Genomic DNA, 144,179 nt, shown 5'->3' on the forward strand with positions numbered 1-144,179 from the left:
TGTTGGTTATGATAATTATGTTTGGTTTTTGTCTCAACTGTGGGAAAGATTGAGGGTTCCAATGTGTACTGAAAAGCTCAGTGGCAGTGAGAGGAAGGGGGTCTTTATTGTCACAGTCCTGGCATGTGACAAACCATGTTTAGGCTTCCCAAGTTGAAAGCATGTTGCAGTGTTGGGTAGGTTCTATGGGACCACAGGCAATGGTTTCTGTCTACCCTGGCTCCGGTGTATATCTCTGGACATTTGCTGGTTTGGTCAATGGCTTCCTTTCCTCCTCTTATCCTCGCTGATGTCCTTTCATATGTGAAATAGTATGTGTTCTTACTCTGTGTGGGAGATCATTTTCTTTCAGTAAAATTTTAACTCACTTATACACTAATGTACTGAAGAGCCTAGCCCACTGCTGGGCATAGAATGAATTTTCAATAAATGGTTGACTTTGGGGGGGGGAGATAAGCAATTATTAACCAACATATGACTAATCAAATGTTCAATTACACATAAGTATTTGCATGGCTAGTGATTACACACTTCTTTAAAGCATTACTATATCTTTTTTAGGTCTGTTTTACAGCAGCAACTACATTTGTATCACTAAATTCTTTTGGTACGAGTTGCTTTTAAAGAAAACACCTGTCCCCCCCCCTTTTTATTAATATATGTGGATCTAATTAGAAAAAAATCAGAATGACTATTTTTAGACATATGAAAATTTGGGTATCACCATCTAACAAGATTAGTTTTTTGATTATTATGTAATCAGTTACTCACTTAGCTCACAAATTTAGGCAAAAATCTTGATTAAAATTACCACTGTTATTTTAAAATAATGTAATTCCATTTCTTACCTTGAACCAGACACCCACTCAGTCGTACATATCTAGGGGACTTTCTTGATTAAAACACTGAATTATCTAATCACTTCTTTGCCATATAAATGGGTGACATTTGTTAAATAAGCAGCAGTATGCAGGTCTTTAGAAACAGATTTTGTGCTTGCTGATTTGCTTAAGATTCTGACTCTTATTTAATTGTCTTTATTCAAACATTAAGAAGGTCCAACTACACACTATTTATGTTTCTATATTATGCTCATTTTTATTTTGTGAAATATTCTTAACCTTCAATAAACATAACATATTTATTTAAATTAGCATAACTAACTAAAATAAATAATATCTTCTTGCTTGGATAACTATTTTTCCGTTGTGCCTTGTTCCCATATTTTTTCCAATTTTTCATGGTTGTATTGCATAGATTATAATTTATCAAAATGTACTTATAAAAAAACTAAAAAAAAAACAAAATGTACTTATACTATTTATAGTGTTAGTCACATATGTGACTATCCATTGCTTACTTTATTTGTTATTTCTATACATGATATTCTTAATAATTGTGCCATTTCTTTTTCAGAACATGTAATTCATATTGTTTAAAACTTTTCTATTAAAGGTTAATATTGTGTGCCCTCTCTCTCTGGCTCTGTCTGTCTTACACACATGTACACACACACACACACACACACAGAGAAAGAGAGAGAAGGAGAGACAGACAGACAGACAGAGACAGAGAATATTTCCACATACAGGCTTTCACTAAAAAGAATATGTCGTTGCATGTAAGTCTAGAATAGAAACAGCTCGTCATGGTCACCCTTTAGCCACCTCTCTTTGCGTTCGATTCTTTCTTCCTGCAGCACCAACATCTTTATGCTTTCTCTTTTTTTCTACCTTTTTGTAGGCTCACTCTCATTCACAGGCACATGTACATCTATATATTCTGTCTGTCTTTCTGTCTCTGTCTCTCTGTCCCTCTGTCTCTCTGTCCCTCTGTCTCTCTTTATCCCTATCTCCACATACCCACCCCCCACACAGTTTGCTCATTTGACAGTTACTAGACAGATTTATAGAAATTTTATGTCTAAGAGGATTTCCTTTGAATAGCTTTTCCTGGAACCAGAAATAAAATTAAGTCTCAATTGTCTTTTTGTCTCATAATACAATGCATTTTATTCTACATCAATATATTACAACCTTTTATTACATAGATAATTTTTTATTGTCTGGATCACCCAAGCAGAGCCAAAAGCCTTTTTGATTAGAGAATTTTATTCAACATTAGATGCAACGTGTAAAACACATAGTGAACATTTGGTAAGTAATTGTGAAGGTCTTAATGCTTAGAGGTTTGTTGTCAACACCACCAGCTCCTCTGGCCTCATATTACATCTTTGGTTGTAGTAGCTGAACATAAGAGCAAAATGACACTTGGAGCTGTTGGTAGACATAACAATCTCTTCTAATGGAGAGTGGGAGGTGGTGGTAAGTGCTTGATCACAAACCAGAGCCGTTTAGTGTTAACTTATTATAACTTTAAGAATTTCTGATTTCCTGCAGTCAAGTGCCTCTCATGGAGAGGTCTAAGCTGGATGTTCCTGTCCAGGTGGGACTTCCAGTGGAGGGAAGGGACACCAACCCACCCGTAAACCTTTGACCCCAAGTTTCTTCTGTCTATAAGAAGTGTAGAGATAAAGATGTGGCAGAAACTGAGGGAATGGCCAACCAATGACTTGCCCAACTTGAGACCCACCCCATGGGAGAGAGCCAACCTCTGACACTATTAATGATACTCTATGCTTTCAGTCGGGAACCTAACATAGCTCTCTTCTGAGAGGCTTCACCCAGTAGCTGATTAAAACAGGTGCAGAGACCCACAGCCAACATTAGGCAGAACTTGGTGAGCCCTGTGGAAGAGAGGAAGGATTGAAGGAGCAGGTGGTGCCAAGGACACCACAAGAAGACCTACAGAGTCAACTAACCTGGGCACATGATGGCTCACAGAGACAGAACCTCCAAACAAAGAGCATACATGGGATGAACCAAGGCTTCCTACACATATGTAGCAGACATACAGCTTGTTCTTCATGTGTATCCCCTAACAATTGGAGCAGGGAATGTCTCTGACTCTGTTGCCTGCCTTTGGATCCCTTTCCCAGTAGCTGGGCTTCTGTGGCTGGCCTCAGAGGTAGAGGCAACACTTAGTCCTGCTGTAACTTGATGTGCCAGGATGAGTCGGTAGCCAAGGGGGGCCCTCCATTTCTCCTCAGAGAAATGGATGGGGGAATGGAGGGAGGGAGTATGTGGGTGGGTTTGGGAGGAGAAGAGGTAGCGTGCTGGCATCAGGCTGTAAAATTATTAAATAAATAAATGATAATGAAAGCCCAGTTCCTGAGCTCAAAGCCTTGCTTCCACATTCAAAGCAAGAGGGTTTGAAATAATGCGTATTAAGTTTAAAAAAACAGGACTGACCAACATTGGTCGGATACAGAAACCAAACAGCATGAAGTTTAACAGACAATGAGGGGAAATATTTTCAGCTTGGGACTTATAACAAATATTTTGGAAACATTGCTAAAATGTGAAATAACTCCTGGATGGGAACGAACATTTTTTTTAAAAGGTCCTTGTTAATGTGAGTGTAGAGGAATACTACAGATGTCTTGGAAGAAAGAAGTTTCAGTCTGAAGCATTTTGAATTCAGACCAGTGGCCACTATAAAGGAAAATATTGGCTGAAACAAACAAACAAACAAACAAACAAACAATCATGGCAATCAACACCTTCAGACTAAACAAACAATGAAACATTTGTCATTGGTATGTGACAAATTGATGTGCTAGAGACAATGGTAGTTCTTTCTCCTACTTTAAATATATTATGGAAGCTGTTCTTTGGCTGGTTGGTGGACAAAATGCTGAACGATGGCTATGTCAAAGTAATGAATGCTGACCATTTAGGACAATCTGGGAGTTAATTTTGAAGCAGTCCAGTTCAAGATGAGGATGTATTTGAAAACATTAGTGAATTACCTGCCTTTGAATACTACAGACTTTACTTAATATGTGCCCGACATTTCTTAATCTACTGGGTTTTTGTTTTTTGTTTTTACTTTTGTTGAAAATAAGTGTAAGCTGCTTTTGCTGTCTCTTCACAGCCCTTAAGTGATCATATTAAGTTCCATGAAAATATTTTGCTGTAGTGATGGGATTTCAATTAAATATATAGACAATTTGAAGAGTTTTTCCCTCTTCAAATTCAAAACTGAAAGCTCGAATGCGTATGCACAGGACCTATAAGAACAACAACAACAACAACAACAACAACAACAAAACAACAACAAAGCTCTAACAAGATATTATGAGATATAAAACATCAAAGATTCCACAGAGTTTGTTTTGTGTTGGCTGGCCATGAGACATGCCCATGCTTGCCCCTGCTGGCAAGGATATGGAATAAGGGGAAGGAACACTCCTCCACTGCTGGTGGGAGTGCAAACTTGTGTAATCACTTTGGATATTAGTCTGGTGCTTTCTCAGAAAATTGGGAATAGCTCTACCTCAAGACACAGACATACCATTCCTGGGCATATATACCCAATGCTCCACCATATAAGAAGGACATTTACTCAACTATGTTCATAGCAGCTTACTTGTAATAGCCAGACTCTGGAAACAACCTAGATATTCCTCAACTAAAGAATAGATAAAGAAACTGTGGTTCATTTTCACTACAGAATATTATTCAACTATTAAAAACAAGGAAATCATAAAATTTGCAGATAAATGGATGGAGGTAGAAATGATCATCCTGAGTGAGGTAACTCAGTCCCAGAAAGATACACATGATATGTACTCACTTATAAGTGGATTTAAGCCATATAGTATAGGATAAACATACTATAATTCACAGAGCCAAGGAATTTAAGTAACAAGAAGGATCCAAGGGAGGATGCTTAATTTTTTCTCAGAAGGGGAAAAAGAATAGAATGTGGTAGTGGATGAAGATAGAGAACAGGGAAAGAAGAGGGAGCACAGCAAGAAATGAGGGTAGAGATCAGACTTGGCAAGGAAGGGGGGGGTGAGGGGTGTGGGAAGACAGAGAACCTGCAGAGAAAAGAGAAAATTTGGGTGCGGGTACATCTGTGACAAGCTGCACACCTAAATCAGAATAGGCTTCTGGAAGGATATGATCTGGACTCTAGCTGAGCCTCCTAGTATAGAGAGTGAGGTGTGGAGTGGTAGAGGGTGGAGGTGGGGGGGGGTGACTGATACCCTCTAACTAGACAAGACTCCTAGTGGAGGGAGGGGAATAGCAACCCACTCATTAAAAACTTTGGCCTCAATATTAGCCTGCCTACAAGATGTGCATGGATAAAGATAGATATTGAAGGAATGTTGAACCAGTGCCTAGCCCAATCCAAGACCCACCACATGGAAGAGAGCAAACCCTGACATTATTAACGATACTCTGCTATGCTTGCAGACAGAAGCTTAGCAGAGTTGTCCTTTGAGAAGCTCTATCTAGCAGCAGTTCAAAGCAGATGCTAAAACTCACAGCCAAACATTGGGCAAAATATAGGGAATCTTTTGGGAAAGTAAGAGGAAGGAGAAAAGGACCTAGAGGTGACAGGAGCTCCACAGGAAGACAAACAGAGACAACTAGCCATGGGCCAGAGGGGCTTGTGGAGACTAAAGCACCAACCAAGGACCGTACACACACTGGACCTAGGCCCCCTACACAGTTGTAGCTGATGGGCAGCTCAGGCTCCATGTGGATCCTGTAGTAAGTAGAGCAAAGGCTGTCCCTGACATGGACTCTGTTGTCTGCCTTTTGACCCTTCCCCCTGGTGAGATTGCCTTTCCAGGCCTCAGGATAAAAGTACAGGCTCAGTCCTGGTGTGAGCTGATGAGCTGGGGTGGGTATGTAAAGCATCCCTTTCCTGAAAAATAGGGGAGGGAGGAATCAAGGAAGAGGGAGGACATTAGGACTGGAAGGACAGGAGGGAGGGGTATAGGACCAGGTTGTGATGTTAATAAAATAATAATAGTAATAATAATAATAATAATAATAATAATAATAATAATAATAATAATAATAATAATAATAATAAAAAAACAACTATGGCTTTGATCCCCACTGAAACAAAATGGAAAAAAAATTTTTTGCAAGCTGTTATTGATTGGAGATAGTTTCTGGGTTAGGCATGGAGGCTTGTGTCTAATTTTCCTCTCAGCACTAGAATCCTGTAGTAGTTTGAATAATAATGGCCCCCACAGGCACATGGATTCTAATGATCCATCGGTCACCAGAGGGTGGCACTATTTGGAAGGATTAGCTTGTTGGAGAAAAGGTGTCACTGAGGGTGGACTTTGAGGTTTCAAGAGCCCAAACCAAGCCCAGTGACTCTCTTCTTCTTGTTGCCTGCCGATTCAGACGGAGAAGTATAAGCTTCTCCTGGACCATGTCTTCCTGCCTGACACCATGCCCCCATCATGAGGACAATGAACAAAGCCTCTGAAACTGTAAGTCAGACCCAATTAAATGATTTCATTTATACAAGTAGCTGTGGTCATGATGTCTCTTACAGCAGTGTAATACTCACTAAGACATAAGTTGATAAGAGGGAGTGAGGTGTTAGTGTGACTAGCCTTCCCATGCTTCTTGTTGGTTGAATGTGGACATTGTAATTAGGAAAGCAATTGAATCTTTAAGTAGCATGTAGTGGGCCATGCCAGTAGGAATATGGAAGACAGTGGTGCTGAGAGCCACATAGATTATTATGACAGCTCAGCTCAAGAGGTCTCAGAGGAGAAGATCCACTCTAGTTCTTGTGATATTTTCGTAAAGAATGGGATGCTTTATGCCTTGCCTGAAAAAAAAAACCTACCAGAGATTAAAAGGAGTGTTGTAGTAATGGCATTGGCCAAGGAAATTTTGAGATTGCCTAGTAAAGAAAAATGCAAAACGTACAGGTTGAGGAGAAAAGGAATATCAGGAAGTGTAATGGAGTTAATGCCAGTGCTCAAGGAGACAAGGAATTCAAAGAAAAGCCTGATGCTAAATAGAAAAAAATAGGTGGTCACTTTAGGGCAAGACCTCACCCAGAGAATCTTACAACTTGTGAAAAAGAATTAGAGAAAAGCTTAAATAGTGATTGAAGTCATCTAAAACATAAAGCTAATCTATATATATGAATGAGGGACTATGTTCAAGCCAAGCAAGCAGCAGAACTTGGCAGCTTTGGCCACATGGTTATGGCTTTAGAGTCTAGGATACAAGAAAGGGTTGTGGAGGCTCCTTCTGTGGCTACAGAAAGCTGCTGATGCCAGGCATGGGTCAGGTAATGTCCTTCCACGAAGGACAAGAGATGAACTACATGAAATTGTGCAGATGAAGCCTTGATTTTCATGGAGACCTCAAGATGTTGGAGATGCCAGGTTCATGCAATAACTGCCAAGTGGAGCTGGTAACAGGTTATGGAACCAGTCCAAAAGAGAGACATGTGTTTGAGTCAAAAAAGCTAAAAGGAATTGGCGATTAGAAGAGTGATTTAACAGCAATTATAGACATTCAGGGTTTATAGTTTGTCTTGTTGGTCTTTGGTCTTATTTTGGTGGCCCAATATTTCCTCCCTATGCTCCCTTCCCTCTCTTTTGGAATGCTTATACATCCTCTGTGCCATTGTTTTTGATTTTACAAGTGGTTACAGTAAGAGATTGCTTTGAGTATCAGAAGAAACAACTTTGGACTTTTAAGCAGTGTTAAGACCATGATAGATTATGGGGATTTTGAAATTAGACTGAATGCATTTTTACATTATGATATGAATGCAAGCCTATCGGAGTCAGGGAATGAACTGTGGTTGTCCGAATAAGAATGGTCCCCATAGGCTCAGGCATTTGAATGTTTATGGAATGAGTATTTGAAAGAATTGGCAGGTGTGGCCATGTTGGAGGAAGAGTGTCAACATTGGTAGGTTCTGAGGTTTTAAAAACCCAAGCCAGGCCCTGTGGCTATCTCTTCCTGCTGCCCGAAGACCTGGATGTAGGACTCTCAGTTCCAGCTCCAGCACCATGTCTGCCTGCACGTCAGCATGCCCCACACAATGATGAGAATGGGCCAAATCTCTGAAACTGTAATCAGGCCTCAGTTAAATGCTTTCCTTTATAAGGGTGTCTGTGGTCATGTTTCTCTTCACAGAAATAGAATACTGACTAAGACACTATTGTTGACATTATAATGTTTAAAGTATTTATTCTGTGTCCAATCATGAGCATCAGTTCCTTAACTTTCTCAACATTAGAACCAACACACAATGCATTCCTAGTGTACTGTGAAAACTGTAAGACATGGATGGGACACTGAGCAGGTAGTAGTGCTTATGATGTCCTGAATAAATATCCTATAACGTCCTAGTGGCAGATTACTTGGGTCTAGGACTGATCCCCAGAACAGAGAAGAAAAGAAGAAATGAAAGGGAGAAAATAGGAATGGAGGAAGGAAAGAAAGGCAGGAAGAAAAAAATAAGAGAAGAAAGAAAGAGAAAGGCAAAGAGAATGGTAGAAGGTAAGGAAAGAGGAAGGAAAGATGGGAGAGGAGAGAAAATAAAATTATTCTCAATTATTATGAGATCAATTTCATTTTTAGTAGCATTTTAGATATGATAGCAAACCACATGGCTGCTTTGATTATGGTTAAATATTTTATGTTAGAAATATAGACATCTAAATAATTACATACATAGTAAGATATCTTTATATATGCATTAAAATTTCATTTTATTAATATTCATAGTATATAAAGTAAATTAAAAATGAGCTTTAAGTAATTTCCAATGAGACATATATTTTTAAAAATGTGTATTGTAAGACTTCCAAGAAGAATCTTGATGCATAGAAAAAAAAAAGCAAAATAATACTTCATTTGACACTGCAATCACCAGTTTTTGTTAATGAGTCTAGCTACTTTTCTTGATGACTGGCTGGTCTTGGAATCATTCTGAAATTTTATTCATATGAACTTATAAGCTTTCTTTCATAATTAGCAGGTGTTAAATGACTAGATTTAAAGTATGGAAAATCAAGGTATGTAAACTTTGGAGCACACTGCATTTGATGGATTAATCCTAAATTACTATTTGATTTTAACTTTGCAAAAATTACATATATAGTAATACACACACACACACACACACACACACATACACACACACACACACACACACACACACACATATATAACACATGTGTGGTTTATACATGCCATATAATCAAGGAAGTTATATTAAGCATATTTTTAATCAAAATGAACAAAAGCTTTAACATGGTTGTGAGCACTGAATAATAGAGTTTATATTTTCTTTTTTCCACTGTTGATGCTGGAACTTCATCATTTAGGACATGTCATGTTATGATAAATTGTTTGCTTCTAAATCAATTGCATTTTGTAGTGTTTCTTCACCAAGCCAGTATAAAGTAGCTGATGAAATCTGGCATGACAAATTACAAAAGAGAAGTCACCTGGGGTTGGGGAAAAAAAAAATCAGCATTCATTTGTTTACTTTAGAAGATAAAATGAGTTAAAATGTGCAGCATGAAGCATTTAGCTGTGAGGTGTTCCGAGGCACGAGTATTCAGAAGGGAAAATAAAGGCTAGGCAGCACAACAGCTAACAAAATAATCTGACTAAACAAGAATGCCACACGTAACTAATAATAGTTGGTGCACAGGAAACACGTTTTCCCCCTCTGGGTAACTTAACGGTGTGTGTACAAATCTGCATGTTAAAGGCTCACTTAGGGGCAGTTGGTGTGAGTTAGGGCTCCAGTTGCCACTGGAAGGGTATACATTCCAAAGCTGGAAACACTCCCTCTGCATACTGGGGCTGGCTGGAAAACTGAGATACAAATTCTCAGATGTGTAAGCATGACCCTAGACAAACTGTTTAATAACAAGAACATCTGCTTTTTTATTAGGCTGTAGAGTCTCATGTTGCTGGGCAGAAAGTTGCTCAAAGAGAGGACTCGTAGCTTCACAGGTGGGCTCTCGATGGAGGCGCCTGTAATGTCTTTTATCTTGGCATCTTTGACTCTTACTCCTGTTTTGGAAATATTTTAGAAAAAGAAATGTGAAATGCTGTTTTAAATGGCATGGATGGTTTGGTTTTGCGCTTTCTTGTTCTCTTATGAAATGTGGAAGCATGTTTTATGTGGCTTGCAGATTGCTGTTTACTGTGACTATAAAGGGACTCATCTGCGGCTTTGTTGTCCTTTAAACTTAATAAGAAATAATAGGAAATGTTTTTGAGGATTTATTGGTATTTCCAGGTACATGTTTCTAGTTTATCTCCAAAAGACCCTTTGAGAGTCATATCTTGTTATTTCAAAGATAAGGAAAACAGAGTTTGGGAAGTGCGGATAGTTTAATCAGAAGCAACTGTGTTTTATTTCACTTTTTCTTTTTAAATTAAGGTATTCATTGTGCTTTTCACATTATAAACACCATTGCCACGTGCCATGGGTACCTGAAGCAAGGGGACCATAGTGCCTAAGAACAAAACCACAGAATCTCGTGATAAACAGCAACTTTGAGACAACTTTAGACTATTCATTCCCTCCTTGGGGAAAAGTTGCTTTACAAATGGCAGAATGACTCTCTTCTTCATTTTCTAATGAGGCAAGGGAAAGAAACGCAGAACATGTAAAAGGAGAAATTCACACACCTATCTCTAGCATCTAAATAATTCAACACTGTTAACATTGGCAGACATATTTAGGTTTGGTGAGTCAAATGCTTCTGAGTTGTGGCTTGGATGTGTGTAGGATGGTGTCATGTGCTTTACAAGAACAATAAAATATCTGACAGCTTGCTTTTCATCAAATGGTATGGATGCCCAGGGCTGGTCCTTCCTTGGAGCGCTGGCTGTGCATGGTGTGTATGCATGTGTGTGTATGTGTGTGTGTGTGTGTGTGTGTGTGTGTGTGTGTGTGTGTGTGTACATACATGTGCATGTGTCAAATTTCACTCCACACTTGGTTGCTTACCTCAAGGTGTCTGTATATTATTCTACCAGCCTATAGAAAATCCTTCACTAATTTATGATATAGATGTTCTAATTTCTGTTAAGTATATTAGGAAGAAAAAACCACCTAAAAAGTCATCTTCAATTAATAAGAATTAAAACCATTGAATGATTAAGTCATTTGATCATTTTAAAAGCATTCCTACATTGGGGATGAATAAATAAAATGTAAATGTATTAAACCAACTCATTGATGACCTTTCTAATTTGTAATTTCTTGTGGAAACGTCATAGAAATGAAGGCAGGCTTCTTATTACTTCTTCCTGCATATTTCACTTAGTTGGTTTCTTGCAAAGCCCTTGGCATATCTAATTCATTTTAATAGGACTGGACACAGAGTCTTCTAGGCAAGGAGGACGAATATCTCATTTTAGTTGTGGGGATAAGAAAGCAGATGAGTAAAATAACTTCTTCAAAGCCACTCAAAGATTTCATACATGACCAGCTTGTTAGCGCTATTATAGATTTGGGGGCAGGGGTGGGGGTGTGCATTCTAAACTTAATGATTTGGCATTATCATAAAGGCATTAAAAGCAACTCTTGTTTGACATAAGAGATTTAAATTTTACCAGGCTACATATTTGTTTTAATTATACAGAGGAGATCTATTGTTTGGAAAGAAAAGTATAAAAAATACAGTAAACAGATTGGTTAAAACTGGATCTGTGTAAATTCCAGTGTGCTGTGCATCTCAGCTGTGATTCCTTGGGACAATAGTATTTTCCTTGCTCTGAGCCCATATGGAGTTCCTGATTTCTGCTCTCATTGTCTGTCTGGCCTTGTTTTTTTTTTTTTTTTTAACTTCTGTAATTTTGCATGTCTGCCTATTTGAAAAGTTATATTTTGTGAGTATCTTCTATTATAATTTGGCAAACAGTCATGGGCTTTTGTACATTCCCCATGTGGAGTCTAATCTCTGTATCATACTTTTACAATTTGAAAGGATTATTGTTGCATTGCCCTGGTAGTCACACCTCACCCTCCCTTCTTAGAGGGCCATGTATAGAATGCTATTATTTTTCTCTTTAAATCAGCGAGGTTCTTTTCCCATAAGACTGTCATATGTTTTCCTGACCAACTTCATCTTCTAGATTGATTGTTCCTCTGTTACTTTAGCTGTCAGGAAAGCACAACACATTATTGTGATAGTTTGGGTAAGAATGCCCCTCAGAGGCACATAGATCCCAAGGAGTGGCATGATTTGAAAGTGTTAGGTGATGTGGCCTTGTTGAAAGAAATTTGTCACTGGGAGTGGGCTTTGAGGTTTCAGCAAGCCCCTTCCAACCCCACAGCCTCTTTCTTCCTGCTGCCTGAGCTGATTCACCAGCACCATGTCTGCCTGTGTGCCACCATGCTCCTGGCCATGATGATAATGGACTAAATGTTTGAATTGTAATCAAATCCCAATTAAATGCTTAGTCATGGTGTCTCAATACCAGTTGAACACTGACGGAGCCAATTATTTTCAAGGATTTTTTATTTTGAGGATAGCTATGTTGAAAGTGAATGTCTGCTATGTAAAATATTAGCACTAAGAGGTCAAGGATAAAGAAGGTAGGATGCATTGAAAAACAATGAAGGTAGCACTATTTCCCACAAGAGATACTAGTAGGCAAATACAAACTATTGAACTTGTAAGAAAACAAACAAACAACAACGGATTCTTCTATCTAGTTAAGATGAGCCTCAGGAATTGATTGCAAGTCAAATCTAAATCTGGGTCCTAAACCCCAATCAGTTCAGTGAACGGAGTGCATTGTTTTACTGGGTACATGTGGTTGAGAGACGCTACTGGGGGAGTTCTCTAGGAATTGGTTTCTAGAAGGACAGAGTAGAGGGGGATAGCCAGTGTCCTCTACAGATCAACACCGGAGGTAATGTCACAGGATGTGGGGCTTGCCTCAGGTAAGGAAGGGATCACACGGAAAAAGTTTATAAGACATAAGGCAGGAAATGAAGCCACTTAACAGCTTTCGAAAGTGACCTGCTATAAGCACTGATCCATGCTTTCATTAGCACTTATAAGCATTTCCTGTTAGGCAGCATATTTAAGAAAGAAAAGAGCTACTCAACACTCTTTCTTAAAATTGTATGGCGCCCTCCTTTCTAAAGCATTTTAATCTCCCATGTCAGAATGCTGTATTACACGGAGTCTGTCAGAATAAGTTAATTTGTGGTGATCTTCCTGAAAACTTCCATGGTAGATAGTCTCTTGCAAACATGAAGACTGTTGCCAGGTATGAGTTACATGTCTCTGTGCAATATTAAGATGGCTGCGCTGAAGGAGAATAGTTGTTGTCCCTAGAAAGCAGCATCAAGGCACTGATAGGTGGCCCAGTAAATGTGAGTATGTTTTTATGAGGATGTGTGACACAATAACCCAGAGATATTAAAAATCCTCTAAGGAAGCTAACCACTATAATATTGAAATACTAATATGAAAATATTCTTAGATTATAAACTTTACTAGATTAATTTGACTTTCTTCCCAGAAGAGCTTATTGAAGTATTATGTTTTGACTATTCATAAATTTGATACTGTGACATTAGTGGGAGAAAGTAAGTGAAAATGTAAATAAATAGTACATGGTACATATAGATCTATCTCACTCATGTTCTCAGCTTTGGATACTTTTTAAAAGTTAGTTAACTCCTTCAAAGACTTTCTCTTATGTGATATTACTGACAGACTCTGTATTGGATCATCATTATGTAATTATAGGTATTTATAAAACTAAGATGACTTTAACTTTAAACAAACTGTAATTATTTGATTTGAACAAAATTATTTTTTTTTTACTTTCCTTGGAGTTTTGAAATTCTTTTTTTCTCCTTTATTAATTTATTCTTGTTACATCTCAATGGTTATCCCATCCCTTGTATCCTCCCATTCTTCCCTCCCTCCCATTTTCCCCTTATTCCTCTTCCCTATGACTGTTCCTGAGGGGGATTACCTCCCCCTGTATATGTTCATAGGGTATCAAGTCTCTTCTTGGTAACCTGCTGTCCTTCCTCTGAGTGCCACCAGGTCTCCCCCTCCAGGGGACATGGTCAATTGAAATTCTTTTTATCTAGACTATGCTTTGTTTTAGAAGCAGTGCATTGTTTTCTCATAAATTTTCTACTACTGATAATTATGGCATTAGACACATTTGGTGGCTAAATTCTTGGTAAATGCCCAAAGCTATCCACTGTACTTTCTTTCCAGGAGTATATAGCTCCATTTTATGAGCTTGCAGTTGAAAAAATTCTCTTATTATGCTTTGCTGTGATCACTCAGCATGTATTTTGTTGCTGGAATTTCTGAGTACACAGGAAATATTTATTAAAGCAACCATGACAATCCTTGGAAATCAACGAAAGCTGCGAATTTCATCAAGTTATTGGTCAGGAGCTGTTTTGATGTTTCTGACCCCTGCTGGCTGCTAAAGCTCAGGATTAAGGACTCTCTGCAAGACTATATGAGCAGGAAAGTACAAAGCCAGAACACATTCAAACCCACTCTGCGGAGATCATGGATTCTGCAGAGACTCTCATCTCACAGAGATAATGCATTGCATATGCCCACTGTCAAGGAGTTGCTATAGAGACCAAATCTCAAGGAAGTAGGATGAGACTTTCTGGGGATTTAGACTGTGTATTATTTGCAATGTTCTTATCACAGATGTTTATACAGTGTAACTTAAGTTGATCTAAATCAATCTGATGATATCTCAGGAAATTGGGAATAAGTCTACCTCAAGACCCGCCATGCCACTGCTGAACTTATACCCGAAAGATGATCAACCATACAACGAGGACATTTACTCAACTGTGTTCCTAGCAGCCTTGTTCATAATAGCCAGAATCTAGAAACCACCTAGATGTCCCTCCACTGAAAAATGGATAAAGAAACTACGGGTCATTTACACAATGGAATACTATGCAGCTATCAAAAACAAAGAAATCTTGAAATTTGCAGGCAAATGGATGGAACTAGAGACAATCCTCCCAAGTGAGCTAACTCAGACCCAGAAAGACACACATGATATATTCTCACTCATAAGCAGATGCTAGCCACTTAATTCTAGTTAACCACATTACAGTACAGAGACTGATGTGCCAGCCAAAGTCCATGTAAGATGTGGACCTAGACCTTCTGCTTAGATGTAGTAGATAGGCAGCACAGTCATCTTATGGATCTCATGATATGGGGAGTAGGGACTACTTCTAACATGGATTCAGGCCTCCTACTGTTGTTCACTTCCCCCTGGCAGGGTGGCATTGCTAGGCCACACAGGAAAAGGTTATAGGTAGTACAGAGGACATTAGATAAGCTGAGGTCAGATGTTAGGGAAGGAGGGACTGGGGGAGGGAGGGAAAGGGAATGAGGGAGGAAATGAAACCAGAATGTGATGACGCAGGGGGCTGCAATTGGGATGTGAAGGATTCAAACTGCCAAACAAGCAGGTAACTTATATTGATAATCCCACTACATGGGAATAGCTCTGAGACTGGCTGAGATTCAAATGCCTATGCATAGACAATGCTTCATGTTGGTCACAGAGTCTCTGTGACTTGTTATTAGAGGCCATTCTTAGTATGGCCTGAAGGAAGATTGGCTGATGTCTTACTTATTCTCATATATAATGAGTAGAGAACCAGCCTTAATTGTTCTGTGCATCCCACACACCTCATAGGATTATAATGTTAGAACTGTATAATGCCTCAGTTGCTGTTACCCATCAGAACAGGACAGCTTCCAGGACAGCATAGTAGAAAGTTTCTGATCCCAATTGGTCCAGCATTTCAGACTGTCCCACACAGGACTCCTATTAAGCCTGGAATTTCTCAACATGTAGAAAAATGGTTAGAAATGATATCCCTGGTTTGCTTAACCATTTTCCCCAATTTTATTTGGGCCCCTTCAAAGGTATTATTTGCCCTAAATCAGTCTGAATAAACCTTAAGAGAACAACATCCCATTTCCTCTAAGGGGGCTTAGGTAGGCTTCTTTCTTTCTTTCTTTCTTTCTTTCTTTCTTTATTTCTTTCAATAAAATATTTATTTATTTTTATTTATTAATTTATTCATATTACATCTCAATTGTTGTCCCATCCCTTGTATCCTCCCATTCCTCCCTCCCTCTCATTTTCCCCTTGTGACTGTGACTGAGGGGGACCTCCTGCCCCTGTATATGCTCATAGGGTATCAAGTCTCTTCTTGGTAGCCTGCTATCCTTCCTCTGAGTGCCACCAGGTCTCCCCATCCAGGGGACGTGGTCAAATATGGGGCACCAGAGTTTGTGTGAAAATCAGTACCCACTCTCTGCTCAGCTGTGGAAAATAGGTAGGTTTCTGTTTGCTCTCTTGGTCAATAGATGCTATTTTCATTGGGAGTTGGTTATAAGTTATTATTGGTCTTAGAGAAAAAACTAGTTTGGATTCAGAGACATCTCTCTTTTCCTTTATCTTTCTTTCATAGGTAAGGAGATTGGAGCTGAAAAGAAAGAAATGGGGATATAGAAATATAGAGGGAGGATAGAACAAAAGGTAGACTATTGAATCTACTCCTCAACTTAAGGCTTAATTGTTACTCACAAATAAGGTTATTTTCAATTTATTGGTATAGAATTTTGTATATTGATGCAAAAGAAGTGTAATTCTGATACATTGGTATAGAATTAAAAATCTAAGCTTATTCTTTATACACACTATATATACATTATATATATATATATATATATATATATATATATATATATATATATATACTTTAATATGAGGTATTATATCTATCCAACTCAATTATAATACAAGGTTTACTTCCAATACCTTGAAAGTGGTAATGCAGCCTATTTAGGATAATTAATATAAGTTAATTGTTAGTTGAACAAATCATGGTCATGTCTAATACTAGTCTAATTTTATCACAATATATATCCTAGATCAAACAGATAGATATGATTCTATAGATACATAAGGTAAAATGGTTAAATAAGGTATTCAATAGTCTCAGAGACCTACAGAACATGGCATTTAAAGGTGTTTTTATTATTCTAAAGATTCTTTGACAAGACAAGTTAACTTCTGGCAACATGTAGCCTACCTCAAAGAAAATGATAAATATCAAAGAACCTCCTTATAGAGTTGGCTTGAAATGTGGCAAACAAGCTACTGGGCAAAATGTCCTTGTTTCTGCCACAGACAGAATTCTGCCTAAAAATGGGCAAACATAGACGCAGGCAGAGTTGATGGCTAAACTCTGCCAAGACAGGGTAAGCAAGTCCTCAATAGTTCCTGTCTCACAAATATGTCTATCAGATATATAGGGCTAAAAGGTTGAAGATCATGCTCCAATGTTATAGAGAGTGTTGGGTGACTGTTCAGACAGTAAACTGTCTCAGTCATTTTTTCCTTTTGGAAGCTGCTATACCGCACTTCTGGTTTACTCAGATAATTAAGTTTTATTCCTTCTCAAGTCTCTGATGGGGTTGAAGACCAGATTGTTTAGTCTTACAATAAGCTTAGTTGGTTAGGGGTTAAGATGTTTTTAGATCAAGAGAAATGTTTTAAATTAATAGAGATGAGATATCATAGATAATGATTTTCATTCAGAATTTTAGACCCAACAAGATAGGAAAGATGTTTACTTCAAATTTTCCAAATACAAATAGCCAAATCACTATGAATATAACATTTATATAATTCCTGATAGTCTCATGCTTCTTCCTCTTGTATGCAGTTTATTTTATAATGTGTAATAATATAAATGCATATGTTAAAGAATGAAACATAATAAAAAATCACCTTACATTAAAATATGCTTTGAATATTCTTTTTATCTAGTTTACTGTTTTAATTTGGACCATTCAGAGTTCAGAAAAACACTTGTTACAGTGGGGTGTGTGTGTGTGTGTGTGTGTGTGTGTGTGTGTGTGTGTTTGTGTGTATGTGTGTGTTTAATTATGAACTAGATTTCTTAACTATTCCATCCTTCATTTATTTCACTTTTCCTTAACCTTACACTTGATCTTTTAATGTCCTCCAACTACCTACTTTTCTTTTATTGATAATATATTGTTTTCTCACATAGTATATCACAATTACAGTTTCACCTCTCTCTACTCCTCCCAGTTTCTCTCTACCTCCCTTCCCATCCAGATCAATGCCCTTTCTGCCTGTGCTAAGTGGAAAAACAGAAGATATGCTTCTAAGGGATAATAGTAAAATAAAGTATAATGTAATAAAATAAAATATAAAAAGATAGAATAAAAACTAGCTCATTGGAATTGGACAGCAAACCAGCAGAAGGATAAAAGTTCAAGAGATGGCACAAGAATTGGAGACCCATTCATTTGCATATTCAGAAATCTCATTTTAAAAACTAACTGGAAGACCCACAAATACAGAGGATCTGGGACAGACCCATGTAGGCCCTGTGGTTGGTACTTCGGTCTCTGTTAGTTCAGATGAATTTTGCTCAAGTTGGTTTAGAGGACCTCATTTTCTTGTTGTCCTCCATTCCCTTTGGCTTTTAAAAATCTTTCTGCTTCCTCTTCTGCAGGGTTCCATGAGTCTGAGGGGAGGCGTTTGATGGAAACATCACATTTGTAGCTAAATGTTTCAAAGTCTCTCGCCTTCTGCATATTGTCTGGCAGTGGGTCTCCATATTTGTACTGATCTGCTGCAGGAGGAAGCTTCTGTGATGATGGCTTAGCAAGGCACTATTTATGAGTATAGCAGAACGTCATTAGGTGTACTTTATTGCTACTTTCCTGTTGTTGCTGTGGTTGTTTAGATCAGTAACATTTGATTTTACCTTGGCATTTGGTATCTAATGTCTTGGTCACAATAACAGTGTTGGGTATGGGTTCCATTTTTGTGAACTGTATCTTAGGTAAAGTATTGGGTACTCCCATGAGTTTTGGGCCACCAGTGCCCTAGCATATTTTACAGGCAGAATACCATTATAGATGAATGGATGTACATATGAGAGGGTGTTTACATTTTTCTGTTGGTAGCATGCAGTGTACCTTCCTGTATCAAAGACACTAGCCCATAGGGAAGCAGGTTCTATGTAAGGTCAACTTCCCCACGTAAAAGGAGTTGTGCAGGTGTTGTCTTCAGTAATGAGATCTTGCCATGAGTTTGTGGAGAACTGTAGTGGATGTAAATATGTTTTTGTTTTGATCCCAAGTGTGGGATGTGAAGCCTACTTGTTTGAGGGTGTGTAGTGTTTTTCTGCTGGAAACAGACTTGTCAGAGAACAGGTGATGTTTGTTCACTAGAAGAGGAACCTCATCTTGTGGGGGCATGCATAGCCTTTGCCAACTGATAGACATTCTAATATGGGCTCTGAGAGGAGATATAGCCCAAGACAAAAGGCTGGGCTTTTTGGTCTTGGCATCATTTTCAACTGTTTGGCTATTCACCGCTCCCTTTGGAGACACTCCTAGAGAGAACCACTTCAGAGAACACTTTGAGGTTCTGGCTGCTGCTCCAGATCCTGGTGGCTGTGGTTGCAGTTCCCTTTGCTGAATTGCTGGTTTCCTGTTTCACGGGTCTGCTGGAAGCTTGTTGACTACGTCACTGAAACCGCTCCAAGGAACTGAGTCTAAAACGGTCTACTTCTCCTGTTCCAATTAATATTTTCTTTTTTTCTCCTTTATTAATTTATTCTTGTTACATCTCAATGGTTATCCCATCCCTTGTATCCTCCCATTCTTCCCTCCCTCCCATTTCCCCCTTATTCCCCTCCCCTATGACTGTTCCTGAGGGGGATTACCTCCCCCTGTATATGCTCATAGGGTATCAAGTCTCTTCTTGGTAACCTGCTGTCCTTCCTCTGAGTGCCACCAGGTCTCCCCCTCCAGGGGACTACTCTCCTATCTAGGGTAGGTGGGTTAGAAGTGAGGTATAAGCACTAAAGGACCCCAATAAAGTAGGTTTGAAAAAGTTAAAAGCCTACAGAGAACAGCCTATAGTCTTGACAGTAGCCTAGGTCGTATGGAAGTTCTCATGAGATCTCTTTGGACAGTAAGTAACCCGATAAGAATCAACCGAATCCCAGTTCTGGAAGCTCCACTTGGTGATGGGATGGCTATTTGGCTCTCTGTCTCATTATTTGGTGATTTCATTTAGAGCACTGTTATATATATATATACGTCTACTGTATTAGGTTTCTACCCATACTACCCTTCAAATAGCCCTTACTTTTAGTTATTAATGTTACTGTAGTAGGAGCCTCAGAAACCCTAGGAAGTCCTTGTAACATACACAGAATCTATTCAGTTAAAAATACATGGTAAGAACTTGGGTTGAGACTCTGTCCTCTTTCTCTGGTTGGACATTTTCTTCTTATAATTTAAATTAGAATAGATATTTAAATAACTAATAATTAATTGGAATTTTGTTGGTTTTTTTTGAGACAGAGTTTCTGTGTGTAGCTTTAGCTGTCCTGGACATGCTTTGTAGACCAGGCTGGTCTCGAACTCACAGCGATCCACCTGCTTCTGCCTCCCAAGTACTGGGAGTAAAGGTAATAACTAATTGTAAAAGGGATATTACTAGCCACTGATTCTTGGATATCTCTGTAGGTGCTAGGAACAGAACCCAGATCCTCTGGGAGAGTAGCATGGTCTATATAGTGTATGTATGTGAGTATGTAGATATATCATAAAACTATATTATATATTATAGGTCATGAAATATTATACTTACTGATGTGTTGGGAGTTGTCATGGACAGAGTATTCCTCTTTGCCAATATTTCAGTACTCTATTCTCTGAAACTAATGAATATGCTAAATTGTATGAAAGAGAACAATTACTGCTGCCAAAATAAATGAACTAATTAGATGCTATTAAAGTAGCAAGTTTATCTGGTATTATTCAGTTGGGCCTAATAAAATCATAAGAGTTATTGAAAATGGAAGAGGTATGTAAAATAGAACAGCCAAGGGGAGATGGGACCACAGAGTAAAAAACAATAAGGAAAATGCTGACTGTGAAGCTGTGTCTGGGGCCAAAAGCCACGGAATGTGGGTGTCTCTAGAGGCCAAGGAAACAGTTTCCCATAGAGATTACTGAACTCATTATTTCCTAATATCCTGATAAGTGCTCATGTAGAACCACGTACAATTTTCAACTAACAGAACTGTAGATAGCAAATATTATTTAAAGCCACTAAATGTGTGACCATTTGTTACTGAAGCCACAATATGGGGTTTTTAAAATCATATATACTCTTTTTTATTAAATATTTTTTATTTTTTACATATACATTTATATTAATACTCATTTATACAATAAATTCTTACAGCAAGAAGAACCATGACACAATCAGGAATTATATAAATGTTACATTCTTAGTGTTTAGGCTATTTCTATTTGGCAGCCGTGAAGAAAACATCTTTCCTATATTGGTGCATCTAAATATCTGAATGTAAATCAATATCTATCATATCTCATGTCTATCAACTTAAAACATCTATCCAGACCAAAAAACATCTTAATCTCAGAACAACTAAGCTTAATTGTGAAACCAAACTATCTGCTCTTCAATCCCACCAGAGACTTGAGAAGGAATGAAATTAATTACCTGAGTATACAGGGAGTGCAGGTTAGCAGCTTAATGTGGATTCTTCCATCTGGTGGCTTTATCCTTTGACAACATTCTTAAATTCTGAGACTTACTTCATCCATCAAAGAAGTGAGTTTATTGCTGGGGAGATGGCTCAGTGGTTAAGACCACCGGTTGTTCTTCCAGAGACCTGGAGAACCTGAGAACCAGAGTTCAAACCCCAGTGTCCACGTGGCTCCTCACAACTATCTGTCACCCCGGTTTCAGGGGATCCAATCTCTCAGAAATTCAGGCAAAATACCATTGTACATAAAATAGCAAACAAACAACAAAAAGAGGAAGAAGTGGATATAGGACAAATGCCTAACTCAAAACAGTGCTTTAGTAACTCAAGAAGAAAATGTGTATCAAACTCTGGCTTCTCCCCCTAGCATCTGAAGATATTAGTTATTGTACAGAGAAGCAAGCAGAAAGATGTCGTGTTGTTAAACAAGTCTTTTTAAATATTCTAAAAGATATCTAAGTCACACAAATGGATCAGTGGTCATAATTTATCACAGAGACATCCTCTTAACTTAGTTTAGTGGAGAACTAATATGTAATCTAATAAAAGGACACTTCAAAAGGTACCCCTTCACGTTCACTTGTCCGACTCCAGTTCAAGCAATTTTAGCTGCTGTCACAACAACAGCAACAAAATCAACATCTTAGTTTTAAAGTTAAAACTAAGCAATGCTAAGAGACAGAATACCCATCAATAAACAGTATTACCAGCTAAGATAAGAAACTTAAAAGTGGCAAGAGTTTGTTTTTCTAGTTAAGCTAATTATTTTAATCAAGATGCACTTTACGTAGAATGAAATACATTTCAAAAATCCGATGAGGATAACACTCAACTGCAAAGACTCTCCTTTTCCTCGTGGTCCACTCCCCCGCCCTTGTAGATTGTGGCTGCTATAGAACAGGGAGTAACAGAAGAGACAAGGAGGAATAAAAATTTCATGTACATTTAAGGTGAAATTTTATGTATTGAAAAATCCTTCAACACTTAACAGTACCTTCTAAATAAAAATAATTGCTGGAAGATGTACAGATCCTCCTTTTGTGATTTGTGGACAGCATCTTTGATTTATATTTTGTTCAATGATAAAAAATTCATAATTTTTGAAAGCAGTGTTTCTGCTCTATACATGTACTAGTAAACAGAGTTCCAGTTGCAGCTTTCACCAGCATCAGTGGTTGTCAATGTCTTAATTTTTTTCTAATACATAAATAGAGATATTAGTTATTTAGACTCCGATGAGAATTTTCTTTGTTAATAATATCGTTGAACAGATTTCCATGTGTGTTTTTGTTTTTATTGCTCCATTTCTTCTTTTTTATTTTTTACATATACATTTGTATTATTGCACATATAGACTGCCTATAGCAAGAAGAACCATGACACAATCAGGAATTATATAAATGTTACATTCTTAGTATTTTGGCATTTGTATTTGGCAGCCTTGAAGAAGACATCTTTCCTATCTTGGTGCATCTAAAATTCTGGATGTAAATTGAATCTGATAGTGAGATTTTTAAAAACTTATTTTATTTACTGTGTATGTGTGTATATGGTGTGATATATATATATATATATATATATATATATATATATATATATGGTACACATGTGTTTATGGTTTGTATTTGTTGGGTAGAACGAAGTTTGTGTGAGTGTGATGTGTTGTGCATATGGTGTGTGATATATTTTGTAGTATGATATCTGTGTGTTATTTGTGTGTAGTATAGTATATGCTATGTGTTTGTGGTGTGATATCTGTATATGTGTTATATGAAGTAGATGTTTATGTGTGGTATTTTGTCTGTGGGGATGCAATGTGTGTGATGTATGTAGTCTGTGAACATTATATATGTGTGTGTGTGTGTGAGATCGCACATGTGCACGTGTGTGTATTTATTAATATAACACTACCTTGCACCCTAGAATACACCCAAGAGAAGAGATAGTCTTTTCAATAAATAGTTCTGGATCATAAAGATACTCATAGCAATCAATTCATAGTTGACTAAATAGTTAAATACAAAGCTAAAAGGATTTTTGAGAGAAATGGGAATATTACTACAGATACTTTCAATATAAAACCCCAAAAGCACAGAAAATGAACATAAAAATGCATCAATCTAAATTGCTTTCTTGCAGCAAAAGAAAACAGTTGTCAGAGTTAAGAGACCGCCTACAGTATGGGAAAATGCTTGTAAACTAATCATTGATAAATGATTAATATCCAGAATCTATAGAGAATCAAATGGCTCTTAGCTCACCTCTTTTGTTTACCTTCTGGACCAAAGAAGCTCTAATTTAATTAATCATAGGCTTCTGATAAAAAGCGTCCTAGGATGTGGGTGAGTTGGTGTACTCAGTAGGCATGGTGAGTGGCAAGCCAGCCAGGATTTCATAATACTTGACACTTATACAGCAAAAGCAAAAACTAACACAAACAAATGAGCAAAAATCAGCAACAGCAACAAGAACAAAAAGCCATGCATGCCCTAAGCAATCATTTTGTATACTTAATTAGCAGTAATAATGTTTAATATTTATTGCCAGGAGTTTTATATATTTGCTCTGGCTAGTGGCTTGCTTTATAATAATATTAATAATTCATCTTTTATTTTTACTTCCAAAATTATAAGAAGCAACTCGGGAAGTTTAAATTCATGCTGTGTGGATTTATCTCAGTGTTAAAGTGCACGCTGATCAAATTCAGGAGAAAACTTGTATACTTGAGGATGGAGTGTCCAATAGTTTTTTTCCTATTAATATTTGTTTCTTCGGCGTTGGAAAGGCTACCCACATACTCTACTATAGTATCTACTCTTAAAATTAAGAAAATTAAGAATCGGGATGTCTTTGATAATGTAGGGCAGGAGAGAAGTTGGAATTGATTTGGGTGAATTACTTATATAACCATAGTAAGAGAATCATGGCAAAATTTTTTCTTTATATAAATATCCACATAAAGATTATAAAAGAAAAATATTAGAGAATGCACACAATGTAATTATGTTTAATATTAATTATTTAAGGCAATCCTGGCTGCATCCTGACACTCTTGACATTCTTAGTGTTGCAGGAGCACATTTCTTTCAGTGTAGCGTTCATATAACTGTGATTATAGCTATTTGCCATAACAATGGTGAGTATTCACAACTTAAAACAGTGTTTTAGAATAACTTAGAAGAATGATATGTTAATTTCACAATATTATCAATTGACTTACAAGAATAATTTTTCTCATTGTCTAGGGGAACAAAGTGGACAACAGAAGGAAGAAACATTTGAGAAAGGAGATGATAATGGGGTGCAGGGAAATATATTCAATGTGTACTAAATATGCATATGTAAAAGTCCTTAGACTGCACAGAACTAAGTAGAGTGAATGCATACAATGGGAATTTTAAAATAATGCTTCTCAATTTTATTTAAAATTATTTTTACCTCTGAACTTGGAAAATTCTTTCACTTCTGTTTCATGGAGTATTTTTAAAGGTCAAATACATGTGTGCTAGAATGTATTATCCCTTTCACTCACACAGTAATAATGTTCTCTGGTTAGAAAAAATCAGTTCGTATTTATTGTTTTCATTTCAGCCTCTCTGATTAGATCTTAACTGAAACACTTTGAGTTGCCCCGGGCCAGAGAACAAAATGGAGACAAGGTCTCTTCCTATTTCTTTTTTCATTGTACAACTAGAAAAAGATCTCGTGCAAATCTTGTTTTGTATTTATAAGGAGAGAATAAATCAGGAACTTTTGTTGCCAAGGGCTGTGTTGACCAGCAGCAAGTACACAGACTATGATGGAGAGTTGACGGTGGCTTCTCATTTAAGGCTTTTTTACCACCTTTAAGTAAGGAAAGATAGAATGTACACATTCTGCTTTTCTTTCCTACTTTTCAGACTTTCATTCCTTTTTTACAGATTGAGAGGACCACTTGACCAACACCCACATAGAAATCATCCAGATTATGGATCTGAAGAATTCATGAAATAGCACAAAATTCAGAACACTGATATAATATGATCTTTGCTAATGTTTCTTTTGTGCCACAGTGCTGAAAATTTTCTGTCTATATTTTACATTGTCTAGTATACATTTTTGGCATATGTTTGCTCCCCTTGCCTACAGAGAAGCAAGATTGGTCTTTATTTACCTCTGGGACAAAGGCTTTCACTATTGCATGCACACTTAGTCTATTTGCTTATCTCTTACATGAAATCCCTCAGAAAGTCCCACAGCACCAATATTTAAACTGTATGGATGATTGTCTGGTTCACAACTGTCTCTCACTGCATTATTTCAAAGGCCTTCTACGAAGCCTCCCTGCTTCCCAGGCTCAGCTCTTGACAATCTTTTTTCAGCCATTTTGATTTTCTTAAAAGTTTGCTAACCACACCACTGCACTACAGATCTTCCAATATGTTCCATCTTATAACAACAACAACAACAACAACAACAACAACAACAACAACAACAACAAGACTGAAGGTCATACCGAGTCTTACCTGTTCAGGATCCCTGCTATGTTCAGTTTGCCTGATCTAAATTGCTCACACTCTACACTTTAGTCACGTTGCTTGCTTGTGCATTCTGTTCTTTTTGTCTGAGGTATTTTCAAGTTGTATGTTTGCTATTTTAAGGTTGTTCTCCAAATGTTTGACAGTGCTATGGACATCATTATCTGTTGAGTATCCGATTGCCAGTGTTCTCTGCCCTTCTGTTGTAAAGAGTGGACACATTTAGTAAGCATGCATTTATTAATCTCATATCTATTTCTCTCTCCAAGATAATGGATTACATAATGTAGTATATATGTGTTAAATTGATTCTACTTTTAAGAAGCACTTTCTCACTGACTCAAAGATCCAAGACCTGAGTAAAAGCCCTGGTCTTTTCTCTAATTTTTTGATTTCCACTTCCTAACAAACTTCACTGTCCCGTCTTCTCTACTTCCAGCTACATTCCTGTGCGCCCATTACCAGCACCAGCTTACATTCCACATTCTCACACTTTTTCCAGGTAAACATCTAAACCTTGAAAAGAGGAAGTAGTGTGGTGGAGCATTTTCTGGGTATATTCCAAGGAGTAGAATAGCTGAGTCTTGAGGAAGCTCTATTCCCAGATTTCTGAGAAAGTGCCAGATAGATTTCCAAAGTGGTTGTACAAGTTTGCATTCTCACCAGCAATAAAGGAGTGTTCCTCTTTCCCCACATCCTCACCAGCATGTGGTGTCACTTGAATTTTTGATCTTAGCCATTCTGATGGGTGTAAGATGGAATCTCAGAGTTGTTTCGATTTGCATTTCCCTGATGACTAAAGACATTGAGCATTTCTTAAAGTGTTTCTCAGCCATTTGATATTGATCTGTTGAGAATTCTCTGTTTAGTTTGGAGCCCCATTTCTCAATTGGGTTATTTGTTTTGGTGGTGTTTAATTTCTTGAGTTCTTTATATATTTTGCCTAAATGTCCCTCAGTTGAAGAATGGATAAAGAAACTGTGGTACAGTTGTATAATGGAATACTACTCAGCTATTAAAAACAAGGAAATCCTGAATTTTGTGGACAAATGGATGGGATTAGAGATGATCATCCTGGGTGAGTTAACCCAGAAGCAGAAAGACTCACATGGTGTATACTCACTTATAATTGGGCACTAGCCCAAAAGGCATATCCCATGAAAGTCTTCACTTACCAGGAGATTGGGATAGATGTGAGGACATCCTACTGAGACTCTAGGTAAGAGAAATACAGGAGATGGGGAAATAGAAGGACTCAGAGGGACCTAGAAACCTACAAGAAGAACATCGTAATGGGTGGATCGGGACCCAATACAAGTAGTAAACATCGAACCCCTACTCTGATATAGCCAATGGACAGGACATTCTCCACAGTTGTATGGAGAGCAGGGACTGACTTTGCCATGAACTCTGGTGCTCCATATTTGACTACCTCCCCTTGGTGGGGAGGCCTGATGGCACTCAAAGAAAGAATAAGCAGGCTACCAAGATGAGTCTTCATAGCCTATGACCATATAGTGGGGGAGGAGGTCCTCCTTGGTCATAGACCTAGGGGAAGGGAATAGGGTGCAAGCAGGAGGGAGGGAGAAATGGGAGGATACAAGTGATGGGATAACAATTTAGTTATAATATGAATAAATTAATAAAATTAAAATAAAAAATAAGAAAAGGAAAGAGGACATAGTGAGCAGCTGGACAGACACTTCTTAAGGATTGTTATCTCAGCCAGACAGTAAATCAGTACTTGGCAGACTGATGCTGTAGTAGTGTGAGCATGGGGCAAGGTTGGGGTACAGTGCAAGAAATCTCAAACAAAAGCAAAAACAAGCAAAAAAAAAAAAAAGTAAAACAGTAACTGGAAAGAACACATTTTTATGGATTATGTAATGGACTCCCAACAGACTATAATGATTAACAATTAGAAGAATGTCACAGACTGTAAGAAAAATGCCAGATACACCTATTGTTTGAATACATAGGGTTTTAAATTAAGCCTGAACTTCTGAAATTATTTCCAGAGTAACTTAAGTGTAAAGTAGTTACTTTTATATGAGCCCATGTCTCTGTAACTTTAGTGCTGTGGGGACAGAGAGGAAGAATCTAAGAGCTTCTTGGCCATTTGCTCTAGCCAAAATGATGTTACTAGTTTATTGCAAGGTATGAAGAATGAGAGACCTTGGAAAAATAATCCCTAAGTGAGACGTCACACTAATTTTCTTCATAGATTAAATATTAGTTTCTGAATTTTCTTATTACTTTTTCAGTTATAATAAAAATAAGCGACTACATCTTGTTTTAAACTCCTTTTGTATATGATAGTGAGTTTCTTATGAATGTTGTTCTTTGTTCTCCAGAATAAATATCCATAGTCATTTAAAAGATATAATTAATCACATATGTACTATTAAAAATAAATGGCCAATCTAGTTAAGTATAATTGGACTGAATTGAATAATAACATTAAAGATTTGTTTAATACTAAATGCTATGATGGATTATCTCATTTTTCCTGCAAATATATACTTAATGTATTTATGATTAAAACCACTTCATGAAGTATATAATAACAGCTTCAACATTAATATTTTAATTGTCTACTAAGTAATCATCACCACATAAAAATCTTACAAATTTTACAAACACGAAGATATTAGTAAGTCTATAGTCCCATGATTAAAATATACTATTGATAGTGTTTATTTTATGTAATGCTTTGGTACACTATTTTGCTTTTTTGGCTCTGCTGAAATTAGCATTATATGTTGAATGTTAGGAAGTATTTAGTTTTATTAAGTACTTTATTATTAAACAATAGGAGGTTAGTTGTTTTATTTTTAGTTTGAGTGCACTCCTTGCTTATCACATGACTTTCTACCATAAGCATTTTCAAGTCCGAATAATGTAAGCATGATTAGAACAGGGATTGACTTGACTAAACAGGAAACTTAGAGCCGACCTAAGTGTTGTCATGATCAGTCTGAAATTTAAAAGTAGATTTTTCAAGAGAGGGAAAATTGTATATATTTATTCTTTTTTTAATCTCAGAGAAAGCAATCACATTAACTTTTGAAATACTTTTGAACATTTTCTATAGAAATGTGTTTTTCATATGTATTTTTAAGTGTCAAAATTTTAAACTTTCTTTCTATGGAGGAAAATTATAATCATCAATGAATTAAAGAGCAAATAAGATAGTTAATGTTAGGTTGTTGTCTAATTTCAATGATGCATATCATGTTTTTCTTGTCAAATTTTATGATAGTATATTACTTACACTATCCACAAACTTCCATCAAATCTATGTCTTAACTTTGCCAACTTGTACATATGTTTAGTTTCTAAAAATCCAGAATTTCTAATTACTTAAGTTGAAAATGATTCTAACTTCAAAGTTTCATATATTTTCAAGATTTTCTTTACTTTTATTTTATATGTATGGATTTTTGCCTGAAAGTTTGTGGGTATGCCACATGGGCATGGGCCAGAAAAAGGTATTGGATGCCCTGGGACTGATGTTAGAGACAGCTGTGAGACACCTGGTAGATCCTGGGAATTGAATCCTGACCCTCTAGAAGATCAACCAGTGCTCTTATCCTCAGCCATCTTTCCTGATAGATTTTTTTAAAATTATATTTTTAATTTATATATTCACTTTACATGCTGATAGTACCCCCTTCTATGTTCTCTTCCAGGCCCCTCGCTCCCATACTCTTCTCACTATACACCCTCCCCTTGTCCTCAGATGTGGGGGGGAGTGAGGAGGGAAGGTTAGGGGGCTTGGAATGAAAAGGGAAACCCAGGGCCGAGGCATCACTGAGAAAAGTTGAAGGCCTGTGACAGAGTAGGCTACAAGGAGGATATGGGGATATCTCTAGCCAAGCCTCCTAGCAGTTGGGGGTGTGAATACAGAGACTGAGGAGGCCACCTTACAGTCAGGCAGGACTCCTAGTGGTGAGAAGAGAAATTTACCCTGTCTACAAGATGTGACGAGATAAAGATAGAGTGGAGATTGAGGGAATGCCCAACCAATGCCTGGTTCAACCTGAGACCCAAGCCATGGGAGAGAGCCAACCCCTGACACCATTAAGAATAACCTGATATATTTACAGACAGGAGCCTAACTTAGCAGTTCTTTGAGAGGCCCCATCCATCACCTGATCAAATCAGGATGCTGGTACTCACAGCCAAGTATTAGGCAGAGCTCTGGGATTCCTGTGGAAGAGTAGGAGGGAAGGACAGAAGGTCCTGGAGTGAATCTAAGACCAGAAGTCAACTAACCTAGACACATGGGGGCTTAGGAGATGGAAACTCCAACCAAAGACCAGGATGCAATGCATGCTCTGGACCTAGGCCCCCTACCAATGGGCAGTTTGATCTTCATGTGGGTCCTCTAGTATGTGAGCAGGTGCTGTTTATGAATCGGGCCTGTTGCCTGATTTCAATTACTTCTGCCTCACTGGGCTGCCTTGCCTGATCTCAGTGGATGAGAAAGAGCTTAGTCCTGATGAACTCAGTCAAAATCCCGTTGGCACATTTTCATCATTTGATTCATTTGGTAGACATCACTAGACACTGTAGATTCTTATTAAAGATTCTGGCTACTATCATATGTGCATTTTTGAGCAACTAAAATAAAGGATCAAGATCAGTTCCACCAAACATTTATTTGTTGTGTTGCCCTTGTGTAACTTTAACTAGGGAAATGTAAGCAGATGTCCAATTACCTGAATACGGCACCAAAGACAGACAAAAAAAAAAATAGCAATAAAGATTCAATCTAAGTCTCACATCTAGGCTGTTGTAACAGCATTTAAGGGGGCACTAATAGGAACATGGGTGCATCAAAGGTGGCACAGCAGCTTCGCCACACCCCCCCATGGCTGATGTCTCAGAAACATGTATATCCACTATTTGCCGGGCTCTCTGCTCAGCTTATCAGAGTTCCTGGAGATGTTGCCTCTGCTTCTGAGCCTTGTCAACCTCACTCTCCACTCCAGGAAGAGGTGTCTCAGTTTGGAGGACAGTTACAGATGACATCTGCATTTATGATTTAATACATTTCTTTCGTAGAAAGCCATACAAAGGGATTGTAAACAGAACCATTTTGTTTTATTTGTATCACTTTGCATAAGTTTTTCCTTCCTTTTTCACACTTTGCTTTTCATTTAGAATAGATAGTTTTATGTTCCTCACCTTTTTTCCCGGAAACTCTTCCTCAGTATACTTTGATTTCTTTTGTTTTAATGTTACTTTGGAAATCATAATATTCCTTTTAAAAATTATTTATATACATATTTACAATTGATATGAAAATTGCTTATATTTGTATGTTTCTCAGCCTCGTTACCGAAGTTATGTTTGGCTTATCAGAAATGAACTGAAAACCAAATGTATCGTGGAAGATAAAACACTTGTGAACTATGTCAGTATCATGGGGTTCATTAGTGGAAATCTTCATGTTTCATTTTGCATAAGTGCGTGGTGGTTTTGGTTCAAGACTCACGAAGCAATGGGTGTCTATCTGCATCCATGCTTGTAGAGCCCCTGTCAAGATGTCTGTCATGAAATGATTCTTGACAAGTTGGACAGGGCGGACTCACTGCGCCTGGAAGTTATAGGACTCCTGAACGCAGCACACGCAGGACCCATCACCTGTCAAGCATCCTCTCTCATTCTTGATTTGGGTTCATTTCACTTTATCTCTGCAGCACAGGTGCCAGGTCACCCATGACACCTGACAGAGACCACAGCACACTGACAAAATAAAATGAGCGTTGATACCTGAGCACTTATATCAAGCTTGTCGTCTTTGGGAAGCTGTCATTTCGTTAGACTCCCTCTTTAACAGGCTCTAGACCTGCTGGCTGGCATTAAAGGGGAGTTGCTATTCAATGTTTGGTAAACAAATAAGTAAATGCTATTTTGTTCACTGCTTTATAAACCGAGGTGCTTTGCTCTATCAGTCTGTATTGAGACTCAACTTCTGTGCACCTACGATGTTCCCGTACTTCTTATTTTTTACTCCAGCCCTGTACCACATGGGTACCCTGTAAGATATTTCTGGGCAAATATTTTTTATTATTACTAAACTTATGAATGTAAATTTATTAAGGTATGGACACACAATTCCACCCCAAAATTTTACCTTAGTATACTTATGTTTTAATTTAAGAGATGAAGTTAGGTGAGGGAAAATATTTTGCATTTTATTTTAAAGGACCATGGTGTGACTGTAATTCATAGTTTGAATATAATATGAGGATGTACAATAACTCAGAAATCTTCAAGAATGCCAATAATTTCAAAAACTTTCCCTTTTTGCATTACAGTATATTGCATTATAGTCGCTATAAAAATTAAAAAACAGAATTTCTCAAAGATTTCTCGTCTGTGTTCAATATTCCTTTGACGTTATCTCTTTCAATACTCTTTTCCTTTTTGCTTGTTCTTAGAGTTGCCCACATGATATCAATGAATATTTTATAATTGAATTGTGGTAGTTTCTTTTTTGGTTTTTCGAGACAGGGTCTCTCTGTAGCCTTGGCTGTCCTGGACTCACTTTGTAGACCAGGCTGGCCTCGAACTCACAGCGATCCGCCTGCCTCTTGTGGTAGTTTCTTACAGCATGCAGTGTGCAGCTAGTAAACATTTTCATATAATTTAGTGAAAATCTTTCAGTTAATCATCCATTGTACTCAGTACTTTACATAAAATATGCAACATTTTAACTCATCTGATCTTTATATAGTCATCCAATTCTACTTTATTTTATTAGATACAGTTTTAGCCATGTCCAATAGGATATGTATTTCCAAGTTCCCACAAACCTGCTACTTTTATCAGTGACAACGCTGTGTAAACTCTATTCATCTCTTAAATCAGTAATTCTATCTGCAGCCAACATGGTACAAAGATAATTACAGAACAATATTCTTTTCCTTTATTACTCTTTCTTATTTATATTTTTCTCTTAAATTTTTTTTTTATTTGTTTGATTTAGTTTTTGGTTTCTCACAACAGAATTTCTCTGTAGCCTTGGCTGTCCTGGCCTTGCTTTGTAGACCAGGTTGGCCTCGAACCCACAGAGGTCTGCCTGCCTCTCCCTCTTGAATGCTGAGAGGCCATGAATTTGAAAAAAGACCAATGAAGGATGAGTGGCAGAGTTTGGAGGGAGGGAAGAGAAGAAGAAAATTATGTAATTATAATCTTAAAAATAAAAGAAATAATTGAAAAGTAAAATAACACGCTTGGTTTAAACCACAGTAGGCATCTTGTTGTCCACTGTTGGTGAAAAAATCCTGTAACCTGTGCACCATCAGAATCCTCTCGCCTATCACTTCTTAAGCCTTCTCCTTTATTGTGAATATTTTATTAAGAAAAAAGTGACCTATTTGATTTCTAGCCGAACAAGTGTGTAATTAAGTAATACCCCTGGGTTGTTTTATTTTCCTGCCTTATCATGAAATAGGAAATTTCTCCTAGAGGAGAATTAAATAAAATGATGTTACACAGCATATGATAGTTTCGTTTTGCCTACAAGGAAAAGCCTTTTACTCCCTACAAAATAAATAAGCTAATTGGAGAACTTTAGGAAATAGTTATCCACCTAGGCACTATGAACATTGTGAAGTAAGACATGTTTTAAAGTTTAAATGTGTTTTAAGACAAAAGGCAGAGGCAGTAGGCACCTTTACCAGGTTCATTGTCAGCAGCATGGTTATTAGCGTTGTCGCCTGAATAAAAACCACACTGACCCATTAGAAATTGATCAAGTTCTTGACAACTTTAAAGATCCTTTCTTTTAAACTTCTAACACATTTTTATATATGCTTTTACTAAAGTAGAATATAATCAAGAAAGAAATCAAAACATTCCATCATCCATGTCTTGTGTGCAGCTCTTCTGAAGGATATTATTTTGTTTATTATATTTGTATGTAGTGTACAGTGCAATATTTTGTAAAAAAAAAAATAGCTGCATATGGTTCATGCAACTAACTACCCATGTGTCACGACAACAAAATTTCCAAATAAACCTTGAATAGTGAAAAAAGAATTCGAAAACAACTGTTGTTATAAATACCATGTAGAAGCCAAGTGTGGTGGTGCACCCCTGTAACCCCAGCACTCAAAGAGGCAGAGGCAGGCAGATCTCTATGAATTCAAGACTAGCCTGTTCTACAAAATTAGTCCAGGACAGGTGAGGCTACACAGAGAAACCCTGTCTGGAAAAACCTAAATAAACAAATAAATAGATAAATAACTGCCATGAGGAAACTACATTTTAATTTTCTCTTCCCTGCAGTTTGAACCTTTTCCATGGATTTGGAGAGCTATATGAAGTTTAGGAAAAGTATGGTAGACAAAATTTTCTTATTAGATCACATTATAATATTTGATTGACTATATGAGAAAGAGTAAACATAAAATTAAAAATCACCTTAGAATAATTTGGTGAGCTTTTGGACATTAAGCATGACCAAATTTTCTTTGTTGAAGGAATCATAAACTTAGACACTGGGGTGTGTATGCTAACTAATTAGTTTTAATTTGTCAGCAGACTGTAATATCAAGGAAATAGAAAACAAAATATAAAAAATTCACACACAGTCAAACGAACAAAGGACATATACTTAGAAATATCAAAATATAAAAGAACTGTAAGACAAATTAAAATTGAGAATAATCCTGGTTTTATTGATAATCTCATTCAACTTGCAAGTATTAATTCCAAGAGAAGTTTCTAATTATTTTTATATAAATCAATATGTAAATTAATTATATGTATGATAAATAATAATTTATAGAATTACCTACTTCAGTGAGGCAAAGGAACAGATAACTACTAATTTCAAGCTATTGCGCCACTCTTAATCATTGTTTAAAAACCAGTGTCACTGCACTAATTAGGTTTTATTAGGGCCATTACTGCAGGTACAAAGATAAACAAATCCAAACAGTACATTAGCTTATCAGTTATTCATTGCTCAACATTTAAGACTTTTGAGTCAAGTGATCAATCCTGAAGGGTTATCAAAGAAATGAAAATTGTACAGCATCCATGAATGACTATGGAGTAAAATGCACACTGGATAAAATCATGAGGATACAAACTGGTCCACTTTATGTATCACCCAGACCCAAGTGCAGGCTGATGTGTTATTGTAAAGGATGCACAGAGACCTGGGATGCCTACTCTATACAAGGGTCGTAGCTGGCTTCCAACCGTGGGCCTTCAATTGCAAGTAAGGGCAGAAAATGTACTATGTGCTTCTGAGTAACCTAGATTTGGAAGCCTGGCTTGCCTGGAAGTATACTGCAGATTTGGAGTCACTTCATATTTACATATGATATATACATTGGACACTCTCATACATTTCAAGTGGATGAATCTCTTCTGTTGTAACCTAGTTGTGTTCAGTGACAGAAGAGCAATATCCCTCACCACTAGCAGGGATTTGAAGTAGAAAATCTAGATTGAGGGTGACAGTTCAGAGGGAATAATTTCAGGTGCCCTTATTTTTAGACACACTATTAAAATACGTGGCTAGATCAACACACTGAAGCGCTCCTCTAGTCTTCTAGCACACCTTTCAATTTTCCACTACTACTTTTTTAAAATTTTTATTAATTTATTCATGTTACATCTCAATGGTTATCCCCTCCCTTGTATCTTCCCATTCTTCCCTCCCTCCCATTTTCCACTTACTCCCCTCCCCTATGACTGTGACTGAGGGGGATTACCTCCCCCTGTATATGCTCATAGGGTATCAAGCCCTTCTTGGTAACCTGCTGTCCTTCCTCTGAGTGCCACCAGGTCTCCCCATCCAGGGGACATGGTCAAAGGTGAGGCACCAGAGTATGTGAGAAAGTCATATCCCACTCTCCACTCTACTGTGGAGAGTGTTCTGTCCATTGGCTAGATCTGGCTACTCTTATCCTAAGGTTGTCTACCCTGAAAATTTCAGGCAATGAACTTCTTTAGAAAAATCCTCATCTTTCCCCCTATGAGAGGATTCCAAGACCCTTCTGACATCTTGCAAATAATTGTATTTTAATTTTTGTACTGCCTGTTAAATGAATATTTTCCAGTTAAATGAATATTTTGAAGTTTGTGTTAAACTTCATTTTTTTAAAAAGTGGGAAGCACTGTACCCACTACTTTTAAAAATAAAAACCTAGAGGGTACATTATTTTATAATCTTATCTTAGTTTCATTTCCATGGTTGCTATAAAGACCATGACTCAACGCAACTTGGGAAGGAACGAGTTTACTTCATCTTACAATCCACCACAAAAATGAGGGTAGGAACTCAAACCAGGAACCTAGAAGAAGGACAGGAGCAGAAGCCAGGGAGGAAACCTGCTAGTCACTAGCTCTTCCTCCTTATTCAGCTTGCTTTCGCATGCGCCTGAGTAACACCAGCCTTGGGGTGGCAGGGTCCTGGGAACTGGGTCTCTTTTGTCAACCATTTTTGTTTTCAAGAGAATACCTACAGCCTGCCCTACAGGATGAGAGTGTAGAGACGTTTTCTCTACTGAGGTTCCTTCTTCTCAGATGATTCTAGCTTGTGTCCAGTTGACATGGCATTGCTAAACAGTGCATTTCTCGTCATTTTATTGTCAGCATGTATCAAAAGAAATATGTACAAAAAATATCCTGGTTAAGTTTGTTGTACATGCTTTAGTTATACTGTGTACCATATATGTATGTGTGTGTGTGTGTGTGTGTGTGTGTGTGTGTGTGTGTGTGTGTGTGTAGTATATTTTATGACCTATATTTGTAGGTGTCAAATTCCCAAAAACCTTCCTGAAGTTGGGAATTCCAGCTTTCTTCGGTCCAACAACAGCTACTACAACTTCTGTCCACTAAGTGCCACCACCCGGTGCAGAGTCCGCAAGAACCGAGGCTTCAGGATTTTGCTGCACCTTGCTCCTCGGTCATTCCAATCCCTTGCCAGTCTTCCTCACGCTCTAGTATCTTGGCTCCAACCTCTATCCTTGGTATTTTTGGGCTTTTCAGGCATGATTTACTTAGAGACTTTAGTGCATTTTTTTTCCCTTTGAGATGTTCCTGTCATGGTATTTTCACCTCAGTTTCCCTTTATTCACATTAAACTAGATACCGTAGTATGGAGATGTATTTTATTTCATCTTGAATTGTCAATAATGAACTCATATTTTGTAGCGAAAGCATAATGCTATGATGATTTATTTCTCCTTATCACTGTACAACCTTCACAACAACGGTGAAAAAAAAACCTTGGTAAAATATTCTACAATTAATCAAATTTTAATAAAGCTGTAAGTTTCTAAGAAAGTGATAGTGTTTAATGTTTCCCTTAACCATCAAAACAGAGAATATTTGAAGCTATTACTTATCACTTTCTCTATTATGTATAGTTTCATGAAATGCTACCGCTAAAATAGCATATACTTGTTAGAATAAATACTAACTTTATACCAAAATCTTTGACAAACCAAAAACATTATAAGCAATATATTGCTAATTGTAGGTTGAGTGGATGGTACACAGAATGCAAAGTCCTTTTAAAAGAACCAAACTGTCTGAGAAACTTAAAAGATTAAATGCAGCCATTTTAATTTGCTCCTAAGCTTTTTTGATGAAACAGTTTTGAAGTATTGCTATAAATAAAATGAGATATGATCAATAAATTTACATCTTACAGAATTAATTTTTAAATATGTAAATTATTTTCTTTTAAGTATTTTGTTGGGATTCTGAATTAGTTAATGTAAATAACTTCAGATTAGAAACACATTTCAATTTTCATGGCATTTAGTCAGAGTTTTGTGTAATCCAAAGCTCAGAAATATATTTCTTATATATTTTTTGAATTGGTACAAGTTTAGAACTACCTTTTGTAATGTGGTTGAAATATAATTGTCCTAAGCATGCCTCTTCTGTCTCCCATCGCCTTTTCCTCTCTCTCCCCTTTCTCTTCTCTTTATATCCCTGGAATGAATATATTTCAAAAAGTACATCAGAATAATCACTGGATTATTATGTTGACTTATTCATTGAATTATCTATTATCTTTAGTTAGATTAATCATATACTAAAGAATATATGTATCATGCAAATACCAACGTTCTTAAGCTCTAAGAATATTTGGATATAGTTCATTTTGTACAACTGATGTTATAAAACAGAAATACGGCCAGACTTGTTATTATTAATAATAGAAATAAAAAATTGTAGAAAATAAGTTTTGTAGGAAACAATATATTTTAAACCTTGAAAATCTTTGATTTATTTTACTCTTTTCCTTTTATTGAAAATGGATTCTTTTCTCATATAATATATCTTGGTTATAATTTCCCCCAAGAGTGTCACACGTCACCATGCTGTTACAGACCTTCAGACCTTAGCACAACTGATGCCATGATGGAAATAGCACTTAGGCCTTGAAACCCAGAATGTATGTAGGCAGCAATACCTACCAAAATGAGAATAAAGACCTGATTTATCAGGTCTATAGTAGCGGGAAAGTCCCTTAATAGACTGACTTTGCTTTTTGCCTTTGAGGTACAATTTTTGGCTAACTGATATTGCTAACTGAGGTGTGTCAATTCAAGGTGTAGTTTTCATGCTTAAAAGCTCACCCTGAGAAAGGCCTGGAACAACATTGGGGTCCCAGTGCAGCCTCTAGCCAACTAATAAAGACCTTCCATTGGCTTAAAGAAAACCTTGTGTGGGGTGGCAGTGCATGCCTTCAGTCCCTGCTCTCAGGAGGCAGAATCAGGTGCATCTACAGTGAGTTCCAGGACAGCCAGGGCTACACAGAGAAAGCTGTCTCAAAATGCAAAAACAAAACAAAAAATCCTGAATCAAAACAAATACAAACTGCTTCTATACTTTGGATTTAGAAAGAAAAGTTTTAGCAATGAAGAATGCTGTCTCTAAACTTAATTAGTGAAATCTCTGAGGAGAACTTTTTTCTTTTAGTTCGGCGTATCTCTATTGTCCTATTATGTTTACATAATTTTACGCATTGCCACAATATACTAAACAGAAATTAGCTAAAATATCACTTCTAAAGGTTTATTTATAGTTTTTTGTTTTTCTATTGTTACAGAATAATTGTATTGTCAAAAATAAACTTTTTCAAGGCTATCCTGAAACAGTGTTTAACGAGAAGGGATGGAATGCCAATATTTACTGTTCTATTGTGAGTAGTTTAATTTTATTTAAAAATAAGCAAAAAGTACATTTTACAAAGACAACAAAATGATCAAAATTAACATGAGTTATAAACATTTATTAAGATTTTCTTATCAATTTAACCAAGAAATAATATCATTATTAACAAATCTGAGCACCAAAAATGTCAGAGATTTATGATAAGTTTCATTAATCTATCAGCCAGATTTCCATTTGCATGTCCTGTCTTCAGGTTACTGATGTATAAGAGGATAAAGACTATGCTGACTCAAACTTTTGGAGGCATCAGTTGGCTCCATTGTTGGGATGCACTTGCCAGTGGCAGGAATGCATGGGATTATACAGCTAGGAAAACCTATTCACTTCAAGATGAATGCAAAAGCAGGGAAGAGGAAGTACTTGTCATCCTTCAAGCACCTCCACTGGCCGATGCTCGCTGATGGGAAATCCTTTCACTGACCTCCACATCTGGACAATCCCTGCATCTCATTATAGCACCCTGGGCTGGAGTGCTTTCATCTAGAGACCTTTGAATGGCCATTCTAGTCCCTAAACTAGAATGTCCCTAGTCACTAACCTAACCTAATGCATGACTTCTTGAGAGCAGAAGAAAACCTAACACATCTTTCACGATGGTCATATCAATGCTTTTAAATGAAGCACTCATACTTCAAAGGGATATAATATTATGTAAATTGCCAATGTGGTAGCAAAATATAAAGAAAAGTTTTTATGACTGATGAATATGAGTTATATGGTACTAAGAAAGCTATTAATAGGGATAACAGTACGGACAGAGGCAGTTTTGCTCTCAGGAGCTGTTGGCATATTAAAGAAAAAATTTTAATTAATCAAAATATCGACATAACTCTGGTGCCTCACCTTTGACCATGTCCCCTGGAGGGGGAGACCTGGTGGCACTCAGAGGAAGGACAGCAGGTTACCAAGAAGAGACTTGATACCCTAGGAACATATATAGGGGGAGGTAATCCCCCTCAGGAACAGTCATAGGGGAGGGGAATAAGGGGAAAATGGGAGGGAGGGAAGAATGGGAGGATACAAGGGATGAGATAACCATTGAGATGTAACAAGAATAAATTAATAAAGGAGAAAAAAATGAAAAAAATATCGACATAAAATTCTTTCATGTCATTTACTATTTAATAATAATGATAATAATAATAGAAGATGAAGAAATTGCTTAGTGTGTAAAGTGCTTGCTGTGCAAGCATGAAGATCTAAATTCATAACCTATTGCAAAGAAGTATCAGTGGTGAGTGTCTATAATACCAGTGCTGGAAACAGTGGATTTTCTAGCCAGCAAGATGAACCAGTCTGTGACTCCTGGTTCAGAGAGAAGTCTTGTCTCGAAGAGTAAGAAGAGAGCAAAAGTAGAAGGTACCCAACATTGCCCGCTCACACACCAAGATTAATAATAAAAAAGCTGGTCACTACAACTACTATTAGATAGTTTGGTGATTCTGAGCAACTTGATAAAGACAATATGACTTAATTTAAACCTAAATATAACCTGCAAATAGTGTTATACATCAATGAAGTAATATATAAAATTTTATAATAAATACAAATTCCAACCTGGTGGATCTGGACCCTGGGGACTTGCCCAAAGGGTTGCACCAACCAAGAACAATCCTAGAGCACCTGTTCAGATACAGCCAATGGACAGCTCATTCTCCAGGGCTGTGGGGAGAGTCGGGACGGACTGCCTCTGTCAAGAACTCTGGGGCCCTCAATTGATCATGTCCCCTTGGTGGGGAATCCCGGCTGGCACACAAAGGAAGGGGAAGCAGGCTATCTGGATGAGACCTGATAGGCTGTGGTCATATGGTGAGGGAGGAGGACCCCTTTTGTGAGAGGTCTAGGGGAAGGGAATAGGGAAGAAAAGGGAGGGAGAGTGGGCATGGGAAGATACAAGTGAGGGGATAACAATCAGGATGTAATGTGAATAAATTATAGTAAATTAAAATTTAGAAATATTTAAATATAATAATAAATTATAATAAATACAAAAAGTATACACAAATCATTCATTTTACAATTATCATTTTTTATAAAAGCAAACAACAGGAATAACCAATGATGAAGGTTAGTGCACAAAGAAATTGATCTTATGTACACTATTTTATGAAGGAAATAAAAGAAAAAACATCAATTTACCGTTTTAATTATGTTTATCTTGGCCATTCTAATTTTCAGCTTAAGCATTAGAAGCTGGGAATAATTTTACTAATATGTAGAGATTATCCAGACCTATTGATTTGTTCCAAATAAATGTGGAAGGATGTTGTAAAACATGAGCAGGGGAGAAACTCAGAGACTGTAGATTACTAATTGCTTCTGATGTAGGGAGAGAAAATAGAGAAGCAGAATAATTAACATGGTCAGTTACATAGACTTGTGGGTGGTTATTTTATTCCTATGCCGATGATACAGAATGTATTACCTTTTCAGGTGTATACTGAGATTTATAAAGGATTGTCATTAGAAGAAAAACAATATCAACATATTTGAGAAAAGTGTAATACTCTGATAAAACAGCAATAGAACTGGAAATTATCACTTAAATAAAACATTGGAAAATACCAAAGTTCTCTCTAACAGGAAATTAAATAAAACCTTTTATTGAAGAGCGTTTCCTGCATAAAATTACAACTATAAAAGCTCCCAAACAGAGTGATAACAAATTCAGTATTTCAAACTTGCTCCTCCCAGACTAAACTTTTAATGCTCAACTGGAAAATACAAGTATTGCAGGCTCAACTAATTTCCAATTTTTAATGCAAATATTTTAAATTAAAAACAAAAATTGATTAACATATAGTTGAAGAAAATCTCGTGACTAATGTAACCATATTATCACGAACCATGTTTTAGTATTCAACATCTATTTCTCAACAGAGGCAGCACTAAGTAAATGATGCGAACTGCATCCACTTTATTTCTTGTAATGCTCACTAACGTGCAAGGTCTCAGAACAATTTGAAAAATAAATTAAATTGATTTTCAATCTGTAGAATTAAAAGACAAAATCACCCTCTGTAAAAACTATAACATGTTATCACAAACATGAAGTTATAGAAGCTGTGGTAATTACCTGTACAAGAGTCTCATGGTATCAAGCCAGGCAAAATTTATTCATAGATATAGCGGGAACTCTGAACTGAGGACCTATGGTCAAGTGATAGCTCCAGAGGAAGAATAATATCTATCTATCTATCTATCTATCTATCTATCTATCTATCTATCATCTACCATCTATCTATTCATGTATCATCTGCCTATTTGCATTTCTCCTTTTTTCCGTTCTCTTTCTGTCTCTTTGAGCATCATATGAGTGGCTAGCACCACACCCATAGGCAGGTTGACAACACTAATGGGATCTAGTGAGTGTCTTAGTGAGGGTTTATATTTCTGTGATTAAACCCCATGACCAAAATAAACTTGTGGGGGAAAGGCTTTATTTCATGTTATAGCTCATAAGTCCCAGTTCATCATTAGAGGAAGTCAGGCTAGGACTCAGGAACCAAAGCATAAATGGAAGATTGACGCTTCTTGCATTACTCAGTCTGGTTTATAATACTCCTCAGGGTCACCTTCCTAGTGGCAGTAACACCCACAGTGGGTGGGTCCTCTAACATCATGCTTTCATGTAGATCACGTAGACAACAATTAGTCAGTGAACACGTGAATAAGAGACCATGGTGCTAGGCTAGATATGTGCTAGGTTAAAAGTGGGTCATCTATATCACAGGGTCCCCTTCCAGACTCTGGGATCATCTTGGAAGACAGGACAGAAAGTTTTTAAGAGCCCAAGGTAGTAGATGTCAGTAATGATACCAAATATAACAATGTAATGGTGCCAGATATGACAGAGTAGTTGTATAAAGAAACTCAACTGCTGGGAATGCATGCACGAGACTTGACCATGTTCAGGTCAACCCAAATCCCAACACAGATGGGTAGGACTCATGAAGTCCCACTCCTGTCAAAGAAGCTATTGGACACTTATGGATCATAGAAAAATTTTTCTTCAGGGATACAAGCACTGCAAAAGTACCTATGTTCCTGTAGATGGCCCCATGCTCAATAAATGGAACATCTCTCTCTCTCTCTCTCTCTCTCTCTCTATATATATATATATATATATATATATATATATATGTGTGTGTGTGTGTGTGTGTGTGTGTGTGTGTGTGAGAGAGAGAGAGAGAGAGAGAGAGAGAGAGAGAGAGAGAGAGAGAGAGAGAGAGAGAGAGAGAGAGAGAGAGAGAGAGAGAGAGAGAGAGTACATGAAGTTGATGAAGTTAGAGGGTGGTGAGAGAAAAGTAACTCATTGGAGGGGAGGTAATGAGGGGGGATGGGTTAGACCCAAACATATTATATGAATGGTATATATGTTATTTAAATTTATATTATGTTGTATCATATATTGTTATTATATTATATAAAATATTACATAAGGTATATAATTATGAAAATATTTTAAAATGGTACAATTTGAATCATTCAAGAATGACTGTATTTGATTTATTGCTCCAATCTTATATTTTAATCCTAATTTTGTATTGACTACACAAATTTACACACACACAATACACACACACACACACACACACACACACACACGAATTGGTAAAATTATTATGTACTTTTAAAAACATTTATTGAGATAGAAGGAGTCCAATATGAGCATCAAGAGTTCTGTCTAACCTTGTCAAAGTTTCCCTAACATTTTAAAACTCCCTTTATATCCTTCTGTGAAATTGTTTTAAATAGAGACATACAGTTTCCTTTCGAGTAATTATATATATATGAAAATTCAAGTTATGCAGTAGAATAACACAGACTTTGTTGGAAGCCATTATGTTGATGCATACTTTCCTTCTAAATATATAGACTTAAAATGTAAGAACTTAGAGGCATGACAATAAAACCTGCAAATTTGCTAACCTGAAAAGAGAAAATAACTGCAATTTCTCTGTATAATCATTTTCTGAGTCAATCTTAAATACTAAAACGTTTTAGATTCTGGAACTATCACTAAAGCAGACGTTTTCATGTATAATTATATAGGTTTTAAGCTTTTGCTTCAAAACCCAGAGTAAAATTTTTACTCAGCCATCTAACAGCTTATTCTGTCTAAGCCCGCGAAGTAACATGCTCTCAGTAGTCATGCTCTGGTGGGCAGCTTGGCAAGTGCTTCCAACTTCTTACTCCTGAAGAAGCCAGGCATTAATTACCAAGGCAGGCAGTGCCTAGTAAATCAACTGTAGTGCTAATCAATAGAAGTAATCAGCCTTCGAAGCAAAACCTGTCCATTACAATAGGTAACAAGTAGCTGTGAGATGCACTTCAGACACAGATTAAGGAGTAAGCAAAGTTGCACCACCGTGCCTTCTGCCTCTTTATTACAAGAAACATTGAGGTTTCAGGTGAGAACTGAGCTTATAGATTCTCTGAGGGTCTGTGGACTGGTACGTGGGGAAGAACGTGAGGAGAAGACGCAGATTCACATAACACACTGTATCCTCCAAACCTGCATTTATAATTCTAGATATATATTTTCAGATTTAAATGTCATGCAACGATTGTGTCTGTTTCTTAACTTTGTCTCTGTTGAATAACTTTCTGACTCTGTTATTCAAATACGAATTTAATGACACGTTAAGTCTATTTTCCTTAATACATTTGTGTTGCTGGTTTGTTCTTTACTGAATGCTTTATTGTCATAGGCTATACATTAACCAGGGAAACTTTAATAAATATACATGAATTTTTATCCATTATTATTTTTTATAAATATAAATGACTAGTTATGTCAACTTAGAAAAGCTTGAGTTACTGTAAAATACCGAACTGCAATTGAAAAAATGCCATTGGCCATCATGAACAAACCAGTTCGCAGCACCCCTCTCTGGCCTCTGCCTCAGTGCCTGTCTCCAGGGTTCTGCAGCGCCCCTCTCTGGCCTCTGCCTCAGTGCCTGTCTACAGGGTTCTGCAGCGCCCCTCTATGGCGTCTGCATCAGTGCCTGTCTCCAGGGTTCTGCCATGTTTATGTTCCTGCATCAGCTTCTTCAATGGATTGTGACTTAGGATATGTTAGTCCAATAAACCTTTTCCTCCTCAAGTTGCTTTTCATCATGATATTTCATCACACCAATAAGAATCCTAACTAAAACACTGTTTCCTTAACTTTAATGAATATGGAAGTGTATAGTAGTAATTTATAACCTTTAAATTCCATGCAGTTGATGAATACATGTGGTTATTTTGAATCTTTTAATTACTGTCAGTAATATAACAATAAAATATTGTCAATTATCATCATAGTAGTAATATTATTATTATATAATGTCATCATAATAATGATGAATTAATAGTGTTTACTCATTTGTTATGCAACAAATATAAACTTTCTGACATATAGTCTTTTGTTTATATGTCAAATATTAACAAAATCAATTATAGTCAATTTAGAAATATCTCACATTTAGGAAACAAAGTTTAAAATTCTAAGTTAGAATATTTTTGTCAATTTTCTCACATTTGAGCTTCATCTTAAACATGTATAACCCATAAGTAATGCAAAAATTGTTTAAGAATAAAGAACCTAGGTGTAGTGCAATTAGTTTGGTAACAGACCTTACATATGAGGGAGTTTGGCTGTGAGAATCCACATAAATTTTAGCTATCTAAGCAGCAGGCAGAGGTACTTGGAGAAACAACACTAAAGTTGACATGTACCACTGGTTGCGGCACTAGAGAGCCAAAAGGACATAGCTTACCTGCTGAGACCTGTCATTGGCCTCATTTTGGATTTATCACATCACTCTTACAGTATTATCTCCACCTTAAACAGGCATAGAAATACTAACGGCAAAATAATGAAAGTAGCTGGCAGATTAAAACCTTACAGTGGCCAAAACTGAGGAATGCTTTGGGGTAAATTATGTTATTATAGCATTTCTTAAGTAACATTTTACTCTGAATCCTTAGTTTTTGCAATCAAAGGAAATATAAATAATGTCATGTGCAATTTTTAGCCTGCATTTGCATTTCTCAAGCAGTCATTCAGTCTTTAATGGTAGTTGTTGGGGTTTGGCCACTATGCATGATCAACTTTGGTAAAATCCTTCTGTTACTAAAGCCTGTCTCTGAGGTTCCTGATTGAGTGCCTAAAATTTCTATTCCCCATTATACCTCAGTTTGAATTTTCTTTATTGATTAGTCCACAATCAGGTCTTGAACAGTTTTCTTCATTTCATTCCACTGTTTGTGTTTTCATAAATTTTACTAATGGATTTATTTATATCTTCTTTACAGTCATTGGTCATATGAATAATAGCTACTTTGAAGTCTTTTCTGTACTTCAGCTATATTGTGTTTCTCAGGTTCTTCTGTAAGGCTAATGGGATCTAGTGGAGACATACTGTCCTGGCTGTTATTCAGTGTGTCTTTCTGAGATGTCTAGGCACCTGGATTTAGGATGATTGTAATTCTAGGTGCTAGTATCTGGTTTTGTGTTTGTTGCTTGGGTTTTCCATTCCTTGGTTTCTGTCACTTTCTTGGAGCTTAAGGGCATGTGGTTTCTGTGTGTTGCCTGGTAAGGAGGGTTTCTGAGTCTGTGCAGGATGTGATCAGTGAGATTCCAGTTAGAACTTGCTTCTAGATGCTGGGAGCTACACAGCCAGGGTGCTGAGAGGGCCCACAGAACAGAGGAGGGCTCGATTTGCCATGAGGATCTGGGGATGCCGGCCACCATGGTCAACCAGTTTCTAGAGAGAGAGAATGCCTGGGATGTTGGGCATGGGGCAAGGAAGGAAAGCCATGGGAGATGTGTTTAGTCCCCTTGGAATGGAAGCAGAAAGAGTGGAGAGGACAAACCAGATGGGCTGCTACCAAGCTGGGGCATCTTACTGAGGAATTGGATTGCAGAATGGGAAAGAGGGTGAAAATAGCAAGCCCAGTGCATTTCAAGGGAGAGGCTGCATTGGGTTTCGGTGAGTGATACAAAATGTGACCTGCTCTCTATGCATTCATCTACAGACCTTTCAAGCCTTGCGATGCCAACAACCATTTTGCATTTTCCTCCTCAGGCACCAAGTGCTAAAATGTTCAATGTTTAGGAAGCACAACTAACTTTACCGATTCTAGGACTTTGCTGTTAAAACCAAAGCTTTTTTTGTGAGGCAAAGTGCTGCCAGACCGACAGGCTTTTGGAACATAAATCAATACAGAATATATGTTAGTATTCAGCAGTATCCACACCTCCTGGTTTCTGTTAAATTGGGAAGCTGGGTTCTAAGCTGCTTAGATGACAGGGAAATAGATTTTTTCACACATATGTCTATGACTTCAGATACTAATGGTGCTGCTTGGGTCATGCTGTAGATTTATTTTGGCTTTTTATAATTCTCCACACTGATTTCCATAGTGGCTGCACCAGTTTGCAATGCCACAACCAGCAGAGGTGCTGCATTCCCACCACCCCCTCCAGCATTCGTTGCCAGCTGTTCCGTCGATCTTTGCCATTCTAACTAGTGTAAGATGAAATCTCAAAGTTGTTTTGATTCACTTTTCCCTAATTGACACATATGATGAACTTTTGTGAGATATTTTTTAGGCATTCTTTTTTCTTCTGTTGAGAACTTTCTACTCAATTCCCAGCTCTCCACTCCTCCGACCCCATCCTTTTTTTTTTTTTTTTTTTTTTTTTTTTTGGTCTGAGTCTATCTTGTGCGTGTGACTCTTTTCTTTTTGAGTTCTTTGTATAAACTGGAAATAATTAACAAATAGCATTTTATTTTGTGGGCTTCTTTATCACCTAGTTCATTTTCTTTTTAGCGATGTACAAGCTTTTTGTTTCATGGAGTCTTACTTGTCAATTGTGGGCCTTAGTTCATTAGTAATGTATTACTATTTAGAAAGCCCTATCCTGCACATATGTTATATAGGGTGCTGTCTCTTTTTCTTCTAGCAGTTTCAATATTTCAGGTTTAGGTTTTTATAGATATATGGAGTGCCTATCTGTTTTTCTGTTTTGGTGCCAGTATCACATTGTTTTTATTATTACTTTGGCTTTGTATTTATTTTAAAATGTAGAATGCTATTGCCTCTAGCATTGTTATTTTGTTTTTCTTGCCTTATTGCTACAGCTAGTACTTTGAGCATGATGTTGAAAATGGGTGGGGATAGTGGACGAGTCTGTCTAATTCCCAACTTCAGTGGAATTGCTTCAAGCTTCTCGCCATTGTATGTGACAGTGGTTGTTAGTTTCTTATCTATAGCTTTGATTACACTGAAGTATGTTCTTTCTCATCCTGCATACTCTGAGGCATTAATCATAAGAAACATTGAATTTTGTCAAAGCCTTTTTATGGTTCTATTAAGAAGATGTTGTGATTTTTTTTGTCTTAGAGTCTATTTATGTGGTTTAGTACACTTATTGGCTTGTGTGCATTGATCTCTATATTTCAAGGAAATATATGGTTATGATTTCCAATCTTTTTCATATGTGTTTGTACTCTGTGTTCAAGTGTTTTGTGGAGTATTATTTTTCTTTTTTTTAACTTTTTATTAATTTATTCTTGTTACATCTCAATGGTTATCCCATCCCTTGTATCCTCCCATTCTTCCCTCCCTCCCATTTTCCCCTTATTCCCCTCCCCTATGACTGTTCCTGAGGGGGATTACCTCCTCCTGTATATGCTCATAGGGTATCAAGTCTCCTCTTGGTAACCTGCTGTCCTTCCTCTGAGTGCCACCAGGTCTCCCCCTCCAGGGGACATGGTCAAATGTGAGGCACCAGAGTTCGTGTGAAAGTCATACCCCACTCTCCACTCAACTGTGGAGAATGTTCCGTCCATTGGCTAGATCTGGGTAGGGGTTTAAAATTTACCACCTGTATTGTCCTTGGCCAGTGCCTTAGTTTGAGTGGGACCCCTGGGCCCAAATCTGCCTATCATAATGTTCTACTTGTAGGTTTCTAGGACCCTCTGGATCCTTCTACTTTGCTATTCTCCCATGCTTCTCTCATCTAGAGTCCCAATAGGATGTCCTCCCCTCTGTCCCAGTTTCCTGGTAAGTGAAGACTTTCATGGGACATGCCCCTTGGGCTAATATGCAGATATAAGTGAGTATATACCATTTGAGTCTTTCTGCTTCTGGGTTAACTCACTCATTATGATCATTTCTAGCTCAATCCATTAGTCCACAAATTTTGGGAATTCATTGCTTTTAATAGCTGAGTAGTATTTTTTTTTCTATAATCACTAGGGATGTTGGCCTGCGGCTTTCTTTGTTGTTGTTGTTGTTGCCATTGTGGTTGTCTTTACCTCATTTGGGTATGAGAGTGATAATGTTTGAGGATGTTGCTTCTGTTTTTTTATTTTTGAATTGTTTAAGAATTAGTGATAGATAATTCCTTTATTTCATTTGAGCTGGAAGGCTTTTCTCTGCTGTTTCAATCTCTTCGCTTGATTCTGTTCAGGATGTTAACTTGTTTTTGGTTTAGTTTTGATGGCTTGGCTGAATCAAGAAAATGAATAATTTGTTTCAGATTTTTCCAGCTTGGAGTACAGGCTTTAAAAATATTCTCTCATAACATTCTTAAGTTATTTGATGTCTTTTGCAATGTTTTACTTTTTGCTTCTGACTATAATTTGGGTCATTTCTTTCTTATTTTGGTTAATTGTACCAAAGACTGATCAATTTTGTTTATCATCTCAAAGAATCAGCTTTTAAATTTGCTGATTCTTTATATTATTTTCTTTGTTTCCATTTCATTGATTTCATTGATTGTTGTTATTCCTTGCTCTATTCTTGGGCATCACTGAGACCCTGGTTCTCCTATGCTCTTTCTTCTGGACCTTGAACTTTTTTTGTTTTTTTTCTTTTTGTGATTTCTTGAATTTTTGAGGACATTTATGATTGATCTTTTAATTTCTTGGTCCTGAAGTTCATCTAAGTAATTTTTATTTGCAAACATTTATACATGATTGGTAGGTTTTTGGAGAACAGATACTGGCTTGCTACAACTTTAATACTGTTGAGATTCCTGTGATGATATGTGGACAGGTAGACTTCCTTAGCTACTTTTAAATTAGATATGTATAGGTAAGGGATGGGGAGAGAATGTGGGCAGGTTGGGCCTAGAAGTTGGGAGTGGCTTGGGTTGAATGTACTCAACTAGGCCAAGGAGATTGTGTTTTCTCTTCCAAACGTGGAGGGTTGGGTCAATGGGTATGATTAAAGATATGTATGACGTGCAATAGTTATGTGGTTTGGCAGGGAGTCAGGGAGATGTTAATCTAAGCCTGCAGCTTATCCACAGTCAAGGCATAGAAGGCCAAACTAGACTGGTGCATTGGTTTTGTTGCTCAGGATAGGACTGGCAGCTTGCAGAAAAGGTGTTGATGAAGAGGTATCCACCTGCAGGAGAATGAGGGAAACTCTGGGTACGGAGTGAGTTAGGAAGGTGGCACAAAAGATCGTAGGGGAGAAGCAGGTCAGAAGTATTTATGTATATAGTTCAAGAGATATCTGAGTTACTAAAGTAAATTTCAAAGTTAGAAATTACATTTCAAATGTAGAAATGTAATTTAAAGTTTTTGAAAGAATAGGTTCATTAAGGAAGAAGAGACTAATGAAAAAGAGGATGTATAATGGAAAGTAATGATTGCAGCACCAGACATGCATACATATAGAATAGAAAAAAAGCCACACACACACACACACACACACACACACACACACACACACACACACGCACGCACACATGGGAGTATATTTCGAGAAATAAGTGATTATTTACACTAAGCCATGAAAAGTATGGTATGAGAAATGAGAGATAACACATTCATGGCCTTTACTAGAGTTCTTAATTGTGGTATACTGGTTTACTGAGTTGTGGAATACTGAGTTTAAGCCAGAACTCAGACCCACTAGAGGATATACAGACAGAAACATAATGAGAATGTTACATTGTAGATATGAAGGTATTTAATAATTGTAGATAATGGCATATTAAAGTGAATACTAAGTAAGGAAAGGAAGCTAGTGGTTGTGACATAGGGTACATAAATCCAAATACAGAAAATGTTAAAAAAAATGTTAATACTTATGACTGTTAAAGTGACTATGGTCATTTGAATGAGACCATAGTCTCATTTGAATTCTTGGTGGTCAGTTGGTGGCACTCTTTACAAAGGATTAAGTGGTTCATTCCTGTTAAAGAGCTATATTACTGTTTGCAGGATTTAAGGTTTCAACAACCCTTGCCATTCCCACTTAGTTTGCTCTGTCTCCAGATGTTGCTGTCTCAGGATGTAAGCCCTCAACTACTGTTGCATTTCCACACCTGTCTTTCTGCTACCATGATGGTCATTGACTCTAAGCCTCTGAAACTAGAAGCTCAAAAACAAAATATTTTTCTATAAGTTCCCCTTGTCATGTTGTCTTATCAGAGTGATATAAAAATAACCAAGACAGTGGTCGAAGGAGAGAAATGAACCAAATAACCAAAGACCAGCATTCAAGGAGCTGATTGGCCACAGAGTTGGAGGACTTAGTTCTGTACACATGGAAATTTCTAAGACTAACAACTTGATATTTTGGCAGGATAACTCTGATGCAGTAGCTAAAACAAGGTAAAAATGAATAGTGCTTTCTTGAAGTTGGTGCAAGTTGTTGACTTGAGATTTAGAGGTGGGTGTTTAATGAAAGATACTTGGATTATTTGTGCTTTTAGAAAACCAACTAATATGGTGTTTAACAATTTAAACACTTACACAATTTCTATTGGTCATAACGTGAGGGTAACACTACTTTGTGCTTCGGCCTTGATACCACCCATCTCATGACACACACTGTAAGTATACTGAGCTGTATCCTAGCTAAATGTATCAGTTATTTAGAAATCTTAGAGACTCCAGTGGAAATGTGTTTTCTAGAAAACGATTTCTAGTGTAACAGCAACAGTAGCATCATTTCACTGTTGTAAACTTCCTGAATCAGTATATAAATTATTTTTGGACATGTTATCCTGAGATGGTAGTAAAATTAAAAATAATTCAGTAGAATTGAAAAGGGGAGTCATATTTCTATTTTATACTAGAATGTAAAAGTCATAAACAAAGTTTAGCATTAGTCTAGGTTAGTAATTAACCTCATCAACTAGAAAAACACTCTTCTTGCATTTGCCAAATCAATACCTGAAAAGTGAAGATATGCTAGCATTTTAGAACAAAGGACAGCAGTACGCATTAATAATAGAAATATAAAACCCTGTATTTTAGCAAGTTGCACATAAGATATTCATTGCTCTGTATAGTTTCTATAAAGAAAAAAAAGAATAGACATATTCATTTGGAATTTCTGCACCTTGGAACAAAATTCTAAAATAAAAAGGAATGGCATTACAAGAATTCAAGTCATTTTGACAGAGAGCGGTAAAAGAGAGGAAATGTCTAGTAACGGAAAGCAGCTAAAAAATCCTCCTTAGAGAACCATAACTTCCATGGCTGGCACTTAAAAGAGAGATAATAATTTGTGTAGAAAGTGATTTTGGCAGAGCTGTGGGAATAATATATCTTTTCAATCTCAAATATTATCTCCTTTTAGATGCTGAGTCTTCCTTACAATATTAACTGTTCATATTATTTTTCCTCCGTGACCTTGACTACCCTGTGGGAAATTATGAGCCACATCTTCCTATGTTTTGAATGGTAGAATAATTTATCTTGTAGGGATGTCAGTGTAAAAATGTCTTCTTTATTACTTAAAAGCTAAATCATTGGGAAAAAAACTAATACCACATTAGGCAGATGTGAAATCAATTGAGAGCATGAATAATTTTCGGAGGCAGAATACTTTAGAAGCAGTAAAGGTAGTCTATTGTCTGTCTCCTTGCAATGGGGTTTTGGGAACTAATGCGTCGAGGTTTATAAGGTAAGTCAATCTTGAGGCTGAACATTGATTTCTCCTCATGCAATACATTTACCTTTACAATTGCATGCAGATCCTATCCACAGTCTCGGCACATTAAGCTTACCATGTGGCCTGTCACCTCTTACTTATCCATTCGATTCTGATAACTGAATTGCTCACTACTTACTTTTTAGGCACCTGTTTTTCTTTGCGACAACTTCTAGGAGCTCTTTTCCCCCCTAGCGTGCTGGTTGGCTATCAAATAACTTGTTCTTAAGTTAAAATAAGTAAGTTCTCTATACTTCAATGTTTTCATCTTTATAAATAAAATATCTTGTGCCTTACCTCTCTATATGAGAAAATCAATCTTACCCCAATAGTATGCTGTGCAATATGTCTTTTATCCTTCCATGAGAGTCAGGAATCTTTTCCTTCCTACTGTCTCAAAGAAAAGAGGCCATGTAACTTCTTCTTCCCCAGGAACTTCAGTGATGTGGAGATCACAGCTCTAGACCACATCAGTGACATACTCATCCCTCTTTACTATGCAGCCCAAGAAGAATGTCACAGTGCTCTTCTTAGTGGCATAACCAGAGATAGATTTATCCCAAGGTTCGTGAATCTTAAACCCTTCTGCTTCTCTTTGCTGTCACTGGGTCCGCGATGCTGGGAAGAGGTAGGGCACCAAAACTATGTTTCTATTGACTCACGATCTTGGAAAAGTTTTAGCAAAGAAACTTTGTGTTCTTATTCTCACTCTTTAAAATGATTTCTTAGATCGTGTACTCTTAGACTCTGTACGAATCTTTTATGACTATGGAAAATTGAGTGTAATAATGAAGAACTGAGTATTATCTACAAAATGCAAACAGATATTTATATTTATGTGCTTTAAATTTCTTAATAAATATAAGAAAATTCAAGTCAATATAGTCTGGTTTGCTTACTAGAAGTCCAAACCTATTAGCTGCAAATTATAAATATACTTCATGTGTTTTAACCTCAAGCTAGGATTGGATTTTTGAAAGTGCAAATGCATTTATTAGTCTTGATCTTTTGCCATATTAAACTTTTATTTTTATGGAATATTTTTATTTAATGTAGTAGTGGGGATTCTGAAGGCACTTTAATACATGTATGTTATATACTTTGTCTGTGATCACATGATGTGCTCCTCTTTAACTTTTCTTGACCCATCCTTTTCATTAACCCATTTGGTCTCTCATACAGTTTGCTCCTATTCTTGTGAAATACATACATGCAAGAATTTATATGTCTCTCTAAAATGTAAGATCAACATGAAAGTATATTTATTGGCCATTTGTTCTCCATCTTCTAAAAACTATGTGTTCATTTCATGTGCTCGTTGATTGGTCTAGGTGTTTGATTTCTTTGTACCCAGTTTTTGTATTTTTTGTGTATATTCCAGATAATAATTTGTTAGATGTATAGTTAGCAAAGATTGTCTTTCAAAGTGAAGGGTATCCTATCCCTTAGTCCTTTACTGTGCAGAAGCTTTTGAGTTTATGCCATCCGATTTTCCTATTTGATGATAATTTCTGAGTTTTAGCAATATCATCATATATGTTTATGCCTATTTCTTGAAATGTTTTTGTGTACAGAGCAAGAGGGTAAAGGATCAGAATCTAGTTTCCTTCTGTATCTTTATAAATATAACCAAATAAATAATTCTGATTCAAAGTATGTTTAATTTATACTCTGGACAAACTAATGGTTGTGTGAGAGACTTTTCCTGGGTAGATAAACACACACACACACACACACACACACACACACACACACACACACACACACACACACATCTTATCCCAGGAATAGGACCTGTGAGAAAGCATAGTAACTTTACCAAAGTCCAACTTTGTGAATCAATGGGTTTTGTTGGGTTGATAATAGGAGTGTGGATAAGAGATTATTTATAGAAGTATTGACGCAGATGTATCACACCATGCCAATATGCACGTATGGTGACAAGTCATGCAATCTACATCTCTGGAGCACTTTCACAGCTTGCAGGCAGTTGTACAGGCCCTGAATCTCCTCTTTAAAAAAAAAACTGGTTAGAGTCTCCTCTTTCAGAAGCTGGTTATTCCTTGGCAACCCTGGAGAGGGTCCTCTTTGAAATTTAGCAGCTTTCTATGTGAAATTTATTTTTCTTGTGAGGCACACAAACCTCCCATTTTTGTCCAGAAAGTTTCAATTTGGAAAAATTTTTTATACCACACCAACAAAAGTGAACTGAAAAACAATAAAATGGACATTGAGTAATGGTATTACTATCTAAATTTTAAGTTGCCTTAAAGTATAATCCTTTCTTATTTTTATATAATTTTATCATATTTACAATTTATCTCTATAGATAATCCTCCCCAATTCCAACAGTGGTCCTTTTCTCTTACCAAGAAAGTTTAGAAATTATAATGCTTCAAGACCATAAAATTTCATCTAATTTGATTTTAATTAAACCACAAATATGTCCTGTCAGATATATTGAGCCAGGAGTCTGAAGTTGATGCTCCAATGTTAAGGAGAATTTTGGTAATTGTTCAGGCAGCAAACTGTCCCTGTCATCTTCTCATTTGGGAAGCTGCTAACCTGCTCTCCCAGTATACTCAGGTAATTAATTTCATTCCTTCTTATCTCTGATGGGGTTGAAGACCATATATTTTAGTTTTACAATTAAGCTTAGCTGTTCAGGAGTTAAAATGTTCGTAGGACTGGATAGATCGTTTAAGTTGATAATGATGATATATGATAGATATTGATTTACAAATAGCCAAAACACTATATATATGTATGTGTATATATATATATATATATATATATATATCCTGATTATTTCATTGTTCTTCTTGCTGTAGCTATTTATTGTATATATGTGTAATAATATAAATATATATGATGTAAAAATTTAATAAAAAATTGTGAAGAAAAGAAAATTTCAAATCAAAAGATATTTTAGGCATTTGATTGCTTAATTGACCACATGTTTACTTAAAACACAGAGTGAGTAAAAGACTGCAGTGATACACGTTTGCATGTTTTACAATTGGTCTTTTGAAATTCTTTACCTCTATATGACAAAATTATTATTATAGCACTTTTTGTTCAAGCTAATCACGTTGAAGTGGCATTGAGTTTGAAGTTTAAATTTTTGTTTTTTGTCAGGCTTTTTTAACAGTCCCGTGGTTTCATTAGTATAATGATCGTCACTCAGTTTTTAATAACTGGTGCATAATTTAGTAAATTATACCATTGATGATCCAACTGAATGCAGAAAAATTTTAAGTAAGTGTTGTTATTTAAAATTTATCCGAATGAGCACGTATCTCGGTGGCAGAAAAATATTGGCCTTGAATATGAGAAGTATTCTAAGTTTATGGAGATACAGTAAGTAGAGGAAGAGAAATATGAAAACTATCTTAGGCAGAGTAATGGAATTGTGGGAAGTAGCTGATATTCTTGGAGATATTAATAAAACAAGGAGAAGAGAAATTGTGTTAAGGTTCTAAGCTGTTCATGGAAGACGGTGCTTTTCTAGCTTCATTTACCTTCTCACCCACTGCATGTGGTGTTTCAACGTGACATAACGCTTAGATAAGTAAATGACAACTAGGAGAAGTCAAACAAGTCCAAGTAGAAGAGGAAGAAGGTCAGAAGGGAAACAGGCTGGGGAGCTCTGTAGACTTAGTTCTTAGTTCTGGCTGAGTAAGGTACCCAGAGTCTTTGGGGAAATTCCACTCTGGGTCACCTGGATATCCAGCAGTGCAGCAACAGCTATGGCAAATGCCGCAGGACGAACCAGCAGCCTTCTTCCCCCTTTGTCCATCTCTCTAAAGCCCTCACACCTTCTCTCTCTGGGCTCTTGGATTTATACTCTCTTTGGGTCCTCGGAATTAAACTATCTCCAGCCTTAAAAGACCCTTTTGAAAGCCTGGATGAGGGAGATCATTTCCTGCTGTGAACAGTCTGATTCAGCCCCATATATCCCACATCTGAGATTAAAACTAAAACATGTTTATGTAATATAACTGAGTTTTTAAAGACAACAAGACTTTCACTACAGTCCATACTTTCAAATTTTAAGTTAGAATAGCATCTTTTTTTTCAATGACAATTTGGTATAATTTGTGTGTTTGTAAAACTAAAAATTATATTGTGATTATTAATAATTTCATATTTGAGGAGGGAAAAGAAATGAGAGAAAAAGATAGCCATCTGAAATTTAGCAAGAGAGTAAAAAAAAAAAGGGATGTTTATCATAATGAGAAATGATTCTGTTGATATCTTTACTGAACAAAGAGATTATTAAATAAAAAATAATGCTATGATTGCCTATGATTTTAGCAGAAAATGATAGCGTAACTTGTATTAACAGTATTAAATATATGAAAGGTTTTTAAGTAGAAATAGGTGACATGCATAAAGTCTTTGACAGATATATCAAAGGCTGTACCTTTGCAAGATTATATGCAAGCCAAAACATTATTTAAAAGGTTTAAAATAAATAAGATGAAATGTGGTAAAGCAGAGTCTAATGGATCAAATTAAGAAATTGCTGTTAATTATCAGATATCACACCCACTGCAGTGACTTTGAAAGTCTGTCTCTGCACATAAGAGGCTTTGTGAAATGTGACTTAGACTTGCTAACTTGCAATTTATTGGTAGGATTAGATTGTTAGGGGTGAGAAATCACTCTTATCAATGTCAAGTTAGTGACATTGAAATCTTGTTCAAAAAATTCTATAAGGTTGTACTGTACTGAATAAAGATACTTTCATTGTAAACATAAAATGTCATAAATTTTGAAATGGAACTCTAAGTCTTTGAAACAATTTCTAAGTAAAAGTCTAAAGGAGAAGAGGATGACAAGATGTCTTCTGTTAGATTGTGCTAAAGTAAAGGAGGAAATGAAACTAGCAAAATCATAAAGGCAATACAAATATCATCATCTCCAATAAGTTCCATGTAGGATAAAGTGCCCCATCTAATTAGTAGGATGACTGGTCAAAAACCATACTAGTTGACAAAAAACCAACAAATACTGGCTTTTTGTATTATTATTATTATTATTATTATTATTATTATTATTATTATTATTATTTTGAGGTCAGGTAAAATGCTGCATAGAATCTACTGTAACAAGATGTCTGATATTGCCACTCAGTGTCACCACTGATATCTTCCAAGATTTACATTCTGAATGTGTGATAAAGACTAGAAAAGAAAACACCTAATTTAAAATGATTTTTCTGAAATATTTTCTTTGACATGTTGTTCACAAAAATATGGGGCTCTTTTCTTCCTAAACATTTGGAAAGTTTTTGGATGGCTCATTTGTTTCTCCATGTAATTGCTAGTTCAGTTGTTAGTGATACACTTAGTAACAGTCAAATTTCTTTTTCTTTTTTAAATTTGTTTATTTATTCACATTATATCTTGATTGCATCCCAATTCCTTTCTTCCCAGTGCCCCACACCATTCTTTTACGCTAACTAGCTAAGTTTTATATGGGTTAATTTTCTTAATTTCATAATTTTATGTTTACTATAGAATGATGTTTTAACTAATCACTATTATACCACTCACAAATAAGAAAGATATTTAAGTATTTAGACTAAATTCCACAATCATTTGCTCTTTCCTGATTATGTCTACATATAATTGCTTCCATTTTCCCTTCCATAGCCTTCTACAGCTTTAATTTATTAATTTCATTTATTGGCTTAGTGGTTACTTTCTCACTACTGTAAATTTTTTTATGATCACTCCAAACTGACATTATTAACCAGGGTAATGTATAGTGTATACAATTTTATAATATACCTCCAATTCTTCTCTACTATGCCTTGTGTTTGTTGCTGCATTCATCTTATATATTACACAATATCCACTGCATATATTGTTTGGCTTGTAGGTCTACTCTTGACTTTTTATTAAAATTAAACATATTATTTTGCTTGCACACGCACGTTATTTTGGTAACTTAAAAATAATTTCTGGTTTACTCTTCTTATCAGTCTGTGTAATATAATAATATATATCAGGCAAGTAAACATTGAGTTCTTTTTATTCTTTCAGGGGAATTCCTGTTTCTTTCACTATTGAAGGATAGAATTTTGTTCTGAAAACATGTTTTTATAATAGGTTAATGATACACAATTTTACATATTGTCTACACTGCTTGTTTTGTTGTTAATCTGGGGATAATAATCTTTTTAAGTCTTCAGGTTTTCCTGTTGAAATCAAAAGTATAACTAAATTAAAGTAAATTTAATTAAATTTAAGTTAAATTTAAAATAAAGAAAGATGAGAAAAAGCATATGGTATTTTGTTCCAGACTACTCTAAAGCACTACTAATTTTGGGACAAATACTCTTGGTAGACAATTTCTCTACTTGCCAATCATGTTGATTCTGTAGACTTGAGTGTAAATACACACACACACACACACACACACACACACACACACACACGTTTTTCATAAACATGAACAAAAATAAACAGTCTTCAAATACAATTGCATACACACAAGCATCACACACATGCACACACAGGCTTTGCACACACATATGTATGCAGATGCTTCAAACATACATGCACACACACAGACATCAGACATACATGAATACATACCTGCACACACATACTAGTTTTCTATAATTTCTATAAGGCATTTCTATAATGCCTACCAGCTTTCTGAGATGTGAAAATTACTGCTGTTGAGAAGAAATGAGCCCTTGTTGTCAATAACTGAGAACTTGTTACTAACAAATACTGGGCTTATTTAGGGGCAAGGACTGTGTGTTACTCAGTTTGGCCTCAAGTTTTTCATTCTTCAGCCTCAGTCTATGGCCTGAGTGCATGATATCACACTCAGTAAATTTCTGACATATTATTTATGGAAACTACTGCCCTTGATCAGGAATGAATTATAAAAAGCTGTCTAACACTGCCTAAGGAAACCTAGGTTATATGTCCATACATAACAAATTAATTAACCTTGCTTTTTCATATCAATGAAGTTGTATTTAGCAAGAACTTCTCACTAGGATGGATAGCCAAGGTTAAATAAAAGTCCGAAATGCAAGAGATAAAGGCTTACCACAGAGATTGTCTTAGATAGCCAAAGCTGCTGGATGAAATCTAGTCTTAAGCATTATAGCATGTACTGACTTATAGGCCTTTATTTTCTCTTTCAATCTTAGCACTTCACATGTTATGGGGTTATTTTCATCATTTTGATTTTAAACGCAGGGAGAGAGATCTTTACAAAAATCATTAACCCTATTCAAAGTCTAGTTGAGAATAACCTTTTCTTTCTGTTGCCTGTAATAATGAAGTTGAGGAGGAGGAGGAGATCAATTAAACAAAGGAAATGTGTGTCATGAGATTCAACAACAAACGTATGTTGTGAGATTTGGGTTCAAGCATCAGAGGTACTAAAAATCACTTCACCTCAAAATCATTTGCAATGAAAGGTGTATAAAATCCACAATTGCTGTCAAGCCTCAATATCAAGGGAAAGAAAATGTACTGAAGTAGACTTCTTAGAAGGCCGGCCACTTCAGTGACTTCATTCAGATCCACGCCACCAAGGTTTTTTACACACCCGTCATAGCAGACATAATTGCTACTCATAGCGCCAGCCCTCTATTCTCTTACAGCTTTTCCCTGGTTGTGCAGTTCAGGACCTAGAACTTTGTCTTCTTTCCAGGTTCTTATACAATGTTGAATGCATCGGCTTGGGGTAGGTTGAATTAGTCTTTATTATGTGTTCCTACTAATAAGAATAAGTAGAACCTGGTAAATAGATATTTGAATGTTTGTTAAATGTACTGATGAAAGGTTTACCATGGAAACCAAACCCTGACAAAACATATTTGAAATAAACAGTTGTCATTTGAATGTATTGTACATTGGAAAAACACAAAAAAGATAAATTAACATAAAGCATAAATATATATATATATGAGATAAAAAGATCTTTAGTGGTAGTGAATTGAAAGCAAAAGTCATTTGTTTCAGCAAATAACATATTTACAAAGAATTTACAATGAAAAGAACACATATAACTAGAAAACTTACAGACTTATAGACAAAAGTAATGACAACAGTTTGAGATAATTACGCTCATGAAAAGGGTAAAAGAACAATAGTGGCTTACAAAATATAACTGGGACTCAACATTAGAAGGGTTACTAACTATGAAACAAATAATCTGCCATTAAACACAACAGAATGGCAATTTCCCGCCCCCCCCCCCCAAATTTAGAGAAGATTCAGCCTCTCTATGAAGCCAGATCTTGTACATCCTTCTCAAGGGTCTGGACCAATGAATTCTCCTGATTCTCTCACCTATGTATTTTTCCCAACTATCCAGATCTAGTTCCAGTTCCCAATCATACTGTGGCCACATCTGCTTATTTGTGCCAACTCTGTAGGCTTCCAGCCAGGATCCTCCACATCTACCTACCTCCTCCAGCCTACAGACCTCTCCCACGTCACATCCAATCATGCAACAAAACCAGATCTACTGATACACTCTAGGATTAGACCAGGAAATGGATCCAGTCCCTTCTGGATCTGTCAACCTGACTTCACTTTACTCAAGGCATTTCCAATCTCTAGGCTGAATACTCTCACAGATCCTTTCTTCTGCATGAACCTTCTGTGTGCATAAATAATTATTTTATAAGGCAGGTACATTAGACTAGCCTTTCAATGGAGACTATATGAAAGCCACAAATGTCTGGATAGATGTTCTACAAACTCTGAGATACAACAGATACTAGTCCAACATACTATAAGCCCTAAGGGTACCAGCTCTTATTTACCAAACTAGGGTCTCTTGATAAAGCCAATGAGAATTAAAACCAGCCAGGGAGGAAGGGTGCCTCAGCAAGACTGAGACCAAGACAAGTTTATTTCAAGCAACCAGACTTTTTATACACTTATCAGAAACAGAATAGAATGGCAGTTGTAAACTACAGAGTATGCAATAGTAATGTCTAAGAGTAATGGTTCTGTCAAGCTTCTACGTGCATCACTGACTTCTAAGAAACACCAGTGGCTTGAATGCTTCACTGCCTAAGGAAGTGCCTCAGTTTCTTAGGAACTGAAAGGCACAGAGTGTCCCAGAAGCCATGGACTCTAACCTGAAAAACTTACGACACATGCCTCTCAAGGCAGGTAGACCAGGCCAACTCCATATTTTCCTGCAATACCCAGAAAAATTATCAATCACAAAAGATTATATAGTTCTGTTAGCCTTGAGTAGGCCAATACAACCACAGAGGGCTTGACCAAGTTAGTTGCCATCTGCACCTGGCCAAGAACCAGTGCCTCAGGTAGCTCAAACCTAACACCTAATCCACTTACAAGCTGCTACACAGCAAGGAGAATCTTGTGCTGCAGGTCCAGATCTGGGTGCACATCATCACCAACGAAGATGAAAACCTGAACCACAGCTGAGATCAAAGTATTCTTGGTGGTTTTCTGGTATTTGTGGTGTTTCAGAAATCAAAGGCCTGGAGCCAGACAAATGACTTGTGACAATGAGTACTTGCATGTAGAGCAAACCAACTAACCAACCAACCAAAATCAAACAAACAAACAAACAAACAACCATAGTAAGTGATGTGCTGCAGTTCCTAATACCATTTTGACTAGTGAAATTGCTATGTAGGGGGTGGTGGGAAGGTGAGAGGAATGGAGTGGTGAGTATGCTCTGAGGAAAAGTTGAACCTAGTCAGTGTCTGAGGTCTGACCTAATACTAGAGGCAATGTCATTGTGCATTGCCTGTGCTGCCACCTGGGGTCATGCTGACGTATGTGACCCATGCTGCCACCAGGGTCCATGTCTGAGTCTGAGGTCTTGCTGCAACGTCCATGGCCCATGTGGCCTGTGCTACCACTTTAAGGTCATGCAGACGGCCATGGTCTGCTCTGCTTCCTGAATCCATGTTGACGTCCATGGGTTCTAATGGTTGCCATGTAGATGTGAGTAGCCTATGCTGCCACCTGAGGCCATGTTGATTTCTGTGGTCCATGCTGACACATGGGGCCACATCTGTATCTAAGGTTCTACTGTGGCCAGCATATCAACTTAGCCCTCTGACACTGCACAGGCCACAGAATAAACATTACCTCTAGGAAAATTGGGTCTATGGACCCCAACATGGCCCCTGGTGGGGGTGGGGGGCGGGCAGCCAGGCTCACTAACATCAGCATGGTTTCAGGTGGCAGCACACTTCACGTACATCTACATGGCCATCAGTGGAAATCAGTGTGGCCGTTCCTCAGGATGATGGGAATAGATTTACCTCAAGAGCCAGCTTCCCACTGTCTTTGGCATGTAAATAAAGGACTGTACATCCTACTACAGATGCACTTGTTCATCCATGTTCATTGCTGCTTGAATCATAATAACTAGAAGTTGGAAACAGATTAGAAGTGTGTCAGTGAAGGAATAAGTAAATGAATAATGAAAATGTGCTACATTTGCATAATGAATTATTATTCAGTTGTTAAAATAATGAAATTATGACATTCACAGGTAAAGTATTAGAGCTAAAAAATAATCATCCGAGTGAAGTAGCCCAGACGCAAAAAGACAGATATTGTGTATTGTATTGTGAATGTTAGCTTTTAAGTCTTTAAAAGGCATACTATAATCTTTGTAGTACAGAGGCATGGTATAGAGTAAGGGACTGGGGCCAGGGAGTTTATAAAACACTACACGAGAAAGAACACAAGTCTCGTGTAATAGAAAGAACATACAACTAGAAGCTGATTACAATTACTGATTTTTCTGTGGTTCTTCTTGCTGTATGTAGTTTATTTTACATACATGTAGTAATATAAATGTATATCTAAAAGTAATTTAAAAAGAAAAAAAAGAAACTGATTTCACGGTGGAAACTTTGAAGGTAGGAGAGCCTAGAGAAATGCATACCAAGTTGTTAAAGACTACAGCAGACAATCCAGCCTAATATACCCAATAAAACATGAGGGACTACTGAAAACACAAAGAACACTAAAAATCAAGACATTGACTGCATCCCTCTCTCTCTCTTTCTCTCTCTTTCTCTCTCACGCACGCACGCGCACACACACACACACACACACACACACACACACACACACACACACACTTCAATAATAGTTTTAAATATCAATGTCCTTAATTCTGCAGTCATGTAACACAAGATGACTGTGTGGATCAAAAAGTAAAATTCATCTCCGAGTTGTCTACAAGAAGCATGTGTGCTTTAAATATAGATACTGTTATAGAGTGAAAAGATCAACAAAAGCACTCAAGTCAAATGAGTCCAGGAATCAAGTAGGCACCGTAATCCTAATATCAACATATAGACTTCATATGAAAACTAAGACTTCCAACAACCAATTAATAGTCAATTATTTCAATGCCCCATCTTTCCCATTAGACAGCTCATCTTGAAAAAAAAAACTAAACAATCTGCAGAAATAATTGACATAATACATCAAATACATTTAATATATATCTATAAAAATATTTTTTTCAAACATCAGAGAATACATAGTTTTCCCAGCAGCACATTGACGCTTTGCTAAAATAGACCATATCTGGTGACATAAAACAAGTATTTACATATTTGAAAAGGTTGAAGTAACTGTATGTATCCTATTTGGCCACAAGGCAATAGGGCCTATATTGAGAACAAAACATTTCCTATTACGTATACAAATTCATGGAAATTAAATTAAAATATTTTATCATCATCACTAAATTATAAATGAGTGAAAGAATGTTATAAAGTGCAAGAATTTTTTTTCTATGCCTGTCCTTGCTCTGAATAACACCTTGGAGACTTTTATATTTATTAAAAGCTTCAGGCACTAACGCTGAGTAGATGCTCAGCTGTTCTAACCTGCTAAAATGGCCTGGCCTACTTCCCAGACATGTGACCTGTTACCTGCTCTCTCAGTCTCGTCCTGGCACCTCCTTCTTTATCTATGTCCTGATGGCAACTTCTTTCTTCCTCCCCCTGGTCTCCCACCCAAGACCCTCTCCCTAGCCTTGGAAGTCCCGCCTTATATTCTCCTGCCTACCAATTTGCTGTTTAGCTCTTTATTAACCAATGGAAAATGGCGTTTACAACATACCAAGACAGGAGATGCCTCGTCAAAATTACAGTACCAGAGTCTGGCCTGTAATCAGATCTACACTAGCACAGAGATCAACATTTGAATAATACAAATGTATCTTTAACAGTGAACAAAAACATCATTCCAACATCTACCCCTTTTAGTCCCATAAAAGGCTCTTTTTCCAACATCCATAAACTATATACCACAAGAACAGTTATGAGAACTATCAGGCAAGAGTGACTTGCATAATGTTCAGTCCATTAGTACCTTGCAGCCTTGGAGAAAGTACTCTATTATGTATGCTATCTTGATTCTTTTTTTAAAAAAAATATATTTTATTGATTTATTCATATTACATCTCAATGGTTATCCCATCCCTTGTATCCTCCCATTCCTCCCTCCTTCCCAATTTCCCCTTACTCCCCTCCCCTATGACTGTGACTGAGGGGGACCTCCTCCCCCTGTATATGCTCATAGGGTATCAAGTCTCTTCTTGGTAGTATTATATCCTTCCTCTGAGTGCCACCAGGTCTCCCCATCCAGGGGACATGGCCAAATATGGGGCACCAGAGTATGTGAGAAAGTCAGACCCCACTCTCCACTCAACTGTGGAGAATGTCCTATACATTGGCTAGACCTAGGTAGGGGTTTGAAGTTTACTGCATGTATTGTCCTTGGCTGGTGCCTTAGTTTGAGTTCTGTCTTGATTCTTAAATCGTCTTCTATGACAACTTGCATTTATCAGCCTAAATATATCTTTGTAGACATTAAAACATTTTCTTAAATCCTAAGCAACTTAAGCTTAATTGTGAGACCATAGCTATCTAGTCTTCAACTCCTTCAGAGACCTGAGAAGGAGAAATAGTACCTTAGCAGACAGGGGATGCAGAGCAACAAGATTCCATAATGAAATGACAGAGAGAGCTGGCTGCCTGGGTGGTCATCCAAGGTCCCTCTGCAATGTTGGAGCATCCATCTTTAGCCTTCTGGCACAGAAAAAGACAGACATTTCTGTAACTGCACTGAAGGAGAGATACAACATTTTTTTCAGAGTAGCTTTTCTGCCTGTTCTTTTTCCCAGAAGAATCTGAGTCTTCAACATTGCAAGTGAGTCTGCTTGTCCAGGAGTAGTTCCTATCCAGTTCACCAAGGTATTGGACAGAATGCCGAGCCACAGCATAGTCAACATGGAGGGAAGACTCATTGCAGTCTGCTCTGCTGCCTCCCAATTTCACTAGTTATAACCACGGTAATCTCAAGTTCAGTAGTGAGTTTCTTCAGGTGTACACAGCAAGTGTCCTGTAATCTGGACTCAGTACCTCCTTTTGTTAGTATTATTTCAGTGTTTTGTGCTAAAAATTTTTTTTAAGTTCAATACTTTGAATTTAAAAAGTAGACTATTCTTTAATCTACCTGAAAATATACATAAAATGTACAAACCCTCCAAATCTCATGCCACTTAAAAATTGTTATAGGCTACTAGATTTCAATGTGAGAAACCTGGTAGTATAAACTCAGAAGGTAGTTGCATCAAGCCAGGTTCTGTGGCTGGCTGTAAGTGTCAAGCACAAGGCTGGTCTTGAACTGGACAAGATGCAGAGAGAACACACAGCTCTGAATACAAACTCTATTCCGCACATCCTAGCCCTGTTGCTTGCCACAGTTAAACGTGCCAAATACTTTGCCAGAATACAGACATGGAGATAGGAGAATTCTACTATAGCATGGATTCAGAACTCTGTAGGCTTAGAAGAGAAATAAGAGTATGGTGGCTCATATATATATAATCTCAGCATGTGGAAGGCTGAGCCTGGATGACAGCTGCTAGTTCACAGCTCGCCTGAATTACATAGTAAGCTCCAGATCAGCATGGGTTAAAATAAAAGTCTGTAGTCTACCTCAAAGTAAACAATGCTATTGAGAGAAAAAGAAAGAAAAAATGAGATAGCAGGGATCCCAGCTACCTGATTTATATTATTTGCTACTTTGGACAAAAGATGAGTACACTAGCATCTGTAGAAGATCTTGCTTGGGTTGTAATAGTATTTCTTTTAGAGATGATTCTGGTTAATCTGAACATGACATAGGGATGACTACTTGCTTTGGACACATCTAAAGTCCTAAATACAGGGGAAGCTGTTTTTCACTAAGTCAATCATCTTTCTGGCTCTGGAGAGTGAGTCCCTCCCTCCTCTCTTCCCTAAGCTGTCGGAGCCATACCACCCAACAGTTAAGAGCCCAACGCCTCCCTGCTCTCCTCTGCTTCTTCTCATAATCTACCTTTAAAATGAATCTCTTGCAGCAGACTATGCTATGTTGTCTGATGCCACAGTGGAGGAACAGTAAGTTTTTCACTCTGACTAGTTCTGGGTTTTGTTTTTGTTTTTGTTTTTTAAGACACAAGGGACTTCAAAGTCTTTCCACAGAATCTGTGGGTGTGAAGAACACACAAGCTTTATCCCAGACACACATTCTGGAACCAGTTCCTTAGTTATTGTCACAGCTGCTCACCCTTTGATGTTGGAATGAAGACTGAGTAGATCAATGGAATAAAATTAAGGCACAGAAATAAAACCATACACCTATGGACTCTTGGTTTATAACAAAAAAGCCAAAACCATACAATGGAAAAAAGAAAGCATCTTCAACAAATGGTGCTGGTCTAACTGCATGTCTGCATGTAGAAGAATGCAAATAGATCCATATTTATCATCCTGTACAAAACTCAAGTCCAAGTGGATCAAAGACCTCAACATTAAAGTGGATACATTAAATCTAAAAGAAGAGAAGAGCCTTGGAGAATAGCCTTGAACTCATTGCTACAGGAGACAAGTTCCTGAACAGAACAGTAACAGCTCACGCACTAAGATGAACAATTAATAAATGGGACCTCATGAAACCGAAAAGCTTCTGCAAGTCAAAGGATGCTTTCAATAGAGCAAAACAACAGAGTACAGAATGGGAAACAATCTTCATCAACCCTATATTTCGCAGAGGGCTAATATCCAAAATATATAAAGAACTCAAGAAATTAAACATCAACAAACTAAATAACCCAATTAAAAACAGGGTATAGATCTAAACAGAGAAATCTTAACAGAGGAACCTCTAATGGCCAAGAAGAATTTAAAGAAATGCTAAATACTCTTGTTAATCAGGGGAATGCAAATCAAAATGACTCAGAGATTCCATCTTACACTGTCAGAATGGCCCAGATAAAAGCTTCAGGTGACTGCACATGCTAGGAAGGATGCTGAGGAATGGGTAAACTCCTCCATTGGAGCGTAAGCTTGTCCAACCACCTTAGAAACCAATCTAGAGGCTTCTCATAAAATCAGAATTGATTCACCTCAAGACCCAGATATACCACTCCTAGAAATATACCCAAAAGATACTCCACCATACCACAAGAATACTTGCTCAAATATGTTCATAGCAGCTTTACCCATAATAGCTAGAAACTGGAAACAACCTAGATGTGCCTCAACTGAAGAATGGATAAAGAAAATATGGTACATTTACACAATGGAATACTACTCAGCTACTGAAAGCCAAGACATCGTGCATCCTCCTTTGGGCCCTCATTGACTTCTTTGGTCTGTGGATTGTAGTATAGTTATCATGTACTTTGTGGCTAATATCCACTTATAAGTGAGAACATATCATAGATGTCTTTGTTGGTCTGGGGTTATATGACTAACGATATTTTCTAGTTCTATCTACTTGCCTTGATAAGGATAGGTATTTGGAATTCAGTGGTGAATTATACTAGCTTATGAAATTTTTGGTTAAAAATAAAATATTTGATTTCCCCCATATAAGTATGTTCCAATAAGAATACAAAATATCTGAATGAATATTTTATACTACTATATGTAAGTGAAAATTAGAAATTATGGCGTTTTAAGAATTCAGTTTTAAAATATTCATACAACTTAAAATATTTAGAAATAATCTATCAACCAATTGTGTATTGAACTTGCTATCAAATTTTAATAAGCATATTATATAATCATTGCGGTATCCCAAATTACCACTAGCAATGACTACATTGGAATTAATGATAATGTATTTACAGTCTTGGAAGAACAATCCCAAGCTATTAAAATTAAATATTTAAAGCCAGGTGTAGTCATAGCACTCAGTAGGCAGAGGCAAGTGTATCTGGGTGAGTTTGAGGCCAGGCTGGTCTTCATAGTGAGTTCCAGTACAGCAAGAACTTCACAGTGACACTATGTCTCAAAAAACATTAGCTAGGTATATTGGAAGAGGCAATAACAAGAAAGGAAACAAAGTAGCCTTCGTGTTATTTAGATATTGGCTTTTTTTGAAATTTTTGAAAAAAAAACAGCTGATTGAAAACTTTTTTGTTAAGATGAAAATTTCTCATGTGTATGTAGACTTCAATTTTTTTCTAAAATTTCTTATATCTCAGATTATAAATATTCTCTTACTTTAGAATAGTTTTAAAATTATGTTCAAATTAAAATAAAAGTATAGTTCTATTTGTACTCTATTGCGCGCCCCAGCTCTGAATATTTCCACAAACACGCTGACTTTAAAACAGTATATTTAATACTCTAACAATGTAATTCATTGGGAGAATATGGTCCGTGATAGAAGACAATCTTTTTTCCTGAGTGAAACTGTAGGTATATATTTATGTATTCAGTCAGGTAAGATCTCCATAGAGAAGCAAGCAAAGGGCTCCATGAGCCAGTGATGAACTGTTGCAAGTAGCCCCATCCAAAGTTCGTGGAGCCATGTGAAAGATATAAGCACACAATCATGCCTTGAGAACAGTTATTAGGTATGACCAGTACTGGACTCTTGTTCGTGGAGTGACTCCAGAACTGAGTATGTGAAGCATATATTTAGCCCCAGTGCACCAGGCTTCTGTAGAAGCAAATGGGAACAGCAGACAGCACCTTTCTCTCCTCCAAATTCCTGGCACCTAAACAGCCATGCAGAGAACTAAGGAGGCATGACCAAGGGCAAAGAGTCTCGGAATAAGTGTAAGCTGTGGAGACCAGGGCTTGGAGTCTTGTGAAGTCTCCCCATGGTAGCTGCCACTGACGTCATCGGGAAGCATCAGAAAAGCCTTTCATTGTCTTCTAATCTGTACTTCTCCAAGACAGAAAGAGACAAGCTACAAATGTACAACAATGGTCCTATGACGATGGCAAGGTAGGGAGCAAAGTTTATTTAAATCAAAGCAGTAGCACCTATGAGAAAGGAACATATTACCACGAATCACAGCAGGATACGAGTAGAAGCAACCAGGAGCCCCAGTTATATCCAGGGACGTTTCTTCGCAGGTCCAATAAAAAGAGGGGCTGGTCATTCAGTAACGTAGGTAACTCTTTTCTGAGTGACAGATTAAGTAATTTATTCACGTCTCTACTGTGCACGTCCTTACCCATATTGCATTTGATTTAAATCATCTGCCTACTTTAATTATGTGTAGGCATAAGATAGTAAACAGAATTTTCTCTAGAAGTTTACTTGAGGACACAGTTTAGTCTATCACTTCAGGCTGGATTGACCTGTACTATTTCTTGTGGAGAATACACTATTTAGTTTTAATGATTGAGAGAGAGAGAGAGAGAGAGAGAGAGAGAGAGAGAGAGAGAGAGAGAGAGAGAGAGAGAGAGAGAATGTGTAGGTGAGAGTCTTAAGCTTACAAGTACATTATTATTAGAAAATCTCTGTGCAGATAGCCCAGAATAGGTGGAGTCCATGTTCCTAACCTGTCCCCTACGCCTGCCTTCCTCAGGAGTATAAATTATAACACCATGCCAAGTTTTTGCATTGCTGAAGTTGTAACCCAGGGCTTTGTGCATGGTAGGCAGACACTCCAAGCTAGATCAACAGTCCTTACATTTTACTTTCACACAATTTTCTAGTCCTATTTTGATAAACTTTTGGCAATTTTAAAGTCATGAATTAACATTTTACAATTTTCTAATGAAATGTTTTCCAACTTCTTTAAAGGTAGAATTAAAAGCCAAGTGTCATGCTGTTCATTTTTCTAATATTTTTCTCTTCCAGTCAAATTAGATTCATTTTCTTGGATCTATCTCATTAATTTTTTTTTTATGTTTCTGGGTTCAAAATGATAAAGCTTTAGTTTTGGGTTTTATTTTAGTGGTGGCTTTTCATTGTAGTTGTAGGGTCGAAATTTTCCAATCAGTTTCCAAGGAATGCTTTGATTCTTTATACATCTGTTGCCTTTCTGAGAATTTCTTTCATTCTTTCCATCCTGTTAGTCCTTGGTTGGAATATTTTTTAAGTGCTGGCTTAAACTCCTTTTCAAATAAATTAAACATACTCATCTTAATTTTTGATAACAATTTTCTTTTACAGCTTGAGTTATTTTTCTGTTTCTTCATATGCCATGAAAATTTGAAAGCTTGCTATCCAGCTTTCAAATATGAGATTCTGTATCTTTTACAAATTCTGCAGAACATGCTGTAATATTTATTATTTTGACACAAAATCAGACGGTTGGCTGAACCAGTGAGTTATACGGGCTGTAACATCAACGTAAATGTTGTCTTTAAACAAGTGTTGCAGTATTGAATGTTGTACATGCCCCGTGCTGTTAACAGTAGTTTATATTATGGTTTGCTTTCCAATCTCTTTGCAACACCCTTTAGATAAGAAACACATATGACATCTTCAGAACAAGCTCTGGAGTTCATAAATGACATTATGTGTTTGTGGCACATTTGCCTCTGTGTATGTCTGTGTGTGCTGACCCATTTCATAACTCCCCCCCCACCATCGTTTGGAAAGAGAGATGAGTTTTCATTTAATCAGAACCTGCACAAATTGACCACATGTATGTAAGGATGGCTTAAATGGGGGGAGCAAAGAGAGAGGGAACCAGCACCAGTCAACTAAGATGTGCTGAGCCAGCTCTTCCTCTTCCATCTCACAGGTTGTTCTTCCACCAGCTGTAGTGTTTGGAGGGACACCCACACCCACAAACGGACTTACTGCCCTCTTCATTATTTCATATCTAAACATTTAATGATTTTGATTTGTAGTCTAGCCTGGATAACACAGTGATTCTCCTTTTTCAAAAGAAACAAACACTTCATGAACTTTTCCTTAAACTGCACATCTATCCTTATTTCTTATTTCATATGACATAATATGTGACTTTTATGAAGAAAGAGCTTTATCTATTACATAATCCAGTATCACTTATCAATGACAGTTTATATGGCAATATGTTAGAAATGTTTATCTGAAAGGACAGACTTTTAGGCCACATGGTAAAGTTTATTCTCCTAGACTTATATATTTACAGGTCAATGAAAAAGGAAAAATTCTCCACATATCTCAAAATGTTTCAGTGGGCATTGTGAAGAAGGTGAAATTAGTCACATTAATGAAACCCAAATGCCAACATTTCAGAAATTAGTGAAATTCAAAAATCTGTATTCAAGATTTCTACACAACAGTGAAGAAGAGCTCTCTGTCAACTGTGACGTTCTACATTTAGTAGTGCAAATTACAGCAAATATCACCTCTTTTTCTTTCCTCAACTAACTTGTTCATGACCTCATCTTCCCAAAGCCTACACACACTCTCAGGTTCCAGAATCATTGTGCCCAGCCAAGTGTAATAGCAGGGAAATGACTCCGAACTCACATCTGCTTTGTTGACAATTCCTCAGATCTTTCAGGTAGCTGTCAAATTCATTCTGCCCTGCTGTTTCAGCTGCATTCAGTGGCATGCAGACATCATTGTGTTCAACTCTCTCCAACATGGAATCAGATTCCTTCACCTCGTTCATTACTCAGTCACACACTTTTTACAGTCACCGTAATATGTGTGATCTGATGTGTGCAATATTAATTAATTTATTTCTATATTTTGCTTTTCACTGTCCTTGGATGAAAATTTAGCCATAGTTGAAACTTCCATGAATCTAGACTTTCAATTCTGAGGAATGCCTGCAAAGCTTAAAACTTTGTTTCTTCTGGAACAAACTGTATAAAAGAAGGCAAAATGTTCTAATACATTACTTCAAACCCAAATTATTTTATTTAAGATGAATACGAATCATATTTTAAAGTTCAGTAGATTCTCTATGGTATGTTAAACTTCTATCATTTTATTTTTTTCTTCATAAAAACCACATTCCATTTCTTTAAAATAAAAATCTTGTTAGATGTGCTGAAGCCAAACTCATTTGGTTTATTGAAGCACAACTGTGTCATTCCTATTCTTAACTCCACATTTACTGAGAAACAGTTATATATTAGTTCAGCTACGTTGCCAGCATTTGCCCTGTGATGATGATCATCAGATAATACAAATCAGAATTCTCCTTCTCTCTATGGCTTCTTTATTCTTCCATCTCTGCTTCTATTGCTCTGTCTTTTATCTTTTCTAGCTCCCTATTGGCCCTCTCCTCCCCACATTTGAGATGATCATTAAACATTTACCAGACCAATACTGGTTATGCTCCTAAAGAACAGAAGATGTAACTTCATCAGTGAAAAGAATAATACACACACACACACACACACACACACACACACACACACACACACGTGTATATATGATTATCAAAATAAGTATTAGGACACAGGTACTTTTTATAATCAGAATTTCAGTTTTGGAACTAAAATTTTCTTTAATAAAATTTGGTAGAAACTTTTGAAACCATGCCTTTATTTTCAGAATTTCTGTCAGATTTCTAATAACGATAAATTGATACTTTACAAATTGGTTGTGGCTTCCAATATAATACTTTGAGTGTCTTCTCCAAGCCTCACATGGTCACTTATTCCAAAGTTTTTCATTTAATCTGAAGACACAGCTTATATGCTATTTATATCCCAGTATAAAACCAGATGAAATATAAAAAGTATTACATCATCTGTAGTAAAATTGTTTCTATATAAAGTTCTGGTTTAAGAGCCTGGAAACAGTTCATGTGAACTACCTTGAGGGATAGCAATACTTTCTTTATAAAGTATGGCTAATGTGGCACATCTTCACTAGGATATGTTGGAGTGATGTTTTTATGAACTGTGTAAAGACTGTTCTTGTATTATTCAAATGCTGATTTCTATAGGGCAGAGATGTGATTACAGGTGGGACTTTGGTGTTAATATTCTTTGGCCCATCATATTTTGTAAGCATACATTTCTTTCACCTTCTGATTGGTTAAATAAAGAGCTGAACAGCCAATAGCTGAAGCAAGAGAGGGAGGCAGGACTTTTGGCAGGAAGAGGGACTCTGAGAAAGAATCTGAGGATCACCAGTTACCAGCCCAAATCAGAGGAAGAAGCCAGTACAGTTGGTTAAAATGGGAATGGGGGAAGTGGGGCGTGAGGGTGGGACTGGAAGGAGAGGACAGAGGGGCCTGAGTTCAGGCTGCAAAGAGATTAAATAAATAATAAATGAAAACAATTTTAAAATGAAATAGCTGAGACTCTGCCCAGCTATAGTTTCACAAGCTTATAATAAATATAAAGCATCTCTGTGTCATTATTCAGGAGAAGGCTGTCTCAAAGAGACTCCCATTTTAATGCAATATGGTGAGAATTTGGAGGAAGGCAAAGTGAAATCTGGGTATTTATTTTATCCTCAAAGGTTTGTCGTGTTCTTCATTTTGACATCTATTCAAATTATGAGCATCAAAATAACAATTTTACCCACACACTAGTAAATCTGTCAGAAGAGTTAACAAAGGTTTTTTTTTTTTGAAATTTGAACAAAAAACAATTCAGTGTATGAAATAGGCATATTGGCCATGGTTTGTCATAGAACACGAGCCAAGCTATAGAAGTAGGCTGTTACAGTTTTTCCTCCCATCCCCAAGCTACACAAAATATTCTCTCAACAGTAGGTGATTGACACTTACGCTACAATCTACAGACTTCTGATATATGTTGAATCAAGTTAATACATAGTGATACAAGTTAGATGACAAGCTAAGTTTTTTCTAATCTCTATGACAGAATATGTCTACTATTGAATCTCTGGCTGTTGGAGTTATTGGCTGAAATAACTGTCCCGGGCTTCACGGTACCCTGAGCCTTACCTTGGAGAGCACAGTGGCAAAAATGTTTTTCCTTGGCCCAGCTACTCTGCAACCATACCTGGTACTTAGGCTGAGACTCTCCTTGAAATAACAAGCCTATTTATATAAGAATATTGCTTTTGCATCAATGTCATTACCTTATGATGTTAAATTATGATGTAGGTGGGGCATCATTGTGTCAGAAGCTCTGGTCATACTGATTTCTCTTTGTTCTCTCTCCATCATCTCTGAAAACACTGCGTGCAGTTTGTAGGTAAAAATAAAACAAACTTTCATTAAAAACAAAACAATCTTCTTGGCAACGTGACCAAGATAGCTGGATGCGCTTAGCACGGATATTTTTCTGCTCCTGAAAGTAAAAAGAAGACAGAGACTAAGCCTGCCAAGTCAGAACTCCTTAAGGGAGAGGAAAGGAAGCTGGTTTCTGGACAACAAAGAAGGGAAGCAGATTAGCATTTCCTAGACCAAAGAAAACCTTAGCACCTCGTTGCTCCACTGTGAGTTGAAGGCTGTCTGCATTAAAAAAAAAATCCTCCTTTCTGGATTACAAGTTTACTTAGAGGTTATTTATGTTTTACAGAATTTTCACAAAAACATAAGAAATAGCTGGTGTATAGGTGTCAAAGGCATTTCCTGTGACCTGCAGCTTCAATATCACGCTGTTTCACAATGGAAATAGCGATTCCTGGTGGGATCACCTGTGATTAGCTCAGTGAAGGGCTGAAAGACCATAGTGGGCATGAGATATGAAGACGAGCCACTGTCACGGCTTTGCTTCCTTCCTCATTTGAGACAATTTCATATTTCATGTCCTCTACTCGAAAGAGCTATTCTAAGATGACAAAAATGGCATGACTAATACCAAACGAAGCCACTTTCACCAAGAAATTAGACTATTATTGCTGAATGTTGCTAGTAACTTGGCGGTTGGTGCTTTCTATCAGTGTTGGCTGTGATGGACCGAGGAAGTTCACGTAATCTCTTAGGATCTGTCTCCCCATTTCTTGCCTCCACTTGTCCTCAGTAGTCCTTATTCCTTATGGTTGACTTACTGTGTGCTATAACAAGTTCTCTCATCTAAACTCTTTGAGTTTAACATTCTCCTTATGCAAGTAAGATAGTTTAACCATCAACCTTTCAGGAATGAATTAGTGCATTGCTAGTGTACATGAACATATACAAAGAATAAAATCCACCCATGATTTTGGTCACCATGAGACTTAAGGGTTAGCTGTAATACATGGAGAAGGTCTTTCTGCTAATGAAATCTCCATGGAAAGTCTTGAGACAGTGCAGGGCCACCCACAGTGTGAAGTGAGCATTAATAAACATGATGCCTTGAAGTATTTCTGTGATCAGACTGAGAGTCCTTTGGTAATATAGTCAGTAGTCTAGCTGAGATATATGGTGATGCTAGAGCTTTAGGTTAGAGTTTATTAAATATATATAGTAGGTTCTAAGACTAGCAGTTACATATCTCAACATAATATTGGCTATGTATGACAAACCTAGAGTCAACACTATTGAATAAGGAAAGCTGAATGCATTTTTTAAAAATAAGAAATGAGACAAGAGTGTCCACTACCTCCACACATCTTAGCTAGAATAAGATGAGTGAAATAAAAGAGGCTGAAATAAGGAGAGTTAAGCCTACATAATGAAATATAATTCTATCTTTTAAATGTAAATCTATTTTTTAAAGGACACTAAACATTCCAAGAGAAAACCATTGTAACTGTAGTGGTAATTAAAATAAATGTAAGTAAGTAGAAGTTTTACATAATTAATATTGAAATTTCCATGACAGAAATCATTGAAAAATTCCATCCATAATACTTACAGATAGAGAAAAACAATGATTGGACATAAATCTATACAAGAGGGTAAAAACTTTAAAACACAAAATAAATCGAAGAACATAACATGATGCAATAAACTGTGCTCACAGATAAGCACAATTTAAAATGTTAAGCTTTTCATAGTTATATAACCTACTAGTTTGATACAACCTCTATTGAACCACAGTGGTTTTATTCAGATAACTACAGAAAACATTCGTAAAATTCATGTTAAAACACAAAAGATCACGGAGAGCCAAAGCAATGCTAGAAAGAAAGAATAATGTTATATCTTACAGTACCAGAGGTCACATTGTCTGACAGAGCTACAGTGACAAGAATGTGTGGTATGGACAACAATGGTATGGAAGTTTAAGAATAAAGTAGAACAGAGAAACAAATAACAAACCCACACAGCTATAGGCACTAATTTTTTGAAAAAGGTATAAAAAAACCTGCATTGAAGAAGAGGCAACCTCTTCAACAAACGAGGCTAGGAAAACTTGTCGATCCACATGCAGGAGAACATAATTGGATCCTTATTTTTTATGATGTACAACAATCAATGAAAATGAATGAAAGACATTATTGTAAGACCCAGAACTTTTTGAGGACAAACTATAGGTACATGCAATGGCTTTCCTAAAAGAACTGCCTAAAAGGAGCTCAGGTGGTAATAGCAAAGCTTAATCAATAGAATTGCAGGAAATCAAATGCTTTCATGCAGCAAAGGAAATAATAAGCAGAATGAAAATATAGACGACAGAGTATAAAAAATTCCAACTACATATCCAAAAATTGATTGAAACTGAAAATTATAAAGAATGCAAAACATAAACATAAAAAATCTGATCTAATCAATAAATGGAAAAGTGAATAATATACATGGTCATCAAAGGAAGCAATATAAATTATATGAAAAAATTTACTATCCAAATTAGTTGAATATAAATAAAAAATTATATTGGGATTCTATATCATTCCAGTAAAAAGAAGAGAGAAGGAAGGCACAATATGAGCAAAGTACTGTTATAAATGAACAAAAATGTCACAAGGAATTCAGTTATGCAGTATTCCAACTAACAACTTAAAGATAATAATATTTTAAGAATATATATAATTCTATAATAATATATAAAGAATTATAATTAAAACAAAAATTCCAGTGAGGTAGTATATTTTGAGCTATAAATACTTGTTGTTTAAGAAAGAAGGTAAGGCAGAAGAAGGGAAAATTAGGGCGTTTGAAAGATTGAGCAAGGCATAGAGAAAGAGACGGGTATTGTGTAAATGATCATGCTGAACAGGTGCGTCTTAGCTTTGTGTGTAACGCAGAAATACACAGTGACAAAGTGAGATTGTTTGGTGTTGATGTAAAACTATTCAGAAACTGTAGTATGAAAAATAGAAGGATATTTACAGCATATGAATTTTTATGTTAAAATGGTAAATTATATAAGATCTATGAATGATTCACATTAAAATATTATTTAAATTTACTTATAGAATCCAAATTTTATTCAAAGAAGGAATACAGCAAGGTGCGTGGTAAATCACAAAACTGAGTGTGGAATTTTCTTTACAGTTTATACATTTTAAACAAATTTGTATTTTAAACATATCCATTTCCTTATATCATCAATTGCAATGACATTATGTGTGTAGAGCGCTAGGTCTTTGTACTCATAGATAAACATTAGAGAAACCCGGAATGCAAGCATGCAGGCTTTTCTCTTCAGTGAAAGGTGTGTGTATACTTGTCATCCACATAGAAGGCTAGGAGTAAGTGTTATTAATAACCTGATCATCGTTTGCCACCTGTAGAACCAGGCCTCACCTGAATCCCCCAGACTCCTGGATATTGTTTCTTAGTCAATAGAACTCATTCTGATGAAAGAGGTACTATGTACTTAGCAGAATAGTATATTATTATGTTTAATCCAGACCCTTCCTTCATTATCCTGGGCATTGCTTCTCAGTCAATAGAACATATCCTTTTGAAGAGTTCACAGATACTTTGGGGGAAAAAAAAAGACTTATACTTCAAAAGGGAACATCTATGTAGTCATTCCGTTAGCTTTGTTGACAGAATTGTTGAGGGCACTTTTTTCCCCAAAGTTGTACTGTGCATGTGCTGTCACTTGAGTTTTTTATCTTAGTCATTTTGATAGGTGTAAGATAGAATCTCAGAGTCCTTTTGATTTGCGTTTGCCTGGTGACTAAGGATGTTGAACATTTATTTAAATGATTTTCAGTCATTAGATATTGCTCTGCTGAGAATTCTATTTAGCTCTGTACCCCATTTTGTTTGGATTATTTGGTTCATGATATTTAATTTCTTGAGTTCTTTATATATTTTAGATATTAGCCCCCTGTCAGATGTAGGGTTGGTTAAGATATTCTCCATCATACAACAAGGGCGTTTACTCAGCTATGTTTATAGCAGCTTTATTAGTAATATCCAGAGTCTGGAAATAACATAGATATCCCTCAACCAAAGAATGGATACAGAAATTGCGGTACATTTCATTTACACAATGGAATACTACTTAACTATCAAAACCAAGAAAATCATTAAATTTGCAGCCAAATGGATGGAACTAGAAAAGATCATCCTGAGTGAGGTAACCCAGACCCAGAAATACACACATGGTATATACTGATGCGTAAGTGGATATTATCTTAACATAGATGTCTTCTGAGAGTCCAGCTGGGGATCTGGACAGATGCTGGGGTTTGCAGCCGGGCTCTGGGTGGAGCCCTGAGAATAGTATGGATGAGTAGGGGCGGTGGAAGGACCTGGAGGTGTCAGGAGCTCCACAAGAGGACCATCAAGGTCGGCAGATCTGGACCAGGGGGAGCTGCACAAACTGATGCACCAACCAAGGGTACTGCATGCAGACAACCTAGATCCCTCTGTTCAGCCGTAGCAGATGGGCATCTCATTTTTCATGGCTGAGGGGTGGGGGAGTGGTGACTGCCTCTGACATGAACACTGATGCCTGCAATTTGATCACTTCCCCTTGGAGAGGAGGCCCTGCAGGCACACAGAGGAAGAGGATGTAGGTTATCCTAATGAGACGTGGTAGGCTGCAGTCAGATGGTGGGGGAGAAGCCCCCTCCCTGTCAGATATCTAGGGGAGGGGAATAGGGTGGAAGAGGGAGGGAGGGTGGGAACCGCAAGATACAAGGAAGGGGATAACAATCAGGATGTAAGATGAATAAATTATACTAAAGGAAAGACATAGAAAAAAGAAAAGAAAGTTAAAATAGGACTTTGCTATGGACTAGGACTAAAGTTGCAGCCAAATTATTAAATCAATGTAACTAATTGAAAGTAGATCATTGGAAGAAGTAAGGCCAAGGGCAATAATTTAATTCAATCAATATAAGGTAAAAAGAAATGATCGCATCTGTTAAAGAGCAGCCTTGTAGATTGTGTGTCATGTCCATAAACCAGTTTGTAGCTTCACTGAGTAGCGAATTGAGCGAATTGGATTTATCTGCCAATATAATAGCAGATCAGCGCAGCATAGAAATGTAGATGGGCAATCTGAGTTCAATAATGTGAACAGCGTTGCTATTGAGAAAATAATAGTGAATCATGCTAGGTAATGCTCTTATTACCATCAGAATCCAAGGAAATTTTGTTCTATTCTAGGCTGTAAAGGAAACTTCCACAGCCATAAATAGCTTATTCCTTGTTTAATCGTGCTTAATATGATGATTCTTTCTTTCCACTACATTTATTAGCAGGTAAGTCCAGCTGTAGGATCTGTATTTATAAACACATTCTGTAAAATTTGCCTTTGTCTGCATTCATCTCAAATAAAAGCCACGTGACCCATTGTGCAGCCAAAATTGGAATACGTAAAACGAGATGCTCTTTTGCCTGTGTTCCTTCCTTCAGCTTTAGCACTCAGATCACAGATTTTTATGCCATGTGATGCTGCTCCCCCATGGGGCACAGTAACAGACCTCTTAAAATTTCATCTCTGCTAAGCCATGTAAATGGCAGTTTGCTTTAGCTGAGGCAGAATTTGAGGTCACTACCAAGGTTTGCTTCCAGAAGAAAGTTTTTCTTGCTGTCAAATGGCCAGCTGTAAAGAACACTGAGTGTATTGAAAGCATTGTTCTCAAAATGTTGTCCATGGGATTTTACAATTTCTTTTTTGCCTTCAGCCGATATTGGTTATATTAAATTGTAATACATAGAGTCTGCCCCCCCCCCCGTTACTGTTATGTTTGACAATCGAACATAAGCAAAGACATCAATCTTTCTGGCTTGACTGTTTCCATATCCTCAGGGCAATCCTAATAGAAAAGAAATAAACTAACAAAACAAAACAAAACAAAACAAAACAAAACAAAAAAACATAGACAGACATAATTTGAGAGTCACACCATGAAAGGATTTCTTTCTGTGTATATTCCTCTGTTAATCTTGGAATTTTATCCGTAGTTTGAAACAGAAGCTTCCATTGAAAAAATATGACTTCTAAATTTGCAAAAGGAAATATATTTCAGGGGAAAATATTGAACTTGACAACACTTAAAGGTATTGTTAGGCCCTGCTTCAGGGCGTGGCTGGAATGCCCTGCCCTCTCTCTACCTAGGAGTGGGGCTCCCCCTCTCCCAGAGACTCAATATATACACCAGACATTTTGGTTCCAGTTCCACTTCCCCTTACCCGCCTTGCCCTTTTCCCACCTCCCCGCCCTCTCTCCTTCCCTTCCCTCCACCCCCAGCGCGACCTCTCCCTATCCTTCTGCGCTGCTGCCAACAAACCTGTATCTATATATTATAACTTCAACGCCATTAGCTCAATCCAATTATTTAATTGACCAGGTACTATATATGTTTAAAGACAGGATTTTAATTACTTGACATAATGAAACTGTATTTCAAGTAGATCCAGAACTGTAGTACCACAAAACATCGATGTTCAGAAAAAGCTCTAATTGATATTAGGATGCTACTGTTTGCTAGTAAATCAGTCTGAGTTACTATTGATACACCATCTGAGAGTTTCATCCTCTCATTTTTCTTTTTGATGTCCTTCCTGTCCCTCATCATCAGGGGTATTGAAGTAACTCAAATCTAGACCCTGAGGACCAAACTCTCAATCCTTAGCTCTAGGATCTCAAACTAGAGATCACTATACAAAAATAGGAAGATTTCATGTTTCCATAGAATAACTACATATAAAAAGACCTTCACATATTCAGAAAAGATTATTTTGTACACTATTATTCAGATTAATAAAGTAACGGTGTAGAAAGCGTGGTTCATTTACAATTCTTTCGTATTTTGGTATCTCTCTTTTTTCCAGTCTTTCCATCATATTGATTGAATAGCACATCTTATCTGAATGAGCAGCCGGTTGGACAACTATTCAGTTTTAAACACCAGGTGACACAGAAAACATGCCCTTGGCTTACAGTTCTTCAGGCAGTCCGGATTCAGGCAGGGAAACGGATGTGACTCAGGGGTGAATAGAGAATTAGATAGCTTCACGACTTTGTAACCAATCCGCACGTGGAGCAGAGGGAAAATTCCCACAACCTGCTTGGCAAGGATCTACTAAAGCTGACCGAAGTCAAACTGCACCCTTTCCAATAGATAATAGAACCAGAAGTCACCAAGTAATGTCCCCAAAGCAGGCACATTCCTTGGGGATTTTCCACTATGCAGAGAATAATAGGTTTCCTTGAATGTGATATTCCAACTAGTCTGACATTCTCTCATAGAGAAACTGTATTCCAGAACCTTCTTGGTGAGGGAACTGTGAAAACATGGGGGTATAGACAATGCCTTCTTGACCTCTGTGTCCTTACTGATTATCTCTGCATGAACATTCTAATTTTTCAATACTTCTTAACTATAAAACACAAACATAGCACAAGAAACTTCTAGACTCCAGTATACTCCTCTCTGCCTTTATTGGTGGTAGAAAAATCATCATGTCTTTTTGTCTAATTATTCTGCTCTGGAAGGAGCCCAGAGTGCTTACTTGTACTTCCACCTGAGTGATCCTATGCCCCTTTGGGAGAACATGACAATCTCCCAAGCTGCACATCCTGATGTGAGATTAACAAACCAGGTTCGCATTATTGCCAAATCAAGGCTCACTGAATAAATGACCACTCTAATACCCACTCTATAGTTCCAGGGACTACATAAAGCTGGGTATAAAAATGGCTACTCCGTTGTCAATCAATAAAATCAATAGTGAGGTTCATTTAGGAATTTTCCCTGCCACACAAAATGCCTACCTTGCTTTTGTAAGTCTTTCCAAGTTATTTCTCCACTATATGAAATATTTTAAAGATGATATATGATACAGATTTATGATGTTAAAACGTAGTTAAGTGTGGGACACAGAGGAAGGCATGGAGCAGTTATGCAGCCTGAAGAAATGCCAATTTAAAACACAAGGCAGGCCCTTCAATTACATTATGAAGAAGTGCAGAATAAAACAAGCAAACAAACAAAAAACGTTGTTACCTGGTCACAGATTTGCCTTGGGAAGTGATTTTGGCAGATTCCTGCTATTGGCAAGTGGAATAAATGAGAACTTGGAGAATACTGGACTTTAAAGGCTCCAAGACTGACTCCATGAGCACCTTCACAAAGATGCTCTTGGGACAGCAGTCCATTCTCAGCATCAGATTTTCAGAGAGCTAATCACCTTTCCAACTTGGATACCAATAGATTTCTCTGTTATAGATATACTTGATGTCTATTCTGAGATGACCACGAATGTTTTGTAATCTCATCCTCAAATATCACTTTTTGCACGATCTTCCATCTATTCCATGAACCGCAGCCAACATGTGCATTATGTCTCCCGAAGTGCCAGACAGCTGTGAAGTGAAAAGGAGGATTCGCTGTTTAGTTTTCTGTTTAATGAGATCCCCCTTCACTAGGAGCAGCCAGGAACCTCCTTGTTGGAATTGAGTTGAAAGTATCTTTTAGCAAACAGGTCATGCCCGTCGATCATTTTAAATAGCATCCAACCCATTTTTTTAAAAATTCAATCTGCTAGTTGCCAGAAATTTCTCATATAGTTTATGTATGAGTTGAAGATTGGAGAATTTATCAGGTCTAGGTGCCATGAGTTCTTAAGATAATTACTAATTGAATTTAATTCTATATGTGAGGTTTTATGATTTTGGTTCCACATTTCATATTTCATATTATTTCAGGAATTCCCAACAATAACCAAAGTCTGTAAAATAGGCTACAGGTAACAGAGTTCACTTTGGCTTTCCAAGGTTTCACATATATTTGACTGGGAGATACTTGTTGATTCATGGGATTTGCTGTAGGAAGCTACTTGACTTCAGGTTACTGTGTAGGCAAAGTATGACTTCATCAAAGATATTCACATCTTAGTCCCCAGACCTGTTATGTGCTATCTAATGTTGGCAAAGGAACTCTGCAAATGCAATTAAGGAGATGTTCTTGGGATGGAGAGGTTATAAGATTAATGTGCTTGGCTGATGGTGTTTAAGTCTTTAGAACTTTGATGACTGGCTTAGATTGATGGCGCTGGAGGTGGTGCACAACAGATTTAGTGTTATAGAAACCCTTATTGCCATTATTGACTTAGAAGATGGAGAAAGGAGAAATTACATACTAAATGTAAGTCACAGAATAGATGAGGTGTCAGAGCAGGTAAAGTCAGTCCGCAGGAAACCCGGCTAACCTGAGTTGTGATGTCTACCTCCATGAGCTGTGTTCTAAACTCTACATGTATGCCATGGTATAATAACCTACATACACATTTTACACACACACGCACACACACACACACACACACAAACACACACACACACGCATGCACGCACGCACATGCACACACGCACACGCACACAAACACACGCACACACGCGCACACGCACATGCACACACAAACGCACGCACGCACGCATGCACGCATACCCTAAAATTTTTAAAAAGAAAACAGCAGTGGCGTCTAAATGTTAGAGCTAGCATTCAGCTGGCAGGTTATAAAAGGAAACCCGTGGGTAAATGTGAAGATCAGAGTCACAAATACTTAAAGGACTACTTTAAATAAATGATTCTTCCATAAGTGTTCAGAAACAAAACTCTAAGCCTTGTCAGCACTTAAATTTAACCAAGCAGCATTGGTCAGATTTTTGACCTGTATCCAGATACACTTATAAATTTGTATTGAATAATGGATTAAAGGTGTGGTAATTTATTATGAGAACAGCGGCCAATAAAGAGACCTATTTTACGCATCTCTAATTATCCTTGGATGAGCAGTGAACCAGGTTCTAGCTTACCAGAAAACTAACTGAGGCACAAGAAAAGTATGAATGCATTGCATTTGCACACATCATCTTGGAACTGTCACATTGCCACTGTAGGCAACAATCAATCATCCAAAGTAAAAGCAAGCCCAGTATCAACAAGGCTTAAAGTTATAGTCATGTCACTTGAAGGAACAGAAGAGATATGAGTCAAAGGATTACAGTGTGTGTGTGTGTGTGTGTGTGTGTGTGTGTGTGTGTGTCTGAAAGTGTGTGTGTGTGTCTGAAAGTGTGTGCATGTGTGCATGTGTGTGTGTCTGAAAGTGTGTGCATGTGTGCATGTGTGTGTGTGTGAAAGTGTGTGTGCATGTGTGTGTGTGTGTGTGTCTGAAAGTGTGTGTGCATGTGTGTGTGTGTGTGTGTGTGTGTGTGTGTGTGTGTGTGTGTGTGTGTGTCTCATGTATCCAAATCTGGACTTCAGCACCTATACAGCTGGATTACATCCCTGAATATTGACTATCTAGGCTCTATCTCTCCAGTGCAGAAATTACAAGTGACTGCCATCACACTGATCCAAGAATGAATATTTGCTATAGTAGAAATGATAATTCTAATGTAATATCTTTGAAATAAGAAGAAAAATAGATAAAAGACATTGTATGAGAAACCACTTTATTATCTTCTAAATAACTTCTTGTGTGTGTCCATATACTTAGAGATAGCCTTGTATATTAATATGAAGTACTGTAGAATACAGTAATCTTAAATAGTTCAATATGTAGAGAAATGAATAAGTGGATGAAAAATAAAGAACATATAGTAATATTTTAAAAATTGATTTAAGGGCATGGCACTCCAGAGATAGAAGATATAAATATTTGCTTCTCATAAGTCTGAATGACAGGAAAGTATCAAACATCTCTGTGTAAGGGATTGGAAGCAATCAAGGCTTGTATGTACATGGTAAGTGAATGAGAGATTTTGTGCCTAAATGAATATAGATTTTTCATGAATGGGCATTGGAGATGTTTTTACAGTTGATTCCCAACTACTATAGAGGATTCTATTAGAAGCCAGTATTTTCTTATCTTTAGATTTTAATTGGGTAATTTGAATAGTTTCTCTGCGCCCTGAGGCAAAAGGATTTGTTCAAAGATTCCTGGAATTTGCTTCTGTATCTCTTAAGGAAGAGGATGCATATTGTATTTGGCAATTTAAGCTCAATGAAAGTGAGATGGGGCTTACTGAGACGTCATAAATGGTAGCTCTCTCTAGCCATGGCTTCAAATCTAAAGTACCATTCTTTAAAAGTGCATATGGCATTCCTGAACATCTTTAAGTAAACCTACCTTAGGAAAAACCTTGGAAAAATAGTTAAATGTTGGTGGTTCTATAAATGATAAATGATAGATGAGTGTGTCTTTCAGTATCAAAGAGAATAATATGGCTCTAGCAATGGAAAAACCTTTACAAAGTAAGGAATTGTGAATTATGTTCATTTATTTTCACTGGTTTAGAATAATAGGATAGGTATAACTCTGAACAAATAACATGTAATGATTTAAAACACAATTGAATGAAATCTTTATAAAGATTAAAATTGGTAATAGTTTATAAAGATTCTATAGAATTTAGCCATTTATTATATTCCAAATTTTTAATTTAAACTATCTTTGCAATTTTATTTTTATATATCTTTTTTTTGTAGGTATTGGGACTGGAATTTTGGTTGTTTCTGTCTCTCAAGGGAATCATTGTCTAAACAGTATAATGGCAATTGCAAATCTGAGTGTAGAAAACAGAATTCAGGTGCATAGAAGGACAAAAATAAATCAGTTCTATGACCTAATGCCCTCCAAATTAGTTTCAAAGGCTAATCTCAATGAAACAAGAAGTTGATGCTTAATTACCCCCCTCCTTGTACTTTTAAAATGGCAAAAACACCAAACAGTTGGCGTTTGTTTGTTTGTTTGCTTTTCTCTTCTGTTTGATGACACTTGAAAATGTGCCATACTGAAACCTAAACCAGCTGCCACTATCTCGATCTTGGGCTTCTCCCTGCCATAACCGTAAGAGTTGTATTACTTATAACTTTTGTGGCTCATAGTATTTTGTGGTAGCAGCACAAATGTAAAAAGTTAAAATATTAAAAGTAAAATTGAGAGAGAGAGAGAGAGAGAGAGAGAGAGAGAGAGAGAGAGAGAGAGAGAGAATAATGAAATCATTAAAATTTGAAAGAAAATCATGGGAGAAAAAAAAAGACAGACCAAGAAACAAACTTCCAAGAGGAAACAGATGCTCTACCAGTGTTGGATGATAAAGGAGTTTACTTGTTAAGGGAGGAATCTTGGTGTAGAGGGCAGACTAGAAGTCACATTGGTAAAATCTGGTGGGAATAAAGATAACATATAATATTAATAGATCTTAATCTTAAAAAAAAAGAGCTAAAAAATGTAGATTTGATTCTTTTTTTTCCTGCCAAGAAGATAAGATAACACTATTGAACACATTATGATGTTTGAACCAGAGTAGAGTGTTCACAGCCACTAGAAGTATAAAAAGATAGTATGGACTTTAGAAGCCTACGCCAGAGTCTAAGTGTGGATTAACATGAAAAGGAGTCTGGGAAACTAGCAGGCTTTAGGCCCGCAGAAGTCTCACCTGTGCTCCACATTTGCCTGAACAAGTTAAATTAGAAACATTTGGTAGAAACTTGGATCAAGGTCCCAGTGGGTGCAATAAAGACCCCCAAGCAGAGTAAGATCCAGGAGCCTGACACTGAGAGATGCCCAACGCCCTTTCCCACTGGATCAGCTACACAGAGGTATAAAACTTGGCTCAGTGGTGTGATAGGTGAGAGAAAGGGTTAATGAAGGTGGATGGTTCCTCCAAGCCTTAGTCACAGAAATCCTTCATAGAAGACCTGATCCTAAAACACCAGACACATGGTTATTATTTGGGCGTGTGTGTCTCAAACAAGCACAAAGCAGGAGTCAGCCATGGAAATCCTCATTAGGAAGGACACAAAAAAATAGTTGAAAAATTTGAGACTAGCACCCTATCCCCAGCCTGTGGAGACTAATGCAAAGTAAAATATAAGGGGAGGAAAGACAGAATATTATTCCAACTAAGAAGAGACAATAATTGAGACCAAAATGCATCGGTTTCATTTTATTGCTCAATATTAATACCCATTAATTTTGATACCTAACCTGTGGACTGTGTTGTTCAGTTGTTAGCTTTTTCACACGCATCTTGCTATTATTTCTTTTGCCTCACCTAGTGGGCTGTTTATACCTCCAACACATATGCATTCCTTCTCTCCTTCTCGTTCTTATCTTACTTCTTGATTTCTCTATTTCACATTTTGCATTCTCTTAATTTTATTATCCTTGGTACCCTTTGCTCTAAAAAGCAGTCTATAAACGACATATTGCCTAGCAGGTGCCCCGGTGCTGCTATTTCTGAATCTTACCTGGCACAGATGTGCAGCCATGAAAGTTTCTACTGCAAATTAACTCAAAGGCTTCTGTCAAATCATTAAACTCATTACTGAAGTTAACTTCCTCCCTAAAGAGCAACAGAGAATTGCAGAGAAGAAAGACCACCCGTGAGCAGGTCTAGCCAATTGGTGAGCTCCTAGTTCAGTGAAAGATCTAGAAGAAAATGTAGAGAGTAATAGTGAAAAACACCAGTGAAAAACAAACGTGCATACACACACACACACAAAGCACAGGAGACAACAATCCACTATGACACATTTAAAAGCTCCCTAATGTTGAAAAAAAAAAAAACCAGGGGGAAAAGATCATTGAAATAGAAAAATAAAGTTCTACTTTAAAGGGAATTAACGACGATTAGGAGGACATAAGCAGAAAGATGAGACAAGGAAATGAGGGGAACTCACAGGTTATCAGAGCAGATAAGTGGCCAGTGACATGGAGGGATAGTTCGACACTTGAAAGGAAGGCTTAGCAAGGAAACTCTTAGGTTCATATTTAAATGACAACATAACTTTTCAGAACCTCTTAGATACAGCGTAGGCACTTTTATGGAGAAGGTTGATGAGTCTAAGAGCTGATATTAAATAACTAGAGTGAAGTGAAATAAATAACATACTTGCATAGACCCAGATTCTAAGAAAAAAAAAATAGACCAAACATAAATGCAGTAAGTGACAAGAAATAGTAAAGGTTATTACTGAACGTGTTTGCATTCTGGGGTCCATGGTGTCTGAAAAGGCATCAGCTATCCTGGAACGTAGTTACAAGTGTGTGAGCTCCCAGTGTGGGTCCTGAGAGCTGAACTTGAATCTTCATAAGAGTAGTGAGCTCTGCTAACTGCTGAGCTGTTTTTTTTTTTTTGGTCCCCAAAGTTATATTACATAATATAATTATAGAGAGGATGCTGACCAGATTACTATGTATTTGCAAAATTTCTTAGTTCATAAAAAATGTATATTAAATTCTGCGAAAATCTGTAATTTAGTAGATAGTAACACATAATCACTAGTCTCTTAAGGGCAGGTCTAAACCTCCCTCTCCCTCAACATAGCAATACTGGTGACGTTGTTCTAAACAGAAGGACTTTGGCCAAGTAAACAGAGGGATTGTTAACAAGCTCAGATTCCCAGCCTATTGACTGTTAGATAACATCTCCCTGTTTTGTACTTCCCTCCGCCCCCTGGGAGATTGCCTTGGAAGTTTGATCCCCAATAAATTGTTTTCATTCTGCCAACAGTGTGGTCTAGTTCAGAAGTTTCTCTGCACCATCACTTATATAAGTATAAATTTTGCCATGCTTGGATAAAATGTTAACACTGACATAGTCTAGACGGAGGATATAACAAGATCCCCCGTTCAGTCACTTATAGGGTTTTTTTTTTTCCTCATTATAAAGTACAATTCAAAGAATCAAATTAATTATGGTACAATAATTATCATGTTCTTCTTTATCTCCACCAATATGGCACTACTGAGATTCTGAATGAGAGTTTTGTGTCTTCTTGTGTTCAAGGGCGAGTTCTGATTTGCACTTGAAGGGTGTGACACAGTATTTCCAAAGCGTAGGATCAGGAGTTCTCAGCCAGCTCTGACGGTCACTGTTGTAAGGTAAGACTGCTGGGTTGCCCTTCCTATACTCATCACAACTCTGTCCAAGGTTAAGCGAGGCCGCCTTCATGTTTGTATTATGACTTGGTTCTAAAGAAGACATTTCTCCATAAGTATATGTGAATCAGAAAGACACGCGTGGCTTTTACGCCTTGGAGCAATAGTTTTAGTACCACCATGCCCTGCTTGCATCCTGTATTTAGTCATCTCCCTTGTGATAGGCACTGTAGTCTCGGGATGGTGAGCTTTTTCTTCACAGGCCTTTAGGTCAAATTAAAAGAGGGTTGGTTGCCTCACATGCATTCGGCTAATGGCACTGTAAGATTTAGATGTGATCGGAAGGCTCATAAAACAGCTGAATATCCATTCACAGTGTTGTCTGATCCATAGACCATGAGAATTCGTGTTATTTATATTCTCTGTGGCTTCTTTAAATGCTGGATATGAAAGAGCTTGAAGAGGGAGGAGCCATCTAGAGAAATTAATTTCTTGAAGGTGGAAGAAAGATAGCGTGTAAAGAGCCATTAAAAATTCACAGATGTACAAAGTGCTCTTGGATTTGCTAATTGTTTGCAAAGATTTACATAGTTTCTAGAGACATATAAAGACATACACAATAGTAAATTTTTATGTAATTTAAAAAATTGATTTGGGTCAGTGGCAACTAATTCACTAGTATGGATGCTATTGACTTTATGTAAGAGCAATAAATAGTTTGCATTTAAATTAAACTGGTGCATTACATTCTTTGTGTCTGCACTTCTGCACATGCTTACTGAGGCATGATTTCATGCCTACGAGTAAACAGAAAGGAGAGCCGACAATGCTGGAAGCAATTATTTTTCGGCCACATCTGAATAAAAAAATAAAAGATATTTCAACATTACTTAGCCCACATAAAATTTTAGTGAAAAAAAAATGGTAAAGAAGAAAATATAATAACGACCTAAATTCGGGAGAATTAGGAATACGTTATTACACATTTTTCTTTTTTTTTCATACTCATCACAGGTGCATTTTAAAAATATGATGTGCTTAAAAAATGAAGAAATGCAGCTATGTGTTAGAATATAAATGATGGATTTTATGTAAATATTGCAAACTATTACGGATCGCAAATAATGCAGCCATCTCCTTTCTCATTCTTTATTAAAGGATGCCCATTAGTTGCCTTGCTAGGTAACTGGGGTGCTGGAATCTCAGATACTCATCCAGGCCAGATATGCTATTCTTTTGACAGAGAAAAAAAATCCCCCCTTATGGCATCCTCACCTAGGTAACATTTATTTTTCTGGAGAGGCAGCCCTACAGTGTTTCAGGAGATGAGATGAGGCTGATGAACAATCCTCTGTAAGAGGCGAGTTTTAGGTGGTGCTAATCACACTGTAACCTGAGTCCCAGAGTGACGGGCACACAGTTCGGAATACACTGAAAGCCATGGAACTGTTTGTATAAATCAATACAAGAGTTGTTTGTATGTTAGTAAAGCTGTTTTAAGTGAAAAACAAAAATGTCTAGTATCTTTAAGGTAATTTCCTCTAGCTGGGTACACATTACAATAAGTTATGAACCATATGTATTAAATAATGAGGATAAAGCCAAGCATGGTGGCAGATGGTTGCAGGGTGCAATGGCACATACCTGTAATCCAGCACTCAGGGAGGCAGAGGTGGGTGGCTCTTTGTGAGTTCAAAGCCAGCCTGGTCTACAAAGTGCCCAGGATAGCCACGTTTACACAGAGAAGCCCAGTGTAGCAAAAACAAAAGCAAAACAATCAAACAATAGATGAGTGAAAATATACTACTAAGTGATGCAAAGTAATCAAACTATATTCAAAAGTAAAACATTTTACATGAAAATCCATTTACATAATAGAAACTAAAATTACTTGTGTGGTATGTGTGCACTTGCAGCATGAAATAATGGAAAGCGTTAGAGGTGTTGATGTACTTCTTCAGCTAAAAAGTGTTAAAAAGAGAACAGGAGAGTACTTCCTAAGCTAAAGCTCTGATATGTCCCTACAAAACAGTTTATTTGCAATGGGCATATGAATAAATTGTTACATTGGAATGTTGCTTTCTAGAAAGCATTAAAAATAAAAATCGAAGCCACATGTGGTCTTTTGGATAAGAATGGTCCTGATGGGCTCATATATTTGAATGCTTAGTCACCAGGTGCATTCGACACAGGATGAGAGGGATTAGGGATGTGTGGCTTTACTGGAAGAGGTGTGTCACTGGGGGTGGATTTTGAAGTTTCAGGAGCTGAAGCCAGGCCCTCTCCCTGCCTGTGGATCAGGCTGTGGCTCTTAATTACTTTTCCAGCCCCATGTCTGCCTGCATGCTGCCATGTTCCCTGCCATGATGACAATAGACTAACCCACTGAAACTGTAGGCAAGCCCCCAATTAAATGCTTTCTTTTATGTATGAGTTTTTTCACAGCAGTAGAACAGTGATTAAGACATCACTTAGTAATGTAAACATCATAAATTCATTGATATGATTACAAATAAACATGAGTAAATATCTTGTGGTTGCCTAATGTGTGTGTACTTATATTTATAGTGACAAAAGACTAATAAATTCTCGATTAAAATTGCCTATTAGAAGAGGGTATATTGGAATGTGGGTTTATGTGATTCTAAAGTACATTAAATGCCACTCTGATTATTTTAGGACAACTATTCAAATATGATATGAATGCACCACTTTTAAAAACTCAGTCAAACAACATACTGACATATAGTTGATTAATTTCATTTTACTACTAAGCTTCATGATTTGATTTTTACCCCACTTGTTATAAAAAATCTGCAATCAGCAGGGCTAAATCTTTCCATTCGTTAGATATAAAATAAAATTGCTAAAACATGTAGTTCTTTTTTAAAAAAAAAAAGATTTATTTATTTATTATGTATACAGTGCTCTGCCTGCACATACACCTGCATGTGAGAAGAAGACACCAAATCTCATTATAGATGGTTGTGAACCATCATATGGTTGCTGGGAATTGAACTCAGGACCTTTGAGCAGTCAGTGAGTGCTCTTAACCTCTGAGCCATCTTTTCAGCCCAAAACATGTAGTTCTTATTCCAAGAACAGTATGCATTTTTAAAAAGTATTTATTTTTTCAATTAACAAATATGTTCATGATCCTGGAATATGAACTTTAGACAAAAATAAAACAAACTTACCTTAGCATTATGGTGTTTGGATAAGACAGACGTTTAGAAAGAATTCATTATTGAAGGATATTACATTTTATTAATTCAATTTTCCTGAATTATCTAGAATTGAATATTGTTTCCTGGACCTCTTTGTACACAATTTTGAGTTGTCCCTAATGGGTGCCCAACCACTGAACTTTGAATGTCAATGTCGTCATAACTAATCTTATTATCTCTATAGAGCTAGTCACGGACTTCTTACCAGTATTCTCGACTCCTCAAGAACATAACTATTTGTTATTACTAAAATTCACTGTGAACGGAAGCCATTCTCTGGTGCAGTCACTGCGTACTTATTCTTTCCTTCTGCTGTCTAATACCATTTGAAACCATCATATCATCTTCACCAGTTCCAGGGTCTAAAGTCTATATACATACATGGAATAGCCTATCCTAATACCACCTTTGACATACAGAGAAAGCCACAGGTGAGCTTTTGAAATATGGTGGCCCCTTTTCAAGTGCCTTCAATGTTGCTTTACCAGAAGGATTGTCCCTAGATAGTGTTATGTTAGTATCAGTGGGTGGGATGAATGAGAGAAGGGAAGATGTCTCTTGCCAGTTGTGATTCCTTTCCTGTTCATGTCTTTCTAAATTACCTTAATTTTAATAAAAAAAATCAAAATATTTCAACAGTACAAGGTGTTAGATAGATATCATTACAATTTGAACATGTCCCATTTTAGCAATTTTCCTTTCTCCTCTCTTCCCTATCCACTACCATCCCTGGTTCATGGTTACGGCCTTGCACAGACTCTTCTTTTTTCATGCCCCATGTGTCCTTTTCTTCTTTACCCACAAGTACAGCTTTTCACACCTATGCACATGCAAGCTTTGCTTTGCACATGCAAGAGAATATGTGTCTCTTGTTTTTCTGAGTTCAAGTCACCTTACTTAACGTCTTATGTTTTAGATTTCAGTGCTAGTAACAGTATGTTCCTATACATTGTTACTGGTCAGGGAGCCCATAAAGTCATCCAAAGCAATATAGGCTGTTTTGCCTTTGGTTGCTCACTACAACCAATTGGTAAGACCATGCTATTGAAGACACCAAAGACTTTGGTTGCAGTGAGTAGAGTAAAAGTCTTGTACTGACAAGGAAAGTCTTTCCCTATTTCTGGCTTTCTTAATGTTGGAAGATGCTGTGCTGTGGATGTGATATGAATGTTTAGACTCAAGGACTTTCATGGCTAGGTACATTGGCAACCTTATCTTGAACTGCTACTCTGAATTTTTGCTCACTTAGATTTAGTCAACATTGAATCTTGAACTTGATATTTACATTTAAATTACTAACTTGAGCTAAGGTCAATAAATATGCTATAATATAGAATTTTTATTTCCCCTTTATCTCAAGCTTTTTCATAAGCAACTCTTCACATTAAAGCCCATCTCTGTTCATAGATAGTAACTCAAAAGGGAGCTTAAACTTTAAATGGCTCCTCTTTCAAGAAGCCACATACTGACAATTTTGCAGTGATGATTTTATTTAAGCCCTTTCTTGAGACAAGATTCTATCAGTAATTAAAAATATCAAGTTTAACAAACCTTGTGCTTTTTTTTTAACAACAACAATAACGACCATTCCATCTGACAAATGCAAATGGCTAAACAAGTCATTTTATGTATTCTAGTTAGCATTAAAGTTATTGTGAATAATAGCTAATCTATTCATTGTTATAATCTCAATCCTTCCTAATTGTTATTTTAATAGCTCATTTGGAAAACAATAGATATTTGAAGTAATACTGGGTATGAAATTATGCTAGACAAATGCAAGACTGTCTTTAGAAATAAATACACAGCTCAAGAGCTCAGCAATCAATCACCACCATACTAATGCTATTTTAATGTCATTTTATGTGTTTCATTACCATTCTGATTACTTACTCTAGTTTTCTTAAATTTGTTATTTAATGAAGTGGATTGTCCAAGTTCTTATTATGAAGAGCAGTGCTATACTTAATTTAGTTCACCCTAGTATTTACTTGCATGTATAACTTCAGAAAATTATTTTGTTTGGGGGCAGAAGTTCCTTCTGAGAAATGCTGCTACACACAGAATTCCAACCACTATATAAAGAAACAGAGTGACAGACACACTTTTTATAGGGTTATTGGAAAACTATCATCAGGATGCATTATCAAATATCCTTAAAACTTTTACCTTAGAAAACCATATATTTTGTTGTTGATTCATATAGATTTACTTGCTAGAGAATTGTAAATGACTTTCATTATTGTCACAGTTATTTCTACTCAGATATTTATTTATTTTACCTTGAAATATCAAGAAAGTACCGTTTATATGTTCAGAATTTTTTTAGTTCCTAAAAGTGTTATGATCTCTATACACAAATATTAAAAATATTCAATTTTATGCAGTTAGATACTTTAAATTTTCTAACATTGCACACTACAGAAAGAAAAACAACTAGTCTTTGAATTCTTATAATTAAATAAGTATATTAAAATGTCCATAATAACTATTTCCAAAAATGTATGGTTATTGTGATTAGGGACCAAGTGTCATTTGTAGCACAAGTTTAAATAATAGTGTTCATTGTGTCTTTTGACCAAAAGTAAACTATAACTATTAAGTTTTACTAGTCAGTTCCACTCAAAGAATTCTTGAGCATTATATGACCCCTTTACTTCATTCAGTCATAATTATTTTGGTTTCATCCTACTCTCAAAAAACACAGGTGGACTTTAAGCGGTCTTCTATTTATTTAACTTTATATTTGACATACAAAAAGGCTCTAGCCACAAGCTGAAGCACCACTGTAAAGTATACTTAGAGTAGTAAGATTTATAGCTGAACTACCTTATGTGAGGCTGAAAAGGAGCGATATGGAAACACTTCAGTGTTGTTTTTGAATTGTGGGAGGCTATGTACAAAGTATCCTAAGACTGGGGGATTCTGGAGGCTGCAGTCCTTGGGAAATCAGTGGGACCCACATCTTTTGTAAATTTTACATCCAGAAAGTCATCAGGGTCTTAAATTAAATTCTTACAGCACATGTCTTTACGAGGAAATGGGGAAGCGATGGGGAAGCATTTCCAAAGTATTTTCCCTACGAAAATCCTACTGAAAATTTCAGCAGAAACTTACACTGCCAGGAGGAGGAGTTTTGGCCTTATTTTCGCCATCTCTACTCTTTTTGATTACCTAAAGGGGTGAGGGAAATAAGACGCTTTGATGGAGGTCCATGACTGAAGCCAACATTCCAGCACAGGATTAGGATTGTTGCCCTCTTCTAGAAATAACTAGAAAAAGGATTCAGCATAGATGTATAGCTACTCATGAATGGATAATGAAAACATGGGCCCTCTATGGTTCAGTATTCATCCCTAGAGAGGACAATTTTTAAGATATCGTCTGCATTTCATTCACCTCCTCCCCAACAAGACTCAGAGAATACTACACAAGCAGGATAAGGAAAGAATATGTGTGAGAACTGAGAAATAAAAGGACAAAGACCTGCTATCGTCCAGGCTTAACGCAGATCCTGATAGGATCTCACAGCAAGTAAAGCTGCCTCCACTGGGCCAGTACAAAACTGGGCCTGTGATCCGTCATATAGACATCTGGGGTGGGCTTACAGCTTACCTCTCTCTAAGAAGCTTCTGGCTACTGATCAAGTCGAGAGAAAGGTGCTCATCATCTTCAGTGCTTCACCAAAGATGAGGTGAGCAGGCTTCAGTGGACAGTTCTAAAGTCGTTGTCACACTGAAGGCCCTTTTTTTTTTTTTTGGAAAAAAAAAGTTTCTGAATGTGAATAAAGGACTTTTAGGGAAGACCAGGAGTTGAGGAATTGACAGAGGTAGAAAAGGGATGGAAGTGGGTAGGCAGCGGATGTCATCAGAATACTGGGGCTGAAGGAGCTTTCAGATACAGACCCCTCTAAGAAAGAGTTCTTATGAAAACTCAAAGATGAGAGTAGAAAGAACATTTAAGCCTCTGGCCCTCAACAATTATTAATAAGTTCCATTTTTAGTTATATAAAAGGACATTGGGGCTTATTTTTTTCTGTTCTTTTTAATAAATATATCAAATTGTATCTGGCATTCAACAAAGCTACTATCAGACATACTGAAAAGCAAAAAGAAAGCCTGAAAAAAACACAAAGCAAAATTGTACTACAGAACTATAGAAATAGTATCTAATAAAATAGACTTTGAACCAAAATTAATCCAAAGAGATGAAGAAGGATACTTCATTCTCATCAAAGGAAAAATACACAAAAAGGACATCTCAATCCTGAACATCTATGCCCAGAATAAAAAGGCATCTGCATTTATAAAAGAAACATTATTAAAGCTTATGTCACATATAGGTCCCTACACATTTATAATGGGAGACTTCAACACCCCACTCTCACCATTCAACAGATCATAAGAATAGAAACTAAATAGATAAATAATGAAACTAATAGAAGTCATGAATCAAATGGACCTAATAGATGTCTACAGAACTTTTCACCCAATCACACACACACACACACACACACACACACACACACACACACACACACACACTTTCTTCTCAGCACCATAGGGAACCTTCTCCAACACTGACCATATAGTTAGTCACAAAGAAAACCTCAACAGATACAAGGAGATAGAGACAACCCCTTGCATCTTATCACACCGCCATGGATTGAAGCTGGAACTCAACAACAGAAACAATAAAATCCCCGCCTAATGATGGCTTTGGGCTCTCGCTACCAATCCACTGAATCAGTGAGGTTTGAGGGTTCTAGGGATCGAGAGCTTGAATAAAGACTCCTTGCTTTTGCATATGGCTTTGGACTCCTAGTAGTCTTTGGGGAATCTAGCCATCTGGGCATAACAGTTTCTTCTTGCAGTAGATGGTAATTAACACAGAGATCCAGACAATGCATATTTAAAGACCTTGGAACACTCAGTGTTAAGTGGTCTACATAAAAATCCCTCCCCTTGGGATCTATTCAGAAGAGGAGACAGAAAGATTGTAAGAGCCATAAGGGGTGAATGACTTCAAGGAAACATTGTCTTCCAGATGCACACCGGAACTCACTGGGACAGTGACAGAATTCACTAAGCCTTTACAAATTGAAGACAGATAAAATTTCAGCACAGAGAAAAGGAAATAGGCACCAAGTCTCACCCCTAATTAAGTAGCTATTTGCAACTGATACCTGTTGGGTGAGGGAAAATTAGTTTACTTCAATGGTGTGACATCGAATAAGTATATCAACCACTTTCCAGGAAGGACTTCATGCTCAGTAGTAGTCGAAAAAAAAAAGTGTACCTTTTCATTTATAGTTTGATCATTTAGGTATTTTTATTTTTGTTTTGTTTTTTGGGAGGGAGAAGAAGAGCATGAACTTGGATGTGTAGGGAGGTGGAATATATCTGGGAAGACTTGGCATAGGAGAAATAGTAGGGTCAAAATTTTTCATATGAAAAATCTAAAAAATAGTAAAAACATATAAAAAGGAAAATAAGGATAATGGACTATGAGAGGCCAGTGGTAGATGAACTACATCTGGATGGTTAAGTAGGTCACATCCCCAAGGCAAAACCAGTAAAGTCTGGCTTGAGTGAAGAAGATTCAAAGCATGAAAGTCCATCTACAATTTTACAGGTCAAGGGTGTGAGTGTTGGTGGGTTTGGAGGAATGGTTGATCAGAGACAGAGAGCCTCCACAGGAGGAACGCAGGCTTCTCAGTGGCAAGGGGTCAGCCTCTGAAGGACTGAACCCAGGCAGCTTCCTAGAAGCTCTTTTTATTGTTACACACAAGGCACCTTTAGCAAGTCAGTTTCCCCACACCAAAACCTCTTATTTGACCTAGGGGCTATCTTGAAAGATCCACCACCTCAGCACTTTTTAGCCATAGGAGACTTCCTGGTTTGCTAGGCTGGTCTCTGGACTAAGATATGCAAGGCTCTGAGACACCTGCAAAGGACTAATCCACTGAAAACAACTGATGTGAGAATACACATCGCTGATTCCATAATATATGCATCGATGGCTTTTATTATTTCAGATCATCAGTGGAAAGGTAATTATCCAGTGCTTTTCAAAGTGTTCACAGGGAAACACCTGATCCTTAAGACTTAGGTAGAAGCCAGATCAAGCAACCCATGTCCTCTGTGTTTAGCTCCTGATTCTTCCTACTATATAGAAAGTTAAAGGTCTTTCTATAATTGTTGTTTAAAAACTATTCTTTCTACTTCAGGGGTTGCTCATGGCAATTCTCTCAGAACCTAGGGATGGATGTTTCACAGAGGCACAGGTCTCTAAACCATTACACTTTTTCTGCTTATGGTGTTTACTTTACTGGCACCAGCATACTATTAGCCTATTTCGTTGCTTATTTTAACTGAAACATTAAGATGCAAGTCACCGTGACTTTCGAACCTTTTAGTTTCTTCACTCCAATTCAGCAACAATTTCTGGCGCCACAAACTCGGCTTCTCTCCTTGTATGTTGTCATGTTTATCAGGGTTTGTTCCTTCCTCTCGCTTCAGTGGCTTTAAATCAGGAATTCACGAACAAATTATAGGATGCTGTTTGTACTCCAACAAGGCTTTGTTTGTTTCTTTGTTTGTTTTTCTCTATGTCTGTTTCTTTAAATGAGAAACCTTCCTCCATATAAAACCGTTTAATATAAATTAAACTATCATGGAGGTAAGTTTTTAACTACTCTTTAAAAAGAATTTGTTAGGTGACAAAGGCATTCTCATAATTAAAGCTGGAACTGTAAAGGTAGTTTTGCTGGCACAGCATGCCAGTACTGCTAGCATTGCTGTTGTTCTCAACCACTCAGTCTTGCAAGTAAGACTTACTTCTTAGTGAGGTGTTTTCAGTTAGTTTTCCCTCATCTATTTTATCCCAGTAGAAAATGTTTATTTCCATACAATTATTTCATACCACATGGACAGATTATAATTAATAATAATAATAAGCATTTATATAATTATATATAATATGTAACTATATAATTATATATAATAATTTTTTTTCTCAAGACAGAGTTTCTCTGTGTAGCCTTGGCTGTCCTGGATTCGTGGACTCGCTTTCTAGAACAGTCTGGCCCTGAAGTCACAGAGTTCTGCCTGCCTATTCTTTCCTGAGTACTTGGACAACAGGCATGTGCCACCAAGCCTGGCACAATAACAGATCTTAAGCTTACTTTTCCTCAATAAAAAAGCACATTACAGGACTTCTTCCTTTCTTTCTTTTTCCCTGTCATTGGTGTAGTTGAGTTTTTTCTAGGTGTTATTTGTACTTTTGTTTTCAGTAGGATATAACCTTTTTATTTACTTATTATTTTTTATTTTTATTTGTTTTAAAGATTTGTTTATTATTCTGTATACAATGCTCTGCCTGCATGTACACCTGCAGGCCAGAAGAGGGCATCGGATCAATCATAGATGCTTGTGAGCCACCATGTGGTTTCTGGGAACTGAACTCATGACCTCTGGAAGAGCAGTCAGTGCTCTTAACTGCTGAGCCATCTCTCCAGCCCCGATATAACCTTTTTAAGTAAGGAAAATTTAGCTAGATAACACACAGTCCTCCCTGCTGCTGTGAATACTAAGGACTCGCTGAAATATAGCAAGACATGGTCAGGTTGAGAGTCTTTCATCTGCTGTGACATATTATTCCATTTAAAAGAGTTAAAGTTGACTGTTATGAAAAATATCTTGCTGTATTTTAAAGATTTTCTTCCTTGGTAATTGAACTCAATCGGGTTTTCTTGTTGGCAATTTTCATTCAGAGCTGCTCCATAACTCAACTGACCTGAACTTTCATTGCCCTGCTGGAGGCAGGTCCTGATGCAGCATAATCAGGTAAACACATTTAAAATGATAAAAGTCTCAAGTAGGATAGATGCTCCTTATCATAACTATTCATCCATAGGTGGTACTCTACCTTTCAATTTTATGGCTGTGAACTTATCCTGAGGGATAAGTGCATTGAAATTTCCTGTTAAAGATTAAATACTATCCTCCCAAGAGGAAAATATCTATTAAACTATTCACAATAAGGTTGTAAGTCAACACAAGCAGTTGCTCTGTATGTTTTTCTTTACGTCATCCTCTAATGAATCAACTTAAGGTTGATTTAGCCTGAATTCAGGCCAAAATGTACACAGTTTATTTGAGCTTTATGATTTAAGAGGATCCTTGCCATCCTTTCATAATATAACCAGTAAATCAATCATAAAACAAAATTGTGAGGGTTGGACCCAAGGAATTTGAGACTGTCTTTATGAAAACATATTACCTTTCCTTTTAAAGTAATGTAAATCATTTTCTGAATTGCTTCTGGATGATAGCAAAATAAATCAAGTCATGTCCTCTCAGAGCGTGGTCACAATGTTGTGCTCTCAGAACGTGGTTACAGTGTTGCCCTTTCAGAGTACGGTTACAATGTTGCCTCTCTCTCCCTCTCTCTCTCTCCCTCTCTCTCTCTCCCTCTCTCTCTCTCTCTCTCTCTCTCTCTCTCTCTCTCCATCCCTTTCTCTCTCTTTCCCTCCCTCCCTCCCTCTCTGTCTCACAATTACACAGGCAAAGAACAAGATGACAAAGAAATGATTTTGAGATTATTTGGAAGAAATATGTATCTAGCCATGGCACATCACATGGCTACGTGCTCATAACTACTAATCATGAGTGGTGTTAGATCCAGAAACACATAAGCTTTGGTGACCCCAGAGCATCTGTATCATATGTCTTGTACACCTGAGATGAGGAAGATAAGGGGCATAGGTACACTAGGATAAACCCCCAAGCCATTTCCAGGTGTATGATCTTTGACTTGCATTAACACGTGTCACTAAAAAACGAAATGCATTGATAAAGAAAGAGGGGAAAGCTCATGTTTGTTTCAAATTGGGAATCAGCTCAATGCAGAGAGAAAATGCTTAATGGCTCTGCCATGCGCCACTCAATGGCCTCGAAGAGAGGAGTAAGGAAAAGTCCTAATGGGCCAGATTCTCTTTTACCTAATTATTCAAGGCTATTATGGCCTTCATTTACCCCTACCAGTTCCAGTGTGAAAGTACTAAGCCATGGAACCTTGGAAGGTAACCTCATCTGGATGTTTTCTAAATAATGAAAGAAATCTTACAGGGAGCGGGATGTGGCAGCTTGAATGAGAATTGCGCCCATGGAATCGCTATTGGCCTGTTGGTTTTCCGGTTTATGGAGCTAACAGTCTGGGAAAGACTTAGAGGAAGGCCTCGTCAGGGGAGGTATGTCACTGGGGTTTAGTTCATGTTATTCCCAGACCACACTGCTCTAGTTTCATGCCTGCCCGGTTGCTGTCATGCTCCATGGCATGATAATCATGGACTCTAGGCCCTTAAAACTATGAACTTTCTTTATAACTTGCCTTGATCATGATGTTTTGTTATGGGAATAGCAAAGTGAGACACTGTCTAATGAGTGTATCCAGTCCCCTTCTCTTGTTAGCTGTGACTTGTGGACTTCCTGAGTATCTTACTTGATCTATGCCTACTACTTTCAGTTTTTTAAAACAATTTCATTCTTCTCATTGCTTCAATATGTTCAATATTCTGGGGTTTTACTGTTAGAGTAGAAAACGACTTTGGGTCAAGAAATAGAGTCCCTGACCTGGGTGGAGTTGGGCTGAGTCATTCACTTGACCTAGGAGGGTGGCCTATCTTAAGCCATGCTAAAGAGGTAGGCAAAATAATTTTTTTTAAAATGAGATTTTTGTTCTTTTCCCTCTCAGAATCTCTGCCCCTGGTATACTGGCCTATCTGGCAACTGTCATGCAGCTTTGTAATTTGCACACTTTGCTGAATTATTTTCCTTTCTTTTTCTCAGTTTCACCCCCCCCCCCCATACTGTTGGCTTCCTCAATATCATTCTACTTTTCCATTCCTGCCACATGGCTGCTTAGTTTCCAGAAGTCTTATATCCATATCAGTTTATACATCATAGGTTTTTTTTCTTCTCTGCCCCAATCTCCTCTGGACAGCTGATGAAGTTTTACAGCTTGTCCACCCCGGATTTTTCTTTTAAACGCTAATAACAGTTTCCTTGAACTTCAGTTTGAGTATATTTTAAAAGTCTTCATTCAATGAGGCTACGAATCTCAAAAGGGGGCCTTGATGTTGTCTGTAACTTCTGGCAACCATGAAACGACCCCTCCATTCCAGTAACATTACAGTATTAGAAACAGTTTTTTCACATGGTCTTATAGTATCCATAATTATTCCACAGGTCTGTGGCATTCATTTATGTGTGATATGCTCAAGTTTTAAAATTAAAATGACTATTTTGATTAGAAATAATGAATAATTTTAATTAAAATAAAAAATTCCAGGTAACCTAAATACTGCTAATGGAGTTTGGCTTATCTCTGAGTTTGGAATCATGTCCAGTGAAAAATCCTATGTTGGGTGTTTAAAGCAATCCTATAGAGATGCTGAAATAATATGTCAGAAATTCATGAACAATAAATATTTTTCTTATTAAAACAGAATTCAAGCATTGAAAACAAAAATGTATCCTACTATTTGATATTTACAGACAACATGTAAAAATGGGGATTATGTATGACATAATTAAATTTATGCCATATTAAATTTTTGCTTGATTAGTTCAATTGAATAAATGAGATTAATAACTACAGGTAGATTTTTGTTCTACAAAATTTCACAAAGAAATTAAACAGTACCTTTCTGTTATTACTATCTCATCAAGTATCATTAGCTTTTATTTTTGAATACTGATTCTGTGAATATCACATTAATGACCTAGCTCTTTCATGAAAATTGGAATATTTGATTTTTATCATATTTTCTTTGTTTTATACCAACCATTATTTTTACCATTTTTTATGTTATCAGGCATTTTATGGTATTTTACACTATATATTTAGAATAACTAGAATCATAATTTTTATTATACTAAGCCAGAAATGGTTTTCCCCCTCTCTTTAATTATTTTCATCTTGGATTAACATAAAAATCAAGAAAATTCCAAGTACTTTAACACACTATCTGAATGTCCTTATTATTATCCAATTTGTTTGCTAGGAATCATATTTTCCTAAATTCTCCATTTTTTCATCTATTATGTTTAATTTGGTTATTATTTTATTTAATAACAGAATAAGTGCCTTAAGTTATGGTGGCAATTTATATTAATAATAGTTAAATACAGATTAATAGGCTTATAGTCATATTGTTTGGCTGGGTTTGTCATATTTTATTTAGCTTTCAATGTTTGAGGTAGAACCCTGTGCTTTTCATGTTAGACCAGCATTTTACTACTGATCTTTACCCCCAGCAACAAAATACCTTTCTGTAAAATAATTCTAATGGATAGTGTACACAAGGGTCCATGAAGATGACTCTAGTCTCAGGTCCTGTGATAATGATAAATAATATTATAATGTTTATCAAATTACTATCACAATGAAAGGGAAATATCCCTAATTCATAAATAACGAAGGAACTCCAGGGAGAAAAAAATAGTCCCACACACACACACACACACACACATTAAATCCATATGCAGCATATCCACATATATATATACAAACATGTACATTGAGAAATAGGTATTTCTCCATGTTGAAAAGTTTAGCAATGCAGTCTTATTTTTTTTAAGTCACAAACTATTGCTCACTTCTATGCTGCTGCCTTCAACTCTCCGAGCAGATTCTCAGGCCAGTTGAGTTTGCTCTGTAGAATTCTTCACCTGCATTTTGCATAATTGAATGAAGCTGTTCTTTTCTCTTTGTTCTGCCTGTGGGCTTAGACAGATGTTTCTCCAACCGGCAGTAAATTGGTAAACAAAAAACAAACAAAAAAGGTTTCTTCTGGAAAGCTGTGTTAACACCACAAAAAAAGAATTTATTCTGCTGTTACTGTCAATAGGATAATAGCTTGGTCTTCTTTTGTTTTTTGTTTTTTGTTTTTGTATAAATTCTCTTCAGCAGCACTTCTGTGGGTAATTATTTCAATTAGTTTCTACAACAAAAACTTCTTAGTGGACATGATCATAATGCTGAAAATAAACTTATGATAACATCCTTATTATCACCATACTATCATTTATACAACCCAATAATATTGAGATAATTAGAGGAAACAGGTGTAACTAAATAGGGTTATGCACACTAACACTGAACTTTTGTTCTGTGCTGATTTGTGCTTTTCAGAAGGAAGACTTAAAGCATCCATATGTTCCCATTATTGGCTCTGAGAAACAGCACTGATGGTGACAGGGTGCAACCACCAGCATGAGGCAAACTACAAAGGAAGCACAGATTTTTACTGAATTGTAAACAGTCCGTTCTTTTTCCATATCAGCTCTGTAGGAAGAATGCACCTGGTGATCTTGAGGGATATCCTAGCGGTTTGTGACCACTGTTTAGGATGCTGTTTCTACTCACACAGTATCCAAGGACATAATCTCTGGGCTGAACTTGCCCTATTTCAAACTCCCAACCTCTGATTCTGGCTGTACCACACCAGAAACATACCATATCTGGACCTAGACCTCTTTATTGTGAAATTGTAGTAAATAGCAGACTTTCAAAAAAGTATTGCTTAGATTAAGTGAAAAGCCTCTTGCTTTGTGTAAACATTCACCTTGCTTATGGAAACTCACAGTGCACTTAGTAGTACATGAAAGGTAAGTCTAAAAGATGGCTTCGCAGAATACATCAAAGGGCATCGTCGTTCTCCTGGTCTGGGCACGTTCATAGGTACAATTTGTTCAATGATTTAAGAACATTTCTTTCTGTATCTCTGTACTTTTGGTCATACTGTGCCCTGTAAGAATAAATTTAATTCATTACATTTAATTCTATACTCATTTGTTTGTTTTTGTCATGATGGGACTAGGACCAAGGACCTTGCGCATGTTAAGCATATGCTATGCTGTAAAATTAGAATGCCAATTTTATCTGGCCCTGTAATTTGTGTTTTTGTGATTACTTCACTGTACATCTAATTTTTCTCATTAATTATGCTATAAGGAATTCAGAACAAAATAGCAGGCTGGGTAACCTTTGTAAACAAAAATTTTACATGGTCATACATCATCTAAATATGATACAGGGCATTAGCTGGGTATGGTGGCACACTCCTCTGCTATGATGCCAGCACTTGGGATGGAGGAGTAGGAAGATTTCAAGGTCAACCTTGACTATGTGAGGCATTGCATCAAACTTAAAACCAAACAAAAATCCCAAGTAAGACAAAGAACACATCATAACCAAATACATATGCATTAGGATGGTTAGAGCCTTATATTTAAAAATATTTTATAAACTCCAAAAAATGTAATCACCATTCATAAGATGCAGCCTATGGTATATGAACAGCAATCACTATATTGGATTAAAAACCATTATTACCAGGTAGTATTTTTATAATGTGCTCATTTTATTTTCTTGTATAGAATATTTTACTTGCCTTACTATTTTGCTTACTTTCTTCTTTTTTTCTAAATGCAAATAGACAATAATAAGTAAGGTAAATATTAATATGAGAAAGGCAATTCTCACCACTTAGAGACAGAAGACAGAATCTCCCCCCTCCCCTATCCATGTGTGTGTGAGTGTGTGTGTGTGTGTGTGTGTGTGTGTGTGTGTGTGTGTAATACGTGTGTCAAGTAGTAAACACTGAGGCAGAAATTTTCTTTCCCTTCCTCAGTGTAGATTCTCTTCACATGTCTAAGCCCTCTATAGTCTATACTATGGCTCTATCTAGTAGAACTACAACGTGATCTATGTATAATTAACATTTATATTAATCTTACCTAAAAACATTGTTATAAGGCAAATTAACTTTAAAATCTATTCAATACAAACTATATATTTTATATATCAAATAATTTTATTGGGCATTTTATGCATTATGTTTATTAATGGGTTCTTAAAACCAGAATCATATTTTACCCTATGGTGTATATTAAATAGAAACTTGAACACATATTCACTGAGGAATTGATTTAGCTACTCAACTTTATCCAAACATGAACTGAACTGTACACTATCTATTCATATTATTTAAATTTAAATTTAGAAATACTAATTGTATTGGTTACTTTTCTATTACTATGACAAAACAAAACAAAACATGACCAAGGCACATTATAAAAGGAAGTGTTTTATTTGGTTTACAGTTTCAGAGGGTTAGAGTCCATTATGAGAGACCAGAGACATGACAGCAGGAACTGTTATGAGCTCATACCCTGAAAGAAGCAGGAAGTTGAAAAAGGCACATTGGGAATGGGACAAATACTTTTTGTATTCTTCTCTGACCTACAAAATATTATTCAATTATGAATTTCATAAAATCACCAAAGCAAAAGAGAAAATTTCAGGAATATGGATGTTTACATCATATGAACCTTGATTCCTTCTGAAGATTTCTGTGCTTCTCGTCTTTGTTCAGTCATCATGTTGTTTAAATATCCAGTGTTTTTAATGAAAGCATTTTTTTCTATAGGATCATATTGTCATTTTACTAGTTTTCTGCTTTACTTCTTGTACTTTCTTTTTTAAAAAAAATCTATAGGCTAACAGTTTTTAAAAGTCACTTGATGAATATCATATGACAATAATTTCAATTTCCTATATATTGCTCTGTTGGGCTACATTGTGTGAAGATGTGTCTCTGTATATTCAATTGTTGATTGCTAAACCAGCAAAAAACCTAAATACTACTCAGGTGTTGGTATTGTGGTTTCGCTGGCCCATCCCTGGTCTTATATTTTGTAAATATTGGTAATATTTGTTATTCCTCACTTGCCTGTTGGTTATAAAAAAGAGCAGACAGTCAATGTCTTGGCAGTAAGTAGAGGGTGGAATGAGAGAGAGAGAGAGAGAGAGAGAGAGAGAGAGAGAGAGAGAGAGAGAGAGAGACAGAGACAGAGACAGAGACAGAGACAGAGACAGAGAGACAGACAGAGACAGACAGAGACAGACAGAGACAGACAGAGACAGAGACAGAGACAGAGACAGAGAAGAGACAGACAGTGAGACAGACTGCGAAAAGGAAGCAAATGCAGGAGATTTCTCAGCATACATGGAGGTGAAAGAAAAGGCCAAGTGGAGGAGAGAGGTAGAGCTAGCCATGTGGTGGGACATAGTGCAGGCTTAGTCAGATTAAGCTATATTGGTGGCTGGGTGACTGCCTAAGCTAAAAAGCAGAATCCTAACATTCCTACCTTTTCCTATAATTAAAAAATGAGATGTTGGATTGTTTTATATAAGGTAAGTAAAAGTATATAAATGTAGATGAGGGAGAAAAGAGATAGAAAAAAGCAATAGCAACAAAATGTCCAGATTATATAGTTGAAGAGGAAGGAAAAGTCCTGCCTTGAAAGTTTAAGGTGGAGGAAGGCTATGGCAGCCAAGTCCTGCAGCGGATAGGGACCACAGAGTGCTGGGAGAACCTGGAACTGTCCCAGACCTGGAGCCATTTGCAAATGGATAAGGGGCCAAATAATCATCTTAACTACTTCCTGCTGACAGTAGGGCATCGATAAGGTGTTTAAAAGGCGGAAATGTTGGTCAGGTTCTGGAAGAACAGGCTGTTGCATATGCTGTTCAAGGTCTGAGAACATCTGCAGCTGGGAAGGGCAATGCAGGTCCGGCTAGGAGGAACAATGCAGGTCCAGCTGACACAATTTCTCAGGTTGGATAGGAGCACTTGTGGGTAGCTGCTTTGACGATGTCCCAGATATAGGCAGTCTGGCAGGATACTGTAACATATATGTGGGCAGAAGACAAAGTGAGCAGGTTAGGGAGAAAATGGCCTTTAGGTGTGCATTTGAAACTCTTGGGAGAGCAAAGAGAAAAGGCAAGAGACAAATGTTGACAATCTGTGAAAATTTTGGGAGAGCAAAGAAAAGGTCTGGATACAGGGAACTTCCTTCCATTTTGCCCTGGGAAAGGCTTGAACATGGGAGAGCAAAGACAGAAGCAGAAGCAGAAACTGCACTAGCAGAAGCAGCGGTTTCACCCAGTGAAAAAGCCCTAGCTGTAGGGTAGCGAAAAGAAACAGTCAGTCATGCAGATCGGGGTTGTCAGCTGGTGTTGGGTGCAGAAAGGTGGCAATCAGGTAGTTAGGGGAGAGGAGTCCCAAAACCAGGGAAAAGGAGAAGGAGTCCCACCCTTGGAGATAGGTGATAAGTGAGGAACTTTGCTGCTGGCCGACAGTACTTATCTGGGTTCCATTTGACCTGAGAGGTGGATTTCCGGTAGCTTACAGGAATGCTTCTAAGTTCATAAAGGGAGATAAATTTAGCATCATCACTGCAATCTGCAGTGAAGTACACATTTTTAGACATGTACACATTGTAGGAAAAGGGCAGTAGACATATAGTATAGTACAGGCTTGGAAAAAGAACTTTGGGTTAAGGGCACAAATACTCAGAGGTAAGTTTGGAAAGGCAGAAGCCTATTTGGCCTCTGTGGAACAGTAATAGAAGGAAATTTAAAACCTTGGGCTTGGAACTATGAGAGGATCATATAGGACAATTTGTTTATAGTTAGACTAATAAGCTAGAACTCCATTGGTCAGTCTCAATGTTCCAAACAGTTAATACAACAATAGCATAGCAACAGGAAAGCAACAGAAAGAAATGAAGCATCCTTTAGACATGCCGACCTTCATAACTTGCACTTACCAACTTAAAACAGGTTCTTATGCCTTTCAGCATTTATAAAGCATTTTTCTGGAAGCCTTAAGGTATAGGTGAAATTGCCTTGAGCAGTCACTGTCCTTAGTTAAAAGAACTGGAACAAACATCAGCTTAGCCATCAATGGGATCAAAGACCTGAGAAGGATAAATTGTAACCTAAAAGAATCTATGTACTAATAAAAATGACAGAGATGACTAGTTAGTCATATCCCAGTAAATAGACAGTGTCCCAGTTGTCTCCTGTGGCAGCATGGCCCGATGGGCAGAGACAGTCTTGCGTCAGGCACAGAGGATGAGGCTGTTTCTGTGGAAGGTGAACATGGAAGAGACTGACCTCACCTTGTATTCAGCAACATGAGACAATGACACTCCAGGTGTCCAGTTTGTCCACAGACTGACCCATAGCAGATGTTGGGAGCAGTTTTGCTCCACAGCCGGAAACACAATCCAGGTTCCAGCCACCTGGCACGGTGTGCAAGTCTTCCGAGACCTTGGGAGCTACTGTTATGATCTGGGAATCTCTGTTTTTGTAATAAATTTAGACATGTTAAATGCCATATTCAGCAGGTCTCTGACAAGTTTGAGGGCTAGCTAGCATATTTGATTTAAGCAACCTTTATATCTAGTTATCTGTAATTAATTAATAATTTAAAAACGGTATCAAACCCATTAGCCAGGAGTGGTTGAATCTAGGTTAGCTGATGACAGGAGAAACAGCATTGATTTGCTTCTGTATGAATTAGCAAAAGCATAAATAAGCAACAAAAACATGTTAAATCAGGATAAAAACATAGCCAATAAATAATTGTATATACAATAAACAATTGTACTTTTATTTTTTATTTATTTTATTTTATTTTTTATTTTTAGAGCAGAAAATAAATTAGAGAATTAGAGGAGTTGGAAAGTATAGTCTTAGAGAAAGCAATGCTGCTCGTCTGAGGTCCTGAGGCCTGGAACCAGTCACAGCTATGTGCAGGAGATTGACTCCGCCCCTGGCCCACTCTGGGTGCATATACACTGAATCTCTGGCACACCTGTGAAGGGAAGGGGGAGGGACGAGGGTAGCGGTGGGAAGCAGGGGCCAGTCACGTGCACGCCCCTAACAAAGATGGCGGCTAGTGACATGGCTGGTGTGGAGAGCAAGTACCTCTTCCATCCTGAACACATGGCGACTGTTATGGAATTGTGGCTGAGGCAGCAGCCACAGGCTCTCTGCTGGCCACATTCTATCCCATCCCGCTCTGTGCAGCCCTCCTGAAACCCCCAGAGCTCGAGGCTAGGGAACAGCAGCCTCAGTGATAGCAGGGCTGCTATCAATCTCTATCGGTGCTGCACGGGGCTAGCTCTAGCTGGCTGAATAAGCTGCTGTCAGAGCATGGCCAGCCCAAAGTTGCAAAACTGGTTACACCCGGTAGTGGGCATTTATTTACCAAAAACAGGTCTCCCAGGGCCAAGGGCAAGGGCAATGGCGCGGCATTAGGATTCTGCACTGGGCCAGGGAGAGATCAGAGTAGCAGAAATTTACCTCAGCTTAGAACCGGGGTAAAGGTCTTGAGAAGCTGTCTGGAAGGCTTGGTCACAGCTGGTGTTAGGTAAGCAGGGGAGATGGGAAGTGGGAGAGCAGATGGAATGGTCCTCAGAGCTTTGTATCGGAGTCTTATGGCTCCAATGTTATATCTAATAGCAGCAAGGCAAGGCATAAGGTACAATAAGGTACCAGGCAACAGATATTATGCTGTAGAGGAGTTTATTAAATGAGCATGAAGGGAGAAGGAAAGAGGGGAGGGGTACCCCAGAGAGAGAAGAAGAAGAAGAAGAAGAAGAAGAAGAAGAAGAAGAAGAAGAAGAAGAAGAAGAAGAAGAAGAAGGAGAGAGAAAGTAAGTGGGTAGAGCAGGTGGGGGGAGAGCGAGGAGAGGAGAGGTGAGTAGAGTAGGTAGAGAGGAGAGAGAGAGAGAGAGAGAGAGAGAGAGAGAGAGAGAGAGAGAGAGAGAGAGAGAGAGAGAGAGAGAAGAAAGGGTGGGAGGGAGCGTCTGTCCTTTTATATGGCCCTGGGCAGATGAGTCACGCTCCCATGGCAAGTAAGCAATGGCATCATCACAAGTAGGTGGACTGAAGTAGAATCCTAACTTCTGAGAAACACTTTTCTTGGAAAGGTAATCTCATACACAAAGCCCTGATGGCATCTGCACTGATGTCATAGGTACTAAATATTACTAGATTCAAAAGAGTTAACAAACTTTATCACATGGCATAGTTACGGTTACATAGTTACATATCTTTTCTTGAGATGCTATGAAAACAAGTCAGGCTTACTTTTTAAAGCACTATTGTCCAGCCAAGAAGGAAGGCAAGGGAAAAAGTACATTGTATTAAAGGTAATCAAGTACTAGACAATAATGATATGTTTATTCTTAACTTATATATAAATATATATATCATGCTACATATTTTATCTAATGTACATATACACATGATTTATTTTATAGAAAACTACTTTAATCAAATTTGAGTTTATAATATGAACACACGTGTGCATCTCTTTTGCTTAACACTTATATAGGTCACTTCATAGCGGATCATACAGAATAGAGGAGGAGGATGCGGACTAATAATGGCAAGTGATTACTTTTTCCATCTTAGTGACAATAATGAGAAGGGACCTCACTTATTTTGTGCTACACAAATTCCTGAGGGCAATGAGGAAGTTATTATAAGGTCACTGTATATTAATTCTCAAATTAAATTTATAATGAAAATTGCTCTCTCAAACCAATCAACTGTCCATGTAGAAAACATTTTTACACGTAGACATGCAGCCTAATTTTTTTCTTTCTGCTTAATCTTACTTCCAAAGTCATTGCTGTCATTAGGTTAAAAAAAAAAAAAAGCAGTGGCTTTAGAATTATGCCAAGTTATATTAATTCCTATAACATTTAGCCCTACAAATAAATTTAATTTATTTTAAATTGACATGTATGAAGGTAACAGAACCATTTTAGAAATTGTAAAAATTAATCTGGTCTCTTTTTTTCATATATATACTCACTCTGTGTCTTCGTTACTTTTCTATTGTACTGAAGAAAGATCATAGCCAAGGCAACTTATAAGGGAAAGCATTTGATTAAGGCCTTGATTACACTTTCAGAGGGTGAGTCCATGACCACCAGGTGGAGGAGAACGTCAGGAAGCCGGCAGACAATGTGCTGGGGCAGTAGCTGAAAGCTTATTATCTTACCAGCAACTTAGAGGCAGAGAGAGGGACTGGGTTTTTGAAACCTCAAAGCCCATCCCCCATTGACACACATTCTCCAGCAAAGCCACTCCTCCTAACCCTTCCCCAAACTGTTATAGCAATCTAGGAATTTAGCATTAAAATACATGAGCCTATGGGGGGCGGGGCGGGGGCGGGAATCATTTTAACTCAAATCACCACAGTCTGGCTATTGTTACTTGTATGTATGCTTTCAGCTTTCAGTCATCACTAAATTGAGGGTAACCAAAAGCCGCTGACTGGTGATGACCATGAGACCTCATGGTCCTACAAAGAACTCCAGGTTACCAAGGAGTGCTGAAAGTAGGAGAAACAGTATACCCAGGGAAGATTGTTGGTACAGCTTTTTACATTTATCTTTGAAGCTATATGCCAACAGGCAAGTGTGCTTACCCACTCAGCCATCTTACACGTCTTCCTTACTGATTTTTAACCTTCACATTTTGTGAAAAACTAAGACACAGAGACATTTATTATCTGACATTAACATGGAGGCAGAATCATCAGGAACTGCCTTATATATTTTGCCCCACATCAAAGACTCCAGGGCCATGGCAAGCATGGAGGTGTCAAGCCTTTATAGGATTCATGATGAGGGATACGCTGAGTACCCAGTACACTCTAAACAGGGTTAAAAATAGAGTAGGAACTCTGCGGATGGCTCCGTTGCTAGAGCTCTGACCACAGAAGTATTGATACTCAACTTTAGACTCCCAGATAAATAACAGTGGGTGTTTTATAGTCTCAGCTCACTGGAAGCAAAGATTACAGTATTTTTCCAAGCTGGCTACATAGACTAATCGAATCTGCCATATCTGAGTTGAAGTGAAAACCTCTGAGTCAAAATATAACTTGGAGAGCTATCAAGAAAGTCACCTGATGACAACTTCTGGTTCTTACATGAATTTACACTTGCATACATGTTCATATGCACTCATATACTTGTAAACACAGACACACACACACACACACACACACACACACACACACACACATGCAACACACACAAAGAAAACCTTGCAATAAATATATGTTGATTTATTCTCATCAATTATTTGCATGTCCAGCATTTTTACATGATGAGAAGCACATTACACTTTCTTACAAAAGCAGGGCCATGTGATGAAAGTGTTGCCCTGGGGCTGGAGAGATGGCTCAGTGGTTAAGAGCACCGCCTGCTCTTCCAAAGGTCCTGAGTTCAATTCCCAGCAACCCCATGGTGGCTCACAACCATCTATAATGTAACCTGGTGCCCTCTTCTGGCCTGCAGGTAAACAAGCAGACAACACTCTATACATAATAATAAAATAAATCTTTAAAAAAAAGTGTTGCCCTGTGACTTCACTAGGAAGAATTAACTGTCAAGTTTACATATAATCTCCTGGGATCATCATAACTATATAGTCCTTTGTTGAGCAAAACATCTTTATGTAGGATCTTTATATAGGATTGTGCATAATAATTTATCATTATTCAAAAATATTGAAAGTGTAAAAAGCTGTGTCTTGGTTTCTTTTCACGTTACTCTTGTAAAGTACTCTGACCAAAACAACTTGAGGAAGTTTACTTCACAGTTCAAGGTACAGTCCACGCTGGTGGAGAGGTCAAAGCAGCAAGATGTTAAGGTATTCAGGTGTGTTACCTCCACAGTCAGAGAAGGGAGAAATGAACGCAGGATCAGCTCACCTTCTCATTGCATAGTTCAGGATCCCAGTCCTGGAGTCGGCACCACTGGAAATCGGCAGATGTTCACACTACAGTCAGCATGGTGATAATTCCCCACCGGCACACCTCTTTGTCTGTCTCTCAGGTGATTCTAGATCTGGTGAAGATTGAGGGTAACTAGCACAAGCAACAAATATAACTCTAATCTTTACATAGTCACCTTTTACACCCCTACGCTTGTACAACATTATCACAAGCTTCTGATGAAAACTGCTTAGCACTTAATCTCAAATATACTAGAAAATACCAAATGATTTTTTACTATTTTAAGCTAATTTCCAGTTGAAAATATTTTTTATCTTTATATAAAATTTATGAGGGGAAGTTAATTAAAAGCTGAATTCAGGGCTGGAGAGATGGCTTAGTGGTTAAGAGTACTGGCTGCTCTTGCAGAGGACACATGTTCAGTTACCAGCAACTGCGTGGCAGCTTACAAATGTCTGTAACTCCAGTTCCAGAAGATCCATCTAATACCTCTCCTTACCTCTATGGACACACACACACACACACACACACACACACACACACACACACACACAAAAACACACACACACAGATACGGACACACACACATAGATACACATACACAGATATATACACAGACAGATACACATACACACACACAGACATGCCATACACACATCACAATAAACGTGCCACACACACGAACCAGCACAGACACACATACATACACACACACACACACACACACACACACACACACACACACACCCATGCGTGGCAGAGGGGAGGCAGGTACCTTGAATCTCAGTACTTAAGAGGCAGAGAAATCTCAGAGAAAATCTCTCTGAGTTCAAGGCCAGCCTGGTCTACACAGGGAAACTCTTGTCATGAAAAGAACAAAAAACAAACCAAACCAAACCAAACCAACCAACCAAAACCCGAAAAACAAATATAAATGCATTACAATGATTAATTACACTATATTTACATGTATATATTATATTATATATACAATATTTACATTTACTTTTACTATAAAAGGTATACCTAAACACAACAAAAGTAAACAAGTGCATATTAAAATATAAAACTATATTGAATCTTACTTGTAATCAACATTTTATAATTACAAATTTTTTAAAATTGATCTATTCAGACATCCCATTTTTGATCAAATGAAATAAAATTATTATTTTAAAGGCATAAGCAAAGTATTCTGTCATTTCTGAGGGACAATTTAACATTTTATATATGCCTTGCATATTGCTTAATTTAGCTGTCCCTTAAATATATATTCATGTTACAGAGGTAGCTATATTTCAGCTTTTAATTACGTGACTTTATAAATCTTTATTGCATTTTTACTTTTTAATTTATTCACATTTTATTATTTAGTTTCATTATTTTGTGTGCATCGCATGTGGTAGAAGTGCCTTGATCCCCATTTTGAGTATATAGGACAAGCCTTGGGAGTTTGGTTTCTACTTCCACCACTTGGTCCCAGAGAGCAAACTCATCTCATCAGTCTTGGTGGCAGCAGTCTGCTTGCTGAGCCATCTTATCAGCCTCTGTTGCTTTTTAAAGGTGCAGTTTGTCTGATTTTGAGCTAGCTACGTAGCTGAGAGGACTGCCTTAAAATTTTGAACATCCTGCCTCCACCTCCCAAAAACTACTCCAGTAATGCTGTGCTGGGGATTTCCCCAGGACGCTGTGTGTACTAGACAGTATACCAACTGAAGTTGCATCCCCAGCCTTAATTACTGGAAATAATAAAGTGGGAATATAAAATTTGTCTAAGACACCTAATTAAAGCAGCACATAAACACATTAGGGGACATTTACATAAAAATATTCAGGTATTTACATGGTAATATACTTATATTATTAACATAAATTGCAACACATAGAACATTTATTGAATAAAGTACAGCTCATAATTTTGAGAACTTATTTAATTAATAGAACAATATTATATTTTCAAGGTTGTATTTGCATAGCTTAACATTAGGGATACTTACTAAAATAATAGTATCTTTTTTTGAGTGTTGGTATTCCAGTGAACATTTTAATTCATTGTGTTCTAACTTCATGGTTTATGTAACCTCTGTGCCCTCCAAATCTACACAGCTACATCATGCTTTACGGTGTTCAAGGAGAGACTGCCATCATTATGGGATTCTGTTGGGATTCTGTCATTTTCTCACACATGGCTGTCCCTTGGCTCCTGTTAGTAAAGCTGGATAGAATTCCTCCCTCCAAAATTTGAGTGCATTTTCAAAATCTTTAAATCCAAATAACTGCAAACTACCACTGTTTCCCCAGCAGTTGTAGGATTGGTTTTTAACCTCCAACATTGCTATAATTCTATTGATCTATTTTGGCTTTTTGACCTTTGCCTACAAAATCAATTTTCTTAGAGTATGTTTGCTATGATGCTGTTGATGCTTCTTTTCTTTTGTCTAAATTCCTTCTACTATTATTATTACTATTTACTATTATTAGTAATACTATTATTGCTATTATCATTATTCCTGTTTACTATTAACAGGTACAAACTACATATTTGGAAAATCAGCAATAAATGCATTTAAAATTAAACATCCTAAGAGAATGTGTCTTGAAGTACAGCTGAACATTGTGTTACTAAGAGTAAAACGTTAACAGCAGTGGCGAAGAATTGTCCCCGTTGCTGTCTTCCTGCTTTATGCACTTTGCCTATTTTCTTATGTGGCAGTGGCGCCTACATTTCTGTCCTTATTCCTATCCATCCTACACACTCTCCCCGACATATGTTGCTTGCTACGTGTGGTGTTTTAAGACTAGTTTCTAGCCTGCTTTCCATCCATTTTTGGATACCAGTGTGGTAGTCTGAATGAATACTCCATAAGCTTGAATGCTTGGATGCTTGGCCTCCCATGCTAGAGCTGGTGGTGGAGGATTCTGTGCTGCAGCCTTGCAGGATGATATCCCTGGGCTAGGACAGGAGACTATATAGCCTTGCCTTACTTTCAGGGCTTCGCACCTGGAGTGAAGTTTACTATTTCTTAGCCTCACGGTGCTGCCTGCATACCTACCTGCTGGCATGCTTCCCTACTATGGGGGACTCTTTGTCTTTGATCTGTTGTGGTCTGTTCTTCCTTGTTTCAGCATTTCCTCACTATGTCCTTGTCGTTTAGTTTTGGAATGGTATCTTATATACTATTATATGTTGTAAATATGTGATTTGGCTTTTTTTTTTTAAAGTGATTACAACAAAAAGATAGTCTTTTTTTTTTTTAATTCATTTTACATCCCAATTGTAGTTCCCTCCCTCATTGCCTCCTGGTCCTACCTTCCCTTTCTCATGCCCCCCCCCCATTCCCTAGGGGATTCCCCCTTCCCTAACATCTGATCTCATCCTATCAAATCTCATCTAGACTGCCTATGTCCTTTTCCTCTGTGGCCTGGCAAGGCCACTCCACCAGCGGAAAGTGATCAATGTTGAGAGGCCAGAGTTCATGTCAGAAGTAGTCCCTATTCCTCATAATATGGGACCCACAAGAAGAGTGAAGGGAAACTTATAGAAGACTTGGGCAATGGAAGGGCCTGGAAAGGTCGGGAGCTCCAAAAGGAGACCAAAGGAGCCAACAAATGGGCAATAATGGGCAGAGGAGAGGAGGGGGCTGCTGCAGAGACTGATGCTCCACCCAAGGACCATGCATGGTGTGGACCTAGACCCTCTGCTCAGATGCAGTCGCTAGGCAGCACGGTCTCTTTGTGGGTCCCCTAATAAGAGATAGTCTTGAGTCTCAAAAAGAGACTTTAGAATTTGAGCTTTAGAACAAGGTTTAAAACTGTTGAAGGATTTTTAAAGTGATATCAAGTGCATTGTGCGTTATAATATGGCCCTGAGCTTGTGGAAGTCAAGGAGTGGGATGTGGAGATTTGAGTGAGAAATGACCCCCATGGCATTCGAGCAGTTGGTTCTCAGTTGGTGGCACTGTCTGGGGATGTGTAAGTGGCACAGCCTTGTTGGCGGCAGGAAACCACTGGAGTGTGCTTTGAGATCATAACGCTCCACTCTCGTCCCAGTCCACTCTCTCTGCCTTATAGTAGAGGCTGTGATCCCTCAGGTTCATGTGCTAGCTGCCATGACTGCCTGCTACCATGCCTCCCTGGCACGAGGAGTGCTTAAACCCCTGAAGCCAGAAGCCCAGATAAACTCTTTCTTCTATTAGTCGCTTTGGTCAGGGTACATTATCACATCAACAAGAGTGTGACTAGTAGGAGCAGTTATTTGGAACAGAATGGTCATCTGTGAAAATACAACAACTTCGAAAATAAAATGTATGGGGTGGATAATAAGTTGATGTGGCTAAAAATACTTTCAAGTGGAATCAGCAAATGCCAAGAAGAAGCTGTAAGCTGACTTTGGAAGATATGAAGTGATACACACATCTAAACAAATTTCTAAAATAAAAGTACCCTTAATGTTTATAGAACGTAAATATAAGACTGATAAGAAAAGTAATACCCACTCAGAAATTTGTCTCAAAAGATAATTTATGCTGCATAATCATGCCATGACTTGTATTTTTAATAACTGTGTTTGGCATGTTCTATGCTAATTTATTCTACTGGCAAGCTTTTTAATGTTTAATAATTCAGAATTCTTTTTATGTCTTCTATGTGTCAGACCTTTTCTTTGTCACTGTTCTATTGCTGTGAAAAGACAACATGATCAAGGCAACTCATTTAAAAAAAGCATTTAATTGGGTCCTTGCCTACAGTTTCAGAGGGTTTAGTCCATTATTATCATCCCGGTGGCAGGCAGCCAGGTGTGGGAGAAATATCTGAGAATTTTGCATCCTGATGCACAGGCAGAGAAGGAGAGACTGGTCCTTTTGAAACCTCAAAGCCCATCATGAGTCATACACTTCTCCAACAAGGCCAAAACTACTTTGACAAGGCCACACCTCCAAATCCTTTTAATCATTTCAAGGGGTTCCACTCCCTGGTGACTCAGCATTCAAATACATAAGCCTATGGGAGCCATCCTCATTCAAACCAACACATCGCCTATGCTAATCACAAAGTTTTAAAGAGTTGAGAGAAAACTATCCACCTCATGGCACTACAGAATTTAATAGCGAGAGCAGATATTTTGTTGTGCTATGTTAATTTTGCTCAGGATCACAAAGTTAGTTAATGCTTCATTCCCTTTGAGTGGGCCAATAGAAAAATCCTGAATCTAAGAACAAAAGAGATATTCCTATGGGTAGTGAAAAACTAATTTGCTTACAAAAGACACTGACTATTCACCCTTATTTTCACTATGTTTAACATTTTCAAGGCATGTGAGCAGTGGCAGGTCATGTAATTTTCTGTGGACTTCTTATGCGATTCCCTAAAATTCTTCAAATACTGTGCTCATTCCTGATTTATAACGGTTAAAACACATAAGACATAAATATGATCATAAGACAGCAGTCTGTGATTGAAGGGAAGTGTGGGAATTCTTGTTGCTAGGAGCATTTGAAAGCATAGTAATATCTGGAAGTTCTATTTAATCAATTTCTTATGTACAAACAGAACTGACCATCAACCCTAAGAAAGAGGCCCAAACTAAGTTCACAACTAAAATATTTCATTTTATCCAAATTTCCATGATATCTAGACATGTATTGCTTTATCTATTTCTCTTACTTAGATGTCTATAAAAATCAAATCATCTTCAAACTGGTTATAGAGTCATTTTAAGATTAGAAGAAGCTGCCCTTTCAACACATGTATTTAAAAAAAAACCCAAAACTGAAGTTTTATTTTCAATGAAGAAGCATAGGAATTTTGGGCCTGACAGATAGCATTGTAAAAACAAAACAAAACAAAAACAAAACAAAAAAAAATATGTAATTCCAAGCAACTATTTCAATCCATTGCACACAAAACTTGATTTTTATTATTCTCTAACAAAATTACTATTCTGTTACCCATGAATCAAATTTAGCCTTTACATCAAAATTTCCTATTCACTTAAGTTTTTGTCCTGGTATAACAAATAGGGTTACTGTTTTTCAGAAATACAATGTGGTTCACAAACAGTTTGCATTTTTAAAATTTATACCTTCCATCATTAGAAATAAGGAGAGTAAAATAGTTATGTTACTTCATAATATTCATATCCAAAAAAGAAATAATGAGAGTAAAATAGTTATGTTATTTCAAAATACTCATATAAACATGTATATATGTATACTTTAAACAAATCAATAAATAATTATTTTTAGGACAAATCACTCTGAAATATGAACATAACAATTTTATGGTAAAAATGGGTAGGAATGAAATGTGAGCTTCTCTTATTCCTGGCAAGGCTGCTTGATTTGGGTTATTTGTTTGGCCACTAGATTTCAGATGCATAGAGCAATTCCCTAATTTCATGCAAATATTGTTACATTTTGAAGGTTAAAGTAACTTAAAATTTTCAAATTCATTTGTACATCACTTGGTAACACTAAACTATCATATCATAATACTAAATTCACAGTGTCGTATCTACAAACCCTTTGGGAGGAAAATCTCATATCACCCCACAATGACAAGGTAACCAGTGCATATAGTGACAATTTTGGAATTTTAGTTTCTTTTAAAAAACACAGAAATATTATAAAAACGTGTTATCATTTTAATCCCAGGTGTGGGGATATGTGGCTGCTTCAGACTGTCCGCAGCAGCTGACTATGATTTGCCTTGCGCTCTAGCAAAAGCATGGTTTTGCCAGCTACTGATAATTTCTGCAGTAGTGTGGACCTGGAGTTCTGTGAACTTTTCATGGGTATTATGCGTGGGCCCCAAGAGGCAGGGTCATTGGTTGTTGGCCATTTAAGGAAGTTCTTTGCCATTTGTTAGTACCCCGGCCAAAGAAGAAACAAAAGGAAAGAGTCAGAGAGGTTCCTATTTCCCTTCCCACCTCTATCCTTGTTTCTCTCCTATATAGTGTTAGGGCACAAAACCAGAGTGTGAGTGGAGGAAGGAAGGATAAACGGTGGGAAAAAAGAAGTGGTAAAGACTGGTTACAAATACATTAGGTCATAATTAGCATTTGATATCTCTATTTAGATCATTCAATATGCGACATTAAAATATACTATATGGACATTTCCTCCAAATTGAAGCAGTCTCTTCGGCAGAGGGAAAGGAGGCTTATAGGACCCAGGAAGGAAACGACCTGAACCTCCTGATCCAAAGTGAGTGAAGGCTGAAACGTGGAAGATCACGAGACTCCTGTGTAACGTTGCATAAGTGGTGATCACTGCTGAACAGAGGTGAGCTCTGCTACCTGCTTATGCAGAGAGCTCTGGGGATATAGCTCGTGTGACTCATCCGTCATCCACGCTTGGGGTGGGCTCTTAGTTGTGTAGCTGCCTTTGAGCCACCATGTTTCTGCAAGCAACCTTTACACACATTCCTCTCAAGCCAGTAACTCACTTCTTCTCAACAAACTAGCCTTGATGGAATTTCTCTGGTCCGTCTTCATTGCCTTATTTGGGATAAATAGACATTTATTTGTTCATGTCATCCCAGGAAAAATCACACAACAATGACAACGATCTTACACACACACACACACACACACACACACACACTTGTCCCTAGCACAATTCAAAATGTCTGTAAAGAAGCAATGTCTTCTAACTTAAAAAAATTATGTCTATGAGTACTACTTACTAGAGAGAATAAAGTTTGACTCTCACGTTTCCAGTCAGGTTGTAGAAAGAACTACGATTTCTTTGTTCTTGTTGAAATATAAAATTTATATAGATCAGTCAGTAACTTTAATCTATCTTACCATGTTACTTAAATGGCAGTGGTTAATGTCACTGTCTTTTTTTGTGTGTGAATTCAGGAACACCATACAATCACAGGAGCAGATTAGGGAATTAAACAGGCACACGACTCTTATTAGCACATTTAAATGCTTACAAATAAATATCAGATGGACATTAACTATTGATGAACAAGGTTTACTCACTGCCCTGTTGGATAAACTAGATATTGAACAATGAATACACCTTGGTATATTACCGTGAGGCAGGGGAAAACTGAGTTTGGCATGACTACCACTAAGGTGTGTTTCACTCAAGCTTCCTGGGCTGGCAGGCAATTCTAGAATTTTCAGAAGAAGATGCCACAGTACAAGACAGCCCCAGGTGTCCACCTATACCTATGATTGTATGTGCTGGGAGCTGTTAGAAGAACTACCTTTCGGTAATTTCAGACTCTAAAGGCCACTGCCATGAGAGAGAGAATAAAGAGGACACCATTGAGGTGGGAAAGAGGGAAGCAATAGAAGAATAGAATAAAAAAAAAGTTTTTACAAGTTGAGAAGAGACACTCTGGCTCTACTACTAATTACTCCAGCTGCAGCTGATAAAGTGTCACATACTTAACATCTCATTTAAGACAGATAGTAAGAAACATGGCAAATTAGATAGTCTCACTATGCCTATGCCGTTGAAGGTATGAATACTCTATTTTAAGTGGCTTCTGGTCGCTCTTTTCTTTTCCTAAGATTGTGAGACTACAGGGAAGCATAACTCAGCCAGCTTACTTCATGTTTCAGCCTCAGAAAAATCTTTGAAATCAAATTTGTCCAAAAATTTTTTTGATAGGAACATAAATGTTATTTATAATTAAAAAATGAATTTCTTCAACCTTTTTAATAAAACAACTGAAGGGCAAAAAAAAAAAATCACAGTATGTGTTCTCAGTAACATCACTATTTTAGTGGCTCCCTATCATTGTTTTAATTGTTGCTACCCAATTTTATGTGCTGTTCACTGAAATCCTGTGGGATCTGCTTGCTCCATTTTAAAAGTGATGAAACTGTCATAGAGAGGTTCATTGATTTCACAGCCGTTTCAGGGACACCAGATGGTAGGAAAATGCAGATGAAAAGAGCAATAGCCTTCTCTTACTTTATGCTTTTTAAAATTATTTATTTACTTATTTTAAAACACTTGTTATTGGTTCTTTGTGGATTTCACATCATGTACCCCAATCCCACTCATTTCCTGGTCCCCCTGTATATGCCTTCCAATCTTGCAACCTCCCCTACAACAACAACAACAACAACAAACTCCTTGTGGAAGCTGCAGTGTGTCACAGTGTGTCCCATAGTATAGCCCTTTGTCCACCATTATTGCTTTCAAATGTTCATTACAATGACTCATTGGTTTGGTAACAGGACTCTGGCTTATGCTACTCTATCGATACTGGAACCTCAGTGGGCCTCGTCTCTGATATCCTGTTGTAGCCCTGTGTCCTGAGACTCTTTAGTTTTGCATCTGTAGGACTGGCCCCTTCATGTATATCAGTAGTTCACTGATGAGGTATATGTTGGGGCAGGCTAATTCAAAGCCATGGATCTGAGACTGAGAGGATCTGGACCCAAGGAGACTTGCACAAACTGATGCACCAACCAAGGACATTGCAAGCAGAGACTCTAGACCCCTGCTCAGATGTAGCCAATAGACAGCTCATTCTTGAGGTGGGGAGGGAGGAGTGGGGAGGGGGCACTGCCTCTCACATATGTTATTTTACAAATTTTCTTTTTCATTTGTTCCTTCACCTAAGTTTAGTTCAGTATTGTTTTGTTTTGCTTTTTATAGCTTTCTATGGATTTGTCTTCCTCATTGTTGTTGATTTCCCAATTTAATCCATCTTAGATATAATGCAAGATGTGATTGTAATTCTTCTGAATTTGTTGAAACTTTTTTGTTTCCTAATATGTTTTGTAGTTTGAGGAAAGTCCACAGTGCTGCTGAAAAGAACACATATTGAGTGGCGGTTGGATGCAATGTTATATAGACATACGTTAGATGATTTTTATATGATATCATTTATTGTCTCTATTTAGTTTACTCTTTTTTTCTTAATGATCTGCCCTTTTGATAGTTGAATATTAATATCACCTGCCATCTTTTATTGGGGGTTGAGTTTACTAAAATATCTTTTATGAAATTGAGTCCCCCTGTGTTTGATGAACTTATATTTAGAATTGTAATATTCTGCAATTAGATTTTTTCTTTAATGAGACAAAAGCCCCTCTCTTCATCTATTTTCATTAGATTTCGTTTGATGGTAATTTGTTTAAGATAGTAAAGTAGCTACATCTGCTTAATTATTGCATTTATTTGTTTAGAATAACTTTTTCCACCATTTCCCCCTAATTTGGAGTCTATTGTTAGCCATGATGTGTGTTTTTTGAAGGTAGCAGAATAATTGACCTTGTTTTCTGATCCAGTTTTCTGGGGATATGTTATAATGAAAATATATCTTACAATCAAAGAGGCTAGAAGTCACAACCAAGTTAACACACCTTAATATCACTTAAGACTTAAGACTGATGGAATAAAATGAATTATCTGAATAGACAGGAAGTGCAGGTTAGCAGCTCCCAAATGAGAATAAATGCATATGCAATAAAGAAAACTAGTTAAATTTTTTTAAAAAATTAAAAAAAGAAGATATTCTACTGTGCACTCCACTTGCTTGGCCAACGGCACACTGCGACCCTCATAGATCAGTGTGCCACTCAACCCTCATCAGAGAAGTTTCTTCTTGCACCAGATGGTAAAGTAGAGACACACAAGGGGACAACAGGAAGATATTGAGAGACTCTGGAGTGTAATGAGATGTCTTTATCTAAATTCTCCCCTCAAAGCTCAGTGATCTCTGCAGAAGAGGTGGTGTCAAGACTATAGGAACCAAAGGTGGTGGATGACTCCAAGGGGAATAAACAGCATCTAGACACAGCAAGACAGATGAAGGCCTGAAATCACAGAGAGTGTCCTCTCAAGATATATACTCTGCTATACTCCTGACCTACGGAGCAATACACATACGTGGGTATGTGTGATACAGTAGCCATTTGTTGGGAATATTGAGGTGGTTGAAAAAGTGACCATGTATAAAACAAACAATCATTATAAATATTGGAAACATCCCAAATATTCATTGATAAGGGTTTTGCCAGTCAGCTGTATGATATTTAGGGTTCAGGCCTCGGAAAATTCAGTGATGATGTTCCAATGGTATTTCAAGAGTATTCTCAGCTTCACTAAGCAAGATTGCTAAATCCAGGAGACCATCTATATAAAGTTAAAGGATCCTCACAGTCATCTTCAGAAGTCTGAGAGGGGTGCTTAGTACTTTTTCATAGGTAGTAGATGCTGGTGAAATTTGAGTCTGGGTTCCTATCTGAAGAAGAGGGCCAGAGGAGCGATGGGAAGGCATGCACAGGAAATATGGTTCTCAGACAAGTCTAGGGGGGGGTGGAATTGATGATGTGAATCTAGCATCGTTCTCGTGACAAGCATGGTCCTTGGTTAGTAGATATGGCTATACTTGATGGGGCCAATATGGTATTTGTCTACAAAAAAGATCAGTAGTAAGCAGACTGTATTGGTACAATAGCAAACTCTAGGCTCCTAGCTGAAAATGGGACACAAGTGGACTAGCAGCTAGTTGAAGATGGTTAGTGGCATATCCATATGGAAATGTAATACTATACATATCATGATGTCTTGAATAACAGGTTCTTCATTGCCACAGACATTTGAATATTTACCTCATAGTTGTGGTGAAATTTGGATAGGTTTATGGGATGTAGATTTACTGAAGAAAATGTCATTTCGAGGTGGGCTTTGAAATTTAAAATACTAAGCTCATTCCTGGTGTTTTCTGTCTACCTCCTTCTTGCTCATGGTTTCAACATGCAGGCTTTTAGATGTTTCTGCTGCCATGCTTGCCAACTAATGTCAAGATCCGTCTGGACCTGTAAGCTCAAAGAAACTGTTTCATCTGTAAGTTGTCCTGGTCATGGCATTTTGTTACAGAGATAGAAAGGTAACAAACATCCTGATATCTTAATTAACCAAGTATGCAAATGCTACTATTACATTAATATCCAATTTTATGTGCATGTTACATCTAAAATGGCATGCCATATATCTAAGTGTTATTTGTATTTGTGATATATATGTATATATATATATGTTGTATAAGTACATATTAGATACAGTTACATATAAATATATAAAACTGATAGCAGTTAGTAAATGTTCACAAGAGAAAGTACAGCTAAATTGAGTGAAGAGACAGATGACTTATGCACCTTCATACTATACTCACAAATTCTTATACTTAGATAAATGCTCTGTTATCATCATCTTGAAATAATTGACAATTCTGGCTTGAACCCTAGTTTTGAAAGTAAAGTTGAAGTTTGAAAGTAAAGGTTAAGAGCACTGGATGCTCTTCCAAAGGCCATGAGTTCAACTCCCAGCAACCACATGATAGCTCACAACCACCTGTAATGAGATCTGGTATCCTCTTCTGGCATGCAGACAGAACACTGTATACATAATAAATAAATAAATAAATAAATAAATAAATAAATAAATAAATAATAAGTAAAAAGTGAAGTTTACAGACAGAGGTGAGACTACAAAGAGAAAATATGTGTAATAAAGTTCCCTGTCATTCCTTGTCATCTCAATATCATATTGTCATAATTGTCTACAAGAATGAACACATGATTGTGGTGTAAATGTAATGTGTGGGCGCTAAACAATATGCAAAATAGGAATAACTGACAAAGCAGAGCTGTTGCAATTTGATATATAGTACTATTTAAACATGTGGCCTTGAGTTTTCTTTATGTAGCAAAAATTAAAAATTACATATCTGGCACTTCAGTTGACCTAGTTTATGTTGGCTCTAAGTTAAATTTGGGTATTTTATTAAAAACAGTTATTGTGTACAAGAGGTAGCCTGAGTCAGGGTAAAGGGACAGACATTCATTTTCTAAATGTATATTGTTCTATTTGTTCACTGTGCAACCTTCTATGAAAATGGAAACAATAATATTAACCCTTTTAATGGTCATATGTACTTGGTTTTTGTACCTAATAGTCAACATACAACAGTGTATCTACACCACAGTACGTAATATATAAATTACTTATTTTTGGTCATTTTTATTACTGTATAAAAGATAAATTTATTAACAAGGATCAAAATTAAAGATAAATTATAAATGATAATTAAAAAGAAATAGTTCAGTGAATGAAAACTTACACAAGAGAGAAAGATATTAGGCTTCAATTTTACAGAATTATTCATGAAGTAAAAATTTATGGAAATTAACAGATGAAAATTATTTTGCCAGCCTTAAATTACTCACCTCATTACCAGCTGATTGATAATGGAGTGATGATTCAAACCGTGGTTAAAGTGGAAAGGCAAAGTTTTTTTCAAAAAATTTCAAATAGTTATGAAATAAATGTTAGTATTACAATACAATTGAAGGTGCCGTGTATATTGTCTTAGATTGCATCAAATTTTTCTTCCTAGAATGTAAAAAAACACTGACGAAACACAGTTTATTATACAGATGTTTCAACATTGTGTTTATGGGGTGAATATTAAATTTCTTTAAATTATACATCATGGTGACCAAAGGAGGGAAATAATGAGAAATAGTGTGTAAAAATGCAGTTATATCAATAAGGTCGCTACGAATATCTATAATTGTGTCTTACCTGTTAGAGGTTATAAGTAAAGCAATAAAACATTAAAGAAAATAAAGAAAGAAAAATAAGTGCACACATGTTAAGATTCTCTGCATAATTCTAAAAAAGACAGTATTTTAAAAAATATTTATTTATTTATTATGTATACAAATCCCGTTATAGATGGTTGTGAGCCAACATGTGGTTGCTGGGAATTGAACTCATCACCTTTGGAAGAGCAGTCAGTGCTCTTAACCTCTCAGCCATCTCTCCAGCCCAAAGACAGCATTTTCAAAAGGTAAAAATACTCACTTTGAGTGAGAAGAATTGCCTAATGTGGCTTCTTCGGTGTCCCATCTCAAAGTCTCAGTGGTGGCCTTCTGAGATGCAGGCAAGCTTACCTCTAGACTAAGACACAACAGCCAGGATTTTATTCTATAAGCCTCTTCAGAATTCTTCCTCATTGATTTGAAAACTCAGTTGTGTATACTTGGATTTTTACAAAATGTAAGCATATACCAAGTGTGATATATGCACTGATTCTTCCAGGCATGACGCTGGTAGAACATGTTTCTACTAGTGTATGCTGACACACAGGAGTGGAGAAGGAGGGCGAACTTGGAGGGTCCATGGGAGGAATGTTGGGTTGGCCACGAGGATCTGTGGAGTCCACAGGGAGTGGAGGAAGAGAGGCCCCAGCAGGAGGTCTTCTACAGGCTTGGGAATGTGATGGCGAGTTTGGACATGAAGAAAAATGAAGATCACCTACTTGGTTCCCTGGCCAGTGTGGGCAGTGGGTTTCCAGGGTGAGAGGGCTTCTTGTGTTGATGGGTGAGGCAAAGGGATTGAGACGTTTTTATTTAGTCTTCCCTGTCTGCCTGATCTCTTACCCGGTATGTCAACTTGTGTCAACTATGTTTTACAAAGACTATACTGAACACTTCACACTCTAATGTCTAATCCCTTTGGCAAACTAGACAATGAACTTATGAGCCTGTATTATTGTCTTCTACTAGGCCACTGTTTTTCCATCAGACACATAGTAAACTTTCATTGCTTAGTTTCACTAAAAGAGACACCAAAATCTTTCAACCTTGCACCAAGAAAGATTTTACTCAGTGATTCTTCTGGCAGTTCACTCCAAATATGTTTTCTGGTTCCACCTCACCAAATTCTACTTTGGTGGACACAACTCATCTTATGGTGTTTGTCCCAAGTTTCATCCTGCGCTTTCAAGTGTTTAATTTGCTGGAATAGCCATCCCTAGACTTATATGCTTAGGAGAAGCTAGAGATTATGTCTCTAATTCCAGGAAATATGATTTTATGTTAGTGTCCGCAGAGAGGTCACATTTTGAAACATAGCCTGAATCACGGTAGTAGTGGGTCCTTTCCAAGGGTCTTAACTCATGGGCATGAACATCAAAGTGATGGGATCCATTTCTAAGCAAAAGCATCCCCAAAGAAGGTGTCCTATTGCACAAATCATGGGAGGCATGTTCTCAGGCAATTTGGGTTCCTACCACACTATAAATCTCTCTGGGGTTCGTATCTTTGGATTCCTAGCTCCAAACTTGTAAGAAATACACTCCTGTGGTAAAGCCACCCACTTGTTAGTAGTTTTCTTATAACACACATTGACTAAGACAGGATTTTACTTTTTATCTACTCCTCAAAAAGAGTTTTATGATATGCGTTTTTTGATTTAGAAGAGAATGCATCAAAACTGTAACAATGAATTGTGCAGTCACTGGGAAACAGCCTATAGTCTGTGAGCAAAGTAGCTAGTGGGATTTTTTCAAATATTTATTCATTATTTATTTAGAATTCTGCCTGAATGTCAGAAGAGGGCCAGATCTCATCTATAGATGGTAATCAGCCACCATGTGATTGTTGAACAGCCAGTGCTCTTAACCTCTAAACCATCTCTCCAGCCCCATTAATGGATTTTTTTTGGGTACAGTTTGAAAAGTTGAAAATAAAAATAACTTTTTTGAGTATATAAGCTTGTATACAATTTTGCATATTCACAAGTTTAGTTATTATTTTGTTGGTTATACTTTCAAATGGTTAGTTTTTTAAGATCTAAAGGTTGAAACTTATTCCCAGTTAAAGTGTTGAATCTAAAAGGTTTTATCCTCTTGAAATTGAAGAGAAACATTTTACTCATTTCGTGTTTGTGTTCCCTTCTTTGGTAGCAAACAGGGCCTGGTTGCTACAGCAACAGATTTATTCTCCAAGTGCAGTTGCAGTTGGACTCTCATCAGATACTGACTCTGATGGCAAGTTCTGCCTTCTGGAAGCCTGACTTTTACAACCACAGCTAATTACAAAACCTGTCTCAATTCCACTCTACTGCCCTAGAGGTTAATGCAAAAACTTGTAGCACCAGAGAAAATGTGGGTTGTGTGAGCAATTCTAGGGAGAAAGAAGGAAAGACAAAGCAATTACATCTTAAATCCTATAGTCAAAATATTAAACTTTAAATTATCCTGAGCTGATAGGTTTGTAGATACCTTTAGGGAATGGCGGCGGAGAGGGGATCAGTTTACTCTTCCTTCAGTTTTCTCCAATACTTTTCAACCAAGAATGTTCACACTCTTGGCTTTTAAGCACATATTTTATCAACTAAAAATGTCACTCTTGAATTAGAAGAGGCATCTACATTTAACATGTTTAGACATTTACTTTTCTAACTAAGTTTATCTGTCCACAGAGTAACTTTATAAAAACTTAGTATAAAGTGACAAAGTCTGCCTAATATGCTGAAAAAAAAACTACTCAAAAGCAATTTTCTGTAAAATTTATCTATTTATTTTAGATTTTAAAAGTATGATCTTAAAATCCTGAGTACTCAGTTCCTGTTTTTATGTAGCTCTTTCAATCTTTAATTTTGTTTATTTGGATACACTATATTTTTTTTGGTTTTTTTTTTTCCACTAAAGGTTTGCTGGTCTTGTTTATCTTTTCTAAAATCCAAGGCCTCGTTTTATTGGTTATTTGCACTTTTAATTATTTTCTTTTTCTTTTTTGAAAATATAATAGAATGACATAACTACAACCCATCTTCTTCCAAAGCCTCCTATCTATCTTACTCTTTCTAATTCCTTCTCTTTTTCATTGATTGTTGTTTTATATATTCTTATATACAACCTGCTCAGTCTGTATGAAATTAACTGTATATGTGTTTTCAAGGCTGACTATTTTTTATTGGATAGGCAATTATTGTGATATTCTGCGGGGAAGACAATTTCTCCAACTCTCAGAATTCCTTTGTTGCAGGTAGCACTTTGTGTAAGGGTGAGGCCTTGTGATCTTTCCGCTGTCTACTTCACATGCCTGTTATTGTTTTTCAGCTCATGTTTAGGAAGTCATGGTGGCGAGACTTTATGGGTGCCGTTTCTGACAATCCTAGGGGACAGACTCTTACAACAAACTTTTTCGCTAGCTCATGCCGACTTTCTGCCCTTATTCTGCCAATGTTTCCAAGACTTATATATGGAAGTTTTATATATGTATTCACAATGACCAGGCACTATGAATATGTATTTTGAATCATTGTGGTTTTCTATAATGGTGTCCATCTGTTGTAAAGAGAAGTTCCCTTGCACTTATCTGTGGATAAAAGAACAAATATCTAGAATGTAGTTAGGGATTATGCTACTTTGGTCAAGTATGGTTTGCAGTACCAGGCACAATTTCCCTCTTATTGACCAGACCTTCAGTCTAGATAGTGTGCTATTGGTTACCAACAAGATGTGATTTTTTTCAATTATATTTAATTTATTTCAACTGTGGTCTTTTTATCTATTGGCATATACTTTTTAAGGTGTTGTTTGTTCTTGTTTTTTTCCCAAGGCTTTCAATCATTAAGTAATTAACACGACAGATCTCAGATGTGATCTATACTTACTTTGTGCTCACTATGTGGTCAGTTTTGGAGAAAATTCCAAGGAATGCTAAGAAGCAAGTGAATTCTTTAGTGGCTATGTAGAATGTTCTATAAATGTCTGTTAGAACCACTGGATTTATGATTTTAAAAATGTCAGGTTTTTCTATTTAGTTTTTGTCTGTTTGATCAGTGTATTGGTGAGAGCGGGATATTTTTTTTTTAATTTATTTTTTTTTATTAATTTATTCTTGTTACATCTCTATGGTTATCCCTTCCCTTGTATCCTCCCGTTCTTCCCTCCCTCCCATTTTCCCCTTACTCCCCTCCCCTATGACTGTTCCTGAGGGGGATTACCTCCCCCTCTATATGTTCATAGGGTATCAAGTCTCTTCTTGGTAACCTGCTGTCCTTCCTCTGAGTGCCATCAGGTCTCCCCCTCCAGGGGACATGGTCAAAGGTGAGGCACCAGAGTATGTGAGAAAGTAATATCCCACTCTCCACTCTACTGTGGAGAGTGTTCCGTCCATTGGCTAGATCTGGGTAGGGGTTTAAGGTTTACCGCCTGTATTGTCCTTGGCTGGTGCCTTAGTTTTAGCGGGACCCCTATGCCCAAATCTGCCTATCATAATGTTCTACTTGTAGGCTTCTAGGACCCTCTGGGTCCTTCTACTTTGCCTTTCTCCCATGATTCTCTCATCTAGAATCCCACTAGAATGTCCTCTCCTCTGTCTCAGTTTCCTGGTAAGTGAAGGCTTTCGTGGGACATGCCCCTTGGGCTAATATGCAGATATAAGTGAGTATATACCATTTGAGTCTTTCTGCTTCTGGGTTAACTCACTCATTATGATCATTTCTAGCTCAATCCATTTATCCACAAATTTCGGGAATTCCTTGTTTTTAATAGCTGAATAGTATTCCATAGTGTATATGTACCACAGTTTCTTTATCCATTCTTCTATTGAGGGACACTTAGGCTGTTTCCATGTTCTGGCTATTATGAATAAGGCTGCTATGAACATGGTTGAGCAAATTTTCTTGTTGTGTGCTGGAGCATCTTCTGGATATATTCCAAGGAGTGGAATAGCTGGGTCTTGAGGAAGCCCTATTCCCATTTTTCTGAGATAGCACCAGATAGATTTCCAAAGTGGTTGTACTAGTTTGCATTCCCACCAGCAATGAAGGAGTGTTCCTCTCTCCCCACATCCTCTTTTCCCAGTCTGTAGACTGTCGCTTTGTTCTCTTTACAGTGTCTCCTGCCTTACAGAAGCTTCTCAGCCTCATGAGGTCCCATTTATTAATTGTTGACATTAATGTCTGGGCTGTTGGTGTTCTGTTCAGGAAGTTGTCTCCTGTGCCAATATGTTCCAAGCTCTTTCCCATTTTTTCTTCTAAGTGACTTAGTGTCTCTGGTTTTATGTTGAGGTCTTTAATCCACTTGGATTTGAGTTTTGTACAAGGTGACAAATATGGGTCCAGTTGCATTTTTTTACACATAGACATCCAGTTAGACCAGCACCATTTGTTGAAGATGCTATCCCTTTTCCATCGAATGGATTTAGCTTCTTTGTCAAAAATCAAATGACCATATGTGTGTGGATTCATATCTGGGTCTTCGATTCGATTCCACTGATCAACCAGCCTGTTGCTGTGCCAGTACCATGCTGTTTTAATTACTATTGCTTTATAGTACAGTTTGAGATCAGGTATGGAGACTCCTCCAGAGCACCTTTTATTGTACAAGATTGTTTTAGCTATTCTGGGTTTTTTGTTTTTCCATATGAAGTTCAGAATTGAACTTTCAATGTCTTTAAAAAATTGTCTAGGTATTTTGATAGGGATTGCATTGAATCTGTAGATTGCTTTTGGTAGGATGGCCATTTTTATTATGTTAATTCTCCCTATCCATGAGCAAGGTAGATCCTTCCATCTTCTCATGTCATCTTCAATCTCTTTCTTTAGGGTTTTGAAATTTTTTTCAAACAGGTCCTTCACTTGCTTAGTTAGAGTAACTCCTAAGTACTTTATATTGCTTGTAGCTAATGTGAAGGGTGTAGTTTTCCTAATTTCTTCCTCTGCAAGCTTGTCATTTGTGTATAGGAAGGCTACAGACTTTTTTGAGTTAATTTTGTATCCAGCCAATTTGCTGAAGGTGTTTATCAGCTGTAGGAGTTCTCTGGTGGAATTTTGAGGGTCACTTATGTAGACTATCATATCATCTGCAAATAGGGATAATTTGACTTCTTCCTTTCCCATTTGAATACCCTTGATCTCCTTATGTTGTCTTATTGCTCTGGCTAGAACTTCGAGTACTATATTGAAAAGATATGGAGAGAGTGGGCAGCCTTGCCTTGTTCCTGATTTTAGAGGAATTTCCTTGAGTATCTCACCATTTACTTTGATTTTGGCTATTGGCTTCCTATATATAGCCTTTATTATGTTGAGGAAAGTGCCTTGTATTCCCGATCTCTCTAAAACTTTAAACATGAATGGGTGTTGGATTTTATCAAATGCTTTTTCTGCATCCAAAGAGATGATCATGTGGTTTTTTATTTTCAGTTTGTTTATGTGGTGGATTACGTTGATGGATTTCCGTATATTAAACCATCCCTGCATGCCCGGCATGAAGCCTACTTGGTCATGATGAATGATATCTTTAATGTGCTCTTGTATTCGTTTCGCAAGTATTTTATTTAGAATTTTTGCATCGATGTTCATCAGAGAAATTGGTCTGAAATTCTCTTTCTTTGTTGAGTCTTTGTGAGGTTTAGGTATCAATGAGACTATGGCCTCATAGAATGAGTTTGGTAATGTTCCATCCCTTTCTATCTTTTGGAGTAGCTTGAAGAGTATCGGTATTAGCTCGCCCTTGAAGGTCTGGTAGAATTCTGCACTGAAGCCATCTGGCCCTGGGCTTTTTTTGGTTGGGAGACTATCAATGATTACTTCAATTTCTGTAGGGGAAATAGGGCCATTTAGCTTGTTTATCTGTTCTTCACTCAACTTTGGCAAGTGAAATTGATCAAGAAAATCGTCCATTTCCCTTAGATTTTCAAATTTTGTGGCATATATGCCTTCAAAGTAGGATCTTATGATTCTTTGTATTTCTTCAGTGTCTGTTGTTATGTCTCCCTTTTCATTCCTGATTTTGTTGATTTCAATACTGTCTCTCTGCCTTTTAGTTAGTTTGGCTAATGGTCTGTCTATCTTGTTGACTTTCTCAAAGAACCAGCTCTTGGTTTTGTTGATTCTTTGGACTGTTTTTTTAGTTTCTATTTTGTTAATTTCACCCCTGAGTTTGATTATTTCCAGACGTCTACTCCTTTTGGGTGTTTCTGTTTCTTTTTTTTCTAGGGCTTCCAGTTGTGTCGTTAAGGTGTTTATGTGTGATGCTTCCAATTTCTTTTTAAAGGCACTTAGTGCTATGAATTTTCCTCTTAGCACTGCTTTCAATGTATCCCACAAATTTGGGTATGTTGTTCCTTCATTTTCATTGAATTTCAGAAACTCCTTGATTTCTTTCTTTCTTTCTTCCCTGACCCAGGTGTCATTTAGCAGAGAGTTGTTTAATTTCCACATACGTGTAGGCTTTTTGTTATTTCTGTTGTTGTTGAATTGCAGTCTAAGCCCATGATGATCTGATAGGATACAAGGTATTATTTCAGTCCTCTTGTATCTGTTGAGGCTTTCTTTGTGAACTATGATGTGATCAATTTTGGAGAAGGTTCCATGGGGTGCAGAGAAGAAGGTATATTCTTTCTTGTTTGGGTGAAAGGTTCTATAGATATCTGTTAGATCCATTTGACCCATGGCATTGGTTAATGATGTTATTTCTCGGCTTAGTTTCTGTTTCGATGACTTGTCCTTCAGTGAGAGTGGGGTGTTGAAGTCTCCCACTATTATTGTGTGGGGATCGATGTGTGGTTTAAGCCTTTTTAGCAGATCTTTTACAAATGTGGGTGCCCTTGTATTGGGAGCATAGATGTTCAGAATTGTGATGTCATCTTGGTTGACTTTACCTTTGATGAGTATGAAGTGTCCATCCTCATCCCTTTTGATTAATCTTGGTTGAAAGTCTATTTTGTTCGATATTAAAATGGCTACGCCTGCTTGCTTCTTGTGACCATTTGCTTGGAATATTTTTTTCCAACCTTTTATCCTGAGGTAATGCCTATCATTATGGGTGAGATGTGTTTCTTGAATGCAGAAGAATGTTGGATCCTGTTTATGCACCCATTCAGTTAGTCTGTGTCTTTTTATTGGAGAATTGAGACCATTGATGTTGAGAGATATTAACGACCAGTTACTATTAAGAGTCTTAATTTTGATGTTGGTTCCAGTTGAGCGTTTGTGTAGTTGTGTTTTTGCCATGGTATAGTTATCTATTTCCTGAGTAGTTTTGGTTGTAGCTTGCCCCTTTGGGATGGAGTTTTCCTTCTAGTATCTTCTGTAAAGCTGGATTTGTGGATAGGTACTGTTTGAATTTGGTTTTGTCATGAAATATTTTGTTTTCTCCATCAATGTTTATTGATAGTTTTGCTGGGTAAAGTAGTCTGGCCTGGCATCTGTGGTCTCTTAGGGTTTGCAGGATCTCTGTCCAGGCCCTTCTGGCTTTGATGGTCTCTGCTGAGAAGTCGGGTGTAATTCTGATAGGTTTGCCATTAAATGTTATTTGGCCCTTTTCCCTTGCAGCTTTTAATATTTTTTCTTTGTTCTGTATGTTTTGTGTTTTGATTATTATGTGACGGGCAGTTTTTCTTTTCTGGTCAATTCTATTTGGTGTTCTGTATGCCTCTTGTATATTTATAGGCATCCCTTTCTTTAGATTGGGGAAATTCTCTTCTATGATTTTGTTCAGAATAGTTTCTGGGCCTTGGAGTCTGATATCTTCTCTTTCTTCAATGCCTATTATCCTCAGATTTCTTCTTTTCATGGTGTCCTTAATTTCTTGGATGTTTTGTGTCAGGAGTTTTCCAGATTTGGCATTTTCTTTAATGGTTGCTTCAAGATCTGAGATTGTATCTTCTAGATTTGAGATTCGTTCTTCCATCTCTTGGATTCTGTTAGAAAAGCTCAGCACTGTGTCATTCGCCTTCTTCTCTGAGACCTCACGTTCTCGTTTTTCTTCTGTCTGTGTGTTTATCATTGAATCCATTTTCATCTTCATATCTTGAACAGATTTTTTTATTTCTTTCATTTGGTTGTTTATATTTTCCTGAAAATTTTCCAGTTCCACTCTATGTGTTTCTTTTATGTCTCGCACCTGCTTCATTGCTTCTTCCTGCATCTGATTTCTAATTTTAATTGCTTCCTCCATTACCATCCTCATTACCAGGGATTTGAGGTCATTTTCTTGTGTTTCCATTGTATGTGAGTTCTCCGGATTGTTTTCTTTGGGATAGCTGGGAACTGGAGACTCCATGTTGTTTTGGGGTTTTTTGCGTATGCTTTTACGCTGTCCCTTAGACATTTTGCCGTCTCTGTTTTTTTTTGGTAACTTCCAGAGTTGAGTGGAGGGAGTCTGGTGATAGATTCACTTGTTTTCTCACGATTTCCGTAGGCTGGAAGCCCTGCTACTTCACTTGTGTGAATGGCGGGAGGTTAGCCCTGTCGTTTTGGGCTCTCACCGCCAGTGATCCTCAGCTCCCCTTTGCTGTGGGTCCTGCAATCGTTCTGTGTCTCTGAATGATCGTTGGGTCAGGCCAAGGTATCCACAACCTTTTGGGTCCCCTGCCAAGTCCAGCCAGGGATACTGGGCCTGAACCACGCGTGGAGCTCAGCTAGTTTCTCAGGGCCTGAACCGTCTGCCACAGCAGGAGAATTGCGACTGTACTGAGCAAGCACCCAGGGTGGAAGTGAGCGCCCTGCCCAGTTTGCGTCACAGCAGGAAAACCAAGTCTGCGCTGAGCACACACCCAGGGTATATCTGAGCGCTCCGCCCAGTCCGTGTCACAGCAGGAAAACTGCTGCAGCCCTGAGCAAGCACTCAGAGTATAACTGAGAGCTCCGCCCAGCCCGCGTCACAGCAGGAAAACTGCCGCAGCACTGAGCAAGCTCCCAGAATATAACTGAGAGCTCCGCCCAGCCTGTGTCACAGCAGGAAAACTGCCACAGCCCTGAGCAAGCACCCAGAGTATAACTGAGAACTCCGCCCAGCTCGTGTCACAGCAGGAAAACTGTGTCTGTGCTGAGCCAGAGCCCAGGGTAGAAGCGGGCACCCCGCCCAGCCTGCGTTACAGTAGAGGAGCTGCGCCTCGGGCAGAATTGCCCGCCGAGCCGAGCCCGCCTCTCCCCAGCACAGCTCACTGAGCAAACCCAGGACTCCGGGGCCGAACCGTCCACTGAGTCCAGCCTGGGTCTCAAGGCCACGCGACCCAAATCCTGTCCAGAGTCCCCTCGCCCGTCCACCGCACTAATCGCCTCCACTGGAAGGCTCTGAGCTGCAAACCTCAGCCACCGCCTCTGTCGCCGCTGGAACCGCCGTCGCTGGTGCCCGAGCCACTGGGGGAGCCGCTGGTAGCACTGCTGTCCCAAAAGCCGCCGCCGCTCTGATCCGAGAAAGTCCTCGTTCCTCCCGTGTGCAGGGGGAGGCAGGTCCTCTGCACCCTGGTCCCTCCGAACCGTGGAGCACTTCTGCTGCCATGGTGTGGGGACCTTGGTGTTCCTGGCTCAGAAATCTGTGCAATTCCCTGAATTGTTCGCTGGAGCTTTCAAACACGGTCCACACTGCTCGCCGCCATCTTGGATCTCCCCGAGAGCGGGATATTGAAGTTATCCGCCATCATCGTGTTAGAGTCAATTTGTGATTTTATATTCAGTACTATTTATTTTATGAAACTGAGTGTATCTATGATTGGTGTGTAAATGTTTGGAATCATTCCATTGTTGGCTTTTTCCTTCAATGAATATTCAGTGTTTTTCCTTGTTGACAAGTGTTTTGAAATCAATTTTGTCAAATATCAAATTAGCCACCTTTGCTTGTTTCTAAATTCCATTTGCATCGAGTATCTTTTTTCCTTATTTCCACTTTAAGAGTCTGTCTATTGTTGATGGCTCTGATGTTTCTTTCAGGCACAAAAGAGATAGGCCCTGTTTCAAAATGCAGTCTGTTAGTCTCTATCTTTCACTGAGGGATCATTACCATTAATATTGAGAACTGAACAAAGTCTGTAAATCCCTATCATATTGTTGCTGTAGTTTTGTTTTCTTAGGCTTTTTTGATTAATTATTCTGGATTATTTGTTCATTATACCATCTTAGGTGCATAGAATATGTTCTTCAGTGTTCCTTCTAGTAAACTCTGTAGATCTAGCTTAGTGGACATAAACCCCTTAAGTCTGTTTTAAATCACAAACCTTTTTTGTTTCCCTTTCAATTATGACTAGTAGTTTTTCTGGGTATAAAAGTCTGGACTGGCCTCTGTTGTTCTCTCAGAACTTGTACAGGTCTTCTGTTTTCAATCTATATTGAATAGTAGGGTATAATTTTGATCATTCTGACTTTATATTTTATTAGTCTTTCTCTTTTGTAGCATTCAATATTTTTTTATTTCTGTACTTTATGTGTTTTGGTTACTATGTGTCATGAATAATTTATTTTTGTAGCTTATTTTATTTGGTGTTTTCTATGCCCTGAGAATCTAGCAAGATACACATCTCTGTCTTTAGATTTGGGTAATTTTATACTTGATTTTTGTTGAAAATACTTTCTGTGTCTTTGACCTGGGTTTATTCTTCTATTTCTTCTCAAAGTATTATCTGTAGATAAGTTATTTTCATAGTGCTCCTAATTTCTGGGGTGTTTTGTTCAATTTTTTTAAACGTAGGCATTTACATTGACTTAGCAATATACTTTTCTTACTTGTCTGTCATCCATTTGAACCAATCTGCTGGTGAAACGTGCCTCCAAGCTTCTTTTTTTATTTCCTTAGGTTTTCACTTTGAGTTTTATTTCAGTTTGTCTGCTCTTCAGAAGCCCTGTCATGTTATAAAATCATAGGTTCATATCTTGAATTATGTTCATGGTTTTATTCAGATATTTGTGTTTTCACTGTCTTTATTTAGGTAGCTATTTCTTGATGTCCCTTTTGAGTTTCTCGAACATATTTATAATTGCTCCTTTGATCCCAAAATCTTATGTATCAGCTAAATTGCTTTCTCTAGAGACATTTTGTCTTGGTTTTTCCTGTTGTTTGTGTTGTTGTGATGACACGGGTAACTCGCGTTAGATTGGTGGTGATGTTTCTTGGTATGGTTATCTGTTCTTGTCTTTGTTTAAATCTTCCTTTCTTATCACCCCAATTTATCAGCTTGTGCAGCTTTCTAGTCTTGGACCACTCTGGTCTTCACAATTTGACCACATATTCTACTGGAGTCAAGTAGTCAGAGGAGTGGCTAATATGTGTTCAGGTGGGCAAGTGGTATTGCTGCTTCTGTGGTCCCGTTGCTAAGGTTCTGAGTTAGGCCCTGATGTTATTCTGGAGCCCCGGCTGGGAAGGGTGGATAGTAGAGCAAACAGTTGGGGAAGAGAAAATTGTCACTGGTGGTCTCTAACTGACTGGGGTGCTTGTTCTGGCTCCATGTGGTCCTTGAGTCCAGAGGTGGGTGAGGTGGCTCATAGGTGAGCACACAAGTATACGGATACTGGAGGTTCCTGGCTGAAGTTCCATTTTGCACTCCATGGGGCCCTGGGTCTGAGAAGTGGGTGAGGCGTCCATAATTTGTGTTATTTTGTTAATTGTTTCCAAGAGACAGAATTTCCCAGAGCTCTTTTGCATGTTTTCAAGTAAAGACAGATAAACAAAGCACATTAATTACAAACACAAATTTCTTCTGATAAATTAAACATTTTGTACAGAGAATAAGAGATGTCTCACTCTCCTGAATTGTTGATATTGTGATTGCTGACGTGAACTTATCCAAATCTGATTCTGAAATGTGTCATTTAAAATTTATACAAATGTTAAATGACTAAGTAGTTTGACGTGTGATTATTTTTATTATATCTGTATAAATGAGTGTATGTGGGTGGATATATGCATGTGTGTGCAGGCAGCCTTTTAGACCAGTAGATTTTAAATCCCCTGAGCTGGAATTACAGGCAGTTATGAGCTATGTTTCATGGGTACTGGGAATTTCATCTTGGTCATTTCCAAGAGCAATCAATTCTAGAATTCTAAACAGCTGAACATCAGCCTGAGTTAGGTACTATTTATAACTCTGTAAATTTCATGAGACCAAAAGACAAACATGCTATTAATATGTGTTGATAACTTCTAGTACTTTCAAAGGTATTTAAAATGAAATAAGAATATGCAAAATAAGATATTAATCCTGATGAAACCACAGTACAGAATATTTTGATTGAAATATTGCAATGCTTTCTGTTCTAGAGTTGTTTCAGATAATCTTTTTTATTTTCATATTGTATTTTTATTGTTCTGTGAGAGAACAAGCCATCTTATACACTAATCAGTTTTTTCTAGTAGTTGGAGCCAAAACATTTAATTTTTACAATTTTATTTATTGATTGAGAATTTCATATATGAGTACTCTATTAATATTAGATCCATTTTTCCTTTCTTGTTATTTACAGAACCTGTTTGGGCAACTGAATTGTTGAGATTTCACATGTACAAATTTCCTGTCATAGAATATATGGAAGACACTATCTCTTGGCAGATAAATATACAGTTTGATATTTTTATTTGAAACTTTAAGCTCTTGCATGTCAATAACAGTAAGGAGTTAGAATACATACCTGATATCTGAAGAGCCTAATTAAACATTTCAAAGCTCAGAACATTATATTCAGATGGGGTGGCACCACAGATGCGATGAAGATGTTATAATATCACTCACATCTTTCTTGTTTTCTTTAATAACTAGTGATTATATTTATGTGATTTCAAAGAAAACTTCATGAGGTCCCTTCAGACATAAGTTTTACCCTTATATGGATAAAAAGCTGTAAAACTAATTTATATACATTTTTATATAAAGTAGATGTGTCATTCAGTAGTATGTCTACCTAGCTTCATATAAAAGCAACATGTGAGATTTATGACCAGTTACTAGCAGTCATCTATGGTTCACTTTACCAATTCTTCAGTAGTCAGGTCTTCTTATTTAATTGACATGTGATCTGCTCACCTATGGTGAAATTTTTACACAAAGATACAGTGAAGACTTCCATTATGGGGAATTTGAGATCCATGTATCACATAGGCTGATTGATATCATTAAACACCTCATTTAGCTAGTGGAATTGTTAACCAGAGGCCAATCCAGACTTGTTTTGATTCTATGTATATTTCATGACCTAAATCAAATATTTGCTATTATTTTTACTTGAATCCTCAAAGATATTTTAGTATGATGATATAATAAGGATTTTTAACATAAAAACATATACACAAAGAAGTTAATAAATATTAAATGTTTACTTGGTAGACTCACATTTTATTACAAAGAAAGTCACATTTCCAGCTTAAATCAAGATCGAATAAATGTATACTCATGATTTATCTATCTATCCCTTATATTTATTTAGTCTATATATTTCTACCCATCTATTAGTTATTCTTTATGTTATGATAAAATAAGCATATTTTCACGTCTGTATATATGTATATATGTACATATACCCTGAACCTGCTGTTTTGCCACTGTTCTTTTGGACTACAATCATTGCTGTTTATGAAAGTTTTGGACTCCTTTTAGCTGAGTCCCACATGTGTGATATGGGGTGTTACAGATACATGTCACCTCTTTTCAGCGTCTTCTTTAGCAAGGACTTTTTGTGTTCATGTCTACTTATGGAGAGAAGCTTTTCTGATTAAGACTGAAAGAAGGATCATGTTTTGATATATCAGATGCACAGAAGGGAGTTTGGTGCTACTTTAATTTAGCTAAGCAGTGGTAGTTAGTTCCCACAGAGGGCCTATGTCTCCTCAGCTGTCAGGTTTTGATCAGGTTTATTTTACTATGCATGGATTCCATCCTATCAGAGGATATCACATCAAACCCAAGAGCCATTTATTAACTGCATAACTGTAGTGCCACTATTGTACCCATGGGCACATTTTGCCTGGAAGACTATTTGAGATTGTAACACTTTCAGGAAAGTTTAAGTTCTAAAATCACCACACAAGAAAATCAGTGGCCCTTTTATATACCAACCACACATATACTAAATA

At 37.2% G+C, this 144,179-nt stretch overlaps 1 long non-coding RNA gene across 1 annotated transcript; it reads left to right on the forward strand.

The window, feature by feature from the left end:
- Nucleotides 1-6,268: 6,268 nt before the first annotated feature.
- Nucleotides 6,269-101,724, forward strand: LOC311595696. The gene is made up of 4 exons (XR_014778549.1): nucleotides 6,269-6,364; nucleotides 86,387-86,505; nucleotides 90,559-90,653; nucleotides 101,652-101,724. It is a non-coding gene; the product is annotated as an uncharacterized lncRNA (long non-coding RNA).
- The last annotated feature ends 42,455 nt before the right edge of the window (nucleotides 101,725-144,179 follow it).

Source organism: Acomys minous (assembly GCF_964271855.1).
Source record: "Acomys minous genome assembly, chromosome: 4".
Classification (NCBI taxonomy): Eukaryota; Metazoa; Chordata; class Mammalia; order Rodentia; family Muridae; genus Acomys; species Acomys minous.